Genomic DNA, 144,179 nt, shown 5'->3' on the forward strand with positions numbered 1-144,179 from the left:
TGGCCTACTATATTGCCTGCTAATCCTGGAAGTCATCAGCAGCTGGTCATCTTACCTGTTGACCTTGAATTCATTCACCTCTGCAGCCAGAATGCTGCCATCTGATTTGCTAGTCTTGGGCTTATCAACTCCTGCAGTTCCATGAAGCCTCTAGCCTGGCATCTGCCCCACAGACTTGGAACCTGTCTGCTTCTACAACTGAGTGAGCCATGTCCCTGATGTAAACTCCTCTGTGTATATACATACATAAGCTTCACTGGTTTTGCTTCTCTAGAGAACCAAGCCTAAAACAATGTGTATAATCATAATTTATATGTTGTAAAAAGGTATTTATAATTAATAAATCATTGGTCTTGCAAAATCTGCCATGTGATCTCCCATGTTATTTCTATCGATAAGGCCTTTCCCCCAACAACTTATCACTGTTTGTTTTAGACTTTCACCTTCTGATCATCAGTAATTATCACTATTCAAACTCATGTGCTTATTCTCATTGAAGTTCATCACCCGGAATTGAAATGCTGACTGCCTCTCTAAGAAACATGTCCAATCAAACACTGAAGTTCATCAAAATCAAACAATGTACTTAGTGGGGAAACCTGGTACAAAAGATATTTTTTAAGTGTCAAAAAACAAAGAGGTCACTTTAATGGCTAAGATATGCCTGATCCAAGCCATAGACATTTGACTTACTTTGTATGTATGTGAAATTGGCAATGAATATGAGAGACTAAAGAATGATAAATGCATTTGAATTGTGGTGTTAGTTCAGAATATTGAATGTACCATGCTTGCAAATACTTAGAAGTTACATTATATGAAAAAAAAATATGACCTCAGGTTTGGAGGAAGATTCCTTAGCAACTTGTGATGTACAGATGATACAATCTTCCTCAATGAAAGAACTTACCAATGAAAACCAAAGGCTACAGCCTTCAGTATGAATCACAACTCAACAAAAAGAAAATACCGATCCTCACAACTGAACCAATAGACAAAATCAGAATAAAGAAAGAAAGGATTGACATCATTTTACTTGGACCCACAATCAGCGCCCATGGAAGCAGCAGTCAAGAAATCAAACAATGTATTGCATTGGGTAAATCTACTGCAAAAGAGCTCTTTAATATGTTCCCTAAACAAATAACTCCCTGTTTGGAGTTGATTCTGAGTCATAGCTGATATGCTTTGAGGACTAAGGTGTACCTAACCCCAAGGCATATTACCTCCCAATCACCTTATACGCATGTGAAAGCCGGACAATGAACAAGGAAGACTGAGGAAGAACTGATAACTGAATTACGGTGTTGGTGAGGAAGAACTGGTCACTTTGAATTACGGTGTTGGTGAGGAAGACTGAAGGTGCCAGACTGCCAAGACAACACACAAGCAAAGGAATCTGTCCGGGAGGAAGTACAACGAGAATGCTCCTTGGAAGTGAGGATGGTAAGACTTTAGCTTATGTACTTTGCACATGTTATTAATTGGGACCAGTTCCTAGAGAAGGACATCATGCTTGTTAAAGCAGAGGCTCAGAGAAAAAGAGGAAGGCCTACAATGAAAATGATTGAGACAGTGGCTGCAACAATAGGCTTAGACATAGCCATTGTGGGAACTGCATGGGAGCAGGCAATGTTTTGTTCCATTGTACACAGTCTGAGTTGGAACCAAGCACATGGCACCTAAGAGCAGTGAACATTTGTTGGCTGCATACTCAGCAACCATTCCCTACTTTGCCCTCCTAAGGGTATTCGGAGTTTCGTTAGATCAGCAGCTCCTTCTCCTCAAAGCCCATATGATTCTGTGAGGCTTCGATCTAGTTTAAACGGGATATTTGCATCTTCAAACTTCCACTTCACCACTTCTCCCTCAGTTCTCAAGAGCTTTTCCACAAGAGAATGTTCTGCTTTTTCGAGATTACTACCAAAAGCAGTACTTTAGGTAGCGCTGTGGAGTATAATGCATCAAGTGCAAAAAGGAACTTGTAACACATACATTCCCAATGGGGTGATATTATCAGCAAGAAAGTGAGAACTATTTCTTGAAAAGAAAGAACCATACACGTTTTATGTAATGCCCAGCTACACAAATAGATATACGATATTCCTGAGATATTAACCATTTAAGGGGTGATTAAGGGCCAAAAGGGCTAAAACAGCTCCAGATAAGGGGTGGTAGAGGTGTGCAAAGCGGATTCAGAAGTGCTGTTCTAGAGTAATGGAATATCCCACAAAAGGCAGAAAGAGCCATGCAAACTTCAATGTTGATGCTAAAATTAAGCTTATGAATCAAATGAAACGAGAAACTGACTTAGATCTTGACTTTCTACTTAACGGCATCAACATATCTCCTTTTCCACTTACGCTAGTTGGTGCTTGGTTTCCTGTTACTTATAACAAAAATCATATTAATAAAAATAGAACTTGTCCACCTCATCTACACACCAATGCAACCGGCATTACAATGGAGCTACCTTAAAGGTCAATTTCTATTAAGGTTCTGTGCAAATTGGTGCCAGATATTTCCATTCTAAAGAGAGTAGAGTCAATCCCCCATGCAAAGGTGGCGGCTGGATTTGGAAGCCCTTGCCCTCATCTCCTGAAGAGCACCTCACTGTCATTCAGTAGAACTGCTCCTCAAGGTGCACAAGACCGTAAATCTTCAAGGCGGCAGCAACCTTACCTTTCCCCCACATGCAGTTTGAACGACTGGCTTCGTGGTTGGTAGACATGTAACTGATTACGTCAGCATGGCTCCTTCCTGAAAAGCATAAATGGGTTAAATTTCAAGACCGGGTTGAAGATGAAGCATCAACTGCCATTGAATTGCTTCTAACTCATGTCGACCTCATGAGGGTGAGCATACAGCTGTCCTTCACAGAATTTTCAATGACTCAATCTTGGAAGTGGACTGCCAGGCCTTTCCTCTAATGTGCCTCCTGAGGAACTTACACCATCCATCCATTGGTTAGAAATGCAAATGTTAACTGTTTGCTCTACAAGGACTGCATTAGGTGGAGTTTTCTAGAGAAACAAAACCAGTGACATCCATGTATGTACAAGGAAGTACTTCATATCAAGACATTTTCCCAGCGAGTCCAACTCAAGTCCATGAGTCGATGCTCTCTGAAACTTCTTCAGACTCACATGCTGCCGGGGGATAGAGCAGGAATGTGAAACAAGAAGCTGGGGATCACAGGCCAGGCATGTGATCATGCACAGTCATGTGGCTCCAGGGTTGGCAGGAACAGGGCAGGGCATCACATCTCCCAGGGTTGCCAGGCCACATGAGCTGCCAACCCGAGAGCCAAAATGAAGTCCAGGCAAGCAGGAAGGTGAAGGGGCCTGGGGGGTGGTTGGTTGGGAATGAGAGACAGTTCAATGTTTCTTCTCTAAAGGCTACATACCCCCAAGGAACTATTAACTGATTGAGGCATTGAACTCTACCTGTCTCCATATAAACACCACCAGTGTGACATAAAATCTAACCATCGCAAAGTCTAGAGTTATTACCCCTTGCCACTGAGTCAATTCCCATTCATAAAAACCCTGCAGGAGGAAGAATGTCCCAAAGGCTTTCCAAGTGTATAAATCTGAAAAGAAGCAGGCAGTCATACCTTTCTTTTCCAGAGCAGCTAGTAAGTTCAAACTTCCAGCCTTTTCAGTGAGCAGCCCAATGCTTAACCTATTACACCACCAGCATTAACTAAATGGTCTGATATTAGGATGGGCAGTGGAGGGCGCTCACACTGGGTGGGCTTCCAGGAGGCCAGCTAAATGGTTTGATATACAACTCTGAAAATTTGTGGAGACACAATGTTCTTGGTGACAACAGTTAAGACATGGCATGGTGATGTACAGTGTCTATCTCTACATGGTAATAGGTGAGTAGGTTAAAGAGAAATGTAGATTCAAAATTGTGGTGAAGCCATGCTTTCAGCTCCCTGCCCTCATTACTCTAGATTCAAACTATATCAGGATTCTTTGATTGCAAGTGACAAAAACTCAACTCGAACCACTTGAAATGAAAAAGATGAATGTTTAGTGGGTATCCTACTCAAATCCCAGAACAGAGGGGGTGGACTGGGCCTTGGAGGTAATGGGATCCAGAGACAAACACACACCCAGACCTTTCTCAATATTATCTCTGTTTCTGGCATGTGGGTTAGGTACAATGACTAGACCAAAGTACATTATGGTGTCCACGCTCAGATAAACTGGGACTATGGCTTCTTATCAGAAGAAGGAAAACATGACATTTGAATTATATATGTGATAAAAGGAACTATCTAATAAAGAACTTGAGATTTTCTCTAAAAAGATAGACGTGACTGTCTATAGAGGTTGGGGACTAGTAGTGTAGTGGGTTACACATGGAGCTGCTAATCCCTAGGTTAAGAGTTTGAAACCATCCACTTCGCCCTGGGAGAAAGAAGAGGCCTTCCATTCTTATGAAGAGATACAGTGTCAAGAGGCCACAGGGCAGTTCTACCCTGTCCTATCGGGTTGCTATGAATCAGCATAGACTTGAGGGAAGTGGGGTTTTAAAAGTTTTGCTTAGGTGTGGAAGCATTTTGAGACCATTTCACATATCATTTTAAATAAGAGCACACTTTTCTTTAAAAATCATTTTATTAGGGGCTAATACAACTCTATCACAATCCATACATACATCAATTATGTCCAGCACATTCGTATATATGTTGCCATCATCATTCTCAAAACACCTGCTTTCTACTTGAGCCCTTGGTATTGGTTCCTCATTTTTTCCCTCCCTCCATGCTCCTCTCTCCCCCTGAACCTTTGATAAGTTATAAATTATTATTATTTTGTCATATCTTACACCATCTGACATCTCCTTCACCCACTTCTCCAACCAATGTCCATCCACCAGGGAGGACCTCATAATAATCGGTTCCCCCTTTCTCCTTCCTCTTCCTTCCACCCTCCCAATATCACCACTCTCACCACTGATCCTGAGGGATTCCTCTGTCCTGGATTCCCTGTATTTCCAGTTCCTATCTGTGCCAGTGTACATCTTCCGGTCCATCTGGATATGTAAGATAGAATTGGGATCATGATAGTGGGGGATGGGGAGGAGGAAACATTCAAGAACTAGAGGAAAATTGTATATTTCATTATTGCTACCCTGCACCCTGACTGACTCGTCTCCTCCCTGCAGCCCATCTGCAATGGGATGTCCAATTTCTGACTGATGGGCCCTGGGTCTCCATTCTGCACTACCCCTCATTCACAATGCTATTATTATTGTCTTTGATGCCTGATACCTGATCCCTTCAATGCCGTGGGTTCTCATAGGCTGGTGTGCTTCTTCCATGTGGGCTTTGTTGTTTCTCAGTTAGATGGCCCCTTGTTTATCTTCCAGCCTATAGGACCCCAGATTCAATATCTTTTGATAGTCGAACACCGTCAGCTTTCTTCACTGCATTTGCCTATGTACCCACTTTGTCTTCAGCATTTGTGTTGGGGTAGGCTGGTGAAGAGCACACTTTTTAATACGCATGCTTCCAACTCTGTTATTCTTTTTATATCGGCATCGTTCTATATTGAATTAGAGTTTAGGTGTTAAAGCACATCCAGAAAGAACTGATCTCTGACTGCCAGTTCCAAGAGCACAGCTTGTAGATCCCAGCCAGAATCTTTAACTTCAGCCTCTTCTCCATTGATCAAGATGTGACTTTATTGGTCTAGTTGGGAGGATTTTGATCTTCCTTATGTTGGGTCATAATCCACACTAAAGGCTGCAATCCTTGATCTTCATCAGCAAGGGCTTCAATTCCTCCTCCTTTCAGTATGTAAGGTTGTGCCACCTGCGTAGCACAGATTGTTAATAGACCTTACTGATAAAGATCAAAGTCTATAGCTTTCAAAATGAATTACAGTTCATTAGAAAGAAAACAAAACTATGCAAAATGAGACCCACAAGAAATATCATGGGAGAAAATGTTGAAGTTGTCATAGATTTCATTTTACTTGGCTCCATGATCAATTTGTATGGCAGCAGCAGTAAAGAAACCAGATTATGTATCACCTTAGGCAAATATGCTCCACAAGACTTCTTTAAAGTTTAAAAGGCAAAGATGTCACTTTGAGGACTATCGTGCACCTGGTCAAAGCCATGGTAGTTTCAATCTCCTGTGTGCACATACGTGACAGGTCAATAAATAAGAAAGATGCCAGAAAAATTGATGTACTGTAATTATGGTGTTGAGGTAGTATTGTGTAATTCCCATGAACTACCAGACCAGAACAAATAAATCTATCATGCAGAAAGAACAACTGGAAAGCTCCTTAGAAGCACAAGGCTATGGAGACTGTGTCTCGTGGACTGTAGACAAGTTCCAAGGAGGGGCAAGTGCCTGGAAAAGGACATCAGCCTTGGTCATCTAAAGAGTCAGCAGAAAGAGGTAAAGGAAAGGATTGACCCTGTGACACTGGGCTCCGATACAAAATGACGACGATGGTGCAAGACTGGGCAATGCTTCTTTCTGCTGTGCACAGGGTTACCGTGAGTCGGAACCAGCGTTACAGCACTTAACAATATACCAAAGTTAATCGCACAGGACCTTATACACTAGATTTTCGATATCAGTTATACACATTTTTATGAAGCTGAAAGGGGGACATTTTATTTTATCATAGTGGTTAAATATCCACGAAGATGATTGATGAAGTTGGTGTAATCTGTTATCCAAGACATCTGCGAGAAGGAGAATTTTAGCCTAATTTTGGAATATTTAATGATTATGCTAATTTAGGGCAATAAAATGAAATTCCCAAGTAGGCCTATTTTCTGATTAATTTATTTGGATACACCTTACAATGAAAACATCAAATGTTGAGCACTGTATAGAATGAATTAAAGGAATGAAAGCTCCTACACATATATCGCCATTAGTTCCCCAATGAGATATATATATATGTATATATATAAATGAAAATAAGATCATATTCTCCATACTGTTAACATTTCATTTTTTAAATTTTAAAATAGTATGAGTACCTTTCCATATTGATATATCTAAATACAGAGTTAACATATTATTAGCAACTGCATAATTTTACTGCAGCCATTCATTCAATAATATTTACTAAGTGAATATGAAGGTCAGATATACACAGGTCCATAATGATCCTGACAATAAATAAATATAACAAACTACATGTTTTGATGAATGTTATGAAGGAAATGAACAAAAATAATCAAAGGGTCTGGAGGGTCACTCCAAAGCCCAAACTCCACTCACTGACAGTGTGTGGTGCCCACTCAGTGACCCTAGAGGAGAAGGTGGAACTGGCCCTTTGTGTTTCTGAGACTGTAACTCTTTACAGGAGTAGAAAACCCCAGCATTTTCCTGTAGAGCAACTGACCTCATGGTTAGCAGCCCAGTGTGTAACCTATACACAACCAGGCTCCAGGTGTGTTCCTGGAACTACACATTAGAAATGACAGGTGCTTTCTAGTTCATAAAATCCCGAATGCTAAATCTAAAAATCTATGTGTATTTGTCATGCTAATTGTGTTTAACTCTCTATTTACAGACACTTTATTTGGTTGACTACTTCGCTGAACAACTCTCCTCTGTGCCACCAGGTCACCACTCTCATCACTGTCCTTTGTAGACTGTTCCTTTTCCATTGCTGAGGCTTAGAATCTGACATGCATACTTTTCCATCGGTAGTCTCTTCATGCAGTGTTCCAAAGTGTGTGTGTGGTGGGGAGTAAAGAACAACAAAAATCCCAGCACTTGGCCTTCATTCCAACTCTGACAGCCCGTGTGCATGCATAGAAGAAGTTTAGAGGGGTCTCTTTACATAAATCCTGACAGAAAACCCCCCTAGTGGCACAGGAAGTTAAGTATGGGGCTGCTGACCACACAGTCATTCATTAGTTCAAATCCACCAGCTGCTCTGAGGAAGAAAAACGAAGCTGTCTACTCTCCTAAAGATTTGCTTCCTTGGAAACCCTATGCTGCCCTACAGGGAAGGGTCTTTATCAGTCTTAATTGACTTCATGGCAGTGGGGTTGACGTGTAACCCTGGCAGAGAATTTCACCAGGCTTTCTGATTGCGTAGCTGGTAACGTGTTGGGCTTCAAACCACAACACGAGCAGTTTCAAACTACCAGCAATTTCTGCTCCGAAGACAATCACAAAGCTTTCTAATTTTGTCACGAGTTGTAGTCTCCGAAACTCATAAAGGCAGTTTTATTCTACTTCGTCCAGGGTCATTATGAGGGGGAATCGACACCAAAGCACCACGGAGTCAGTGACAAACCCACCTTTAGTTTGTCCATCTCAAACAATTTAAGCCACGGAGTCACCAAGAGTCAGAACTACGTCATGGCAACAGGATTTTGTTTTCACTTGTCCTGAAGCACATCACCAGCTCTGTCTTTTGGGGTGCTGCTGGGTGGGCTCCAGGCACCGACCTTTTGGTTAGCTGTCAACATGGTCAATAGCCTGGCCTTGTATACACATTGGCGTAGCTTCTGGGTTGGAAATTATTCTACCTTATTAAGCTATGTTCTCATGTCCTGAAATCGGCCACAGATACATTTAACTTGTCACATCCACTGTAAAGTACATGCATCATTTCTATGTTATAAAGTACTTCGCAGAGGAGTCTGCAGAAACCAGACTCAGAAACCAGACTCACTGCCCTGAGAGGATTCCGGACAGTACAGCAACCCTACAGAACAGAGCAGAACTGCCCCCTTTGGGTTTCCAAGACTTTAAATCTTTTCAGGAGTACAGCCTCATTTTTCTTCCCACTGGATACCTACCGTGTATAATCTGTACTGTGAAACGTACCATGAAAGAAGCATGGCGTGCCGAGACAAATTAGAGTTATAGATACCTTGTCTAACTAGTTTGTGTTCATTTCAGTTCACTAAAATCTTGACTTCGCTTCTTGAGTAATTGGTTGAGCGTGCTGACTGGATCTGCAGTTCCAGGGATGCTTTAAAGTGACAGAAGCAACTACTTCGTTCCCATGAACGAACACATGCCGCGAGGCTTCTGAAAGGTGGTCCAGTGTAGCTTCGTCGCCCAAACTCGGTCCAACGCAGTCGGCTGCTAAAGGAAAATAAGGTGGGTCTATAAGATCGTTCACCAAACAGACGCGAAACTCTAGTTTTCATCTTTCCCGCGGGTCCTGACAGGGCCAACCCTCACTGCGGGTCAGTCCGGGTTACGTCACTTCCGCTCGCGCATGTAAATTATGTCAGCGCGTCAGTTCTCGCGGTATCGCCCGGAGCCGGGATGTCCTGAACACAGATTTCGCCAAGTTGGTTTTCCAGGGTCAAGGTAGCCTCTGCGCTCCGCCTCCCGCCGTGCGCCCGGCCGGTTCTCCTTTCTCTTTCCGAGTCCTCAAACCCGCCCCCGCCCACCCGCGGCCCGCCCCCAGGTTCCGGTCGCAGACCGGAATCGGAAGTGGGGTGGGCGGGGCCCGGCGGCGGAAGACCCAGCGGAGCCGGAGCCGGGGCACGGCTGTGGCTGCCGTCCCTGCCCCCGCCACGGAGCACCGGGTGGCCGGGCCGGGCCGCTCCAGGCTGAGGGTCGGTGCGGAGGCGGGTGGGCGCGGGTCTCCCCCGCAGTGTCCGGGTGGCGGCCTTCCCGGGCCCCCCGGGCGCCGCGAGGGATCATGTCTACAGCCTCTGCCGCCTCCTCCTCCTCGTCGTCTTCGGCCGGTGAAATGATCGAAGCCCCTACTCAAGTCCTTAACTTTGAAGAGATCGACTACAAGGAGATCGAGGTTGAAGAGGTGAGCGAGACACGGCCCCGAGCGCTGGCTCAGGCTCGCCTCCGCCTCTGCGGGATCCGGGCTCGGGAGGCGCCTCCCTGGCGGGGTCGATCCGGGAGTCCCCACTACGGTTTAGAAATAGGGTGAGAAGAGGGTACTGTCCACCCTCAGCTACTCTGGAATAGCCCCTCCGTTCCCTCACTTTGACCCTCTTGAGTTTGCATTTGAGACTCAGGTATCTGCATTTGAGTCGCTTCAAATCGCAGGATGAGTTGGTGAGAGTGTGGTGCACAGTTCTCCTTGCTGTAAATGGTAAATGCAGCAAAGATCGTGCCCCTCTTGGGGTTTCCGCTTTTGAGACGCGGTGCTTTTAAAGGTCAAAGATTGTATTCGACATAAAGTTCAGTCCTGGCATGTAGTGGGCGCTCAATAAATGCTTGTTAAAATAACAGATGAAGTTGGAAATAGTGCCTACGCAGGGAGTGAGTGGTGGTTTCTCCCATTCCACAGAGCAGTACTGGTCTTGTTAAACGATCTGCCTTCAGTTGGCATAATTTAGGTGGCATACTTAGATGAAAAGATGTTTCAAGTAGCATATCCTGATGAGGTATCTAAGGCTCTCCGAGACAACTAGCTTGTATCAACAGATTAGAAATTGCTGTTAGAAAACCTGAATCCTCCTCTGATTCTGCAATAACTTAAGTACATTGTTGCTTTACACTTTCATAAACGAGCCTTTGGGACAGAATTTTAGCAAAGTAAATCAATATGTATGTGTGTTTTAAAGACACTTTAGAATGTGTTTTATTTTTTTATTTTAAAAAACGGGATGAAAATGGGGTATGTCAAGTAGCTATCATTTTATATACTTATCATATACTTATTTATATACTTCTCATACATATCATTTTATATACTTACTTTTAAAAATGTACCGATCGCTTTGTACAGCATATCCCATATAATAAAACTGCGACTAGTTAGCTCTACTGTACATATCTAAAATTACTTTTAAGTAACTCCACGTTAAAACTAGTGAGATAGTTAACATTTACCTAGTAAATATTTTCCCCTATTCATGTTTTAGGAGAATAATGGATTACTGACTGTTTGAGGGGGTTTTTTTGTACACTTAGAATTCATAAGAACAACTTTTTTGTTTTGTTTTGGACAAGATAGCATAATGGGGACAGCAGGGTCTTTAGAATTAAGAGGAAAGTTTCACTATATCAGACAGAAATGCCACATTTTCTCTGTAATTTGGTTTTCTAACTAACCCGTTTGAACTCGTTTCCTGAGCTGTGCGATATGACTGGTAATTTCTACCTCAGATAATACAGTATATACTCATGTATAAGCGGAGTTTTCCAGCACATTTTTAATGCCGTTTTTGTGATAAAATTAGCTGTCTTGGCTGATAATCGGGTCGGCTTATACTGCAGTGTGTACATTAGTTTGTATGGCATCCTATTAAATAGTCTTTGCAAAACAATAAGATACCTGACACATATTACTAGGAAATAGAATTCGAATTCCAGGGAGGAATACCAACCTATTTTAAGGTCACCTGGCTAAAAGAAGATCAGTGTTTTGAAAAGGGGAGTGTGTGTGTGTGTGTGTGTGTGTGTGTGTGTGTGTGTGTGTGTGTGTTTCTTTCCTATTGAGGCTATGATAAATTCCTTTTTCAGAAGTGGATAGTTGATCCAACTTTCGTGGCTAACATTCTTTTTTAAGAATAAAAATTCAGTGAGTCAGTCTACAAGAATTGCAGTTTTTAAATAAGTATTTACGTCTACTCTGTGGTGAAATACTATGCTTGTAGACTACAAATGGTTATATAAGAATAACTTGTACTTGCTGGTCGACCAGATTCTTTCACAGATCATTTTTTCACTTGATTCCCACAGTAACCTTAGTTTTTGCACATTTGCTTTCCAAAGCTTTTTACATTTGTGGTTTATGGAAGAATGAAATCCTAAGACATTTCTCATTTTGTTGTTCTTCTCCCAAAGCCATGCCACCTCTTTCAAGTTAATATTTCAACCTTCTTTTAGCATCTCTAGAATGCTCCTGAAAAATAGAGATTTTTATTTTAATGAAGTTCTTTCAGTATTAGGCAGTCATGTCTTTTCATTCTTTTTTGTTATTAGCTTTTTAATACTCTATTTTTGTATTAAAAGATTTAATTACAGCTTTTTGAAGGTTGAGACTATTACATCATTTTCATAATATTCCTCATTTGCACACATTAAAAGTGTTATATAGGCCGTGGGGTTGTGATACCTTTTTCTCAGGTTAGATATCATTTCTTGAGTAAAATCATTTTAAGAGACCAGAAAAAGATGATCAGTTAGAAAAAGTGCTTTATTGCCTTTTGAATTAAGGAAACATATTGTATAATTCTCAAAAAACAATATGATTGAATCATCTTTATATGACAAGAACTAGACACTATATGAAACAAAAATATTCCAACTGTAGACCAAATAGGCAGTCATTTAGTACACGAATATTTCTAAGGCATCTGCTAATTTTAATCCTTACATTCTAATAATGTGACTCCAAGTATCAGTTTGACATTTCTTAAATTCAATTCTATTGTCAAATTATGTAAGTTGTCAAACTCAGAAATCTATTTAGGTACATAACTGTATTTTCATGTGGGGGGGGGGTTAGCTTTATCTTCTGGATCTGCATGTAGAGAAAGTTGGAATACATTTTGTAGTGTGCACATTGTGGGCTAGCTTTCAAGGAGTGGTAAAGGCTGTGTGGTTTGCGGCAAAGAATGCTGGACTTAGTATTTAGAAAACTTAAATTCCACACTGACTCTGCCACAATATATTTCTGTAACGTTGAGCAAGTCGCCGCATTTCCTGGGCCTTGGATTTCTCATGTAAATGTTGAACAGGATCATTTAAGGTCTCTTCCAATTATAAAATGAAATCACGATCATTGTTCCCAGTATGTATGAAGTCTGCAGAGTAAGCCTGGAAGTTCTTTGAGGACAGTTACCATGATCTGCCATGGAATGTATTCGGTGACTGACTAACCCTGGGTAGACAGGGCGAGTGAGATTCCCCATTTTACAGATATCGACATGTGGTCATAGAATTGGATTTGCCAAAGAGCCAGATTCCTTAAGTAAATGTTAGAACTGGGCATTGAATTTGAGATTTCTCACTTTTGAATCAGTTACTTTTTCTGCTGCCTGTACAATGTTGCTTTGCTTTTTTTCTGTAGTACTTTGTAACCAAATCTTGTACTAGGAAAGAGGAAACAAAAATACTGGGTTTTCTTTGTGTTTCTTTGTGTTTCTCATGAGTTTTCAAGGAACTTTCTGCACTGCTGAGATGCTGTTGAAGTTGAGATGCTTTCTTTTAAAATAGTTGGTTTTTTGTTACCGTTGAACATTCCTCTAGAACTTTACATGGTGACTCATTTACTTACACCTTTCTACTCCCACCCTAAGCAACCGAGATTTTTGTCACCTCTTTATTCTTCTCAGTACTCACCAGAAACTAAACATGTCTTACTGTACCTCTCTAAAAAATGTAAGGTGCTTTATTCAGATAATAATCTAATACTGAGCATCAAAAATTGTCTATAAATACTTGCTGAATGAATAATGAAGTTATCCTAGCATAATCTGGAAAAAACAGTGTCCATTAACCACAGGGGTTGAAGTAAGGCCTTATGATTTGATTGAGACAGCATTTACTGCAGAAAACAGATCTGATTCTCATTTCAGTATTGATTCCATTACCTTCCAATGTAATTCAAAAAATCTTTTTATTTTCATGGTAAATTACTGCTATAACTTAGCAAAATATGGATGGATCTTTAGTAGACAGCCGAAAAGACCCTGTTTGGCATGGCTGTCTTTTTGGAAAAAAAAAAAAAAACACTGCAGTTTTGATCGCAAATATAGGGGATGGACACATATTTCATATGGCAGCATTCTAATGTGCTCTTAAACCGGATTTCTGCATAGAGTTGCTTTGGCTTGGAGTTGACTCCATGGCGGTGAGGTTTCTTGGGAAGGGGATTAAGCTGCATTGGACATGCATGGGTTCATACTAGAGGCCAAGAATAACACAGATAAAGACTTTGTCAGTGATAACTACTTCGTTGGCTTAGGTGATAAATACATGGTCAACATATAGAAGAGAATCTATATGGGACTGAATTAACTTGGGGTCCATAGATTGGTTAGTATTTCACTTTGGATATTCAGAATTGCTAGTAAACTCATCCAGGTGAGATTTAGTTTCAGTAATCTGGATTTTTTATTACAATTAAGAAGTAGTCATGAACATAACTTTTATATTACACATGTGTAGCTTAAAAGATAATGTGAGCATATTATTTTAAAGAAAGGTCTATTAGTCACCTATCTATGGCAAGCTTTAATGGCCTACATGAAAAATGAAAAAGAAACTTCAAATTACCAAAGCTTTACTTTTATGTTATCAAATCTGTCTTGTCAGCAGATGGCAGTTCTCTGCCACAGTTTATTAATAGATATTGAAGTTCTGAAATAGTTGGAGGCCCCAAGTCCTAACTAATAAATGTAAGATCCATGCGTGTTCTGTCCTGTCCCAGAGCGCTTGGCTGGTGCACTGGCAGCGCAGTGAGGGCCTATTCACTTAGTCCACAGACCAGCGCCTAACCAAACTGACAGCCAGACTCACTCTACCAAAAATAGCCTAAATTGGGGATAATCAGAAGAATTACTAAGTTAAGGGCACAGGGCCACGTGTCACCTTCAGTTTAATTGTGGATTTTGTTGTTGTTTTTGTTTGCTGGTTTTTAAATAACCTGATTTGGACAGACAATTTGAATAGTCCCTATCCTAAGGAAATTAGTTTTTAAATGAATTATTTATATTTTTTTAAAAGGGGGGCAGGAAACAGATTTTGGTCTTGGTTTCTATATTGTTCAAAATAAATCATATGGATATAGTCTATACACCACCACCCATGATTTTTGTATTATTTCCAATTAAGTTTTATTTACATTTTCCTTTTCTAGGGATTTAAGCGGGTGCCTTGGTGGTGCAGTGGGCCAAGCACCTGGCTGACCTGACCGCTAACCAAATAAGCTGTGGTTGGAAACCAGCAGCCACTCCACTGCAGAAGGACTACAGCCTCTGAGAGCCTGTCTGGCAACTTTGCTCTTGCCCACAGGGTCACTGAGGCAGTCAACCCAATGGCTGTAGGTTAATTAGAGACTCAAGTTGTAGACCCCAACCAAGAAGGCTAACCAATTGGGGGCAGGACTGAAAATAAGGTTATATGTAAGGGAACTAAACATATGTGCATCGTATGTGTAAGAAAATGAATGAAAACACTCATAAATGTAGAAGCAAATATTTTTTAAATTGGCCATTTTTCTATCAGAAGTAAAGCTCTCTTTTGCATATCATTTTGTTATTTTTACAGATGAGGGTAGTGAGGAATATTTGAAATAATTATTTTGGGGTTCACCATTTTTTAGTAGGTACGTTTGGTAAAAGGTGACACTTGTAACTGGAATGCATGTTCCCCCCCCCCCCCTTTAATGCCCTTGGTGAAAACAGGGAAAACCATTTTTTAAAATTTGTTCTTGAATAAGAGTGTGTTAAAGAAACTACATTGTTGATACTATTCTGATATGAATACAGTGCATAAAACAAACTTGCTCGTGAACTTGAATTAGAAATTTGGTTTTAAAGGGAAAGTGTTTGGCTTTTTTTTCCCTCAGTGTTTTGTAGGTTGAATATTAGTTGGTTTTTTGTTTTGTTTTTCAGTTTTAGCTGTGGATCTACTATGTAACAAGAGAAATATTGGACTTCCTATAGCTTGTACCCCTGTCTCTCTCTATATCTGGTAATTTATATAATCTCCTTTTGTGTTTAGGCTTGGCCTTCAAAGTCTACACATGCTGGTGACACCCTATCTTATTTTCCCCACCCTTTTTGTATTCGTGTTGAGTACAAAGAATATATTTGTTACTAAACTATTGGTATTGGGAGCATTTTCCTAAAAACCGTGGTGGCGTTTTGGATTTGCACATGGAGGCTACAAGGTCAGCAGTGTGAAATCACCATCCACTCTGAGAGAAAAACATGAGGCTTTGCATGCTCTTAAAAATGTACACCTGTGCTGGACAGAACGGATGAATGTATGGATTGTGATAAGAGTTGTAAGAGCCCCCAATAAAATGATTTTTTTTTTAAGGATTTCCAGGCTCAGAAACCCACAGGGGCGGTTCTGTTCTGTCCTTTAGGCTTTTTAGGAATTAGACTGAACTGGATGGCAGTGAGTATATATATTTAAAATGATCCATACGCCAGTAAACCGGCCTAGGCTCGATGGCAGTGAGTATACATATTTAAAATGATCGATATGCAGTAAAGCAAAATTTGGTAATAATTTCCCCTCATCAGCTGGGGACACTCTTTAACTCTGCCAACTCAAGAGCTCAAGCAGTCACAGAGTAGTACACTGTCCTAACTCATGGGCCCTGCCACTTTTTCTAATCATCTGTCTCTCATGCGTTGTGTCATAGTTTTGGATTGGGCTGTGTGATAACCTAAATGTATTATAAACCTACAAAAATAGATACTTTAAAGTGATAGAAGATGAAATTGGAGCAAAATTTAAGTTACAGCCTTATACTGTCATTGATCATTGCTCAAAGTATAAGAAATATTTAATAACACAAACTTCCTTGCTAATGACAGTAAGTGGAAAGCATATTTCTTTCTTGTTAATTGGTGTTTGCATCATCACTGTTTACTACTATACCTCAATGTACAGTTTCTTCCCCAAAATGTTTTCATGTTGCTTTCCATACTACTAGGATGGGTTTAATTAATTTTTTCTAATGGCCGTAAGTCTCCTTAACCAGTGTATGAAGCCACGAGATGATACCTGAAGAAAGAAGAGTATTAAGGCTAAAACCCTATGAAGCAAAAATGCAGCGAAGACGTCTGGGTGAAATTGTTCGTATTTTTCTATGAATGACATTTTGGTTGTTTCTAATTGTTTATTCCCACCGACTTCTATAAGAATCCCCAGTGGCACTGTGTGTTAAGCATTGGACTGCTAACTACAAGGTCATCAGTTCAAATCTGTCAGCTATTCCTCTGAAGAAAGCTGAGGCTGTCTACTCCCGTAAAGATTTATAGTCTTGGAACAGTTGTAGAGGATCGCTATGAGTTGGAATCAACTCAGTGGCAGTGGGTGTGGGTTTGGTATAAACTTAATGAATGGTGCAATCTTTTGCATACATGTCAGATTCATGGTCAGAATAAAATTCTGGGTGGGATTTGCTAGGTCCAAAGGAATGCACAGTTTAAAACTTGTGATACATTTTGTCAAATACAGTGAAATTTAAATTTTCATCTCACTGGAAAACTGAATATTATGCTTACTCTTTCTGTGAATGTTGTTTTTGTTGTGAGGTGCCATCAAGTCCATTCCAACGCTTAGTTACCCTGAGTGCACCAGGACGGAACACTGCCCAGTACTGCCCCTTCCTGCCCATCTTCACAATAGTTCGTATGTGCGAGCCCATTGTTGCAGCCACCGTGTCAGTCCGTCCTGTAGAAGGTCATCATCTTTTTTGCTGCCCATCTACTTTACCAAGCATGATGTTCTTCTCCAGGGACTGGATTCTCCTGACAAGTCTTGCTATCCAGCTGCTAAGGAGCACTTCCTCCAGCTTAACTAAATCGGTCTCCCTTATTTAAGTCTTCCATATTCCTTACACATAGTCATGATAAGCAGAAAAAAAGATTGAGGTTACTGAGGATTTTATCTTCTTGGATCCACCAGCAGTGTTCATGGAAATCAAATGATGCATTATATTGGGAAAGACTGCAGCACAAGATCACTTTAAAATGTTGAAGAGCAGAGATGTCACTCTGAGGACTAAGGTATGCCTGACTCAGGTTTCGGGGTTTCAATCACCTCATATACATATGAAAGTTAGATATTGAATAAGGAAAACACCATCCATCCCTCATCACATTCTACTTCTCTGCTGAGTTCAGTAATTCTTTGTAGTGGACACGCAGAAATCACAGACTATGGGAGATAGGGGAGTTTATCAGGGAAACTAATAGGCTACAAAATGACCAGGGTAAGGCTCTTTGGTCTTCAGTGCCGCTTCTCAGCCAGGTTGGCAGGCGTGGTTCTCTCTGATCCTCAGCCTCTCAGCCGTGGCCTTCGTCTGCTCTATTCACGGCTGTGGATCTGTGGCCTCTGGTGCCTTCACCCTTCAGGCTGAAGTTTCACATGCTCTTTTCTTCCTTGATGGGCCTGCGGGTTACTCTTCTCCCTTCTGAGATGGCTTCCTCTCAAATACACAGTAGCATGGCAAAACTGAAGGATCCCTCTTTTTAGTATTTCACACACCCTGTGTGCATGGTCTCCTAATCATTTGGTGGAAGTTGCAAAGGCATGGATAGAAAAGCATTTTAGGTAATTTCATATCTCCACAGGCTTGTTTCCACAAGCTGATGAAGCACTAGAAGCACTTTTCGGTGAATGCCAGGAAATCTGGAAGACAGCTACTTGGCCATCAGAGTGAAAGAGATCCATATTTGTAGCCATTCCAAAGAAAGGTGACTCAACGGAGTGCTCAGCTATAGAATAATATCACTGGTAACACATGCCAGTAAAATTTTGCTGAAGATCATCCAACAGTTGCAGCAGTACATCAACAAGGAGCTGTCAGGCTCAGGCTGGATTCAGAAGAGGACGTGGAACAAGGGATATTGTTGCTGATGTCAGATGGATCTTGGGTCAAAGCAGAGAACACCAGAAAAGATATTTACCGACTATTTCAGGCATTCGACGCTAAGGATCATAACAAACTCAGGATAACCTTGAGAAGAATGAGATTCCAGAACACTTCATTGTGCTGGTGCAGAACCTGCACATAGATCAAGAGACGGTGTGCTAATGGAACAAGGGAATAGTGCTTGGTTGAAAACCAGGAAAGAGTTGCATCTACTCACTGTACCTATTCAGTTTATATACTGTGTAAGCAATCAGAGAAGCTGGAATACGTGAAGAAGAATGTGACCTCAGGATCAGAGGAAGTCTCACTAACAACCTGTGATACGCAGATGAAAAGTGAGAAGAATTGAAGCATTTGGTGATGAAGATCAAGGATTGCACCCTTCGTTATGGATTACGACTCAACGTAAAGAAAACCAAATCCTCATAGCTGGACCAATAGGCAACATCATAATAAATGGAAACGAGGTTGAAGTTTCAAGGATTTTGTCTTGCTTGGATCCATAATCATTGCTCATGGAAGCAGCAGTTAAGAGATCTAGGGCCGTACTGGATTATTGAGTACACCTGCTGCACAAGACCTCTTTAACATGTTGAAAAGCAGGGAGGTTACTTTGAGAACTAAGGTGCAGAGTGCCTGACCCAAGCCATGGTATTTCCAATGGCTTCATGTGCATATGAAAGTGGGACTTTGAATAAAGAAGAATTGAAGCATTTGAATTTTGGTGCTAGAGCACAATATTAAAAGTAGCATCGATTGCTAAAGACCACAGTGCTCCTTAGAGACAAGGATGGTGAACTGTCATCTTACATACTTTGGATATGTCTGGAGAAGGACATGGTGCCGGGTCAAGTGGAAGGGCAGTGAAGTAGAAGAAGGCCCTCAAGGAGATGGACTGACACAGTTGCTGCAACAGTGGCCTCAGGCGTAGGAACAGTTATGAGGATGGCACAGGACCAGCCAAGTTCTCTATGGGTCGGAGCGTCCTCAAATGGCAGTGAAGAACAATAAAACACAATCTGCCACAGACTTTTTATTTGTGGGGTCCAGGGGAAACTGAGAAGCACAATAAAACAAGGTACACCTGTATTAAACAAAACAAACCCACTGCTATTCTGACTCATAGTAAAAAAAAAAATCTTACACAGCCACCTCTTTGTCTCTTTAGATTCCACATTGTAATTCAGTCAAGCTCAGGAAATACTTGGGGGGTGGGGGGGAGCCAAGGGGTGGGGAACAACTCCTAACAAGCAATTAAGTGGCCAAAGCAATCCCTTAATGGCCATCAGGAAGCATAAGATATTGTTTATATGGCATTTAGCTTGTACTAGGAGTCCTGGTGGTGTAATCATTAATTAGCTGGGATCGCTTGGTGGGCAGTTCGAAACCACCTGCTGGAGAAATACTGGGCTTTTTACTGCTATAAAAAAAATGAGTCAGCATGACATGCTGGCAGTGAGTTGGGTGTTTTGTGAGGTTTGAGTAATCTAGAGATGATTACTTAATGTGACCAGACGTCCCGCTTTTGATGGGACAGTCCCGATTTTTAATAATTTTTCCTACATCCCGCAGCATTTTTAAAAAGTCCCAATTTTTGGAAAGAATGCAGGACAAGCTAGTGTATACGGTTTTCAGCTGCCATGTGGCTATTTCGCCAGGATGAGTTTTATCAATGGTGTCCCGCTGGTGTCCCCTTTACCAGTGTTAAAATCTGGTCCCCTTAGATTGTACACAAGAGGATTTGCATATGAACATATCATTTATGTAAGGGACCTGGGCAGTGCTAGTGTTGGAATGCAAGAGGGTCCTGGAAGCAATCCACCGTGGATATCCTACTTATTTTTTGCAGTGATTCAGAAAGGTAGCTCTCTTCCTATAACTGATGGCAGCTTGTTTCCTGAAAACTAGTTAATGCGCCACACTTCATACAGTGGAATCACCTGGAGGGCATTCAGAACTGACTGACTGCTGAGCTCTACCAGCAGACTTGGTTATTGGGGTTGGAACTGAAGAGTTTTTGTTTCACAAGTGCCTAGCTTAACCTGGTGCTTCTCAGGGACACTCTTTGAGTGGTTCTCTGGTTTTATATGTATTTCTTCGGTTCCTTCTCCATTTTTGTAAAAATGTATGTAACATCTGTCAATTCAACATATTCTAGGTGTATCATTGAGGGCATGCTAACTCGTTGAAAGACACTTTTCTTGTCTTCTGTGACAGTCGCTGGTTTGCCTGCCACTTGATTGGTGTTTTACTCTGCACATATGGAGTCAGGATGAAGTTTGAATCGATCCATTTGAAGCAAACATCAGCCTTGTCCTCACAACCATCATCTCCTAACTGATCTCCTTATTTCTAATACTCGAACTCACTGCCATTGGTCAATGCTGACACATAGTGACACCACACCCCCCGCACCCCGACCCAAAGTGGGTTTCCAAAACTAACTTCATGGGAGTGGGAAGCCCAGTCTTTCTCCCAAGGGGCTGCTGGTCGTTTTGAACTGCTGACCATGGAGATCTCAGCCCAACAGGTAATCAAAATGATTTCTCCCTGCAGGAATGGAATCCATACTACGTTTCTGGCACATCCTTTTGGAATCTGGGCTCTGTGTGTCTCTCCAGCCTTCTTGCATCATTTTGTTCTGCCTGTTTCACCCACACCAGCTCTGAAACATTTCCATAGGTCCCTGCTAAACTGGCACCTGTCTTAGTGAGGATTTCTGACTGTTCGATCGGTTATTGTGTGTGGAGCGGGAGAGAAGTGTTTCTGTCCATGAGAATATAATTGGAGCAAGAGTCGCTATTTTGTTTATAGCTATTTCGTCAGTGCCAGAACATGCCTTGCCCATAAATGGGACTCAAGCACTGTTTTACTAAAGAAATGTGAGTTTAACTTGGTTTTGTTTGTTCTTCCTGGTCTTTCTTTCTCCTGCCATTCACAGCTGCCTCAGTTACCGTCTCAGATAGTCTTACCATACTACCCAGCCTCAGCTTGCCATCTCTCTCATTTTTTTATCCACTTATTATTGGGCGTTAAAAAAATCTGCTGGTTTTCTTATTTACCTGTCCACATGCATGCATGTACATCCCAGGTAGATGTGGACTCCTTATTAAGTTGGGGTTAACAAGGGTGTCTGTAGACTCTCATGAACCCTCAGTCCTTTCATACTGTTCAGCTGCTGAGTTTTTAAATAATTAAGTACAATGTGTCATCTCTTTAATTTCATGAAAGCAAGAGTCACTTCACAGATATATGAATATATACATTTGTTTTGCCCCTGTAGTTTCTTTGATTGCCATTTGAAAATGTCAAGTAGTTTGTTGAAACCAAGAAATGTAATCCTTCAAGCACTGGCCCTCCTCTAGGATGAATTTGCCTGTTTTGAATTTCAGGGTATTCCTAAGAATTACTTCATAAGCCAAAAGATGAAAGTTGATCATATTTTTCTTACTCACATTTTGTTCCTCTTGATTTTAAGTGCAAGGCTCAGTGCCAACCATCAGTTCATCACTAGGTGGCACTTGTGCGTCACGGTGCTATGTGCCTAATGTAATTTCTGTTACTAGTGTACGATCCACCACTGTAGATAACGTCTGCACTTCCCGCGTGGGCAGCTGAGACTCCGTAAACGAAAGGAAGCCTCCTAAGTCAATAGGGAATCTTATTATCAGCAAGTTGGCTGGTCTCCATGCAGATCTTCTCAGCCTAAGGTTGCCATGCACTTAAATTTTGTTGCGGGATCTGTTTACACTTCACCAGTGTTTATTCAGAGAGAAGGAGCACTAGAGTTCATTACACTGCTTCATCGCCAACTCTGAGCATTTATTGTTCTCCTGGAGTACAGTTTTAATCACTGTTCCTGAGAACTATTTACTGAGGAAAATGCGATGGTCTCTTCTGAACTAATTTTGCGAAGGCTGAAGTTCAATGACATTAACCTGCCCACCATTAAGAATGTAGGTAGATAGACCCAGTACTCAAACTCAAGTCTCTTGGGCTCCCAAACCTGTAAGTGCAGTTCTTTCCATTATCTTAATGGAATACCCATTCATAATACAGGTTAACAAGCACATATGACTGTCCCTTTTCTCTGATGCAGGAGAGCAGAAGCCAAGCCGCACGTGAGATCAATCAGTAGTGTACAAAGGGAAGCCCCCAAAGGAAAGATTCAGTGCCAGAGATTTGGGCCTATTTGACAATTATGCCTAGAGGCAAACCCAGTATCCTTCGGGTTAGGGACAAGACAAGATAAGCTGGATAGAAAGGTCTTTTGGTCATTGTTGCACATTGAACATCATGAAAGCATAATGATTAATCACAAAAGCAATATGTAACATTATGAAATATTTATTTCTAATTAAAAATAAATGACATTTTGTCTTGAAGCATGACAAAATGGGTAGCAGTCTTCACGCCCCGTACTCGACTGTGGGTGTATCTGCATGTGGGCAGACCCGCCTGGAGACGGAGAGAGGAGGGGTGTCTCGATTCCTAAGACCATCGGAAATATGTGTTTACCAATGGTTTTAGGCAGCCCCTGTGAATAGGGTTGTTGGACCCACAAAGGGGTCATGACCCACAGGTTGAGAACCCCTGTTCTAGACTTTACATCTGGCTTCCCTGGTTGCGCACTAGCTGTGTGATCTTGGACGAGTTGTAACAGTGTCCCTCATTGGAAAGGATTGCGGCATTGTAGGCACATAGAGCAGTGCCTGGCCCAAAGCAAGCAGTCAAGAACTGTGTGTCATTGGGGTCCTTTTATGGGTTGAGCAATATGAAAAATGTTCCATGTGTGACTGCTGAAATGGAGTTTGATCTGTGGGTAGAGGACCACACTTCCCAGTGTGTGACTACTGTTTTGACACAAATATTGCTAACATCCCTTCTTAATTTGCCAGTGTATCTGATTTAGATGTTAAACTATTTGATTACCCAGTTATAGCCCACTTGTTTATAGAAGAATTTTAAGCCAAGGATTGTCTTGTAGTTTGTTTCAGTACTCCTCCATGCGAAGGCAGGATGTCTGTTCTTAAATACGAAGGGCTTTATATGTGTTTCCAAACAAGGATAACTGACACACTGGTGTCAGACTGCCTGGCAACAAAGCTCATGCTATCACTTCACTAGCTATGTGCGCTTGGTAAGCTAGTTTACTTCTTTAGATGTAGGTGCTCATCCATAAAGAGGAAGGTAATATACCTGCCTCCTAAACCTCAAACCCATTGCATCTAGTTATATGCAGTTCATACCAACCCAACTCAGGATGTTCCCAAGGCTATACATGTATCTAGAGTAGATAGCCTCATCATTCTCCTGAGGAGCATCTGGTGGTTTGAGACCACCAACTTGGAGGTTAGCAGACCAGTGCTTTAGTTCAGTGGTTATTGTATCAAAACCAACTGTCTGCCAGAGTAGATTCCAGCTCACAGCAACTCTAAAGACAGAGTAGAACTGCCCCATCTGGGTTTCTGAAACTATAAATCTTTATGGGAGTAGAAAGCCTCTTCTTTTTCTCTTGAAGTGACTGCTGGGTTCAAATCGCTGACCATACAGTGGCATTGTGGGCTTCATGGTTACAAGGTTAGCAGTTCAGACCAACCAGCTGCTCCAAGGGGGAAGGAAGAGGCTTTTGTAAAGATTTAGAGGCTCAGAAACCTAAGGGGCAGTTCTACTCTATCCAAAAGGTTTTCTGTGAGTCAGAATTGACATATCAGTAAATAATCATATAGGGATGTAAAAAAGCCCCTTGTGGCAAACTGATTAAGAGCTAGACCAAAGGCAGTTGGCAGTTCAAACACCAGACCTGGTGATCTGCTTCTGTAAAGATTATGGCTTTTGGAAACCCTGTGGGACAGTTCTACTCTAACACGCAGTCTCTATGAGTTGAAAATCAACCCATGATGACTAACTAACAACAGTGAAGTAATGTTTCATTTAAGGAAGAGGCCTTGACACAGAATGCTTAGATATTTTGCAAGTTAGGAGACTGAAGTAAATGGTTCTTACTTATGTAACCAAGATCCCTTACAATGATAAAATCCTGAGGGGGAATGCAGAGTGCAGACCCAAAGCCCATCTGTAAGCAAGTGGACATCCCCTTACAGAAGAGTTTGCAGGAGTAGAGACAACCAATCAGGGTGCAGTATGAAACATACAACATTCCTCTAGTTCTCTAATGCTTCTCCCCCACCTCCCACTATCATGATCCCAATTCTCCCTTACAAATCCGGCTAGACCAGAGCATGTACACGGGTACAGATAAGAGCTGGAAACACAGGGAATCTAGGATAGATAAACCCCTCAGGACCAATAATGAAAGTAGCGATACCCAGAAAGTAAGGAGAAGGTGGGGGAGGAAGGGGGAACCGATCACAAAGATCTACATATAGCCCTCTCCCTGGAGGATTGACAACAGAAAAGTGTGTGAAGGGAGACATTAGTCAGTGTAAGGCATAAAAAAAATAATCTATAAATTATCAAAGGTTCATGAGGAAGGGAGGGGAAAATGAGCTGATACCAAGAGCTCAAATAGAAAATGTTGTGAGAATGCTGATGGCAACAAGCATACAAATGTGCTTGACACGATGAATAGATGGATGGATGGATTGTGATAGGAGCTGTATGAGCCCCCAATAAATGTATTTAAAAATAAAAATCATAGCAGGTGTCAAAAGCTGTGGGGTTTGGTTTGGTTTGCCTTACTCAATGAGAATAGAAATTCTCATATTTACAACAGTAGAGGCATAATCAAGATGTCTGAGTGTTAACTAAAAGCTTTAGCACCCACCCACTGCTCCAAAGGGGGAAAGACTTGGCATTCTGTCTTGTAAGGATTTCGGCCGAGGCAAACCTTGGGGGTGCTCCCCTGTCTGTCGTACAAGGTCTTCCTGAGTTGGAATCCACTTGACAACACATAACATCTACCCATCAGCTTCAACACTAGTAGAATGGAATACAGGGGGCTAAAATTATTCATGGACTGAATTATCCGTGTAGAAGTTGTAGAATTGGAGAATGTTTTGTTTTGTATATTTTTGCCACAATGAGGGGAAAATAATTACATGAATAACAATGAGTATGAGAAAGAAGAAAATGTTCTAGAATTGAATGTGATAATTGTACAATTCTTCATGATGTGATTGAATTATTGAATTGTATGACGTGGATGAAGTACTAATAAAACTTTTGTAAAGTAATGGAAATTTTTCATTTTCTTTTCGTCCCCCTTTCCATGAGCTTTTTGAAGCCTACTCATAATGGTAACCTTCTTTTAAAATTATTGAAATAGTTGTTCATTCTAAAATTCACTTATTTGAAGATTACAATTCAGTGATTTGTACCAAATTTACCAAGTTGGGTCGTCTTCACCAGGAATTAGTCACTGAATGTTTTCTTGATGAAAACTGGATTTTATTACTTTCAGCTACAGGTAACAACTGATAATACATTTGTATTTATATATTTTCCTTTTCTGTGCATTTTACAGAAATTGAGCCGTACAATATGTATCATAATGTGTGTCTGGCTACTCTTTAAGTAGCATAGTATTTTTGAGGCTCATCCATGCTAAGCTTATATCACTACATGTATACCATTTGTGCTGAATAACACACAATTGTATAAATACATTTTATCCATCCTTTGCCGTAAAAGTCTCACTAACTCACTGTCTTCAAGTAGATGCTGACTAGTCAGCCTTTTTTCATCTGAGATTTTATACTTTGTTTTATCCCTTGCCCTTATTTACTGAATTATTCTAAAGTCATTTGTAATTTCTTATTGTATTAAATATTAATTTTGTGCTTTTCTCTTGATTTTTCTAAAGTCCCTTCTCATTCATCTTGCCAATTTTGATTTGTTCTCTACCTTTTAAAGAGTGCTTGCTGTGTTTATGAGTGGACGAGTCTGTTTTTGTTTTGTGGTTTCTGGTTGTGCTTGAAAGAAGATGGTGTCCAAACCTCAGGATTCTGAGAATAGAGACTAGTGTGCATTCTATCATCTTGTCATTGTATTAAGATGTCGTACATTCTCATCTCCGATACTCATGATTTCTAAAGTTTATCTGGGTGCCTCTAGTACTTCAGATATGTTGGGCTTATCTATTTGCTTCTCCTTTTCGTGTTTTACGAATTCAGGTTGTTGGAAGAGGAGCCTTTGGAGTAGTCTGCAAAGCAAAATGGAGAGCAAAAGATGTTGCTATTAAGCAAATAGAGAGTGAATCGGAGAGGAAAGCTTTTATTGTAGAGGTAAGTTGATGTGCTGTTTTTTCTAAATTACTCTGCAAGTTTAATATTTTTTAAAATAGTTTTTCTATTATCATTTATCTGTATACTTGAATATCAACTATCTGGTTGAACCAAAAGTGAAACTATTGGAACATTTTCGGGTTCACACCCTTAATTTTGATTAAAAATTAGGAAAAAGACTTAAGCAAACAAGCAAACTCATCCCTGAATTAAAATGAAATTTCATCTGTGTAATAATTCAGATTTGCTTCAGGGCCGAGATTTTTCATTTTAAAATAGAAAAGAAATGACATTCTCTCATTTTCTAGATTTAAGAAGGGAAATTTTATGCATTCATTTTAATGAGAAATTATTATTCCAGATGAGATTATTTTAAGAAAAATATTCTCTTTTCCATTTGATGATGAAGGTAAATTCAGTAATCATATTAACAGATCTATTCCTTATCTTACTGACTTGGATTTTTTTAAATTGATTTGGATCAATGGATATGTGACCCATTTCCTCTATAAACATTTGAATTTATATCTGTCTTTTCATTTAATAGTAATTTCAAAATATTTAATGACTTTTAAATGTATACCATGGAGGAATGAGAACTTATGAATGAGATGATCAAGCGAATTTATAATTGCTTGAATGAGTTGAGAAATAATTGGTCAATGACTCATTGTTACCATGAAGAAAGATGATGTCCTTCTAGTGTGCTCTGGAGTCTGGCCTCTGTCCTACCTTGCCTAATGTTTTTGTTTATGATTTAGGATAAAGTCATTAATCATTAGCTGTTGGATTGACAGTTATACATCTGTCTAATTTAAAGTGGCGAATGTTTTCCAGGGCTTCTCACCCCAAAAGTTTCAGTAGTGCTGTCAAGTGAGTTGGACTACTAACAACAGGTTGGCAGTTTAAGCCTAGCAGCCGCCCTGTGAGTGGAAGATGTTGGATCAGTGTGTTAATCTGGGTAGACTAGAGAAACAAATCCATCGACTCACATATGTATATAAGAAAGAGATTTATATACAAGAGCAATTGAACATTGAGAAAGCATCCCAACCCAGGCTAGTCCAAGTCATTAAGTCTGATATTAGCCCATGTATCCGACACCAATCCATAAATTCCTCTTCAGACTCACGAAACACATGCAATTTGACGCCAAATGCAGAACAATCACAGGCCAGTGGCTGTGAAGTCAGTGGTGGTAGAAGCATCTCAATGCTGGCAGGGGTCTCCACATGGCCATTCCAGTTCCCAGGGCTACATCAGAGTATGTCCATGTAGCATCTCCTCAGGGATGCTTTGCAGGAAGTCCGCTTTATCAGTAGAGAGTCTCCAAGGGAATGAACTGAGAGAGCTAGTGTCTCCTGCCTCCCAGAAAGAATTCCCAGAATTCTCAGAAGGCCATGCCCACAGAAGTCTCATTGGCTATCTCCAGATTGACAGCCTGGACTCCACCCCTACACTCTTAATCCTTAAATTGACACCAGATTAGGTGCATGCCACAATTATGTTGGATACATTGTAATTTTAGTTTATTACTCATTTTTAAAATTATAGCACTGTATAAATGCTCACAGCTGAGCCATGGAAAATGCTATGGTTGCAGTTCCTTTCTTAGACAACTTTATGGTTTCCTTGAGTTAATTACCATCTTCTTTTTATTTTCCTTGCTTCCTTTGTACAAGTTTCTCCTCTTCACAGTATGTTCAACACATAAGTTACTTTGGTTTTCTTGCAGAGGGGACAGGGATTGTTCTAGAACTTTCAGACCTGTTCAGAATTGGATTCACAGCTCTTTAGGACTTTTGTACAATTGTCTTGGGATCTTCATTCCTCATGTTATAGAAATGCCCATCTTTCTCTTTTGTACCTTGTCCCTATTTTCCCTATCTTCCTCATTCTTGGTTTTCTTCCTCATTTTGATAGAGTACATTAGGTAGCTTCTTGAAAACAGCCACTACATGATACTTCCCTGCCCCCATTTTTCAGATCTTGAATGTCTCTAAATGTCTTTATTATTTTAATTAATGGTTTGGCTTAGTATAGAGTGTTAGGTTAAAAATGCTTTTCCCTTAGAATTTAGAAAAGATTGTTTCTTTTTTTAAAATTTTATTACAATTGCAAGGTATTGTTTTGATTCTTGATCTTTTTGTATAAAATTTATTTTGTTGTGTTATTTTGTCTGTCTACAAACTCTTAAGATCCATTTTTTTGGCCCAGCATTTTAAAGATTCATGAATAATGTGTACGTTTATTGTCCCTTCCACCTGTTAATGTCCACCCTTTTGATTCTAGAACATTTACTTGAAGTATTCTATTTCTTGCTCTATTTTCTCTATTCATTATATTTTAGGAGTTAGATATTTGACTTTCTGGGATACTTGTATAATTTTCTTACCTTTCTTATTTTCCTCTTTTCTGTTTTGTTGTCTTTTTGCTTAATTTCCAATGAGATTTTCATACTTCAAATGAGTTTTACATGCCTTTTTTCCATTTTAAAGTCCTGCATTTTTAATTAAGAGCCCTAGTGGCATTGTGGATTATGTGTTGGGTTGCAACATAAAGGTCAGAGTTCAGAACCACCAGCTCAAGCTCAAGTGATGTGGCGAAGTAGGTCTCAAAGGAGCCTCCAGCTCTAGTGACATCACCCACATGGCCTGGCCCACGGGTAGTGCAGCACACCAGCTCAGGCAGCAGCACAGTACGTTCGCTGGTCAGATCACTAGAAGGAAGAGGGTGCCAGCTGTCTTTGTTTATCTTAGTCATCCTCCACTCAAGCTGCGAACTAATTAAACTCTGCCCATGTGCTCCTATTGGTCTAATTGGTATAATAAACCTGTCACAATCTACTAAGGTGTTTGATTTTTTTCCCCATTGTCTATTTGTCTTCTTTCGTATTAGAAACTTTCATCAAATGGTTTTTGATACTTTATACTCAGATTTAAAAGAACTGATGGAAGGTATCTGTTTGTTCCTGTGTATACACACATGCACCATCATTTGAGTAGTGACTAGAATGTTTAATTAAATAAACTTCACAATGTGTGTACTTTTCATTCTTGTCCCTTGGACCAACTAAATTCCCATTCTGCCTGGAACGCATGCATCTTTGTATTTTGAAAGTACATCCCAACATTAAGGTACATCCCAACATTCAATACGTAAACTTGGACTAATTTTTCTCTGCTTTTACTTGTGGTCTCATCTCCTCAATTGTGTTTGGAGATGTTTCCTCAGCTTTTTATTTGGTGGGAGGGGGCACCCCTTTGGTAGTTTTTAGTGTTACCCATTCCAGAAACTGATTACTTGAATTCATAAGGGAGTCTCTGGGTCTAACGTATAGTTATGAAGTAGCAAAAAATAAGGGGTCACCGCAACATGGGGATCTATATCAAAGGGTCGTGGCATTAGGAAGGTTGAGAAACCACTGTTGTAGCTCATTTGGTAGGGTTCCTGATACCACCTCCTCATCCCAACCCTGTGGGAATTTTGTGACATACCTGATTGCTTCTCAGTCTTTCATACTGCTAGTTTAGGGGTTAGTTGTCTTATTTTAGGTCTGTTGGGTCATTATTATGTACCATTTGCTTTCCAACTTCCAAAAACTATTTGTTTTGTATTCTGATTTTGCATTCTCTTCACCCTTCTGAGCTTATTCATTTAAGCATTTCTTTATTGTCTCAAAGGAGTTTTGGGAGAAAGCTAAAGTAAATGCTTGAAATCAGTCTTTCATAAGAAGCTCAGTTGTGAATCTTAATAATACAATGAAATGTAATGGTGGTGCTAATTTTTCTTTTAGATCTCAAAATCTACAAATGTTAGCTGTACAGAGAAACCGTTTTCTACAGTAAAATTTAGAAATCGTGGAGGACTTAAGGAGCTCTGGTTGCATAGTGGTTAAAGCACTTGCCTGGAAAGTCAGTGTCTCAAACCCACCAGCAACCCCAAGTGAGAAGGATTTGGTAGTCTACTTCCCTAAAGATCCAAGCCTTACCTTAAAGATCCAAGCCTTACTCTAAAGATCCAAGCCTTAGAAACCCTATTGAGCAGTTCTGCACTACATGATTATTGAGTTGGAATCTACTCCAAGGTAATAAGCTTGGTTTGGGTTTAGTGAACATCAATGTAATGTACCTTGGAAAGACAGACAAGGTAGTGAAGGGAGAAAAGAGTGAGAAGCAGTTCTGGGAATTCATTAGTTAGAGGCTCACCATCTAGACTTTTGGGAGTAAGTACAACCAAAGCCCTCACTGACTGCAGTATGACACTTGGATTAAAAAACTGAAAACAGGGAGAGCAACTAAGAGACTAGAGATAACTGCAGGCACTCAGGTTAGAGTCAGTACGGCAGTAGGAAGGGAAGTGGAGTGGCGGGAATAAATTCTGGCTGTGGGAAGAGCCAAAGTGTGCAGGAAGAAAACAGATTTTAAATCACACATCCTGAAGTTCATATCCTGTCCAGACCAATTCCTAGTTGTAAGATGGTTAATAGCTCACTTGACTCTGAGCCTCTGTTCATTTACCTTTAAAGAGAAAATAATCTACCTACCTTGCAAACTTGTATGTTACTGTATTTGTAAAGTACCTGCAAAGGAGCCATGATGGCGTAAAGGTGACAGGTTGAGCTGCTGTCCGCAAGGTTCGCAGTTGGAAACCACCAGCCCCTCTACGGGAGGAAGGCAGGTCTTTCTACTCCTGTAAACAGTATCAGAAACCCCCAGGGGCAGTTTTTACCATTGTATAGGGTGGCTATGAGTCGGCATCAACTTGATGGCAGTCAGTTTAGAGTTAGTTAGAAAGTACCTGCAAGGGCCCAGCCCCTAAGGGACCTCTATTTAACCAGTCATGAAACTGATGAGGACAGCTATGATAACAGATAACCCAGCTCGGTGGCATTTCTGGGATGGTTTCTTGATAGTTTGTCTTACTGCTTTGTGCGACTCTGTGCTCACCCTGCCTTATTCATGTTTCTTGTTCCAGCACCTTGCACATTATTTGTCTCCGTGTCTATCCTCACAAACCTGGATCGCAAAGGGTCTCTGCCGTTCATCTGGCTAGTCCGGTGCTACCACCACAGTGTCTGTTATGTGCTAGACAGTAATTGTTGGGTAATTAAACCGAGATTTTAATGATTCTGTGACAGCAGTGCCTCAAAGACTGCCAGTCTCTCAGAGCAATTTTAATTTCGTTACAGCTTCGCCAGTTATCCCGTGTGAACCACCCTAATATTGTAAAGCTTTATGGAGCCTGCTTGAATCCAGTAAGTGTCACTTTCTTATTGGCAGCTCTCTCCAAGAGGTGTGTAGGTCTGTTTGTGAAGCTCTCTAGGCTCACTGCAGTAGGCATGTCTGAAAAAGCAAGTTGCACCAATTGTTCTTTGTTTCTACTTTATTTGTTTCTAGCCAAACTGTATGTGGGGGAGGTGTCCTATCAAGTGTGACATATGTCTGAGATGCTCTTAGCCAGTAACCTTCTCTTCTCTGAAGAGATTTCTGTTATCCTGTGACGGCACCTACTTAAGAGCACTAGAGAAAGTCCCCATGCAAGGGCGCTTCAAATGTTCTAAAATTCCATTATCTTTTTGTTCCATTTCCCCACAAACGTTTTGAAACCCCTCATGTATTTCCACTCTTAGATCATAGATTTTTTTTTCCTCCTGTGCCATTCATATAAACCCCAAACCAAACTGACTGCTATTGAGTTGATGCTGATTCATAGTGACTCTACAGGACAGAGTAGGACTGCCGCTGTGATAGGGGCTAAATAAGGAGCCCTGGTCATCTTGTGATTCTGTTTTGGGCTGTGATCGCATAGTCGGCAGTTTGAAACCACCAGCCCCTCTGAGGGGAAACGTTTGAGCTTTCTGCTCCGTAAACAGTTGCAGTTTCCTAAACCCACTGGGTGGGCCATGATGAAGCAGCATGGACTCGATGGCAGTGAGAGAGGGAGTACAGGGGCTAAAGAGAAGGGGGTGGGGGGTTGTTTTATTTTTAATGCACCCAGCATGCAGTGGTAAAATCAGGGAACTAAACTGAATTAGCTCTAAATTTCCTTAAGATGTTGTAGTTCAGTGGTTAATTCTGGCAACCATTTCCTTTAGGTGTGTCTTGTGATGGAGTATGCGGAAGGAGGCTCTTTATATAATGGTGAGTGTCATCACTCCTGTCTTTATCTAGTCAGTTACCGTAATGGAAAAGCTTTTAATATAAATTGCACTAAGTCTCTTCACAATTTACCATCGTGTACTAGAGAAGATAATTTTGTAAAATCTGTTGCAGATAAAAACGGATAGGATAAGATATTACAACATCAGTATGTGAACTTTAGAAAGCTATACATTTTAAAGTTGGTGGGCTTTTCATGTTAAAAGCATTTCAAGTAAAATTTTTTTGGTTGGATTTTAAAATATGAGGGGTCTTCAAAAAGTTGGTGGAGAAATGGAGTGAGAAAAGAATAGAAAATTTTCACTAACCCTTTGAAGCCCCTTAATATGTTCAGGCCGTTACTTTACTTTTGCCCTCTTTCACTTTGCATCTTTTCATTTTTAAACTCCTTAGTCATATACCACTTAATTCTGTTTCATTGCCCTTTCCCAATAAATCCTGAGCACTCCATGGGGCATTTCATCTTACCAGCAAAAGAAAGCCCTTCACATCATTCGTTACCTTCATAGAACAAAACTCACTCACTTACCCACCTAGCTCAATGCGCTGTCTCTTCTAACACCTGTCAGAAGAGATTTATTTTTTAACTACTCATGTATTCTATTACTGCTACTGGGTGTCTTGTGTATTTTTTCTTTTAAGACATCTTGGTTCTTCATTGTATTCTTTGGTTGAACTATTTCTACATTTTCGTTATTGCAGAAACTATAATGGTAAACATCTTGAGAGAAATTTTTTTCACCTGTACTATTTCTCTGTCCTTATCTAGTCGCGTGCTAACAGATTGCTTATATTTATGTTACTGTGTAAAAAAGACTGGTCCATTTGAAAGAGTGTAGTAAGTATATATTACTTTGACTTGAATAGCTGAGTCATATTTAATGGGAACACCCCTAAAGGTTAGGTATGTACAAAGTAGTTATACATACTTGACCACCTGAGTGGTCAAGGTTGTAAATGTTTCCATCTTTTTTTTTTTTTAATCTAGAAATGAATTTAAAGCAGGACTGATGAAAACATGTGTAGAAAACCCAGTTGTGTTTGGAAGGTGCTTACACACCACCTAGTGTCTTGTGTTATATGCAATAAAGTTCTTTTTAGTTTGTGGCTTTCTTTTGCAGTGCTGCATGGGGCTGAACCATTGCCATATTACACGGCTGCGCACGCAATGAGTTGGTGTTTACAGTGTTCCCAAGGAGTGGCTTACCTTCACAGCATGCAACCCAAAGCTCTAATTCACAGGGACCTGAAACCGCCAAAGTAAGTTCTAATAATGTGACCTCCCCTCTACTCCCCAATTCAAACCATTTGCTAAGCATACATACGTTCCTCTTTCGTCTACCCTTTAGCTGGCACCAGTGTTTATTTTACACTCGACTTCAACTTACAGGAATGAGGGATTCACTAAGCTGAGTGGACCCTTTGGCGTAGTGGTTATGAATTGGGCTGTTCATTGTAGTCAGCAGTTTGCAGCCATCAGCCACTCCATGGGAGAAAGATGAGACGTGTCCTCCCATAGTTACATCTTGAAAATTCACGCGGGCAGTTCTGCTTTACGCTAGGGCAGTGGTTCTCCACCTTCCTCACGCCGCGACCCTTTCATACAGGTCCTCATGTGGTGGTGACCACCAACCATAAAATCATTTTCATTGCTACTTCATAACTGCAGTTTTGCTACTGTTATGAAGCCGGCGACCCCTGCGAAAGAGTTCAGCCCCCAAAGGGGTTGTGACCCACAAGTTGAGAACTGCTGCCCTATAGGGTCACTGAGAGTTGGAGTCACCTCGACGGCAGTGAGTTTGGTTTTTGAGTTTTGTATTTTAGAATGTTATCTTTAGTGGAGTTTTTATTTGTGATGACTCTTTCCTTTCGTTTAATTCTAGAATCAGCCCACAGATTTCCATTTGTGCCTGCAGTAGATAATGATGTTGCCTCTAGGCTCTTTGCTCTTCAAGAGCAAGGTCAAGTCTGGCTTTCTCCATGCTGTATTTCTAGTAGTCAGCACTGTGTTCTTGTAGAGAGGCAGTCTCCAGAAATGTGCAGCATGGTCATTACTGGCTCTTTCAGAGCAAGGGGAAACGATGTGCCTTTGGTATCTAGATGGAAATAAAAATTATCGGGATTGCTCCATTTTGGAAATGCTGGTACTTTGAGAAACTTCAGCAATCTCTTTTTAAATACTTTTAAAAGCTAAAGCTTTCATATGTTTCTATTTGTATGGCACCCAAGTTTAAGGAAATGTGATACTCACTGCCCCATCGCCCCTTGTTCTTCTTTATCCCCCATGACAGATTAAAACTCTAAGCTGCTACTTGTTTTCTCCCCAAAACCATACCAGTATGTAGCTAAAAGGTGTACCTTAGCAAACTAGTCTTCAGTACACTCACAGGTGATGCCATTTTCCTCATACTGGTTGAAAGCACTAGAGCAGAGGTTCTCAGCCTGTGGGTTGCGACCCCTTTGAAGGTCGAACGACCCTTTCACAGGGGTCGCCCAATTTATAACAGTTGCAAAATTACAGTTATGAAGTAGCAACAAAAATACTTCTATGGTTGGGAGTCACCACAACATAAACTGTATGAAAGTGTCGTGGCATTAGGAAGGCTGAGAACCACTGCCCTCGAGCATCCCTTCTGGGCATAACATGTCACAATGTGGGCTAATGGAACACCTTCTGTGTATGTGCTAATTCATGAAAGAAAGCACTGCTCTTGTAAGTGGACGTCATTTCTGTTCGCAGGTGTGAAAGACTTCTGTTTGTATAGGTCCTAGTAAAATTGTTTTTGAGCTTTAGATTCATGGCACTTTGATATTTTAACCTGATTCCTGAGACTGGTGTCTAGCTGCCGGCCTTGGTTATTAAAGAAAACAATCACTTAGCATTTCCCCGGGTTATGGATATTGTTTCTTTCATTCTCTCCAACATTCTCTCTCCCTTCTTCCCCCCACCCTCCTCTCTCCTATTCCCTCCCTTCCCCCATCCCCCTGTGCTGTTTATGAAACAGTACATGTAGGATCACTGCTCACAAAAGGAAGTTACTTCTATTTTCTGACAACTCCACTTTATATTCTGTGTACTGTGTAGGTTAAGCAACTACCAATATTCTCCATCGCTACTTTACCCCATAGATTGATGCCTTTTCACTTTTCTTAAGCATCCTAAGATAGATCAGATACAGCCTATGAAATCATCTTTGCAGATAGAAACTCTCCTTTTACTAATAAATAGCAATGTATTCACAAGAGCTCTGGTCTGTATCTGACCTGTGTCATTTACTCATCCTTTAACTAGAGGGACGGCCCTGCACCCAGGCCCATGGCTCCCTGTTGGTGCAGTGGGTTATGCATGGGATTGCTCGCCACAGCATCAGTTTTTCAAACTCACGAGGTGCCCTCGGGGGAAAGAAAAGTCTGTGTGCATAGATTTACAGCCTCTAAAGCCCAAAGAAGCAGTTTCGCTTCTGTCTATCGGGTGGCTTTGAGTTGGAACGCACTCAGTGGCAGTGGCTTTAGTGGGTGTGGTTGAAATCACACTGCTGTTTCACTAGTATTGGGAGGGGCCGGCCAAGTTTGTTGGCTGTAGGTTTAAAATTGATTTTTTAGAATACTTTGTAATGTCTGTGCCTTCATATGTCTGTATATAAAGGCACATGCATAACTTCTTACTGTCCCTGGAAAACCTCTGCATTCTTTGGTCAGGGAGATTTCCTCCGAATGCCATACAAAGGAGGCAAATGACGATTTCATAAGGAGTTTTCTATGCTATCCAGTTGTACTTCTACTCTCACATTACTTCTCTTTTGAAAATTCTTTGACTTGTATTTCAGAATAAAACTAAGAAGCCTTAGTCTTAGCGGTGAAGATAATGTAGGCTCACATCAGTGGGTCTGGACTGTCCTGCCAAGGGCTGGAGAATGATTGGAGCCCGTGCACAGAGGAGTGCTAGCGTGAAGGTCATGCTTCAGAAGAATGACAGGGTCTTCACATGCCCGCACGAAGCAAGAAAACTGCTGACAGAGTTGTACAACGGCCTTGGTTAAATACAGCGAAGCTTGAATAAGCACAGTTTTTTGGTGAAGCCTGTACAGGGATATAGAAGTGGTTTTTAGCATTCTTTCCACTTGAATTACTGTGAATATTTTTGGCAGTCTAGAGATGTGGACAATAGTTTATCTGGGCTACTTTAGTCATATTAGACTGAAAGAGAACTAAGTTCCTAAATAATCTCTCTAGTTAGAGTTAAAGTACAAAGTTATATACAAAGAGTTTATAAAATTTATAATGAAAAATCCTCATACCCTACTGTTTTTTTCTTTTTTGTTGGTTTATCCCATAAATTTTTTTCATTAAATTAGTCTTTATTCTTTTTAAAGTACTCTATGTTCGTGATTAAAACATGCATACTGTAGAAAAATAATAAGCAATTTTTTCTTGCCTCACAATTTTACTCCTAAAAGGTAACTATGTAAGCATATATTATACTACACATGTTACTTTTTATGTTTACATAGCTATTTTATCTGAATGAGTAGATACCTCTTTACTTTTAATGGATAAATATTTCTTTGTTGCTTCCTAATAAGTAAAGAGAAAAACTTGAAATAGAAACTATTCTTGGCCTTATGAGCAATCATAGACTTTGCAGACTTCATTTGTAGCTGTTCTTCGAATATATAATGCCACTGAGTCATTTGACATTTTGAGACTCTGTAATTTTTAATGCCCTAAAATGGTGCTGCTTAAGCTTTCCCACCCCTCAGAAGTGTTATATAATCCCAGCAGATCTGAGAAGAGAGTTAAAAGAATTATTTTTTTTAAATCATTTTATTGGGGGTTCATACAGTTCTTTTTCTTTTTTTTTAATCATTTAATTGGGGTATCGTACAACTCATCACAATCTATATATACATCCATGTATCAACAACGTTGATACATTTGTTGCCATCATCATTCTCAAAACATTTGCTTTGTACTTGAGCCCTTGGTATTAGCTCCTCATTTTTAAAAAGATCATTTTATTAGGGGCTCATACAACTCCTATCACAATCCATACATCCATCAATTGTGTAAAGCACATTTGTACACTCATTGCCCTCATCATTCTCAAAACATTTGCTCTCCACCCAAGGCCCTGGCATCAGGTCCTCATTTTTTCCCCTCCCTTCCCACTCCCCCCTCCTTCATGAACCCTTGATAATTTATAAAATATTGTTTTGTCATATCTTGCTCAGTCCCACGTCTCCCTTCCCCTACTTTTCTGTTGTATGTCCCCCAGGGAGGAGGTCACAGGTAGATCCTTGAAATCGGTTCCCCTTTTCCAACCCACTCACACTATGCCCTCCAAATGTCACCACTCACATCACTGGTCCTGAGGAGATCATCCACCCTGGTTTCCCTGTGTTTCCAGCTCCCATCTGTACCAGTGTACATCCGCTGGTCTAGTCAGACTTGCAAGATAGGATTTGGATTATGACAGTGGGAGGAGGGGCAGGAAGCATTTAGGAACTAGAGGAAAGTTATATTTTTCATCTTTGCTACATCGCACCCTGACTGTCTTGTCTCCTCCCCAAGACCCTTCTGTAAGGGGATGTCCAGTGGCCTACAAATGGGCTTTGGGTCTCCACTCTGCACTCCCCTGCCCATTCACTATGGTAAGGTTTTTTTTTTGTTCTGATGATGCCTGATACCTGATCCCTTGACACCTTGTGATCGCACAGGCTGGTGTACTTCTTCCACGTGGGCTTTATTACTTCTGAGCCAGATGGCTGCTTGTTTACCTTCAAGCCTTTAAGATCCCAGACACTATATCTTTTGATAGTCGGGCACCATCAACTTTCTCCACCACATTTAGTTGTTTACCCACTTTATCTTCAGCAATTGTGTCGGGAATGTGAGCATCATAGAATGCCAGTTTAATTGATGAAAGTATTCTTGCTTTGAGGGAGTACTTGAGTGGAGGTCCAATGTCCCTCTGCTACCTTAATACTAACCTTACAAATATATGTACATAAATCTATTTCCCCATCCTCATGTACAAATATATTTGCATATGTACATGTCTTCATCTAGACCTCTATAAATGCCCTGTGCCTCCCAGCTCTTTCCTCTATTTCCTTTGACTTCCCTCCTGTCCCACTATCATGCTCAGTCACCATCAGGGTTTCAGCAATTCCTCTTAGTTACATTACCCTTGATCATGCCACACCCTCCTCACCACTGATTTGGATCATTTGTTGTTCCCTTGTCCCTGGGTTTATTCACACCACTTCCTTTACCCCCACCTCCCCGTCTCCCATGTCCCCACGGAACTATCGGTCCCATTGTTTTCTCCTCCAATTGTTCATACAGCCTATCTTATTTAGACAGACCTGTGGAGATAATAACATGCACAAAAACAAGACAGAGTACAACCAAGCCACAATACACAACAAACCAATGACCAAAACAAAACAAGAAAGAAAAGCTTGTAGTTAGTTCAAGGATTGTTTGTTGGCCTTTAGGAGTGTTTTCCAGTTCAGTCTGTTGGGCACCACACCCTGGCCCCAAAGTCTACCTTGAGCACTCCCTGAGGACCTTGCTGCTCTAACCCCTTGCTGTTCTGTTGCACCCCTTTTGCCTCAGTGTGGCGGGATCCGATCAGGTACAATTCCCTTTCGACTGGCTGTTCTAATTGGGAACATCGACTTCCTGGCCTGGTGGGTCAGTATTCTCCACTCTCTCCTCCTCCCCCGTCATCTGCTCCCATGTGCTCCGATCAGATATGCCCCTCTTTAGGAGCTGTAGATTCAATGCTGTCCTTTGAAATAAATTCTTCTGCGGGAAGGGGCAGATGTCCCCTTAGTAATTGGGGTTGGGGCCGGCCCCCCAGACCTCTCCACTGGTTCCCTACTCCACGCTGGCATGTTGCATTCACATCTTGGAGCACTGGATTGAAGTCTGGCCCCTCTTTCCCTGTGGAGACACAGACAGTACCCTCCCCTTGGGTGGGTTAGTGCCCTGTGCCCCCGCTACCCCCTTTAAAAATTTTTTTCCTTTCCCCACCTTCTTTTTGGTTGTCTACCATGTGTATCCCTATCTTTGGTCTGGTCCCTGCCATATTACCTGGTCCTCATCCCAGGAATATTTGTATACCGTAGGTTTTTCGCTATGCCCTATTTGCTCTTTTTTTTTTTTAAGCTTACTTCAACAGCCTTTCAAATCTTTCTATATTTAAGTCAATGCTATCTTGAGGTCCGTTTTTTTTTTGTACTCTAGGTGAGGTTGTTCTATGTGGTGGTCTCTTATTTATGCTTGGTGAGTGTTGTTCTTCTGCCCATTCTGGGTCTGCCAGGATCTTTTGTAGGGCTGGGTTTCTTCTGACGTATTCTCTTACTTCTCCATCTATCTTGATCGATAATTTGGCTGGGTAGAGTATTCTTGGGTTTGCATTGCATTGTTTTAGAGTAGCTAGGTGCCATTTTCCAGGGAGTCGAAGAGTACTGGCTCTCTCTGGGAGACTTGTAGGAGTGCTTCTTAGAACTGCCTACAGCATATTTCACTTTGGAATTAGCCTACCATTTTATCCTCCTGTGGCTTCCCTCTCGGGAGTGACCCAGAAGGGTTGCCTGCTTTGGTGTTGCGGAGGTTGGGCAGAGCTACCATTGGACCCCAGGCACACAGGCAGAAATTCCCCAGTAAGAAGTTGAGCAGCATATCCCCTGGTGGGGATAGCAGGGCTTTTCCCAGCCTCACTAGCTACACAGGGTGGACCTCACCTAGCTGGCTGTGGCACAGGCGTAAATGCCCTAGGCTAAGGGCAGTGATCTGGAGTTTAGCAGTAGAGTGTGAGAGACCAAGAAAGGCAAAGAGGAGGAAAAAAACCAAGCCCAATGAGCCTGTGGGGGCTGGGGGAGAGGGAGATATAGTGAAGGGCTGGAAACAAAGCTACAATGTAGCTGACCCCCGATCTTGCCAGTGGAGCTGCAAGGGTTTCGTCCCTGCTCAGAGGTGGCAGCTGCAAGCTGTGGCTGTGTTGAGAAAAGACCCTGCACAGCCCTCCAGGATGGAGGGGGGGACAGAGAGGAGACACAAGGGTCTAGTCCCTACCCCAAGGCGGGTGGTGGCAAACTGTGGCTGTGTTGAGACCAAGCCGCCCTACAGGCTCCAAATGGTCCTGGCTCTGGCAGAGACAGTGGTGGGGTTAAGGTCAAGCCCCACCTGGCCTCCACTGAAGTCAGCCAAAAAACCCAGCCCCTCAAAACCCCGTGGGTCTGTGTCTATTTATCTTCATGATGTTCCTCCTGAGTTCCAGCAGTGTTGAATTTCCCTCTAAGCAACTCTCCTGGGCTGAATTCTGCAGAGTCCCTCTGGTATGTGTTACTCCGTCACCATCTTGCCAGAAGTCGGCTCCTACAATTCTTATCACTATCCATACATATATCCATTGTGTCACGCGCGTATGTATATTTGTTGCCATCATCATTCTCAAAACATTTGCCTTCTACTTGAGCCCTTAATATCGGCTGCTCATTTGACCCCCCACCCACCCACTCCCCCCACCTCCTGAACCCTTCATAATTCATAATTATTATTTTATCATGTTACACTGTCTGAGGTCTTTCCCCGCCCTTTTCTCTGCTGTCCATTCCCCCAGGGAGGAGGCTATACGTAGATTCTTGTAATCAGTTCCCCCTTTCTACCCCACATTCCCTCCACCCTCCAGACATTGTCACTCTCACCACTGGTCCTAAAGGAGTCATCTGTCCTGGATTCCCTGTGTTTCCAGTTGCTGTCTGCACCAGTGTACATCCTCTGGTCTAGCCAGATTTGTAAGGTAGAATTGGGATCATGATAGTGGGGGAGAGGAAGTATTTAAGAACTAGAGGAAAGTTGTATGTTTCATCGTTGCTACCCTGCACCCTGACTGGCTCATCTCCTCCCCACAACCATGTAATGTGCATTGTGTTTTAAAATGTTCATTTAGGAAATAGATTGTGGTGATGTTAGCACAACCTGAATACAGTTAGTACCCCTGAATTGTACACTCAAGAATGGCTTTTATATATTTTTTATATTAATAAAAGTAAGAAGTGTTTACTATGATTAAAATTATTTACAGCTAAATAAGACCCAGGACTTCTTAGGCACCCACTTGGCTACTTATCCCAATCTATCTGGATACTGGCAAGGTTTCATAATCCAACTTGAAAAGCACCTCAAAGGTGAAGCCATAACCTTCTAGCATGTATGCTCATAAAGAATGTATGCTCATAAAGAATGTATGCTCATAAAGAGTTTATGGAAATGTGGCTGTTGGATCTCTGGGCACATGAAATCTGTTGTTTCGGAACTCTTAACAATATGGCAGAGCAGTGAAACTGAGAAAGCATCCCACAGTGCCCAGAAGTGCTGCAAGCTGTAGCAGACACCCTTTTCCATGCACGCGTGATGTTACAAGAAGGTAAAGAAACTCATCAGAGCAAAGGTGGAGTGAAGTGACCTCTGAGTACGGAGCAAGCATGGAAGCCAAGGGCTCTGCTGGGAGCCTCTGTACCAAGCCGATTCCAAGAAGGAGTGCCGGGTTCTAATGACTTCTGTGTAGCTGGAAACAGGTCCCATGTTTTGTTCAAGGTGCGACAACAGAGCTGAGACTTCCGCTTGAAACCAGGGCCTTTGGAAAGGAGACAGCTAAAAGGTGGACTTGGAATAAGAATCTACTATCTGACTCGGCAAACTGAAATCCTCCCCTGGAGTCAGCCTTCCTGCTGCTGTAGGTTTCAACTTGCCCTTTAGCCTGCTAGGAAAACCTGGATCTGGGCAACTTACAAGGGCTCAAAAATAAAGACATTTTGAAGCAAAACCTGAACATCATTTTTCTCCTTTGAAGGCCTTTTTAAAAGATCTGCTTTGGGTGCCAAGAAAATGATTACAGAAGGCAAATCCAAGACTCCTGAAGGAAGGGTTGGCGTGGGGGAAGTAAAAATATATGTGATAAACTAGAAAGTAACACTGACTATAAGAAACAGGAAGAAGCCTTGGTGTTGCACTGGTTAAGTTGCTTGGCAGCTACCCAAAAGGTCAGTGATTTACATTCACCAGCCAGTCCGCATGAGAAGGATGTGACAGTTTGCTTGTAAAGCCAGCCCTGGGAACCCTACGGGCAGCTCTACGTTGTCCTATTAGAGTCGGCTTTTTGGCAGTGGGTTGTTGGGATATACAAAATAATATGTAATTTTTCATAGAAGGAGCCTTCGTGCCATGGGTTATTCTTTAGGCTGCTGACCACAAGGTCAGAGCGGTGCCGTCAGGAGACATGATGGTGGTAGAGATGGAAACATCAAAGTGAGAATCTAGTGGTGCTTCTACAAGAGCTAGGGTAAGATCAATTACTTCAGGCTGTTGTCCATTGAATGGTTCTTATAGTGACTTCTACTTCATAGAAGTTAAACTGGTAATGTTTTACTTAATCCTTTTTATTTCCAGAAATGTTTCAATTTGTTATTAGAGAATTAAATATTTTGTAACCTGTTGTCCATGTTCTTTTTTTTTTAACAGCTTGTTGCTGGTCGCAGGGGGGACAGTTCTAAAAATCTGCGATTTTGGTACTGCCTGTGACATTCAGACACACATGACCAATAATAAGGGGAGTGCTGCCTGGATGGCACCCGAAGTTTTTGAAGGTAAATGACACGAGCATGATGTGATTGATAATTACCGCATACCTGTGGTTTTCTCTCTCTCTGTAGTCCATAATTCAAGGAGGAGTCAAAAAATTCTGGAACATAGAGTAGCTACACAGAAGAGAAAATGCATCCGGGGGCAGTTTAGCACTGACGAAATACACAACACCCCAGTTCTTTAATCCTTCCTCCCTACACTATTATGATCTCAATTTAATTTCGGAGTTCCCGCTAGACTGGTGTACAGACAGTGGCACAGGCGAGAGATTTCACTGTACAGAATTCAGAAAAGACAAACCCCCTCAGGAACAGTACTGGGAGCAACAATTCCAGGAGGATGTAGGGAAGGGGCATGGATAGCAATGATGGTAGAATAATCCCTCTCAGGGGAAGAATACCAGCCTAGTAGGTGAAGGGATAGAATGGTCGATGTACGATAGGCAGAAATAATAATAACAGTACATAATAAGGGTCCGCGGGGGTGGCAGAGTCAGGGAGGGAGGGGCTAAAAAGAGGAGCTGATGTCAAAGGGCTCAAGAAGAAAGATAATGTTTAGACATTTTTGATGCCAATAGTGCTCCATATCCAATTGAGATAACGAATGTATAGCTTGTTATATATTAGAACCCCAATAAGGTGCTTTTTTAAAAAAGTTCTAAAATATGTTTGTTTTTGCTGTTAGTTGCCCTCAAATTGATTTTGACTTGTGCAGTAAAGCTGCGCTGTAGGGTTTTTAAGACTGTGACCTTTGGAGAACAAATCGCCAGGCCTTTATTCAGAGGCACCGCTGGTTGGGTTCAAGTTACCAACATGTTGGCCAATTATTGAGCATTCACCCATTTGCACTACCCTAAGGAAAAGCTTAAGGCAAGATTTAAGCTGTCATGTGCCTTCCATAAAAGTTCATGTTTGTACTTTTGTATCATTTCCTAGAAATAGAAAATGAACAGTACTGAAGTTTAAATTAGCATACCTGAGGAGAGAGTACAGACATTTCCTTAGAAATGTGATACTCAGAACTAAAAATATTAGGCAAGCTTATGTTTACCTTTTTGTTGTGCCGGCCTAGATTTTAATTAAATGATATTGTGGTGATGTTAAAGCCTATTTTGGTGCATTTTTACTTGCACCTTGATCTGTCTATTTAAAACTTGAGTCTCGTCTTTTTATTTCTCCTTGGAAGACAACTTCTCTTTCACTGCAGCTTATAGATGAATAAGGACCCCGAGTGTTGCAGTACTTTCACGCGCATCTTTGTCTTTCCAAGCCTTTCATTAGGAGCTTATCCAGACTTCTCCCCATCCCGTGGTTCAGTTGTATAGAGCAAGCAGTGTGGTACAACTGCTACCACAATCAGCTTCCAAATAGCTTCTTCCAGCACACAGCTGTGGTGATCTTGAGGTGTCAGTGGGATGATCAGGTATCAGGCATCAAAGACCCCGAACAAAAAATCATATCAATTTGAACAAGGGGGTGCGTAGAGTGGAGACCCAAAACCCATCTGTAGGCAATCGTACGTCCCCTTACAGAAGGGTCTCAAAGAAGAGATGACCCAATCAGGGTGCAGTATTAGCACCGATGAAACGTCTAACTTTTCCTCTAGTTCTTTAATGCCCCCGCCAACTAGCTAGATCCCAATTCCATCTTACAAATCCGGCTAGACTAGAGCATGTGTATGAGTACAGATAAGAGCCAGAAACAGGGAATCCAGGAAAGATAAACCCCTTAGGACCAATAATGAGAGTAGTGATACCAGGAAGGTAAGCAGAAGATAGGGGGACAAAGGAGGAACCAATCACAATGATCTACATATAACCCCCTCCGAGGGGGGACAGGCAACAGAAAAGTGGGTGAAGTGAGACATCGGTCACTGTAAGACATGAAAAAAATAATAATTTATAAATTATCAAGGGTTCATGAGGCAAGGGAGGCAACAAAAAAATGAGCTGATCCCAGCGGCTCAAGTAGAAAGGAAATGCTTTGAGAGTGATGATGGCAACATACGTACAAATGTGCTTGACACAATGGCTGGTTGTATGGATTGTGATGAGTTATACGAGCCCCTGATAAAATGATTTTATATATATATTCTTCCTTTTAATGTCAGCTCCCCCTTATCACACCACCACCCTCCCCGACATATCCCCAAAGAATCCTTATTGACCTTATTCCAGTTGTTGTCTCTGTAAACTCACCTATCCTGGGTTTCATATACTAAAAAACAGACAAACACCTAATAGAGTCAAGAAGGTTACCCACAATGTCAAAATACAACACATAACAGATAAATGCCACAGATAAAAACACACAGGCACGGAAAATATTTTTTTAAAAGATCAAATGTATCAGAAAGGAGATCAAGTGACAAGGTCTTAAAAGTTTACTGTCTTCGACTCTTCTGTATATTTCCCAAGTGCTTATGGAAGAGTCTGTACATTTGATACTAGGTTTCTGTATAAAAATGTCAAATTATATTTTAAATGAAAGACATTGAACTGAAAAGATTTTAATTTATGTGCTAGGCTAGTATGGCTCATTTGTCTTTAGTAATTAGATTCAGGTTATAGTATAGCTAATTTATTTTTGATGAATTTAAAGAATATTTTTTTCTCAGCTACCCCAGAAAAAGAAATTGTATTATGGAGCTAACTATTTGATTGGACACGATTTCCTTAAAATCCTACTAAAAGGTTGGACAAACTAGTGTTAATTTATTCAAAACTAAGTAATACCTCCTACCTTCATATGATAATACAGAGTACATTTTAGTGTGTTCATTATTTAGATGTTTTCATGTATAATTTATTTTTATTCAGAAATCTAGTATGAAATTTTTGGGCCACAGTTTCAGAACTTAAGTGAGATATGAAAGGGTAAGACAGTGGTCAAGTTATTCATTTTTGAAAGGTTTCTCTGGGTGGTACCCATCAACACAACCCACCCCCACTGCTCTTGAGTCTACCTGTCAGCACCCAAGAAGGACAGAGGCGCACTTGCCACTGTGTTTCCAAGTCTGTGAATGTTTATGGAAGCAGACAGCCATGTTTTTTCTCACACTGAAGCTGGTGGCTTCAAACTACCAACCTACAATCACATGTCACCAGGATGCTTGATGACACGTATAGACCAAATGATATTCTTTAACCTCATTGTGCTACTACTTTACCGTGCACTGCATGTGTGCTTATCACTATTTTAAAAAAAAAAGTCCGTTCATTCATGTAATGGGTTTTTGTTGTTTCTTGTAATGCACCCATCAACTTTGAGCTCCTAAAAATTTTGCTGCTTTAGTTTGCTTATATAAATTCATCTATGTTTTTCATTGTTACAACTCATTTTTTAATTATGAATATTATCTCACCAGCTATTAGGGGAGGGAAATCTTAACTCTAAATTAGAAATTTCCTCTTCAGTGATTAATTAGAATAATGCAATGGCTGCATCAGGAAAAATGAAAGAAGAAAGTTTTAGATTTAAAAGACCAAAAAAAGTACAAGTGTTTTATGCTCTGCCCCAGAGGAAGGATCAGTCTAAAATAATAGAAGGCCTGTGTAGTTGATGAGAAACTAGAAGATAAGTGACTTCCTAAAGTGATATTTTGGGGAGGGGGTGCATTATCACTATTTAATGTTAGAAAATGCACATGAAATGTACTTAAGAAAGAGTAATTTCTCCACTCTTCTCAGAGAAGCTTTTTCTACCTCAAAAATGCCTATTTTGAGAATTTATGAAAAGTTGTTTCTATGAGGTATTTGAGGGGGAAAGTCTTAAAATTATACTTCCTTTTGTTTCTTTTTGTTGTTGTTGTTGTTTTTCCTAGGTAGCAATTACAGTGAAAAATGTGACGTCTTCAGCTGGGGCATTATCCTCTGGGAAGTAATAACACGTCGGAAACCCTTTGATGAAATTGGTGGCCCTGCTTTCCGTATCATGTGGGCTGTTCACAATGGTTAGTGGGGAAAAAAAAACACATTCTTTATTGTATGATTTTTTTTTCCTAATTGAAAAATTGCTCTTGCTCCCTCCCACCAAGGAAAGTCATTCATTCCTATGTTCAAATGGACAGTTTTTGGGTAACCAGAATATTTCCAGTTGACCTGTCTTTTCCTTTCCTCCACCCGGGGAGCCTTGATCATTTAGGGGGTTATGTATTGGATTCCTAACCACAAGGTCAGCAGTTCGAAATCACTAACTGATCTGCAAAGGAAAGATGAAACTTTCTACTCCTGTAAAGATTTATAGTTTCGGAACCTACAGGGGCAGTTCTGCTGTGGGATTGACTCAGTGGCAGTCAGTTTGGTTTTCTGAAACAGGCAAGGGTAATAAGTATGAGCCTGGCCTCTGCTGCGCTCAGCAGTGTGTAAGCCAGTGCCAACTGAGTAGGGGTAGGCTGGTCCTGCCCGAGGAGTGGGGAAGCCGCAGACAAGATTGTGTGGAAAACATGAAAGTATTATCTTGCACATTGTGGAAGATAATTTGTATATTACGGCATTTCGATCTTGAGATTTAAGGAAGCAAGGCTCTCCCCAGGAGAGAAAACCAAGAATAATAATACAAATTTTCACACACCACTCATAAAGCCATCAAACAATATTCTTTGGGTATCCTGTTGTTGTTTTTTTTATCATCTTCTCACTCATCCTTATGCTTGCCTAATTTTACAATCTTGGAAGCTGAAATGTGGAACGGCTCAGTGACTTTCCTAAGGTTATAAAGTTGGTACCTTTTAGAGCCGTGATTCAGTTTTTATATCTTTCTGACTCTAATGCTTATACACCGACATTTATGGAATATCTTATCTGATATTTTCCACCTAGGACAGTGGCTGACTATTTACTATCAGACGATGTTGTACATTAACAACATCTGGTAGTCACAGCTGCCAAAGTGGTAGACAAAACTAACACTGGTTGTGATGGTTAAGGTTCTATGTCTGGGCTGTGATTCTTAGTGATTTGGCAGTTATGCATGATGTGATTTGGCAGCTGTGTAATGATAGAGTCATCTATTTTCATAATGATGAGTCCCCATTTTCAAATAATGTCGATTTGAACCTAAACATTTTGATAAGAGAGGGGAGTGGGTGTGTTTTAAGTGAAATTGATGTATGAATGCCATGAACTTGCATCCTTACTGATCTGTTTTAGACTTAGTGATGACGAACCTAACTACATAGGCTCTTGGAGTGTTCCTTCCTCCTACTTACTCGAGTTATTTCACATTTGCTTTGGAAAAATAAACGTTAAAAAAAAAGAAAAATAAGCTTTCTGCTTAAGTTAACTTAACCTTCCTTACCTTTTCTGTTACTTAATTTCTGTCATTTGATTATAATCATTCTGATTAATGGTATTTTTAAATACTGTTCCACAAATGAGAAAAACAAATGTTTACTTAACTACTTACCATATACATGTGTATAAACTGAGTTTTTCAGCACATTTTTAATACAATATTTGTGGTAAAATGATGTGCCTCGGCTGATCTTCTGGTCAGCTATAGACTCTGGAAGCAGCATTTACCGAAGACTGTTAGGATTTTTACCAATGTTTTGTACTACCTTTACTGTCACTCGACGGGATGCTAGAGTACTGCCCTGGGCAGATGGCTTTCTTTTTCCCGTCTGTTAGTTGTCAGTCAGTGATTCAATATTGGTGACATAAAGGATAAAAGAACTAATTTATGTGAGTCAATGACAAAAATCTCATGAAATTTATTTGAGACTATAGATAGAACTTTATCCATAATATAGCAGTGTTGGTAAATGTGGAATAAAATATTATTTTCAGTTTATGAAATGATTGACTCATAGAGCCAAAAGATGTGTCTCCCACAAAGGGTCATTTGGAGGTCAGAGTTGAACACCTGTTAGATATGTGCAGGTAAGTCAGAAAGTATTGCTCCTAGGGTTCCAGACCGTACACACGTGCCTTTATTCCAAGCAGACTGCGTGTAGACCTGTCTCTGAAACCCGAGAATGGCTACACTCAAGTTTTCTCAGTAATACCCTTATGTTAGTCTCTTTAGGGCCTTAAAAAAAATAAGGTGCTATGGAGAAAAAAATGGTTTTGAAGTGAGGTTTAGTATCACATTTTAATCAAAATTCAAGTGGACATCTTCCCACATCATTGAAGTTATGCAGCCAGTTGATGGGGGCGCTGCCCACATAAAGCATTTGTTTCTAGATGGATCGAGTATTTTATGGAATATCATGAGGACTTCACAGATAAGCCGAGAAGGAAGACAGTCAGCCTCAACAAATGAAGAAAACTGACCAAACTCCAGAAACTGGTGCAAGAATGCCATAAGATTACCACGGATGTAATGGCTACTTAAGTTGGGATTTCACAGGGTTCAGCAGTTTCAGCACTAAGCAAACATCTTGACCTCGGCAAGCTTTCAGTTGTGTTGTGTGAGAACCAGTGAATGTGAATTGCTGATCGTTCCATTATCCTTTCAAGCGAGGTTGAAGTTAATGAAGATGATTTTATGGAACAGATTGTAACTGGGGACAAGCTTTGAAACTAGCAGTTTGATGTAGAGAATAAGGTCCAGTGAAAAGAGTGGCTTCTGGAGGGATCTGAGGAGCTGGTTAAATTCAAGGTAGAGAGAGTTCAGCTTAGAAGGCGATGGTAACTGCTTTTCTGGAATGCCACAAAGATTTTCTTGAAAGACACAGGGTGATCACAGGGGCTGATTAGGAAGACATTTAAAGAAAATTGAGAAGTGCGTTGGGAAAAAGACAAGGAAGTCGCACTCAGAAATGTGTTTTCATCACAGCAATGCACCTGCGTATTTGAGGGCAACAAAGGCCGCCTTAAGAGAAGTTTGTTGGGAGCCTGACCCCACCCGCCCCACAGTGCTGATACTCACCCCTTTCGGCTTCCTTTGTTCCCAGACTCCCAAGAATAGCTCGTAGGCACAGGATGGAGCCACTCAAGGATGCCAAAGTTGTGTGTGGAATATGATTCACATTGACGAACACAGTTCTTCGGGGAAGGGTTAAGAGAGATGGAAACACGTTCTTCAGACTTGTACAGACTTAGATGGCGGATAAGTTAACAGTAACTTCACATTTTGATGTTTTTGCTTAATAAAGGTTTCTGTGATTTTGCAGCAATACTTTTTGACTTACCCACGTAAAGATGAATTATTCAAATACAATTTGAAATTTTTACAATGAATCTGAAAGCATATTTCAGGTAAGGTTTCCCCAAGCATTCATTTTGTTTTTCACAATAAGACATTCTGAGTTCTTTCTGGACGTTAAAAGAACACAGGAAATAGTCTAAGTTTCAATCTTACACTTTCTAGAAACTAACTTTTAAAAACGTTTATTTTCCTCTGTATGAAACTATACATAGATAATTATAATAGCCCAAAGATTTTTAAATTACACCAAATTTTTATTACTCTAAAATGTAGATCTTAAAGGATAAGATCTATAAAATAAATTCTGTTTTATACTTTCATAGAAAATGTGTACCGTTCCTTGAGTAAAAACATTCTTCTCTAATTTTCCATTGTAGGTACTAGACCACCACTGATCAAAAATTTACCTAAACCCATTGAGAGCCTGATGACTCGTTGTTGGTCTAAAGACCCTTCTCAACGCCCTTCCATGGAGGAAATTGTGAAAATAATGACTCACTTGATGCGGGTATAACCCTTTTGAGGGGCTCTGGGTTTAGTGCAACTGGAGATGAATTGATGTTGATGAGGTTTTAAAATATTGGTCATTATTATCATTGTTTCTCCTATCCTTTCCCAGTCAGAGTGGATAAGCTTTGCTCATAATCAGAGAAGAAATTGTTGTTTTCAAAAACAGGAAAATAATTATTTATAATAGAAAAATGGCTAGACTAGGATTCTGTCCTTATTTTTCACTCCAAATATTATTGGACCAATATGCGTGTTGGGTTCTTCATTTACAGCATGAGAGAAGCCGAATTAGATGATCTCTAGAGCCTTTACAGGATTTATGTGTCTTGTAATTTTGAGATATTAGTTTATGTAACTTTTGTATTTTCTGTAGTACAAACCTTCATCAAGCATTCAGTCATTTCTACAGAGCAGCAGAGAGGTTGTATTTCTAGACACATTAGAATAGGTGATTTTATGTTGTTTGGAAATATAGTCAACCCTTATGATTTGTGGGTTCTGTATATGTGAATTCATCTATTTACTAAAATTTACCTATAATTCCAAAATTGACTCTTCAAGGTATGCTTGAAGGAGAAACAGTGGGGTCTTTTCACAAATTCCAAGAGGTGGAACAAGATGATGCTCTGTCTCTTGTTTCAGCGCTCACACTGTCAACACATCTCCTTTCACAGTCACGTAGGCCACCTTTTATCACCATTGTCCCTTAAATGACCCCAACTATGTTGTTGAAGTGCTGGCTTTGTATTCCTTTCTGCAAGGAAGACTATATTTGGCCTTAGGGAGAAAGGTGTATGTTAGAGAAGCAGCCTTCTGGTATTCAGTTAATGATAATGACTCATTAATATATAGTAAACAGGATACCACGGGACAAAACCACCGTCAAAGGTCTGTGTAAGTTGGCTGATGACGATGTCAGGAGCAGCCGCTGGCATTATTCCCCAGCAGAGCAGTGCTTTCTTTATTCATTGTGTTTTTCAGTGCGTGTTTCAATTTGCTTTTAAAATATTAAAAACTTTATTCTAGGATTTGTGGCACTTTTAAAAATTAGGTGAAGCCTTTTGAAATAATTGCCATAACTTCCTTGTCTGGTAATTTATGATTATTTGAAATATTTTAGGCCTCTAGAGTTTGGGATACTAACAAAATCAGTTACGTGGTCCCTTGACTTTAAGAAGTTCACATATTTATGAAAGTGCCTGAATTTCAGCATAATTTTTTTAGGTTAAGCATCTTCCCTTTCCCTTAAATATAGACTGGTGAAGAATTAGCTTTCATATCTTAAGATACACTGTTATTATCATTTCCCAATTGGCCAGAGATTTTGATTCTCTGTTAGAAATAGCATAGGTAATTTTTGTGTGCCAGCTATACATAGAACCCTGGGCCCTGTAGAGTGGCTAAGGATGCAGGTCATCTATCTCGTCAGGTCATGCAAAACCTTGTGATATATAAATTAATTTATAATCTATCCTCATATCGATTATAAAAAACGTACGCATACTTTGAAAGTTCTCATAGTTATTTGGTAACCAGCCTCAGTTCTCAAACAAATCTTCAGCATGACAACCTTCAGGCTATGCCATGCTATGACAACATAAATGTGTTTCATGTAATTATGAGGAGTACTACATTTGCTTAATTCCATGTTTCTCTAGAAAAATATTTGCTATTTTCTTCAAGATCATCTAGGCTCCATGTAAACTAAATGTTTAGGTAGGTACATGGCATTGGTCACAGTTGAAATTCAAAAGCAGTAACATTTTTGTTATCTGTAAAATAAAAAAATTCTGCAAATTTAGTATATGCCTTTGGAAAAATAAAGCAATATCTTTGCTATGGTCCAATTCCACAACAAGGATATAATTCAGATGTACTCCTCAGATTATTTTGACAGATTTTGATTTACATTAAAGTTTTAATTGTGATATTTCTTCTTATATATAGTACTTTCCAGGAGCAGATGAGCCTCTACAGTATCAGTATTCAGATGAAGGACAGAGCAACTCTGCCACCAGTACAGGTAAGTGAATCGATTGGAAGAGTGATAACCGGTTGTTGTTTTTTTTGATGGGGAGGTCTCAATTTCCATGAAGTTATAATCAAGAAGCAGTGAATGATGTCTCCATTTGCACTTTAATTCCTTCATTTCATATGATTGAGTGCAGTATTAGTTTGCAGGTGCATCATTCTTCATGAAGTTACCCAGATTCGAGTTATTAAAGACTTGCTTCCAAGTCATGAGATTCTTATATATTTATTTCTTAAAGGTTGGATATTGTATTTTGAAAACCATTCTTAATTCTTTAAAGCTGACTTAATTTATATGTTAGCTAAAATATCTTCAACTTTTTAAAAACCTGGAGTGGTGGTGGGATCTGTCTGTCTGTGATCCTCAAATGAAAGATAGGGGATAGGACAGGAGACCTGCTTTCTGAAGGTGAAGGCCTTGTGAACCCTGTGGAGCAGTTCTGCCCAGCATGGAAGGGTCACTGTGAGTCTGGGTCCACTCCACGGTAACTAACAGAAAAGGAGAATGGAAAACGGTTTCTCAACATGTATAACATTTTAAAGGTTTCTTTATTATTATATCAAGTTTATAGGAATTAAATGGCATTTTGTTCTCACCATAATTTTCCTGTCCAAAAAATTAGAAATGTTTTAGATTTAGAAAATCTGTTTTTCTGGCAAAAAAAAATTTAATTGGCCTATTTCCCTGCCACTGCTTCAAGAAGTACTTATTTTAAGGCTGGGTTACAACTTAGGTAGTCCGCAAAATGTAATTTTACGGAAAATCTTTTACTTGCTGCTTTGAATTCTAAAGAACACATGTCTAAAATTGTGTCACTGGCTTCTCACCGTCTAAGCTTTCGTTCCATATTGTTTCCGTCGGCCATTTTTTCATCTTCTCAGGCAGCCTCAGTCATCTCAGGGGCCTCCCGCCCTCACTCCACTGAGCTCTGCAATAAGTTGGTGTGGTTTCTTTGGAAGCAATCCTTGCTTCCCAGCCCTGCTCTCCAACCTAAACTAAAACAGCACAAGCCTCACAGACATGTGACGCTCACTTTGGCCGTGCCTGCACCAGTGCATCTGAACGAAGCGGGAGCCGCGTGCACTCATTGTCCCTGATCAGGGCTTAGCTGCTGGAGTTTGTACTGCATCTCCCTTCAGTTACTCTCTCCTCCCTTCGCTGACTTGCTTTACACTTCAGCCCGTCTCCTCAGATTTCAAACACCTTCTCACCTTGGCTCACTCTAGGCTGACCTTGCTTGCTGTTTCCTTAAGAATACTGGACTGATTAGAAGTGGAATTCTACAGGCTTCCTGGCGACATATGCCCACCTACTTGCCCCTGTACCAGCTTCTGTTCTGTTCTGGTACTAAGACGGAACTATGCTGGCTCTTGTTCCTTCTCCTTGTCCATGGCGTCCCATCTACTCTTCCCATTTCTGCCCCTTCTCTCCCCATCAGATTTCAGGTTAGCTTTACTACTTTATCTTTCCAACAGCATATATGTAAAATCAAAATTCCTGGTTTCTCTGTTCTTTCTTGAGCCTACTTCACCCAGGCTTTTTATATCACTGTTCCCGAATTAACTCTGGTCAAAGTCACCGCTGATCTCCATATTACTCAGTCTGGCAAAAGATTGCCACTGCTCATCTTACTTGGCGACCGGTCCCTTTTGACACACGTCCTTCTTTTCTCCTTCTAATAGCTTTCTTCATTGTTTCTCCAGGACGCCATTCGGCTTAGATTCTATCATCCATCTCTCTGGTCACTTGTTCTCCATCTCCTGTGCTGGTTATGTCTCATACCTCCCACCTTGACATGTTGAGTGCCCAAACTCTTTCTCCTTTTCACTTGACCTTGTGATTTATCCAGTATCATGGTTTTTATACCATCTATTTGTTGAAGATTTCCCCCATTCTCAGGACTGAGCTCCATGCTCACTGCCTTTGCATATGTTCATTCCCTCTGCCAGCATGGCTCTTTCCCCAGAGACCTGTACACTGTGCGCCTTCCTCACTTTGGGGAAGGCTGTCAGGGAGCCTTTCCATGGCTACTCTGTGTAAAATGGCAACATTACAGCCAACTCTTCCTCCCACCCTCTTGTTTTAAAAAAATACTTCATGATTATGTAACATACTATATATTCCACTTATGACCTATTTTCCTAGCTAGTGTTAGCTTCATGGAGTCAAGTGCTTTTGTCTGTGTGACTTACTGCTGTTTCGTAAATGGCGTACACATAGTAGATATTTGTTGAATGTATGAACAGCATATTCCTCCTCCCCATTTCTCTCCCTTCTTTCTGAGAGCAGCACTAACTGTTTGCCCACGAAGACTTGTGAGGTATTTTGGCTCCTCTAAGTTTCATTTAAGATGGGTTTGTTTGATTATCTTATTAGCTTTTGTAAATGTATTATTAAATAACTTAATCTTTCACTTATCTCATCAGTACTTTGAAAAATGTATTTGTTTATACTTTGCTATAAATAGAGTGGAATTTGTTATTTGCAACATAAAGTCACAGATATTTCTGCCTCTAGGTTCATTCATGGACATCACTTCTACCAACACCAGTAATAAAAGTGACACTAATGTGGAACAACTTCCAGCCACAAATGATACTATTAAACGCTTAGAATCAAAATTGTTGAAAAATCAAGCAAAGCAACAGGTTTGTGATGTTCTTAAAAGTAAAATCATATGGTAACCTTATATGGCAGTCATAATATTGTACTAATTGAAATTTACCATCTTTCATATCATTCCCTTCCTATGATCATCCTGACCGATATTGCTGATCATTAAAATGTAATCGGGATATTTTTTTGCCTGCATAGTTACCTAGCTAAAGGAGATTCCCGATATCTTTCCATTCATTACTGTTGCTCACACACACATTTGGTGGTTTTCAAATATTTTACAAAGTGATTTCCTTCCTCATACCAAAGGCATTTAGGTTAACTAATAATTGGGGTGTTCAACTCGCAGTCCCAGTGATTGCCCTTTTATCATGGCAGTATCGCCGCCTCCCTTCCTTCACCTGTACTTTGCCCCTACAAACTTCCTTTCTCTTTCAGAGCAGGTAGGATGCCCTAAAATCTCAGTTGACATCTTTCTCCTTTTAGGCTGCCCAGGATTCCTAAACCTAAGCTCTTCATTAATTCGTTAACAGAGTGAATCTGGCCGTTTAAGCTTGGGAGCCTCCCGTGGGAGCAGTGTGGAGAGCTTGCCCCCGACCGCCGAGGGCAAGAGGTTGAGTGTGGACATGTCTGAGATGGAAGCGCGGATGGCTGCAAGCACAGGTACATGTGCACCAAAGACCCCGAGGGGAAGGAGCCAAGTGTACGTGATTTATTTTGGCATAGTGGTTTCTGTTGTTTGAGCAAGGAGGATATCGTATCTCGTTTATGTAAGGTAGGAAGTAGGCTTACAATATACAACAAAGCTTTCTAGCAAATCAGGAAAATGGTTTATTTCAAATTCCAAATAAAGGAAGTATGATTAGTATTACTTAGACCATAAAGTATATCTTCCTAATCATACTTTCTAGCAAAGGTAATTCTTTTAGCTAGAATGTGTACTGAATTGAGATTTAAAATTTCATAACAGAATGGGAGTCGCTTTGGGAGGGTTTTGAATGAGTCTTCCAATTTGGGGCAGAATGTAAATAATATCAACATTCTTGTTTTGAAGTTGACCGAAAAATAAACTCTGGATCCAAATCTGATTTGACCCAGCCTTAACTGCCTGTTCTCCTCCCTCCCACCAGCACAAAGAATTAAGTTGGTTTTTAGTTGTAAAAAAGTGAAATTTCATAGTAATTTTAACAGATCTTGAATGTTTGTATTTTAATTTCACTTACCAGTTCTTAAATGATTCCTCCTGGAAGCTCTGGTCAGGAACAGAACAACTACATTTTGTGTTCCCAGAGTGAACCAAAAACCTTCTTTTCTAACCAGGTTTTGTTGTAGCAATGCGGGCTCAGGTTGGGCTTTTGTTGTTGCTCTCGCAGAATAGAGCGGAGCTGAGGATGGCAATGAGTGCATGTCTGTTGTAGACTCTGTGGAAATGTAGACAAACAATCCTTCTGGAATTACCCCACCCAGAGATAAACCCTTAACGTTTTCATGTGTATACATGTATATTTCCATGTCTATTTGTATATATATGTATATGTATATATAGATATTTTTTAACCTAGCTAACCATGTGTTTCTTTTTTTAGGTGTTATTTTTAATTACACTTTTTGAATAATTATACTTGAATCTCTTTACTGTAATACTGTTCTGAGCCATATCATGGGCCATCATTCTATACATTCTTTTCCTCAATTAATCATAGTTTTTGAATTTATCAGTTAGCTCCAGAATGAGATATAATGGAAATCCAAAATAACAGTTTTTAGCCCATTGGGTTCATTTTTCACACAAATGCAAACATATAGCTTCCATCCTCAAAGTCACATTGTGATCCAGGTCCAGTCACATTGTGTCCATCACATTCACATTCCAGCAGCAACCAGGAAGAAGGAAGGGGGGGAAAGTGCACACAGTCAAGTTTTTTCACGTAACTCTCCCAGAAGTGCTACCTAACAAATCGCACTCACTTGGTACTGGCCAACATAATGTGATCATGTGTCTCCTCATAGCTTCAAGGGCAGAGGCCCACTGATTTTGTGTATACAGGTAGAGAGCCTCAGGGTACTTTATATCCAGGTAGAGAGCATCAAGGTTCTGTTGTTAAGGAAACTCCAAAGAAACGAACTCATAGCCATGGAGTTGATTCTAACTCATAGTGACCCTATGGGAGTGGAGCTGCTGAGATTGGCAGGGAATTAGCAGTCTCTGCCTTCAGAATGGTTGGGTCTTTGGAAGTTACTGGGTTGAGTGTAGGTAACCAGCCACTAACAAGCTGCCCCTCTCTCCATGAGTCACAAGTGTCTCCTGAAATAGGACCATCTCTATGGAATGTCAGACAGTTGGTACACACAAGGCGAAACCCCCTTACTGCGAGGGCCCATTTTCACTTCAGAGTTGTCATTCAAGATCGGCCTACCCGATTTGGAGTACTACCCGAAAGCAACATGTAGAATTAGGATAGTTGTTTCATGACTTTGCTAGTAGCATTTCTCAAGTCAGGCCTGGCTTATTATTACTTACAGAAGTAATATTTCACTAGATTATAAGGGGTAATCACTCTCATTAAAATGATTCCCTTTTTTTTTTTGGCCTAAGTGTAGAACACTTGCTATCATGCATTCTTGGACTTATACATAATCTATATATATGTAGTGAATTTTTTCCCTTGAAAAGTTCATGCTCCCCAGACTTTCAACACTAATCATGCCTAGCAGTAATACATGCTAAACCTTAAAAGCTATAGGAAATCGTTTATTAGAGGGAAGTATTTTTAATTGACTTTTTTACTTTGAATCAATGATTATCAATCACTGATTTTGCTCTAACATACTTCAAGAAACAGTTTGAATGTGTGTGTGTATCTCTGTGTATCATGAAAATAGAAATGTCTCAACCTCTCTTCCTTCTTCCTTCCATTCTCTCACTGCACATCAGTGGTTTCACTTAGGTAGATGGTCCCTGTGAGCACATTAGAAATCTAGCTTCATGTCCAACAGCTTCATTTGTGTCTGTCCTGTTTTATTTTGCTAATAAAACTAGTGTGTCAGATGTCTTGTATCGGTAGTCTGCTTTTCAATCACGGCTTTTCTCAGCATGGATGAAAAGGTAGATAGTGCTGCATGCCGTTCTGCATGACACATTATTAACTAAAGATCATTCTGTTTTGTAGCTAGTCATTTTCTGTGTTCCTATTTGTGGTTGTTTGCATGTATACTGTATATATGTGTTTTTGCAGCCTGTTCCAAGCCTAAACGGGGCCACCGTAAAACCGCTTCATTTGGCAACATTCTGGATGTCCCTGAGATCGTCGTATCAGGTATCATAGAGCACCTGAGCTGGTCTAATAGCTGTGAAACCGGAATAATAATCCCTGGTTCTTTTAAAAATGCTTCTTGCTCCAGTTTTTATAACATGGAAATTGATACCTTGCGTGCAACAATTACAGAGCTGGACTGAAATGTTATACCTCTATCTACACTGAAGTGGCCTTGCAAAATTCCTCAGCTGTCCAGTGATTAGGGTGAAATAGAAAGGGAAGTCAGCCTTTTCACAGAAGGGAAGGTGCTAACCCAGGCTTCTGTCAGCATCTTCCATCTCCTGTGAGCACAAGCGCTGAACCCAGGCCTTGTTTGCACCCAGCAGGAAGAAGAGAAGTCTGCTTACATTTTTTCTGTTTTCCTTGGTTCCTTTATTTCCCCCTTGAAACTTTCTTTCCAAGTCTCTTTCTGTTGGTTGCAAGTGAAATACAAAGTTGGGTGAAGAGTTTTTCAAAGTTCCATCTGCTTTAGCCTAGAAAACAAAAACCAAGTGAAATTGCTTGAGATTTGTTGTTTTGCAAAGTATCTTGCCAAAGAATCATGTAAAATAAATGGTCTATTCAGATTCTTGTTTATCTTCAAGAGAATCTTTTTGCAAAGCTAGGTTGTGTTTTTATACCAAACTTACACATGGTAGGTACTTTAGTGTCCCAAGGAGATAAACTGCCTTTTTTTTCGAATGGTCATTTCTTAGGTGGATCTAAATCACACTTGATAGAAATGTGAATGGCATGTTTGACTTGTGAGGCTGGCTCATATATTATCCTGACTGTGATTTATTAATTCCTCTGCTTTAGGTTTTCCTTGATCCTCTCTTAATTTAGCCATAAATTTTAATAACGAATACATGATTTTTCTCATACACATTTCTGGGTGTGATTTGATGAATTCTTTGAACCTCAGTTGTCTGTCATTGTACTTTCAGCATCACTTGTATTACTACTAACTGAAAACTAAGCAGAGAAACCATGTTTTTCTTTCAAATTGATAGTATTAGCAGTGTGTGAGTCACTGCCCTACACAAAGTGCTGTGTAAATATATGAACAAGCCATTATTGAGCATTTCCACTGGTTAGGAACTGGGATACAAATATAAATTACATAATTCTCTGGGGACTTCTTGTCTGTGCAAAGCTCTTTTGTGTTAAGAGTAATGAGTTTTAGGCTGATGATCAAAGAGATTTATCTTATTTTCGAACACTGTCACTCCTGCTGTGCAGTGTTAGCCTAGCTCTCACAGGGGGGTTTAATTTATTGAGTCATGAACAGTTTAAAGTACCTGCGGTCATTTTGCCACCCTGCTGAAAAGGGACGAGGTTAAGAACATCCTATTCTTGGCTACAAAAAGAGCAACATTTAAGCTTACGTACTGCTGCCAGGCAGTGATTTCCTTGCGTATTTGAGGAACTCAGGAACAGTTAAATAAATGGCAGCTTAATCTTAACACAGCTCTTATGCGTAACCATTGAAAACATATCAAAGCAAAGTAGTTGTTTTTTTTTGTTTTTTTTTTTCAATAACAGACTATACTCAGTACTGTTCCAGATAATAGGGAGGGAGGACAGAGTAACAGTATGGAGCAGAAGTGAACTTGTACTCCAGGGCCACTCAGCAATGCCTAGAACATATTTTCGGTTGTCACAACTGGCCAATGCTGCTGGCATTCAGTGGGTAGAGAGCAGAGGTGCTGTTCAGTCAACATAATGTAGTGCACAAGATAGCCGGCGTCAAACGTCACAAGGCCCAGGCTTAGAAGGCCTTTTTAGATAGGCTCTATGACCTCCAATAGGGGGAATTGGCCTTTATAACAGCCATGTAGCCAGCTTATCAGTTAAAAGAATGCCCTTTTTAATATAGTACATATACTCAAGTATAAGCCGACCCGAATATCAGCCGAGGCACATATTTTACCACAAAACTGCATTAAAACTGTGCTGATAAGCTCAGATTATGCCCGAGTATAAGCAGTGTCTGATGGCATTGCATGATTAGTCCAGAGTCACTCAGGCAGAACTCACTTTTGCCCAGATCTTCTGACTGTACGTCAGATCTGTATTCCTCTCTTGTGTGAGTCCTAGAAGGTAGAACGATTCTGCCTTGCTGCTGTTCTGCAATATCCAGAGAAGGAAAACGCTTCAACCGGGGTGGGGGGGGGGGGGGACCATTCTGATATGGAATCATTATGGAGTCAGGAAACTCTAATTCTCCTAATTGTCAAAGCAACATGTTGTTCAATGAAAATATTTAGTAATACAGTTAATTGTGTATTATTACTGGATTATTTTTCTTGAACGGGATCCTAATCAGTTTCACCTTTTTAATAAATTCAAGTACAGTTGAACCAAATATAACCAATAACAGACAGATGGGCTAATTTGAGAACTAGAGGGGGGAAATGACAGTGATACAGGGAGTGGTTATAGAATAAGATGACTTGGGTCTTTCCACCCCCTAAAGAATCGTCTGAGAACGTAATACAGCTATGCCTCACTGTGTTCAAGCAATGCCCAACTGAAGATATATATGTCTGTGGTCCCATAAGGTTTTGGTTTTTTTGTTTAATAAAAGAAGCTCTCTCAAAAAAAAAATTCAAGTACAGTACTTCAAATTAAAACTGTTAGCTATAAAAGCCCAACATTAATTTGCTCCTAGATCATGTTTTTTTACACTAAACATAAAAATATCCACCCTTGGAGAATATTTTACATGGCCTACTTGGTCATTTTAATTATTAAGAAGGAAAGTATTTAAAGCCTCAAATTTGTTAATACTGTCTAGTTTTTATTTCATTTTGTTTATATCAAGGTATGTTCCCAAGAGTTCTGTGGTATTACGAAATACTTCTTATCTCCAGACTGATAATGAGTAAATATTGGAACCCAACTCCAATCATTAAAAAAAACACACCTGTACTTTTTTATATGATGTGGATAAATAGTTTCAATAATATTTCCCATTCATCAAATTAAATAATATTCAGTTTAATATACTTCTTGGAATGAACTGCCTTGAAGTTTTTTAGTTTGTTTGTTGTTGTTTTTTTTAAGAAAATACTTTTCTTGTGCTTTAAGTGGACATTTAAACAGCAAGTTAGTTTTCCCAATCAATAGTGCGGCATCCAGATTGTTCTGTGGCATTGGCTTCAGGTCCTGCAACATACTTGAACAATCCCTGTTTTTCCCTTCAGTCTCTGTTGCCAGTTAGTTGTCTGGTTTCCATGCCCGCCTCACTTTCTCATCTTTGGTTTGGGGCAACTGTTGGTTTTGTTTCGTTTTTTTAATTTTTTTGAGCTCATACAACTCTTATCACAATCCATGCATACATCCCCTGTGTAAAGCACATTTGTACATTCATGGCCCCCATCATTCTCAAAACATTTGCTCTCCACCTAAGCCCCTAGTATCAGCTTATTTTTCCCCTCCCTCCACACTTCCTCTCCCTCATGAACCCTTGATAATTTATAAATTTTTATTTAGTCATATCTTGCACTGTCCGACATCTTCCTTCACCTACTTATCGGTTGTCCGTCCCCCAGGGAGGAGGTTATATGTAGATCTTTGTAATCGGTTCCCCCTTTCCAACCCACCCTCCCAGTATCGACACTCATACCACCGGTCCTGAAGGGATCATAACACCCTGGATTCCCTGTGTTTCCAGTTCCTATCTGTACCAGTGCACATCCTCTGGTCTATCCAGATTTGTAAGGTAGACTTGGGGTCATGATAGTGGAGAGGAGGAAGCATTTAGGAACTAGAGGAAAGTTGAATGTTTCATCATTGCTACATCGCACCCTGACAAGCTCATCTCCTCCCCAAGACCCTTCTGTAAGGGAATGTCCAGTGACCTACAAATGCGTTTTGGGTCTCCACTCCACACACCCCTCCCCTATTCACGATAAGATTTTTTCTAAGGAGCACATTCTTCATGGATTGTGTTGCTTGTTGTATGATTCCATCCACCCTGTGTCTGGAAGGTGTTCTCCCAGAGTGTCGGAAGTTTCAAATTAGCAGTTTCTCTTGGGGCAATAGTCTCAGGAGTTCCTCTCATTTCCTTCAGACCAGTAACTCTGGTCTGTTTGTCTCACTTACGTAGCACAGATACCAATATATTTACTTACTTATAAGACTGTATAGATGTGAAGCCATTAATCAGTGTGTGTGCACGCGTGCGTGCGCACCTCTCAGTCTCTCCCGTTAGTCGGGTACTGACTTACCCCATGTTGTGTGTTGCCTTTCCCTTCACCAGAATCAACTCACATCAACTTCCCAGTCTACTCTCCAGCTAGTACTTCCCCTGCCTCCCTCTTTATTTCCTGGTAACCATTGAAAATAGCTCATTCTGTATGTGAATCTATTCTTGGCTTTTTATAATAGTTGTTTTGCACAATATTTGCCCTTTGGTTCTTAACTTCGTTTACTCACATATTTTCATTCATTTTCATCCATGCTGTGAGGTGTTTGGGAGGTTCATCATTCTTTATTGTTGCATAGTATTCCATTTGTACATATGTGTCACATTTTTTAAATCCATTTTTCCATTAATAGGTTATTCTTTCATATGTCTCAGAAATTTTTGTGTGTACTTATTGGCAAAGTACAAATACACCTTTTCTAAAATGCTTGGGTTTTTTTAGCTTTCATACTTTAAAATGTTTTCAAATAAAACACACACATATACTCTATTGTTGTAAGGATTTTTTTTTGTTTGTTTTTGTTTTTTCTTTTTTTTTTTTTCTTCTTTTACATTTTATTAGGGACTCATACAACTCTTACCACAATCCATACATATACATACATCAATTGTATAAAGCACATCCATACATTCCCTGCCCCAATCATTCTCAAGGCATCTGCTCTCCACTTAAGCCCCTTGCATCAGGTCCTCTTTTTTTTCCCCTCCTCCCTCCCCCTTCCCCCCTCCCTCATATGCCCTTGGTAATTTATACATCGTTGTTTTGTCATATCTTGCCCTATCCGGAGTCTCCCTTCCCCCCTTCTCTGCTGTCCCTCTCCCAGGGAAGAGGTCACATGTGGATCCTTGTAATCAGTTCCCCCTTTCCAACCCACTCACCCTCCACTCTCCCAGCATCGTCCCTCACACCCTTGGTCCTGAAGGTATCATCCACCCTGGATTCCCTGTACCTCCAACCCTCATATGCACCAGTGTACAGCCTCTGTCCTATCCAGCCCTGCAAGGCAGAATTCGGATCATGGTAGTTGGGGGGAGGAAGCATCCAGGATCCGGGGGAAAGCCGTGTTCTTCATCGATACTACCTCACACCCTAATTAACCCATCTCCTCTCCTAAACCCCTCTATGAGGGGATCTCCATTGGTCGACACTTGGGCCTTGGGTCTCCACTCTGCACTTCCCCCTTCATTTAATATGATATATATACATATATATGCATACATATATACATATACACATATACACATACATACACACACTTATATCTTTTTTTTTTTGCATGATGCCTTATACCTGGTACTATCTTACCCAGTCAGTCTTGGGTTAGCAGTGCAAAGACCCTAATGTAAACTATTGATACTGTGCCATCAACCAAATGAAGATGCAACCCATGGCTAACAGCACTATTTATTCATCAATTGAGTTTTCCTTAGGTCAAATGAAAAATAGAGCTAGCTGTATACCTTTTTCTAGGTCATTCCTATCTCAGATGTGAAAACCCTTTGACCTTATCCCGCCCCTAAAAGAATGAGCTGTCCATCAGTTTGGCTCATTACCAGGCAAGACTTGACGTTAACAGCAAAAATCACCACTTTGCAATGACATTTGCTAATAACTATTTGTGCAGAACATTCTGCCAAGTATCCGTGTATTACTACCTAAGTGCTCAGGATTTAAGTCATCTTACCTACCACTGCCTAATATATTTGCATGTTGAACATTATTGTAAGTTGATAATTTGGAATGGATTTTGAGAAAAAGAAATATTTCCCATTAAAATGTGAAATTCCAAGAGTAATTCTTTCCTTTTTAGCTCGTACATTTTAATTTGTTATGACTTTTTTAAAGGACTGGAGGTGTAGTTGATAAGTATTTAAAAAATCATTCTTCAAAAATTATTGAGCTGCTTTGAGGTTTCTGACTTTATAATAAAGGCAGTAAGAACAGATGGTTGTTTATGTGGTTGCTTATTTAGATCTTCCTGACCTTCTTCATATTTTGTTTTTGTTACTATTCAAGCTTCCAAGATTCTGCCTTCATCCCTGCCTTCTTTTCAAGTATGCAAGTAACAGGCATTAGATAACCCCAAACTATATCATATATTCTTTTCATCAAAACTGATCTAGCTCCAGAAGAATATCTGAACTTTTTACATTTCTTTTTAAAGTCCCAAAGTAAGAGGTGAACAGGCAAAATACTTTAAAAAGTGACAACAACAAAGAAAATAACAAACCCAATAAGTAATGGCTTTTTCTAGCTTAAAACATCTAGTGAGTAACTGAGTAGTTAAGTGAATTTTGTGCATGACTCTAGCATTGATAATTAAGGCAGCTCAGAAGACTGTCTCTAGAGTCCTAGTGTGAGTAGTTTTAGCACTTAAGAAAATCATGTATGACTACAATCCACTTTAAATTCCATTGGAAAAAAATGCACTGCATCTTATATAGTGCTTATAAAAGGTTTATTTGAAGCATTAGTCTCCTGCACTTCTTCCCACTCTAATATAAAATCCATTGTACATAGTTTGTACTAGGTTGGTTTGCCTTATAAAATGAATTTCCAAAATGTGATTGGCAACAGTGAATCCTTCCAAATATAATATCCATATTGCAATTGTGATATAAGATATTTCAGGAAAATTAACCAAATTGAAAAGTTTTGAAGAATGTTTAAAGTTTTTATAAATGCTATTATAAAACCATGACTAGTAATTTTGAATTTATGTCATATCTTTCTCTAGGGAGAAAGATGAGGCTTTCTGATCTGACAGAGTTAAATCTCAGAAACCCACGAGGCAGTTTTACCCCACTCTAGAGTCACCAAGAATCAGAATGGACTTGATGGCAGTGGATTTCATTTTGGTCTAGATTAGTAAACTTTGGGAAATTTAGTGAATACTTTTCATGGGCACTTAGCTCCACTGGATATTGACTGTGTACTAAGTGTCTAAGAAGCAGTTAAGTAGTATATGGAACTATTTAACGGAAAATAAATGGATCATTGGATAGAAAAATATATTGGTGAGTTAGCCTCCTTTCTTTCAACTATTGCACAATATTTTATAGAAAGCAGAGCTGAGGCCTTTGCAGAATGCTGGTCAACTGTAGGCAGAGATACTGGTTAGGTTATCTAGGCACTATTTTGCTTTTCTACCCTTTCTAGGTTTGGCTTAAGAATCGTCAAATACTAAATTTTCTAAACATTCATTTAGATGCATCAGACAGTTAGATAAAATCTAGTAGAGCTGATTTATTCGAATGAAACATTGCTTTTTAAAAATAGGATAAGAAAATCCTACTTGAAAGACTTTTGTTAGGAAAGTGCCAGAATTCGTTGAAATTAGTAAAAGAGAGACAATTTGTAGCAACCTAAATTAGAAGATACATTTTAGAATAAGACCCTTAGGTTATGATGAAACAGAAGCATTCTGAAAAGTTGTGTTGTGTATTGTGCTGTACAGATCTGTAAGTCCTATTTTGGCTGCGACGAAAAGTGTCCAGCAAATACTTTGACATTCAAAATTCCCAAGTCTCCCAATGTTGAGTGTTTGGGAGAAGAGCTTTTCCAGGAAAGTGGTGTGTTTCATTTTACATGTAAAAGAAAATACTCTTTAGTAAGATTGATAAATAGAAAAAGAAGAGTACTTCTTTAAACTGAAAAGAGAAACCTGGCAGGGACTGTTTGGTGTCTTAACTTCGGGAGACTTCTGTGATGATGTTTGTTGTGTGCCAGCTCAGATAGATTCTATCTTCAGAAAATCAGTGTGAAAAACTAAATTGATCCATGATCTGCTCTTCTGACCCCACTTTCTTTTTCGAGAGAAATGAACCGAAGATTTGTTGTCTTCTTTTTATTCTAACCTAGAAAAGTTGTTCTAAAGCATGTCCATTTGTTTTCTATGATAAGTCAGGGAACATTCAGAATTCACTGCAGAATTAAATACTCAGGACATCATTTGCAGCTTTCGGATTCCTTCATCAGGCATCTATCTGTTCACATGATTTTGCCCCTTGTTTTGTCCTCTCTACCATGTGTAATAAAGGTATGTACATCTCAAAGATCATTCGAAAATGTAAACTGACTAAATTTCTAAATTAGTATTCCATTTTTTTAAAATCCAGAATTACTCCAAATCTCCTGGGAACTCACCCAACAATTTTCATTTGCAGTATTAAGAGATACATACACACACACACATGTGATATGTATGTATGTGTATATATTTTCAATTTCAAATTATAACTTAAAATTTAATATTGGAGCAACAAGTATTCATTAATCATACTTTCTTGCTTTGTCTGAGCTGTTCGCAAGGTGGGTTCTGCTGTGGGCATGTTAATTAAATGCAGTGCCTAATCCTTGCTGTGCCTCACGCTGTGGCTTGACGATTCCCCATCTTATGACATTTGTTAAGTGTCACTTCCTTAACCTACTTTCTTAAGCATTTTCCTACCCTTCACTTTATTGAATTTGCTTCTGTTGTTATTGCAACGATGATGTGTGATGTTTTATAGACACATGTGCCGGGTGGTTCCTCAGATTCACCAATGTTGCTAAACTGATACGAGGATTCCAGATACTTTCATAAGCCTGTCTCATCTAAGCTAATTTTGGAATGAGCTTGTTGAATAAAATGTGCCTAAAATTGCTCATTAGTCATGGTGATGGGGATACATTTTGACCTAGGGAAATAGAACTAAAGGTATTAATGAGTGTTGCTTAAAAAAATAAAGGTATTAACAAAAATATTGTTCAATAGATATGCAGTGTACTATGTTTATTTGTAATAAGAAAGTTGGAATTTGGGGGAATAGAATGCAATGTGAAGTAAATTTGAGTTCAAACTATGTCAAGAATTCCCAAAGAGCCTAAACCAGAAATGAATGCCTTACACTTTTAAGGGTGGCTGTGTATTTGATTTTTAATTCACTGCACACACTGGCAGTTAGCAACAGCCATGGCATCTAGCATTCTTACTGTATTGTAAGGGCCTTTTAGTGTATGTTCAAAATTCTGATGGGTTACATGAATTAAAATAATGTTTTACAGATTGGTTTAGCATAAGATGGTGTATTATGGAAATAGAAAAGTCTAATGATGAGTCTTGTCTGCTAATTGTTAGAATGCATGTTCAGAGCGTGTTCCACTAGCAGAGAAATCACATATTAAAGCTGTCAAAAGTCATAGGAATTTTGAGCATTGTGGCAGCTGTTAGTCATTGTATCTTGGTGTTTCCTTTTGGGTAGCTGATCTCTCTTTGAAGAGACTGCAGAAACAGTCGGTTCCCAAATGAAGTGCTGAGTGAAACTATTGCTTACTTCATTTCACTTTGCTGTAGAATTTTCATAAAATTAATTTTTAAATTAGATTATCAGTAGCAAAGAAGTTTCTAAACCAGGTTATCATGATAGCCCATTTCTACAAGCTATATATTTGAGAAAGGAATGACGAATCGATTTCGCCAGTAGGAAATTTAGAGTTATTGTTCTCAAATAATAAATTACTAGATACGGACAATGACTAATGATACAGAGTTTTGATTGGATATAATACATGTAAGTCTAAACATCTTATAGGCCCTGAAGTGAGCAAGGTACTGCTTATTAGTCAATGATGTCTTACAACCTGTTGGCTGTCTTGCTGCAACGTAAGGCCCTTGAAATAGATGCCATTATCAGCCCCAGGCATTCATCTACTTAAACGCATGACAGAGATGCTGGGAAAAATGTGTAGCAGCTATTTGTGTGGTAGGAGTGGTTATTGTGTCAGGTCATACTTTATTATAGGCTGGTAACTTTTGAGTTAAAAAATTGCAGCTGTCTCTTCCTTTTCTTACATCTTCCTCGTTCTCTTGATTACAGCAAACTCATTAAAATCTTTCTCCTTACAAACAGTTTGTGTAGATCCAAGGAGCAACAAATCCCACCCCCTTTCCTGTAGCAGTGATGGTCTTCTTGTTGGTTTCTGTAGGTTTCTCTCCTGTTTCACATTTTTTTAATTTATTTATCTTCAAGGCAACGGACAACCCAGACGTAGATCCATCCAAGACTTGACTGTTACGGGAACGGAACCTGGTCAGGTAAGACTTAGCATTCAAATCCCCTTTCCTTGAAGAGTAGTAATAGGTAGAAAAGAGTAGTAATAGGTAGTAGTTACAGTGCACTCTGCAAAAGTAGTGTTCTGAGTTGAAATAACTTTGAATTAAAATTCTGATAGAGAAATTCATTGACACTGGAACTTAAATACTGAGGGAAAAAAACTATAGATATTCTTAAGAATTTGGCAGTAAGGGTAACTTGTGAAGGTAAACTGATCAAACTATGGGAAAGTAAATTCTTTAGCAGTGCTTTATGTATATTATATGGTTTTTATATGTTTTATTGAGGGAGTTTTCAAATTTGTAATTTATTACTTTGTCATTTTTCTATCACTTTTCACTATTGAGGGAATAAACATTACTTCAATAAGATGCCTCTCCTTATGGGGTCACATGGTGCATTGGTTTATACCTGGAGAACTAAAGATCTTTTAATTTGGTATGTCATTTGAATGATATTTTGTGAAATATCCTGAAAACAATACTTGGATAAACTCTAGAAAGACCTCTGTTCTAGTTGGTAGGATTTCTATTCTTTAATTCTGGAGATTCTTCTTAGCTCTCATTATATCTTTATTCCTGCTTCTTTGTAGTTTATCCAGACAAGGCTGTAATCATTTCAATCAAATCCTGGAATTCAGTAGTTTTCCCAACCAGCTAAATAATCTAATTTAACCATTGCTTTTTGTTTTTTAGTCAAGTTAAATAATATGATACATGTTTAGTTTATGTTCATTCTGTAGAGTGAATGAGGACTAATACTGAGGGATGTTATATTATTTGTTTTTCACTTGTGCTGAAGGAAGTGTCATGAGTATTGCCTGCATCTGAAGTAATAGAAATGCATCGTGTCTCACAGTAACCAACAGTTTTAGCATATATTATAAGCTATTTCATTTATGCTAGCATATATTAGTTTTTCATTCTAGAAAGATTTTTTATAACATACTATAAATTTCAAAATTCCTTTGTAGTCATTAATAAAATTTTGGGAACCTTTAAAGTCATCGATTTAATTTTGGAAGCTCTGTATAGTCATTAATTAACTTTAGCAAAAACCGTCTGATAAACAAATTGTAAATATCTTTGAGCTTCACTTATATCTAGAAATATTTTACAATTCCTGGAGCCTATTCACGCAAACATATCTACGTCAATTTATATATATTTTGTAGCATTTTAGTGACTCTGAACCTCCATTTCACCTACCTAGTAGTTTTTCAAAATATGTCTGGTTTTTGTGGGTCCCAGAACTTTTGGCTGAAGTTTTCCATTTTCCTCCTCAAATACTTTAAGATTTAATCAGCCCATTTAGTAATAAATAGTTTGACATCTGGCATTTGCTTTGATTCCTTAGAGGCTTGATGAGCTCAGCCTTTTAAACTGTTTAATATCGCCATTGATATTCCAGTTATGAGAGGAGCCATTAGCCAAGTTCTCTCTTTGAGTAGGAATGAGAAGCCTGTCCTCAGACACTTTTGAAATATCTGCTGGTGTGGTACTTTTCCCTATCATCTAGAATAGACTGTAATTTAATTCTGAGCTCCCTCCTCCATGTCTCCACACCAAGCCTTGCTGGTTTCCTCTAAGCGTTTGCATTGCTGATAGCCTTTCTAAGTTACAATGCCTTCTGGTCGTCAAACAGAGGCCGCCTCTGGTTAGGGGGAGAGTCTATCTGAGTGAATTTCTGTCACTTGGAACCAAGGGAATAATATGGAAGTAAAATCTGTTCTAAAAGAGATGCTATGTTGCTAATACATAGTGTATTTTAAAAATTAATCTAGTCTTGAATATTAAAGTGCCTAATTTCACTTGGGGTTGATGGTAGAGTACAGTAATCTTTATTCCTCTGAAAATTTCAGGGTAAATAGTCATTAAATCTTTTTACTCATGAAAATCACACAATAAGGATTTTCCAAGTTTAAAGGTATAGTTCCTTGTGAAGTCTGCCATGGTAGTAACTAGAGCAGTCCTCAGCTCTTTCTGGCACAGAAATGGACAGTGAATGTCAAGAAAAGAATCTGACCCACCCAACACGATCTTCAAAGGGAAAGAACTTAACTAGTAAAGAGGGCTTAACATAGAAGAAGAGGCCTGTAAGAGGATAAGTTTCTCTTCTCCTCACATTGCTTATCTGGAAAATGAGGAAAATTTTAAAAACACCAAATTTTAATGTTAAGATGTAAATAACGTACATGAAAACCAGCACAGCACACAGCTGTCACACAATGTATGGCTGTTGTGACTTTTACTCCTGACTCAGGACAGTGTCATGTAAAACCACATGGACACACCATCTGGAAGTGGATTTTAATTGATGGTTTTGTATTATTTCCCGTTAAGAGGAATTTTGAACAAAGCAAGATTCTTAGTTAAAAGTTGTGAGAAAGTACATGTGTAAAAGATTGTATTCTCACAATATGTAGCGAACTCACTTTTAAACATGACTTTTTTTCAATATATAAATAATTTGGGAGTTATTTTTAAGCTCTCGTAAAGGACCTGGCTTCTAGAGACTTTGAAGAAAAAGTAGCTCCTGATGTTCTGGTGTCAATGTTAGAAGCTGGCCAGTCATTCACAGTTAGCTGTGCTGTCTTTCTAGTGGTCATACCATATGTACTTGAGTACAAACCGACCCAAATATCAGCCAAGGCACTGGATGTTACCACAGAAACTGCATTAGAAATGTGCTGAAAAACTCGGCTTATACACAAGTATATACGTAAGCCACCTCATAGCACGCCAAGCTCTGACAGGTTTACCCTGAGACCACAATAAAATAATCCCAGACATGACCATTTCATAATGTCCAAGCACACATGAAAACAAGGTCACTGTCCCACCAGAAAATAGCACCCATCACCCTGCCCCAGTTAGGAAGAGTGGTCGCTGCTGCTTCCCATTGCAGCTGTCGAGTTACTCTAGTCTGCCCTCCTTCCTGAGACCAGCCCCGCCATCCTTCTTCCTGAGACACCCCACACCTCCTGATGGAGGTCTCCTTTGCTGCAATGGATAACAGACCCAGCTCGTTTCATGGGTGGTGTATTCCTGGTGGACTTTGGCTGGAAGCCTTGAAGCCCCAGTCATGCAAGAACTTTTGTGAACAGATAAGACTTAAACCCAGATCAATGGGCTTAAGAAATATTAACAGCCATACATTGTGTGTCAGTTCTGTGCTGTGCCAGCCTTTCATGTACATTATTTAAATGTTGTTTATATGTATTTTATTAGTATTAAATACTTTTATTGGGGGCTCTTACATCTCATATCACAATCCATACATTCATCCAGTATGTCAAGCACATATGCTGCCATCATCATTTTCAAAGCACCCTCTTCCCACTTGAGCCCCTGAAATCAGCTCCCATTTCTTCCCCATCCCTCCCCCACCCGACCTCCATCTCAAACCCTTGATAAGTTATAGATTATTTTCATATCTTACATCATCCTCCATCGCCCCTCACCAGCTTTTCCATTGTTCGTCCCCCTGGGAGGGGTAAATCTGGTATTTTAATTTTGCTCATTTTGTAGAGAAGTAGAGGGAGGATAAGAGACGCTTACCCAAGTCTTTTATGTCCCATACACTGCCTTAATTATTAAAACCGGGTTTTGAACCCAGCTCTGTCTAATTCCAAAGCATTCAAACTGTGTATTCTTAGTGGTCGTCTAGTTGATTCTGGCTCGGGGTTCCTTGTGTACACTAAAATCACATATTCTTGTGCAGGGCTGAGTACTCCCTCGGGAATTGCAACAGTGTGGGCCTGTTTTAAAACATTTCTTCTGGAAGATGTTGCAGTTGGTGAAAATCAGAACTACGACGTGATACAATTATGATTTAGAGAATTGGACATACTACATTTCTAAATGAACTTTAGAATCTTTTCTAGTCAAAGGTGTGATTTTATGCCAATTTCTTAATGCTTGACATCAGAAATCTTATCTACAATTGTAAACAATGACACTCACCTCAAGGTGATTCTGAGCGGTGAAAGTACCAAGCCCATCCATCCGTGGGTGCGTACTGCAAGCTGTGTGCCGCCTCCACACGGGATGCTTCCCGGGCTCCTGCACCTCGTGTGCCATTGCTTGCTTCTCACACACAGGGAATGACTTGCTGTTGGGGGTGGTGCTCCTGAATTGGCTCCAACTAACAGTGAGAGAATGAAGCAGGCCCTGGTCTGGCCCATCCTCAAATTGTGCTCTGCTCGAACCCATTGATGTAGTCACTGAGTCAGCCCCTCTCCTGCAGGGCCTTTTCTTCCTGATTCGCTACACGTATTATGTCCCTCCTGGTAGCGCCTCCCAAATCCATAAAATCTCAGTGTAATCACTCCTAAGGAGTGTGATTTAGCTGTTCATCTTCACAGCCAGATTTGCTCATTCTGCTGGCAGGCCAAGCAGAGTCCGTACGCTTCTCAACACCATCTTTCAAAGGTATCGTTCCTTCGTCGGTCGTCTGTATTCGTTGTCCAACTTGCATGTGCACTTGACCTGATTGAAAAGACCATAACTTGCATCAGGGGCACCATAGCCCTCAGGTGACCTCCTTTTCAGCTTGTTAAGATTGCTGCCTGTGTTACGTTTTCTGATATCTTGATGGTTGGTTCCGTGAACATTGATTGTGGATCTATGTAAAATGGAACCCATAAAAATGCCAACCTTTTAGGTGTTGATCATGATGGTATTGACTGGTCTGTTTGTGAGAACTTGTCTTTGTGTTGAGCTGTAATTTATACTGAAGACTGTCATCTTTTATCTTCATCACTAAGTGCGTTGAGTCTTCTTGCTTTCAGCAAGCCGGGCTGCTGCTGCATCTGCAAGTCAGAGATGGCCATTGAGTTATTGTAATTCAAATGCCAGTTGTTCCTATCATCTAGCTTCTCCGAGTGTGTGTGCGCTCAGCATGCTCATTCAATATGTGTGGTGAGATGTCACCCTGACACGTACTTTACCTCAGTCTGTTGTGCAGGTTGCTTGTAAGCACAGTCAAGCATTCTAGAAGTCCCATTATTCACAGTGTTAGCCATAATCAAATACCTTTGCATAGTCAGTGAAGCACAGATGAACATCTTTCTCATATTCTTTGCTTTCAGCCAAGATCTGTCTAATACCAGACATGATATTTTTATTCAGTATCTTCTTAACCTAAATTCCTTGCCATTCTGTTGGTGTGCTGCTGCAATTGTTTGAGTTGTTTTTGTTTTGTAAATAATACTCAGCAAAATTTTCCTGGTGTGGTGTGGTATGATTATGAGCTGGGCGGTGGGAGAAAGGTGGGACTTTGTACTCCCATAAAGAGTTACAGTCTCAGAAACTCAGAGGGGCAGTTTTATACTATCCCATAGGGTTGTTGTGAATCAACATCAACTCGATGACAGTGCATTTGGTTTTTGATTTTGAGAAACTAGTGTATTACTATCCAGAAATAAATGAAAATAGCACTTGGAAAGATAGAGACCCAATTCATTCTATTTTTTATATCATAGAAAAACATTTCTCAGTAATCATGGAAAATATTTGCTTAAGAACTTTAATAATATATTGAGATGTGTATTATTAACATATTCTTGCTGTTTAATGGGTGTGGTTTATTGTGTTACTATTTTCATCCACCCTCAATTTTCACCATCATTAGTGTAAAGCTATTAAAGCTCTAAATCAGAAACTTATGTTTCAATAATTCCTGGCTCCTAGTCTGTCTTCCTAGTTGAGCATTTAAAGAACATAAGAATTATTAAGTTCTAAAATGTCCTTGTAAATAAATAGTGAAGCCAGGGTTGTTTGAGCGCCGCCTTTGAATGAGAAAGCATGTTTTAGATACACCTGTCAGACCTAGCACTACTTAAATTCAATGTAATTGTCATAATGGAAGAAGTACTCCTGTAAAATCCGAATTTCCAACTTACTCCCTTTAAAAAAAAGATATCTTAAAATATTGTTTTAGCAAGAATATCACCGTAAATTAGTATTGAAGCTCTGTTTAATGCTTGTTTAATTTTAGCAGCAAAAAATGATTTCTGAAGGTTTTTAATAGTTTTTAAATGTTAATCTAAGTGGTAACTCCAGCCATAAATTCTTGACTTATGAAAATATTGTCCCTGTCTTTCAGGTGAGACATAAAAAGCTGAGCCTTATTTTTGTCTGTAAAATAACTCCTAATTCCTTTTTATAAATGTGGGGATAAAGTTCTGGTCAAAATCCAGTTCTGGGTTATGCCCACTGATGGTAATTTGCCCCTGTGGTTTAAATCTGGGTTAGTTTTATACGGCTTTAAATTGCTGTGTGGCGTTTCTTTACCCTCTTGACTACTTTTCATATCAGTCCTGTGGTAAGTCCTCTTTATCTATGTCTCTTAAACTGAAGTGTATGTGGAATAAAGTAATTGTAACTGCCTTGTAGGAAGGACAGACCTAACTGGGTTTAGTAGTTTGAGAACATCGTGGCAATCAGAAGCTTGCTGGGGATTTTTAAAAATTGCTTCTCTGTATAACACTTCATCACAGTAGAAAAAAATGTTGAATGTTTTAACCTGTTTCTCTTATAAATTCTAAAAATATGAAATCATTAAGGCCAAATTTTAAATATTTCTGTATCTTTCATGTTTGCTTACTGTATCATTTGTTGAGCTAAACACCCCATGTGTGAAAAAAGACTTATTTGATTTATTAATTTTAATGTCACATGTGATTGCATTTTTGTAACTTTGAACAAAGATCAGCATTGAAGCTGGAATTGAAAATCTGAGCTGACACTCCCATAGCTGTAGCAAGTCTCAGGGAGAATAAGTGATTGTACATGGGGTGCTTCCTACAAGCGCCTTGGAAAGGAGAAAAGGAGAAAAACAATTAGGTGGCAGAGGATTCTCTTGGGAAAGATAGAAGCTTAATGATTATAATTTAGATTAGGGTTAGCTCTGCATGATTTTAATCAAATGGCCGGTTTTAAGAAGATACACAGAACTCCTTTTATTTTGTAAACCTATTTCTTAGTTGTGCTCTCTATCTTGCTTAATTTTTTTCTAGCTGCTTTTCTCACATGTCAGAAGCACGTAAACATCCCCCCACCTTTTCAGATAAAATAGAAATATTAGGATAGCGTGAATCTGATCCAGAACCCTTGAGGCAGTTATTTGAGTTTTTTTCTGTTGCCTCTTTGCAGAAAGATTGTCCTTGATGTGTAATAGGCATTTGAGCTATGGTCAAGTGAATGTGCTTATTATGTCACCAAGAGTTGTTGTCAGCCACAATGGTTCAAAGGACTCACCCAAACCCAGTTCACCGCCGTCGAGTCCGTTCTGACAGAGGACTGTGTGTGGGTTTTGGAGACTGTCCGTTGTTACGGGAGCAGAATGCTTCTCTTCTCTGGAGAAGCTGCAGGTGGGCTGGGACTGCTGGTCTGTGGTTAGCATCCCAGCGAGTAACCCACTCTACCCTTAACAGGAATAACAGTATCCTTCAAATAAGAGGACAGTATTTCAGCAGTGGTCCTCTGCCCTGGACGCTCTTTTCTTCTGTACCTAAGGTGGATAAGCTTCAGCATCAGTCTTACATCAGAGTGCCGGTTTTCTCTAGGTGTTTCTTATGTGGTTAATGTATATGCCACACTTGCGTAGATCTTAGGAAATGCACTGGGCTCTGCCCTTGGGAGCTGCTACTGCATTTGAGGAATCACAGGCTCTGAGAGTAAGGGAGATGAGTGAAAAGCATTTTGGATTCATGTTGAAGGTTATATGGGACCTGACTGACTATAAATGCAATTGAAATTCAAAGAGACAAAAAAAAAACCCACAAAAAACAATGGTGTTTAGTCCGTGATAATCATTTACAAAAGACTGTAGACTGGAACTAGGAAGGGACTTGGCAAGCACTCCAGCAGTCTTCCTGGGTGACTTTAAAGAGCTTTCACATCCTTCACGAGGTAGCTAATACTTTCCTCCATTTACTGCAGACGCTTACGTTTAGTGGCTTATCTAAAGCCACATTGCTAACAAGTGGAAGCGCAGAGACTGAAAATGCTGGTCTGTCTTGCCTCCGAGACTGGAGATTTTAACCATTAGTACCTCTCAACCACAATCGACAGGCGAGCAACCCAAAGTTCAGAGAGATTCAGTCACTTACATAAGTTCATATAAGTAGAAGTGACAGAACTGAGCTTGAACCCATTTCTTCAAGAGGTTATACTGGTCCAATGAGATGACTTAGAGGTTGATTACTTTTGTTCTATAAAAGCAGCAGGTTTGGATTATTCAGTTTTGCACTTGCTCTTTAAGTGTTCCTATGTTTGCATATTGAAACCAAATAATTTCTTCTGAATTTATTATATTTTATTATGTCTTACTCTATATAACATACTCTCTTTTTTTTAGTATCCTATTTGGTATTTAGTAGCATTTTAGGAAAATTATGCTTTTAAAATAGAAATTCTTGTAAAATCCAATTTAGCTAATATCCATCCTACAAGAGATTTTCATATATGAATTCTACACAGGCAAGAGATATATAATGAAACCTGATAAAATGCACATTCATGAGCCCTCCACCCAACTTAAAGAAGATGTCATTGCTTATTGCTGTGTGTTCCCCCTTCCCGGGCCTCCCTATCATCCTTTTGCCAGTCCACTGCCTTGTTCCCAGATTTTTCAAATACTTTTCATCTCATCAATAAATTATCTTACATGGAATTTTAAGTTTGTCAAATGCATTTTTAATAAACATGCTTAATTTTGTCAAATTTTAAATACATTTCTTGAAGTTTTTCTTCTTTCCCTTCAGCTATTTGGGTGAATTGCATTGATAGATACTTCTTTTTACAGCTCCAAATTACTAATGTGCTTTTTAGAATTCTTGCATCTGTTTCCACAAGTGACGTTGGCTGTTAGTTTACCTTTCTCAGGCAGTCTTTGTCTATTCAGAGCTTCTTTTTTCCATACACGTTGGAACATGTTTTTGGTTTTTTCCCCTTTTGTAAACTAAGATGGAGAATGTCATTTTCTTGAAAGCTTGATAGAGCATCAGTTACACCAACGGTGTTGCCCGCCAACAGCAATAGCCTTTGGCAGTACACGCTAGCTTCTCTTCCAGTTACGTAAATCTCCCTACTTGTACGCTTTTGTGGATGAGCTTTCCTTTCTCTCCAGCTACTTTATTTTTTTTTTCCTCTCTAGAATTGAAGTACAGTGGTTGTTGTGCTGGGTTTTCTCTCATTTTTCCTATATGGTATTGTGCATCAATCTTGGAAAATGTTTTATGTATTCACTGTAGCTTAGACCACCATAGACAGATTCACTTGTCTGCTTCTATAGCATAGATTCCACCCCATCCCATCCCGGTTCACTCTTGCCCTCTATGAGTGAAGTTTTTCCTGTAGCTTAGTCCCAGCTGGGGGTATTTTCTCGTCTTACTCCCTACTCGGTCTCCAGCTCACCTGCATGCAGCAAGCATTCTGTGTGTATACACATCTGAGGGTGCTTCCAAACGTTCATGGGAAAGTTCCATTCTCTTTCAAATCCATTTTCCTCCACTTTTGAAAGCTCTTCTTATAAATCTAATATTCTTAGAGATTTTGTGTGCTTTTCCAAGTGTTTCTGGACTTCTTTTGCTAGAAATGACTCTATCCATTGCTTCCCACAACCTCATTTCCCCGCAAGTTTGTATTTTGTTGTTGAGAACATATGTAGCACACCAATTTCTACATCTACAATTTATGATGATTACATCCATTACAACCATTCTCCCCTCCTGTTTGGATTTGTTTCTCTCTTACTAACATGAGCTCACCAACCTCTAAGGTTCTTATCAAACCTTTCAAAGATTAGTGGTCAGTTTGATCCCATAGAGAGAGTTCTTACCAGAGCACAAGGCTCACAGAAGACTCTTCCACTAGGTAACGCTTGTTTGGTTTTCAGACTTCTTCACAGGATATTTTTGGTTTGAAACTTAAACATGATCTCAGAGCAGTAACTTCAGTGGTTCATCCAACATCCATGGATCCAAAAAGTCTAGAGTATCAAAATTTTTTATTCTGTTTTGTCTTCTCCCCCCTTTTAATCAAGATTCTTCTATGGAATCCTTAATCAAAACGTTCAGTAATGTACTGGCCTGTAGTTGGGCACCGCCCAGGTCTTCAGTTTCATGTCTAAAGAGATATTTGTTCATGGAAATAGCCACACATTCTATATTCTCTTTTTATTCCAGACTCACTTTCTCCTGTGTTATTCGAAGCCAATAGAAACCAGTTGTACCTTAGATGAGACTTTGATATCTTTTAAGACCCCATGTATTACACAGTGACCTAGGAAGTAGAACAGAGCACTTACAGGCCAATTAACTGGGATTTCTCAGGAAACAGTGACCCTAAATTTTCAAGACATGCTTTTGAAGGATTTGGTTGTACATTGTCTGATGCCTTTTAATAGAAATTTTTCCTTTAAGATTTTTAAAAATGGGTATTCATATGTTTTTCCCCTGTCATCTATACTTACAGGTGAGCAGTAGGTCATCTAGCCCTAGTGTCAGAATGATCACTACCTCAGGACCAACCTCGGAAAAGCCAGCTCGAAGTCATCCATGGACCCCTGATGATTCCACAGGTGATCCGTTTGTGTCTTTCTTATAATGACGAAATTGCCGCATTCAACAGTTACATTAATTTCCTCATTTCATTGCTATAATCTTTACAAAGTACTATATAATAATTTACATTTTCATAGTAATATCACATAGTCAACAATAAATTTTAAAATGCCATTTTGAATATTGAGACAGAGACGGCCTTTTTTGCACGATTTCCCATGTACTAAGATGCTAAGATCATAGTTGTAGGATTTGTGTTTGTTTTCCAGTTACGAACCATTGTATTCAATGTGAGATTGTCAGACTTTGATCCTCCTACTGGAGGATAGTAGCAAGCAAACATTGTCTGCTGTGATGGCAAGGACTCCAAAGGGTGACCGTGGAGTCCCCTGCATTGTCTCTGAGAGATGACAGTCGTCGCAGTAATAGGAATATTCCAACAAATAGACCATCAAACCTGTTGTCGTCATTCTGGGCCCTCCAGTCAGTCTTTGCTCCTCAGCAAACATATTGTACAAGAACCTAGCCACCACCCGGCGCACGCTGCGCCAGCCCTGCTTGTGCTTATATTTAGCCATTTTGTCAGTCCGTCTCATTGAGAGTTTTCTTTTTAATGAAAACTCTCCTAAGGGTGATGTCCAAGCATGTCCCATGAAGCCTTGCCGTCCTCACTTCTTAGGAGTATTCTGGCTGTGCTTCTTCCAAAACACATTTCTGCATTCTCTGACCGTCCGTGGTCTACTCGGTAGTTTCTTCCCCACCACAGTTCAAATGCAGCAATCTTCTGGGGTTTTATGTTCATTTATTGCCCAGCTTTTTCAGGCATGTGAGCCAAGTGAGACACTGTGACTTCGGTCAGGAGCACCTTTGCCTTCAAAGTGACATCTTTGTTCTTTCACACTTTAAAAGGCTCTTTTGTATCAGATTTGCCCAATACAGCACATCGTTTAATATCTTAACTGCTGCTTCCATGGCATTGATTATGGGTCCAAACAAAATTAATACTTGACAACTTCAGAGTTATCTCCATTTATCATTTCTTCTTGGTCTACTTGTGACGGTTGGAAAGTTTTGATCCATACCAAGAGATCCAAGAGATCCAAGCCCTCCTCACTTTCAGCAAGCGAGGTTGCGTCATCTGCACATCAAAGGCTGGTCAGCCTTCCTCTAATCCTGATGCCATGTTATTCTAGGTCAGCCTCTGAGCCCATTTGCTCAGCACAGAGACTGAATAATCATGGTGAAAGGATACGACTCTGCTACACATCTTTCCTGATTTTAAACTGCAGAGTATCCCCTTGTTCTGGTCGAATGACTGCCTCTTGGTCTGTGGACAAGTTCAACAGGAACCTAATGAAGTGCTCTGGAATTTCTGTGTTATGCTGTAATCCATAATTTGTTATGATCCCGCAATAGAACGCCTTTACACAGTCTATAAAAACACAAACATCTTTTCTGGTTTTCTGTGCTTTCATTCAAGATCCATCTGGCATCGAATGGTGTACCTCATGCCACATCCTCTTCTGCGTCTGGCTTGAATTGTTGGCAGTATCCTGCCAATATACTGCTGCAACCATTTTTAATTACTTTTAGCAAAACTTTACTTGTATGTGGTACTGGAATATTTAGTTTGTGATATGAAGCCTACTCTATTAAAACTCCCCAACATGAATAATAACTGGCCACAATATTGGTATTAAAACGTACCAGTTTGAATATAATAATGGGATAGATTCATTTTGACCAAAAGAAAATGATATGCCATGTAGAAAAAAAATGTTCCATAATATTTTTTAAATGCCTTGATAGTAATATACTTGTATAGAAACTGTTTGTAGTGTTGTTAAGTCAGATGTGAGAAAGATGATCTCTTAGACCTTGGAAAATTAAGCCATTTGGAATTTTACTTAAGATCAGCTATGTTATTAATAGTGGCAATTAAATTGAAATTCAAAAGTCAGCTTTTTGTTTTTACCAAACTAAAGTGCCACTTATGTATATTTATAAATATTTGGCATGGTTTAGTCAAGTTTATAATTTAAAATATTAACTGACTGGCTTTTCTCTGTATCATGTAAGATGGAACTGTGTTTAGCCAGGGTTGCACTGTCTATTTTTAGTAAGTTTAAATTTAGTGGTGACAGAAACTCCTAAGTTTCACCCCTAGAACAGCCCAGCCCATGACAGCCGGCCAGGGCATTCACCACTGAGAACATGCGCAGCGCTCATCACAGTAGTAGACACTCCGAGTGACAGAGAGGAAACCATTTTTGCCATTGACATGCGGCTCTACTACCCATGCCCTACAGTGAGAAGTTCTCTAGCAATAGCCGCATCTTCCCAGACGTGGCAGCACACTGATGAAACACTCGGCTGACAACTGAGAACCAAACTCAGTCTCGTGGCATCAGTTCCATTTCCTAGTGACCCCATTGGACAGACCAGAACTGCCTTGATGGGTCTGTGAGTTTCTGACTCTTCCCGGGAGTGGAAAGTCTCCGCTCTCTCCCCAGCTAACCAGAAGAGAAGACAGCGTGCTCTGCTGCTGGAAAGAGCTACATTATCGCCTTGGAATACACCCCTGGGAAGTTCCATTCTGCCTAGAGTCACTACGGGTTAGAATCTCCTAGACAGCAGTGCATTTGGTATTGTGTTTTGATCTTCCAATTTAGCAGAACTTTCTAGCCTCAGTCTAGACTGATCGTGACATCAGTTAGCACGCGACAGATGAGGCTCCCTGAGGATGGAGTCAACATCCTGTGAATTGCCTCTGACTTAGCTGTGCTATTTCCACTTACTGCATTCTCTGCTCCATGCAACTCCTCTCTGGTACCCTCCCTTTCCAGACCAGAATGCCGGTAACTGGCCGTCTTAACTTAGGCATTTCAAGTGCTGCCAACATACAATTGTCTGTTTTGAAGCATATCATAAATGTATACTTACCATTTAAAAAATGGATTTTGAATCAAATTTTAATCATTGAAATCATCTAAGTTCAACTATTTACTGTTCAAAGAAAATGATTAATAATTTCCAATAGAACAAGTATTGAGAAGAAATAGGTTAAAAATTCCCTTTTATTTATTTTACTAGGGGCTCATAAACTCTTTTCACAATCCACACATACATCATTTGTGTCCAGTACATTCGTACATATGTTGCCATCATCATTCTCAAAACACCTGCTTTCTACTTGAGTCCTTGGTATCAGCTCATTTTTCCCTCCCTCCAAACCCTTGATAATTTATAATTATTATTTTATCATATCTTATACCATCCGACGGCCTCTTCACCCAGTTCTCTGTTGTCCGTCCTCCAGGGAGGAGGTTATATGTAGACCTTGTCCTCTGTTTCCCCTTTCTTCCCCACCCTCCCTCCACCTTCCTGACACTGCCACTCTCACCACTGTTCCCAAGGGGTTCATCTGTCCTGGATTCCCCATATTTCCAGCTTCCATCCGTGCCAGTGTGCATCTTCCGGTCCAGCCGGTTATGTAAGGTAGAATTGGGATTATGACAGTGGGGGGGAGGAAGCATTCAAGAACTAGAGGGAAATTGTATATTTCATCATTGCTACACTACACTCTGACTGGCTCATCTCCTCCCCACAGCCCTTCTTTAAGGGGATGTCCAATTTCCCCCAGATAGGCCCTGGGTCCCCTCTCCATACTCCCCCTCGTTCACAATGCTATGTTTTTTGGGGTTTTTTGGTCTTTGATGCCTGATAACTGATCCTTTCAACGCCTTGTCATCTCACTGGCTGGTGTGCATTTTCCATGTGGGCTTTGTTGTTTCTCAGTTAGATGGCACCTTGTTTATCTTCCAGCCTATAGAACCCCAGATTCTATATATTTTGATAGCTGGGCACCATCAGCTTTCTTCACTGCATTTGCCTATGCACCTGCTTTGTCTTCAGCGTTTGTGTGGGGGTAGGATGGTGTGCTTCTTCCACGTGGGCTTCGTTGTTTCTTAGCTAGCTAAAGGTTCTTTTTTAACACTCATCCTGGAAAAAGTTTAACATTGATTAGATGCCTCATTAATTTGGGGTTTTGTTGCTGTTAGTATTAATTTTTTTTGTTTTTAAGGGTGAGGTCTCTGCATGATTTCAAATAAAAACTAAAGGCATTGTAAGAGAGATGCTTAGACCCAGTAGAGGGAGCTACAGGAGAAAAATGGATAAAAATGGGTTTCTCATGTGCATAGTTCTTTCCAAAGATGGAAATGTCTTTAAGGCATAGGCCATTGTTTACAGAGCGGTAATACTGACACATTCAAAATTAAGCTCCCTGTGTTCAATCATAAAATAATAAATTTGCAGTGAACTCATCAAATTAAAAAGAAAATAATCTGCCTGCTAAACAGTGTTAATACGTACTTTGCAACTCTCCTAAGCAGTATTTTATTTTTGCTCACACCAGTATTAATAATTTTTTTCTACCTGAAATACAAACTTGACTATTTTAAAATCGCCCTTGTTCCTAATTCTCCAGGTATTATAAACAATACTACCACTGGTTGAGTGCTTAAGGTAGGTCAGCTCGCCGGGTGCTCCTGAATGCATTGCCTCGTTCTTCCGGCCTCAGCTCAGTCGTGGTGTTAGCTTCAAGCTCATTCTCTTCAACTTTTAAACTGTCGGCATCAGCAGAGCACGTTGGGGTCGTAAATAAGGTGTGGAACGTCTTGCTGTTCTGAACGACTGAATGGATGCCTTAATTCACACCACTTCCTAGAGGAGTTGCTTATCGGAGAAAGGGTTAGACAATGCAAATCATGTTTTCTCTACTAACATGGGGGATCAACTACTTCTGAAAGAAAAGGACTATTTATTTAAAAGTCCCTGGGTGGCACAAATAATTTGTGCTAAAGGTTAACAACTCAAACTCGGCCAGTGAGTTTATTCCATTTATTCACAGAATAAAGACTTGGTGGCCTCGCTCCATAAAGATGACAGCCAGGGAAACCCTCTGAACATGTGGGGTCCCCACGAGCTGAAGACAGGAGGAACTTTGGTTTCTATGACTTCACAGTTACGCAGTTCGTTTCTGGAGCAGCTTCCACATGCGCATCAGTTAGGAAAAGGCCATCCTGTGCTTCTGCAGGTGGTTAGGACAGGAGTCATTCCTCTTTTATATTTCAAACAAAGCTGTGTCTGTTCCAGAGCTGAATAAAGTGGACTACTGATTTGAGTTAGAACCACTGTTCTGAACAAGTCCTTATTTGTTTCGACACCCTGAATCAGGAGCAACCCTCATCGTCTGCAGTGATTCTCATTGGGCAGCACAGGCTGGAGGAAGAGTAACAGTAGACTCTATACACTGAAAAAATTCAGTGAAGTGGAGGGCAAATGTTTTGAGAATGAGGGCAACGAGTGTCCAAATGTGTTTGGCACAATGGATGAATGGATAGATGGATGGGTGGATTGCGATGAGAGTTGTAGGAGTCCCCCATACAATGACTTAAAAAATTAAAAAGAAAAAATTCAATGAAAAAGAATGTCCTGTCCCCCACCCCTGCCCCATTTTGATATATTAAATTCTACTCGGTTTGTCACCGTGAATGATCTATGAACACGTGAGGTCACCATGTGCCGAAGGTGACTGGATGGCAACAGGAGTCCTTGCCTGCCCTCTGCTTCATCTTTAGAATTTAAAATGACTTGATAGAGTACTTCTTGACTTTAGAAAAATTACACCAAAATTTTATTCACGCTCTCTGCCTCTTGTTTAAAACTATGATAGAAAATAAATAAAATACTTGCTTCAATTCCAGATACTAATGGATCAGATAACTCTATACCAATGGCTTACCTTACACTGGATCACCAATTACAGGTAAAAGAGTTCATCCTAAATGAATGTTTATTTTTTCCTCCTTAGAAAGTGCATCTTTAAAGCTGACAATTTAGTTCCTTTCAATCAGTTGGATTCGTGTTTGCTTTTAGTTGGCCTTGTGAAATTTCCTAAAGCCAAGTGAAAGTAAATGATTCTTTTAAAATAGATGAGTCACACTTAAAATTGGGCAAATCATATGCTCTTCTCCTAATAGTCATCTTAAATACTCTACCATATCTTTGTTCACGACTGATGAAGCATAGTATTTTCACCCTTTGACGTTAGTGCCTCAAAATAGAAACTCATTGAAGCCCTGTCTTATTTAGTATACATTGTGGCATATTCCCAGTTCTAGTGATGTAAGATGTAATACATTAAATATATTTCCAACCAGGAAATTTGAGTTTGGGCACCATAAACATCTTTTGGTATAAGATAAATTATTTTTGGCAATCTGAAATGTAACATCAAAGGCCAAGAGTGCTGTTACAATTCTCAGTAACAATGGAAATGTTCAAACAGCAAGTGTAGATTCAAATTCTCAGTTAACTCTGGCAAGAGGATGCAGATATTCTAGGGAGCAGTTTAATGCTTTATTTTTTAAAATCACTATTTTAGCGCTACAAAGAATATATATTCCTGTCTGCTTTAACTCTTAGCTAGATAATTAAAACGTGATTTCATGATGCTCTAACATTTCTGATTTTATTTCCAGCCTCTAGCACCATGCCCAAACTCCAAAGAATCTATGGCAGTGTTTGAACAGCACTGTAAAATGGCCCAAGAATATATGAAAGTTCAAACAGAAATTGCATTGTTATTACAAAGAAAGTAAGTTTTTTTGTTTATTTTTAATGAACACAAAAACACATTGGTATTTAGAGTTTGTGATATGCCTTTGCTTAAAGGTAGAAAAACAATCTTTACAACTTGTTGAATTAGTCATTAAGTGTATTTCCAACCTGGAAATTGTATTTGTTTGTTTTAAACATTTTCTGTTTTTCACAAATGCAACTCTTGATCTTATTATTCTAAGGGAAGTAAAACTGCTCAAAGATAACCCTGCTTTGTATTCTCAGAATATCAAATGTAAAGGTTGTTTAGAGTTATTACGTACATGGATGGTAGGTGAAATGATTTTATTTACTAATCATGCGTGTTCTTTCCTTTAGACAATGTTTGTAGGCATTGTCTTTCCAGGTGTGTTTGGAAGAGTAGAATTATTTTATTAGGGGAGTTTTGTATCTACGCCTGTGAGTGTTTCCTGGGGAGTTTCAGGGAAAGTACCCATGCATACTGTTTTCTGAGCACTTTAGAAGCACACCCACCACTGCCCCTTCCCGTGCACCCTCTTAAGAACTACAGGCCACTTTCCATGTGCTCCTTTGCTGTTTTTAAATCACCAACCTAGTGATAGAACAACGTGAATAATTTGGACTTTGTAATCTTAAAGTAGGGCAATAAAGGAAATAAAACACTACTGTCTGGGACTTATGAACATACTCCCTTTGTTTTTTTAATTACCCTTCTATTTATTGTTTCATATTCTTTACCTATATTAATTTCTTCATACTTTAATCAATCAACGAGTCTTTTTGTAAAGGAAAACAAATGAAGTTGATAGAGGATTGTGAAAATGATGGCAGTTTTAATCAATTTAAAATGAGAACTGTTAAGAACTTATTTGAAGACTTTTCATTTGTTTGATCCCTTATGTTCACTTTAAGAGCTCATACTTACTTCCCCCAAAAGAAAGGATATCTAGTGTATGAAATATTCCTGCATTTTAAAATAGGGAAGAGACTGACATTGGGGAACATATTAGCTCCTCATCCTCCCCTACCCTCCACACATCACCACAGGAGGCCGCAAACGACAGTTTCTGAACCTTTAATTGATTGTACCACTTAGTCTGTTACATTGTGTCAGTACGGTTACTTATTAAATGGATTATGACAATTATGTGGTCACACTAAGAAAACTCCAAATTCATTGCCATCGAGTCGATTCTGACTCATAACACTCCTGTAGGGCAGGTTGCCACCGCCGTAGTGGGTTCTAAAAAGCCTTCTCTTTCGCCTGTAGAATGGCTGGTGAGTTTGTACCACCAGACTTGTGTTACCAGTGCCAAACCCTCTACACAACCAGAGCTCTGTGGGTCCACTAGAGATTAAGTGTCCAAGTTTATTTGGTCTCTCCACACCCTTTTCAGGAAGAAAATTACTCAGTGCCCCTGGCAGTACTGTAACCCTTCATCTCGGATAGAGTCTAGGTATCTGCTTTTGCAGCTCCTTGGTTGTGCCAACACCTCTTCACCCCCCACCCCCCAGGGGACAATTATCTTCCCCTTCAGGAAACACCACTACAGGGTGGATATAGTTTCCATTTTACTCCATAATTAGATACAAGTAATGTAACTTAAGATGCACGGTAGTCCCAAGACAAACATCCTAATTCACTGAGTTGCCATCATCAGTGGGTAAGGTGGGAATTTTTCCATTATGTATTGTTAGGCGCCATCTGGTCAGCCACCGGCCTTCGTGCCCTTGTGCACCACAGAAGGGACCACTGCACAGTCTGGCGCCTCCTCACAGTTGCTCCTGTGCCTGAGCCCACTACACTGTGTCCACTCTTCTCGTTGAAAGCCTTCCTCTTTGTCACTGCCCTTCCTTCCCTTTTACCAAGCATGATGTCCCTCTCCAGGGACAAATCTCCCCTGGCAATATGTCCAAAGTGTGTAAGATGAAGTCTTGCCAGTCTTGCCTCCAAGGAGCACTGGAGCCTTACTGCTTCCTACACAGATCAGTTTGTCTTTTTAGCAGTGCATGGTGCTTTCCCTATGCGTCTATAGCACCACAATTTGAATGCATCAATTGTCTCCGGAATTCATTGTCCAGCGTTCAGATGCACATCATAAAGTGTAATAATTCTATTGTGTGACACTTGTTTTTAGGCAAGAACTCGTTGCAGAACTGGACCAGGATGAAAAGGACCAGCAAAATACATCTCGTCTGGTACAAGAACATAAAAAGCTTTTAGATGAAAATAAAAGCCTTTCTACTTATTACCAGCAGTGCAAAAAACAACTAGAAGTCATCAGAAGTCAGCAGCAAAAACGACAAGGCACTTCATGATCCTCTGGGACCCTTAAAATTTTAAATATGCAAAGAAAGACTTGGTGGTTTTTTTTGTTTTGTTTTGTTATTTTTCAAGGAAACAATATCCCTTATAATGACAGTTCATGAGTGTGTGCTTTTTTGGCGTGTTCTGAATGCCATCTGCCTCTATTTGCTGCATGTGATTCATCATTTATTTCTCTATTCTCATGGTGGACATGCAACTCAGCTGTCTCATTGCCTAACCTGAGGGCATCTGTGACTGAGTAAGCAGCAGTTCTTCACGTCCAAGCACATGCAGGGAACTGTGGCTGTGTGTGCATGCTCACTGTACAAAGGCTAGGCCAACGCTGGCAGCTGCTGCAAACATTGTCTTGTTCTTCTTCCCATATTAGAGGTAGACCCTCCGTAATGAGTTTGTTCATGTATCTCATCTCAAAACATTAATGTTTGTTTTCTGAACTATGGTTTCTACCACATTACAGACAGGGTATTGTAAAGGAGAGTCATTGGGGGTGCGTCGCAGAAATAGCGGACCTTAAGGGTAGTTCCACATGAGAGTCTTGATGCCAGCACCCTCGATGAACCCTGCGCTTCGTTCCGTCCAGTGATGGCAGAGTCACGGAGCGGCTGCCCAGAGGAAAGCAGGTTCAAATGTTTTCATTAGACCTAAATTGGATTACGATACAGTGAACAAAATGGAACTCTTTTTTAAGGGGTAAAGATTTTTAATTGTGTGGATGTGTGTTGAAATTGTAAAGCTTTTAAGACTCTAATAGTAAGCTCTTAAATGAAATGAAAAGGCAAATGGACATGATTGTGTATAATAGTCATTCCTTCCTGCAATTATTATTGGATTGTTTTACTGTATATTTTTAAAACTAAAGAGAAATCATGGAAAATACTTGGACTTTAAATTTCTCTTCACAATGCAATGGAGAAAAGACCTGACAGATCTGGGAAAGTTAAGAAAGAAGTAAGTAAATGTCAGTTCATCAAGTATACCCCACTTCCCTGAGATATTGGGATAATTGATTTTTCTGGCAAGCTCTCTAGGAGTGCCTGCTGCCTTTCAACTCTTTTAAGAGAGCATTTCAACACATATCAAGAGAATATTTATATTGTTAACAGTAACTTTGCTACCAACTTGAAACTAACTTTAAAGTAATAATAAAAATTCATTGAAATAATAGACGAGAGAAGCTCTATTTTTTCAGTTGCCATTAAAATCAGTCACATTTTGATACCAGTACAAGGTATCTTTTAAATAAGGATATCATTGACTTCATGTTGTATAGCATTAATGTTTTATGAAGAGAAAATTAAAAATGGAAGCGTAATTGCTGTGATTCTTAAGAATTGTGATTGTTTATAGATCTGCTCTATTTCACATAAGCAAGTTGGTCTAAACAGTGATCAAAGCTGTTTTTCAAAATGCTACAGCAGGGAACCTTTTCTTCCATTATTTTACCCCCTGCCCCTGAGTTTTATAATGTATTCTTTGTGTATACAGCAATAAAGGTAAAGGACAGTTTGTACTAAACTGTGTCTTTTTAGCTTCTTCACAATCTTATTACAAGCGGTCCCTGGGTTACGACAAGTTCTGTTCCTAAATTCTGCCCTTAAACTGAATTTATATTGTAAGTCAGAACAGTTAAATGGGTTCCTATCTAATACCAGTTATCAAATATTTGTCTTAGTGTATATGTGTAACTTTCTGTAAAAAAAAAATTTAAGCCTGTCCAGAGATACTAAAGCATTTTTAACCTAAGAATACAGTAATGATATATTTTCATGTGCATTGCAAAGTAGCACCCATTTGTTACTACAAAACATTGTTTATGTCCCTCAAAACTTTCATGTGTGTTTCAGTGGGGGCAGTTCATTGTACATGTGCCTGGATGTTCATAGCTCGGGGACTACCAGGGTGAGAAAGCTCTGGGAACGAAATTCCTTCTGTCCCTCCATCTAAATCAAAAGAGGGTATATTATTCCCAATAATTCGTTTGCCAACTGAAGCTGCCCGTGGACTCAACGTGCTAGTAGGAAAGAGCATTTGCAGAAAGTGGCTGTGGACAAGGGAAAGCCGAACTCCGAGTGCCTGTGCTTTCTTTCTACGTGCCGCTCCGCCAGAGGGCCTCGTCCGCGTAGAGGCCTGTCTGCTGGCAGAGCACGAGGGAGCCAAACTCCAGAGGGCGAAGGCATTCTTTCTTCACTAGGACTTAGCGTTGTAGATTTTCCGATTTTAAATCTATTCACTAGTGTTTTCCCTAGACCATAACACACTTAAAGTAGATCCTGTTATGTGCATCTGCTTCCTAAAACCATCTGACGAGATAGATGGAACAGTAGCTTAAATAATTGTATCAAGGGCAAAAGACTGAACTACTTGCATGTTTACAGGAAATCCCTTAGGATTTTCAGTGCTGTAGTTGTCCTGGATGTCAAGTGCAAGTGAACCGCCAATCTCCTGCATGTTAGACTCCGAGGAAAGAATACGAGGGTGATGAAAATCGACAGTCCAGTGTCCACCCCTCAAGCCTTCAGAGAGGGAGGTCAACAGGGAACCTCCTTTGTAAATTAATTCCATTGTGCAGTGTATTTTACACCTCTTTGGGGGAAGAAATAGCTCAAGGCCACGGCGTAAGAAATTCACAATCACTCCTCCCAACAAGCCTTAATAACATTAATCAATAACATTTATTCTTGTCCCAGAAGAAGCAAAACTTTTACCTACTCTGGTGGCTGGGTGGGTGGGGTGGGGGTGAAGTCAGGGCGGTACTTATTCTACAGCTGCTAAAAATAGGGTTTGTTTAAAATCGAAAATCAGTTAATATTTACATATAGCAACAGTATTGATGTTTGTTTAAAAGTTGTTTACCAATACAAATGTTTGACTGCCTTGCCTAAGTGTTTTGGAGTATTGAATGTCTTTTTCTTCCAAGGTCTGTCTTCCTGGTTTCAGCCCTTCCTGCCGACAGCCAGGGATGGATGCCAGGTCTTCCCCCCACCCGCACTCTCATTTCCCTCGTGTTTGTGTGATGCCCAGCCACCTGCCACTGCCCCCTCCTGGCTTCAAATGGTAGCGAGTTCTACTTTTGTCATTCAGAACATTTCATGTAAGATGATGTCATGCAGAAATTCGTACTCATAATGTATACTTGAAAGGAAGCTTTTTAGTTTTGTTTTTTTTAATAAAATTCAGATTGCAATTAAAAATATCTATGGGAAAATGGTGAATGATTTGTGTCAACAAAACGGCTCCAGCTGTGTGTTTACCCAGAAACTACAAAAAAAAAAATTAAATGTGTTCTTATAATACTGAGCATAATCATGCTTTTTGAGAGGCTGGGTGGTTGGCAAATTAACATATCACCTCCATCAGTTTAGCAATTTGGTCAAATTTTAATTTCTGTCCCTCCTGACTAGTATGAATTACAACATGGTAGACATTGCTATGTGATTATTCTCATGAGAAAGATGGTAATTCTCTGCTAGCAAATGCTGCGTTAACTCTACTAACTCCCACAACCTACACGTATTCTTACTGACTGGACCTTCAAGGGATCCCATACACTCATTCACTTGTTGCTTTAGCCCTTACGGCAGCCATGCTGTTGTGCTTGGTGCCAGATTTCCTGTCCCCGTTAGGCAGGCCCTCCCGGCCGAGAGGTCTGTGACCATTGTCAGCATGTGGTGTGAAGACGGACAGGCGGGCTGTCGAGTGAATGGCAAACGAAGGGGAGCATGACGTCACTGCTAAGGAGCGGGCACTGGGTCTTGGTGACCACTCCCGAGCTGGCAACCAGCGAGGACGGAAGTCCACTTCTGCTCCAGGCAGCTTCGTTTCATACAGCGCTTTCCAATGCTCGCTGGAGGCCTGGGGCGCATCTGCTTTCTTGTCCCTTCTTCCTAAAAGAGGACGTGTGCAGTCCTTTGACACCCCCACCCCCACCCCTCTAGCTGAAAGGTATGTGACCAGCGGCCTTGGCCTCTGAAGACTTGTTCCCCAGCTGAACGAAAATGAGACTGCTTGTTGTTGGAGGTTGGGCAGGAGGATTGGGTTTGTTTGCATTTTTGTCTTATTCTTGATGTTTTCTTTGTTTTAGTTGAAATTCACATAACCTAACATTGCCCACTGTAAGTGAATAAATTGGTGACATTCACAGTATTCTGCAGTCCGGCCACTGCTATCTGTTCTAAACAACGTTTTCCCAACATTGGCTCCTATTCTCAACCTTTGGCAACTACTGATCGGCCTTTGGGAGAGAGAAGGGCACTTCTACCCGTCCTGAGGGTCGCTGTGAGTTGGAATCACCTCAGTGGCAATGAGAGAGTAACCTTGCCTCTGATGATTTCATAGCTGTGCTGCCATACGTCTCGCTGAGCGTAGTGGTTCAAGGCGCGTCCATGTTGTAGCATGAATCACGGTTGCTTTTCGCAGCTGGATCACATTCCATTGCTGTACGTGCCTGTGTCACCAGCTCTCCCTCGCAAGCAGTGAGCTCGCTAGTCCCCGAGTGCAGTGACTCCCCACGCCAGTCGAGTGAGCCGTCTGCACAGGGTGCTTCAGCCACAAAGCCAGTCCATCTCAATTTGATGAAGACCACAACGGAAGGAAAAGCACTGATGTGACAGGGGAGCAGTGGGCCAGTCTCCTTGGCTACTTCTAAGGCCAGACGGAGTCATGTCACTGGGCTTACGCTTGGCGATGTGACGAGGGTTAGTCCTGGAACTCCTGGTCTTTGGTAGCGGCAGTGGGCAGCTCGGGTGAGTCATCGCTGCCTGCTGGGGGCTGGATGCTCAGAGTCTGAAGCTAACACAGACTCTGTACATTCTTGTTGATTTAACTGTACAATCCATTGAGTTTTGACACGTATAGACCTGTGCAACCATGTCCACAGTCAAGATGCTGAATTTCCACCCTTCCCAGAAGTGCCTGCTGTGCCTTTGCGGATCATTCTTGACTAAGGTGACCAGATTTTAACTTTGGTCAAGCGGGACACCATTGACTGCGGGGGGGAAGGTTCCTTGATAAAAAAATTGATCTATATGGAGCAACAAAAATTTTCATAGTATTGTAATATTTTTTAATTTCAACATAGGTACAATTTACAAATATACATTAAATTATGTATAGTATTATTCTTTGGCATATTTCCCATTTGAGTGAATATTTTTAGATTGCTCTAGTTTAAAACGTCATGAAAATTTTCACATGAATTTGTTAAATTATATTTTACACATAAAATGGCTTTCAAAGTCTCAACACTTAATTGTGATTTTTCTGATGTCCACACTTTATTTACCGTAGGAAAAACACGTTCAGTCGCAGCATTAGTTCCTAGTAAGGACAGCGCGTATTCCACAATTTTTAGTTCATTATTGTATGGGAACATGGTTTGTTTCAAAATGATGCAATATTTCTAACCATTTGTTGTCTATTGTGATTTTTGCTGATGCCCAAGATTTAACCTTTTCCTTATCAATATATTTTTAAATGATACCTCATTAAAAAAATCATCTTCGGAAATATTACTATCTGGGAAACTTTGAGTAATATGATCGAATTATTTTTGCACATCATTCCAATTAAGTTCTTGTTTTAATGTAACCCAATGAAAATGTTCAATATCATTGTAATGTACCGTCCACTCTTCTAAATAATCTATGAGGTTACTATAGAACTTTTTAACGTGATTCATGATGTCTGCACAATTTATTGCACCTTGTTCTTCTAGCTGGCTTATACCATTCTGGATAGTTAACGGAAGAAAATTATTTTTAACCGCTCTTGACACTGAAATTTTAAATTATTAACTTCATTTGCTACTTTAATTACCGAAATTTTGTCACCTTCAATAAGTTTCATAGCATTTTGAAAAAGAGCTGCTTGATTGTGTACAAACTCTAGCCAAATTTTTGAAGATTCTTTTTCAAAAATCTCTTCTAAAATTCTAGGACATTTATCCTGTGATAGAAAGTAGGATTTCAAAGGATCGTATATTTTCAAAATTCTTTCGACAGCTGGCAAAAGAGCTAACCAGCGCATTTTACTGTACCCGAGTATTTTCTGATATTCGATTTCCACAGTTTCTTTAAGCATTTCAACGCACAGTGTATATATAGAAATAAGAATATATTTTAATAACAATATTTTCCACATCTACGGGCAACAAATCAGCAGCTGTTTGAATGGCGTTTTGTATCATTGTATATTCCCTTCCCGTTCTCCCGCCGTTCCCTAGCTTGTCGCGCATTCTTTCCAAAAATCGGGACTGTCCCACCAAAAGCAGGACATCTGGGTCACCTTATTCCTGACCCCAGGCAGAAAGTCCGTCACTGGCTACAATCTGTGAATGCATGCGGGTAGCAGCGTGTTCAGGATGCTCGGCTTACCTGTGTAATATCATCGACGTCATTTCTTTTTATAGTCAAAAACCCTGGCTGTGTACCTGGTTACCTGTTGCTGGGATGTTAACCTCAAGGTCAGCAGTTTGAAACCACCAGGCGCTCCTCAGGAGACAGAGACTTTCTACTCCTGTAAAGACTGACAGTCTCAGAAACCCCCAGAGCTGTTCTACTCTGTCCTGTAGTCCCTATGAGTAGGAAGCAACTCAATGACAACAATGCCTATTTTCTGTAGTTTTATATCTTTAAAGAGCCTTAATGCTTGGTCACAAAATCCCGTGTGTTTGGTGCACGCCAAATTAAGCTGTGTTAAAGCTGTATCCATGTTAAAGTGAGTGCATCTGCCTCTACTGCTTTCGGCGATGGAGTGATGGATTTGCCCAAAGTGGCAGAAGTCACATGTTGGTACTTCATTGGTAGTTTTCAGCTAATATGATTAATGAGTTCGACTTTTTTTTTCATCTGCTTTTCATTCTTTTTCAGAGTACAGTGTCTTTCCTGCTTATTCCTCATCTTAAACATGGAGTTGATTTTTGCACCACAAAGTTTCCTCCGAGGAGAAGAAACTGTTTGACGTGGGCTCCTGCACTTTCGGTCAGTGGTGCCACCTGCTGGGGTCAGGCAGCACCTAGAAACGGGCAGGTTGCTGTGGCGGACACAAGTCCGCTTACCCAGCAGTCACTGGGGTTTTGTTTTGGGCACTCACCTCCCCTGCCATGCGCTGTCACCCAAACTCAACCTGCTGGTCAGCCTTCAACACCAGTGGCGTCTGTGTTGTGTGTTATTTGGGCCTTCCAAGACAAAGCCATTTTCAGGGAAGCTTTTGTGAAAGCACGCATGCTTATTTCATGTTTCTGAGTCTCACGGGGCTTTTTACATTTCCAGTAGTAAAACACTCTTGATCCTGTAATTTATGCTCAATGAGATCTTAGAGAGGTCGACTGGCAACAAGTTTGTTGCTGCGAAGGCACCAGAAACTTCCAGAGGAAAGGCCTGGGGTCTCCTGAGCGGGATGAAAGTTATCCATGGGACACAGACAGATGAGGTGCTGTTTGTATTTGTGGAGCCCCGTTGTTTAGTCACCATTGGATTCATCTCCCAAACACAGTGAGAGATACCTGGGCGGATGTAGCTGTTTCCATGGTAAGAACAATGGTCACAGGGTTGTGTCACCCTGTAGAACGCTTCTGGCTTCTTAGTCAGTTTCCCACAGAGGCTTTTGACCCATCTAATGTGGCTACCTTCTGACTTGCAAAAACTGCATACAAAACTGGTGAATTTATATATGCATACAAAAATGCCTATTTTGTGCATGAACGAATAATACATTTCTGGGTAATAGCCTTACGGTTTGAAAATCTGTAAAAAAAAAATACCTGTGTAGTTACATAATTCTGTTTTCCCATTCGTGGTGCCAAGGTTTTGTACCCCCTTGGGGTTTTTTTTTTTTGGTGGGGTGGTGGTGGGGGTTTTCATATGTCTGAAATGAACTTGTATGTCACTAAAGACTCCAAGTCCACTTCAATTTTACTTTACTTTTAGCTGCTGAAACCAATACTTAGATTCTAGGGCTAAGGATTCTGTTTTGTTTAAGGCTGTGTGAGCCTATACACTAGTTGATGTTTTGAAGATTACTGGGATTTATATCTGTTTTCAACTAGATTGGATACAGTGCACAACCGACCTCACCAAATGAAGTCAGTAATAACGTCCCCCTAACACGCCCCCATGTGGTCCTTTTGTTCCCTTCTCACCTTTTCCTCTCTCCCTTTAATAGCCCATTCTTCCGCTCCCCCCTCCCTAGTCCTGCCTTCAGTCTCTCTCTCTCTCTCTCTCTCTCTCTCTCTCTCTCTCTCTCTCTCTCTCTCTCTCATTTTCGCTCTCTCTCTCTCTCTCAGTTTACCCTTCACTTGTCCTGTCCCTCAGTTCGTCTTTATATAATGTTCTTTGGTTTTGTGTGTGTGTTGAAAGTTGCCGTCTTAGCACTAAAGACACCTTCATATCTCTGTAGTGCAAGTATACTCGTTAGGATAGGTTTGCTGGCCAAAATAATGACTTAAACAAGATTAGTTGATTTTCATACCAAAAAATTGAAAGGGAAGCGAAAACACAAACGTGACACCAAGCCAAAAAGTATAGCCACGCATCCATTGACCAGACCTTAGCCACATGGTCACATGTCGCTCCCAGGAGGCTAGCTAGAATGCCAGGAGCGTGGCCATGCGTGAGAGTGCCCAGGACAAAAGGGACTGCCACACTCACTTGGAAAGAGCAGGCCACTGCCTCTACCACTTCCCCTGCCCCACTCGCCATAGTGAACGTGGGAGGCTAATGAAAAGCTGGCTTCTCACCACAGTGCACAAAGCAGCTTGCAGGTTCAGTCATGTTTTATCTGACAAACGTGCACATACGTCTGTCTTTATAATTGCTGAACCTAGGAAAAGTAAAATTTCAAATGTGTCTGGTTGGAAATGAGACTTGAGATCATGTCAGTATCTACAAAGTTTGAAGTAGAGGTTGGGGGTTCTTTGGTGGAAGCGATCCATTACGATGTTTCACAGTGTACGAGGAAAACTTTACTAAAGGTACCTTGAGTACGCTCAGAGGTGTCCTTCGAAAGGATGTAGTTGAAGAAGACCATCGAGCCTTTCTTTATTCGTGTATGAACCCTGCCTCAGACCTTGCTGAAACGTTCCTTCCACGTACTCTGCGACCAGGGAGGCTAGTCCGTGAATGACCAATGTCCTGTGTGCGGCAGAGGCCTCGGGAGCCCTGGAGGACTCGCAGCAGCTAACAACGCTTGTTTCACCACGAAGCTAAAACTCAGAGAGGGAGTCACTTGACTAGCTAGTAAACGGATGGACTCAGTTTCAAGCCCAGGTTTCTTAGACTCATCGGAGCCTTAAGTTTTAGCTGAGTTCGGACTTGGAGTGCATATACTGGTAGCATACAGCCAAGGATAACCAGGTTTAAACCCATTCATAAGAGTCTGCTGGGTTCCTCATAGGGATGAATAATACTATTGACTGAAACAGAACAAAGACTATTGAAGAAAACCAAACAGAGTAATGGGTGTCTTCCCATGTCAGTATGAATTTTACCTTTTAAGATTTTGTAATAGTGTTTTTTATAGGTTGGTTTTTTGTTGGGTTTTTTTTGTAAGCTAAAAGTATTGAGCAAAAAAAAATGGCTGTGGGGTTGGGGTGGAGGGGGGGAGGGGTAGAAACCCCTCACTGCCACTCTAGCTGGGTTTCCTTGGGAAGAGATGCCCCAAGGGCTATGAAGGGACTCTGTGCCCTTCATCTTGTGTGGGCGCCCCACAAAGGACAGAACTCCTCCCACCTGCAGGCAGGGCTGGCTTCAGAGGAGGGCATTCAATGCCACGGCATATCCCTGATTTCATGGAGAAGCTGCCCAATCAGAGCCGAATCCTTTAAAGACACCTAGGCCCAGCCATGGGGATTCTGATCAAACAGAATTACAGGATAGGACCCAGAAGGGAAAAGAAACCAACAGGAATTGATCACCCTCACCCTTGCGTAGCTACAGAAGGGAGAGAGGGAGGCGGTCTTTACCTGTGCTTACTCAGGGAAGCAGGTGTAGCAGAAGTTTCCCTCGGCTCTCCTCTCCGTTGCACGTCCTGCCATCAGATGACGCTTGCCTACCACCTGGCGACACAGCAGACACCAAGTGAGAACGCTGAATGGCGGTGCTGTTGGGCAGCGAGCTTAGGGACAGGGCCTTGTCCCTCCCATGCCTGCAAAGGCCCCCATCAAGGAGGTTGGACAGAAATCAGGCAACCATTGCACTCCTATGAAGACCCCAAACTGAGCATGCTCATATTCAATCCCTCAGACAGGTGGGAGATACACCTGGGCGCCCAAACTAGGCCCAGGCTCATGACATCACGCAGGTGGGCCAAACTCAGCCAGTGGCATCAACCAATATCATCCATGCCTCCCCTGCCAGAGGTTTGGAATATCCTGGCTGTGGGAAGGCTTGGGGGGGGGGGGGCTCCCTTCTCAGTGTGGGCGCACATCCTCTTACTTACAGGGTTCTTTGGCTTCTGGTCTCCCGGGACACCCACACACACAGTTCCACACGTGTTGATGCCCTTTGCTAACCCCTTTGAGACTATAAAACCTGAAACTTGTCAAGCCCTCCATAAAACCCACTTGGAATACAAAACAGCTTTCGGTGTGTGAAGCAAACAATCACGGAATTACCCATCGGAGAAACCTACCACCACCTTCCTTGATGAGCTAATTTAGCATAGTCTCACATCCACAAATCTGCCTTCGTAAATCCTCCCCAAGTCTACACCATGTTACCATCCATCCATTTACAGCCCTTGGCTTCCCGAACCCCAGGAACACATTTCAGAGCCGGGCTGCAGAGGAAGAGCCCATTGACTTAGCCGGTGGGTGGGGGAGAGGGCTGGACTGGAGTCAAATGACTGGGCTCCGCTCCGGTGAGGCTGTTTGCTAGGTCAGCACGATGGAGCCTCTCGGCGAGAGATGGCAGCGTAGCAGTCCCAGCTGTCATACATGACCCACTCTTAAGTCTTGCTGTATTAAACCAGAGGGACACAGAATCACAGCTGCCCCCACACATAAGTGGAAATGGAACTTAATTCTCTAATCGCTGTAAATTGTAGTGATTATTTTTGTAAAGCCATAAATGTACACTATGACTAAATGAGTCCTTTTCATAAGATCCGTTCAGTTATTAACTTGGCATAAATGCTCATCCCTGAAGATTAAGTTGAACGCTAATCACTCTGAGCATTCAAGGACCTTTTGTAATCCCAGCTTCGTATTTACATATGGTAATTTCCCCTGTGGTAGCTGAGTTGGGCAGATCTTTGTCATCATCGTGGTCGCTCTGTAAGCAATAACATGTGACAAGGCATGCTGTAACAAGGAGTGGCGTGCTCATCTCTCCCCCGGCCCTCCCCCTCTCTTGCATTCTCAATTTCAGCTTAATTAGAACTCCTCAGAATTTGCTCTTGTTTAACAAGAGGGCAAAACAAGCCCTGAAACGCTGACTCGATCCTCCACTTCAGTCTGCTGGCTCAGCTCATTAAGGGCCATGATTTTACAGCCTGTCCTTAGTGGCCTGCTTATGGGCTGGGGGACGGGCAGGAGCCTTGGAGCAGAGAGGCAGACTGCTTCTCAGCTAGTCAGTCAACAATTTGCCCTCTCTTGAAAAGGCGTTCTAAAGATTTATCTCATAAAAAAGCATGCACATGGCTTTTTATTTTTGCACAGGCCTTTTTAATATTTAGTATTCAGTCGACCAAATGAGCTCCTGCTGCCCCATGCCTTTCCTTTCCTCTGATATTTACAGGTAATGTGCTTACACTCCCTCACCTGTCTCTGGGCTGTACTGTGATGGCCTGCGTGTTGCTGTCATGCTGTAAGCTACGTCGCTGTATTCAGGACACCAAAAGGCTCACCCATGTTGTACAGGCTTCAGAGTAAGTCAGAAATTAGCTAGTGAAACCCCTGTGCATCATAACTTTGTCCTACTGTCTTGCTTTGAAACATCGTTTGTTAAATGATAAGTGCCAGCCCGCTCAGAGGGACAGCATGAAACACCAGTCCTGCACCATCCGGATAATTGTTAGGGTTGAGCCTATTGGATGCGCTGTTAGGTTTCTCAGATGGGAAATACCTCGGTTCTTGGCTTTGCAGGAGAAAGAATTCACACAGGAGCCTGGTTGGTAATCCAAGTGGGTTTTAGTCAGGGACGGGAGAAGCTTCAGGCTTTACAGTCTCACCGGAGTACGTGCTGCCAGGGAAGCGTGGCACACGGGCGCATAGCCGTGCTGGGGCTCATTCTGAACATGGGCAGCCTCGTGGGACTGCGCCCGCACGTGGTGAACGGAGGCCAGAGACCACAGCACAGTGGTGCAGGAGCAGGGTCAAAGAGGAGAATCCTCTCGGACCTGCCACTAACCTGGGAGCGGGTGGTCAAAGATGAGGAGAGAGGCTGTGGGCCCCAAATAGGCCCCAAGTGGGCACTGAGGGTGTGCGCCTCTTACCTCCACTACGTCCGACCAGGAACTAAGCAAAAAGAGACCAGCCTTCCTGCTGCCAGGATATTTAAAGCCTCTGGCTGGGGAGGCGCGGTTGATGGTATTGGTCAACCCCATTGGCTGACTTAAGCCCACCTGGGCCTAGTTTGGGCCACACAGGTGTAACACCCATCTGGCATGGCAGGAGAGGGGATTTACCACCACCACCACCTCACCACCCATGAATTGGAGCATGCCCAGTTAAAGCCTTTATAGGTGGCTAAGGCTCACCTGATTTTTCTTCCCATACCTCCTGTAGGGGCCTTGTGCAGGCATGGAAGGAACAATTTCCTGTCCCTCCCCCTTAGCGACCTAACATGCATTTCTTCCTCTTTCTGTGTGACCCTCCACTTAGCCAGCATGATGTTCTTCTGCAGGGATTGGTCCCTCCTGATAACATGCTCAGAATAAAAGACACAAAGTCTTGCTGTTCTTACTGTCAAGTAGCCATCCAGCTGTACTTCTTCCAAAGCAGTTAGGTGGGTTCTGACAGTCCGGGATAAATTCCGTGCCCCTTGCCACTACTGGTTTGGGCCAGTTGCTCCTCAGTCCTGAGAGTGAGATCTTTAATTTTGTACTAGGCTTAAATCAGAATATCAGGTTTGCAGAACCTAATTCAAATGCACTACATGAATTTGAATTATGGTGTTGGCAAAGAATAGTGCAAGTACCATGAGCAGCTGGAAGAACACACAAATCTCTCTGGAAGAGGACAGCTCAATAGAAGGGAGGGTGGCAAGTACTTTGGGTATGTTATGAAGGGAGACCCGTCCCTAAGAGAGGGCGCCAGACGTGATAAAGCAGGTCAGTGCACAAGGAGGCAGGCCCTCCAGGAGATGCATTGACACAGTGGCTGCAACAATGAGCTGCATCATGACAATTGTGAGGATGACACAGGCCAGGCAGTGTTTTGTTGTCCGCAGGATCTCTAATGAGTCAGAAACAACTCGGTGGCATGTGACAACAACAAAACCAACAGGTGTGTGGAAGGGGACAGGTTAGAGTGGGAAGTCCAGTTTTGATTCTCCCCGTGGGTTCTGCCCCCCTTGAGATCTTTCTGACCATTAACTGACACTGTGAGCTCTGCCCTGAGGCAGAGTGTGTTTCCAGTGAATTGCTACCATTCCCCTCGCCAACGGGGAAAGACAGCCTAGCTGGGGACTGCCTTCGTGTGCCCTTGATGGAAATTGGGGTACTGGGTTGTATAGTCATGAATCTTACCCTGACTGCCTTGGTCAGAGGGCCCTAAATCAGTGTTAGAAACTTTTCTATCTGCAATAATGTCCTATTCCCATCATGAATGCCTTTCCTGCTTCTGTAGTCCCACCTGAAACTGTGATGAATTCATCTGCCACCAATCATGATCGATGAAAGTTTCCTTTGTCCTCCACATCTGATTTAAGTAGCCAAGTGTCTGTGAGTCTGTCGCCACCATCATGACCTCATTCACGATTTATCTCATTCATGTCTTTGTCCTGTTTGAGATGTACTAAGTATGTTTCTATAATATGTTTGAATCTGGGGTTTCTTTTCTTCCCTGACGGAGTCAAGCTAGGACTGCAAACAGCAAGGTATGTAGTTCGAAACCAGCAGGGCTGTGTGAGAGAAAGTTGAGACTTTCTGCTTCCATTAAGGTTTGCAGCCTCATAAATCACAGGGGCAGTTCGACTCTGCCCAATAGGTTTGCTATGAGCCAGAATTAACCCAAGGGTTGTTGGGTGAATTTTTGTTTTGTTTTGTTTTGTTTTCTCCTAGGACACTTGTTAACACTTTAAAGACGTCTTTTGCCCATTTGCCCGATGCAACATGTCTTGCTTTGGAACGATCATTAGGAGAGAACAATTGCTCTAGGGGAACCATTTGGTCAACAGGGGCCTGGAAGAGCTTTCAGTGAAATGGTTGGCACATGGACATGAACATGCCGGTGCCTGTGAGGATGATGGCGGACCAGGCAAGGCTTCATTCTACTGTACCCAAAGTCACCAAGAGTCAGCGTCAATTCCACTGCAGCTAAAACATGCCGACACGGATTTTTTTTTAAATCATTTTATTGGGAGCTCTTTCAGATTTTATAACAATCCAGCACTTAATTATCTCAAGCATGCTTGTACATATATTGCCACCTTCATTTCCAAAACAATTGCTTTCTACTTGAGCCCTTGGTATCAGCTTCTCTTTTCCCCTCACTCCCCCCCCGCCCTTGCAAATCCTTGATCAATTATGTATTATTGTTATTTTGTATCTTACACTGTTTGTATTCTCCATTCATCCACATTTCTATTGTCTGCCCCCCCCCCTCGGATGGGTGTGTGTGTGTGTGTGTGTGTGTGTGTGTGTGTGTGTGTGTGTGTGATATACCCAACCTTGTTGATCAGTTCCCCCCCTCCCCCCTACACGGATATTTCTTGATTCATCAGGTTTGCCTATTTAATTTGATTTACTATTATTAATGAGAACTCTGGTGACATAGTGTGTTATGTGTTATGCTACTCACCACAAGGCCAGTGGTTTTCTGTTCCTGTAAGGATTTACAACCTGGGGGTCCCACAGTTCTACTGTGACCTATGGGGTCTCTATGAGTCAGAATCTACTTGATGGCAGTGAGTTTGGTTCTTGGTTTAATTAGAGTAGGGAGTGAGCATTCAGGTGGGCCAGGTGAGCTGGGGAGTACAGGGGCAACAGTGAGGAGGAGTAGTGAGGAGTACTGGGCTACCCTGGAGGCCGGCAATAATGGTGAGTGGTGGGTGCACATCAACAGTGATGACTCCAACACTGCAGGTAAGTGTCACTGTAAGCTAAGTATTGGACTGCTAACCACAAGGTCAGCAGTTCAAACTCATCAACTGCTCTGGGTGATGAAGTTACCTGCTCCTGTGGAGATTTTCAGACTGAGAAACCCTGTATAGAGTCCTAAGTCAGAATAGACTGGTGGCAGTGAGTTTTGAGAGTATAATAGTGGAAGATTTAGCTCGGTGATATAACCCTCTCCCATTGTCCCTACACATTATCCCAGTTTAATTAGGTCACAATTTTGAATTAAGTCTATAGTATCTGTCTCTAGGTGGTCCGCCCACATGCAGCTATGCCCACATAAGAGTACCTGGTGTGAAGACTCTAACATTCCCATTGCTACAAAAATGACGACAGTGAAAGAAATGCTAATTTAGCATGTTTCCACAAGAATCTAAGCTTAGGAAGAAAGAAAAGCTTCCTATGAGGTTAAAACATTGAGGCTCTCATAGAATTGTGTCCTGTTTAATATGTTTTTCCTTAATAATTGCAGACACTTTGAATTCTCCAACTGGAAATTTCTAAATAATATTTCTATTTTTTTCAGATAAACTTTGTTAGATTGGATCAACGCGTCACAGGCAAGTCTAAGGAACCATCTAGACGGCAGGACACCTCGTAGCTCTGACTCATCAGCCTGCTGAGCTGTTCCTTTTTCGGAAACACAGACACCTTCCCCAAACTTTCGGATAGCCTTGTTTTTAACTGCTGTGACTTGCTGAATTAAAGCAGCTGAATTTGATACAAGTTCAATGTCGTTTCCTTCAAGAACTAACTCATCTTTCTGGGCTTGAGAAACCGAACAAGCAGCACCTGTCCTCATGCAAACCCTCCGGATGGATTTTTCACCCAAAAAGTTAGATTTCAACCAGAGACCCATTCTCCAGAATTGCCATGTGGATGGGGAAGTGGGCGCACAGACCTCATCTTGTATCGGAAGATGCACTCTTGATAATATGCTGCCCATGACCACAGACAGTGCGGACAGTAGCCAGTTTCTTTCTATTTCCCCCCCCCCATTTGCCAACTGGGAGCCTCTTCTTTCCAGGGAGTTGATGTGATTGAAGTCCCTCTGCAAGGGTCCTCTGGGGCATCGGTTCTCAACCTGTGAGGCGTGACCCCTTTGGGGGTCGAACGACCCTTTCACAGGGGTCGCCTAAGACCATCAGAAAACACAAATATTTCACAATATATAACTGCATATTGTTTTGTGATTAATCACTATGTTTTAATTATGTTCAATTTGTAACAATGAAAATACACCCTGCATATCAGATATTTACATAACAGTAGCAAAATTATAGTTATGAAGTAGCAACGAAAATAAGCTTATCGTTGGAGGTCACCACCACATGAGGGACTGTATTAAAGAGTCGCGGCATGAGGAAGGTTGAGAACCACTGCTCTGGGGCCTTTCACGATGATCATGCGCCCCTTCGGGGAAATGTCCACATTCTCTGAAATGGTCTTCATTCTCGCAGTAGATGCGGCAGAGAGCCTAGATATTGTTTCTAAATGCCAGGATTTTCCATAAAAATTGGCTGAGAAGTTGGAGGAGAGTTATTGATTGGTGCTTTTTTAAAAAATGGGAAAACCGATAACATTATTTTAAATAGAATCATATGATGTTACTTTTGAGAGGAACAATACCTGAGTTTCCTGAGTAGAAAATGCGCTGTAGAGATGTTTCTGGTGTTCAGTAACCGTGACTAATATCTCATTTGTTTGAAGACCTGGAGAGCTTAAAAACTTGATACAGGTTATGTGTTTAGTGGTCATACTGATTAAAAATACCCTATAAAACTTCTATTCCACTAGTCAATAAATGTTAGTGAAAAAATTAAAGTCGTCAGCCTCCACTCATTTGGTTACACGGTTTATTTGCACCTGTTTGAGCTAAAATGGCTTTCGTAGGAAGGGTAAAATCCACTGCACCATCCCAAACACAGCCTCCTAGAGAAGACTTGACTTCCATTAACAATCAAAGTCAATCTGGACAACACAGCAATTTTTATTTCTTCACCCTCAAAAGGCGCGCACCATCTCCACGCGGCTCTCCTTGTGTCAGTTCTGCGCCCTGAGAATGTATCTCTGGCCCAAACACAGGGAACCAGCGCAGGGGGGCCCAGGGACATGAATCATACGGTCTCCAGGACAGACTGTCAAGAGCTCTGTGGCCCACATGGACTGATAAAATTAAGCTTCCGATTGTTCCATTTTACTTACTTCATTTCAAAGATACAGCATCACCAAATTCATGAGATTACAGAGCATCGTAGGTAAATGAAGCAAACGGCAAATATCAGACACCATTTCTAAAGCAGCTGCCTGGGTAACCCTTTAATAGACTTTCCCGGTCTACAACTTCCAAGATGAAGGCAAGTTACCATGGAAACAAATCGTCTCTTTAAGGAGAGTCGGAGCACTTTCCAGAAAGGGGGTGGGGGGCGGGGAAAGGCAGCCTGGCAGAATCTGGAGCTAAAACAATGAAAGGAAGTTTTCCTACCAGTGAAACCGTCTGCTTGAAGGCGATGTCATTTTCTTCATCGTACTCCTAAAAGTCACAAGTTCGACAATAGGAGATAAGTCTAAGGGCATTGATTGACGATTTTCCCCTTTATTTGATTGATCACATATGCTCTTGACACGTAAGCACCAGTAGAGGCAGGTGTAAGGGCCGGTCACATGTTGAGTCCTCCACCTCTGACGCTGGTGGTGGTGTGTACCCCGGATTCGGTTCAGACGCACGCAGCCCAGTGGGACACAGCAGAACCGCTCTACGGGTTTTCAAAGTGCAGCCTCTCCGGGGCTAGCTGTTTTCTCCCTTGGAGTCACTGGCCAGTTGATCTCTAACCCTGTAGTTAGCAGCGAGTGCTTGCTTACCTTCTCCAGGCACACCTGATAAGGTGATACTCTGAGCTGTCTTTCTCTGCCTGAGCTTTTTCATTTTGAGAATCTGAACCAACATACCGGGGGGTGTGCAACACTGCCTGGTCTTGTGCCAGCCTCCCTGTGGTTGCTCTGTTGAGCCCATTGCCCAGCCACCGTGTCGATCCGTGTCAGTGAGGGTCTTTCCCCCACTTTCCCATGCATGAGGCCCCCCTTCTTCAGGGTCTGGCTCCTGGTGAAGACATGTCTCATTATCGTGGTGTCGAAGGGGGATTCTGGCTGTTCTCCCACGACAGATTTGTTTGTGCACCCGACATTCCATGGTCTGCTCACTGCTCTTCACCAGTGCTATAATCAAAGGTATCAATTCTTCTTGGGTCTTCCTGTGGATTGTCCAGCACTCACAATGGAAAATACCAGGTGTCCCTTGGTCTTCAAAGTGACACCTTTGCCCTTTGCCACTTTGAAGGGGTGCATTGCAGCAGATTTGCTCAGCACCGTGTTCTCGATTTCCTGTGTGCTGCGTCCCTGGGCGTGGGTTGTTATCCAAGTGAAATGGAATCCTACCCTGTGGTTGTGGGGATTTTGACTTTGATTGCTGGTTGTGACGATTTTGTTTTCTTTGTGCTTAGGTGTAATCCTTCCCGAGGGCTGAAGTCCTTGATCTTCATCAGTAAATGCCTCACATTGCTGCTCAGTGGCAGCAAGTAGCCTGGTAGATTGGCATATACTGCAGGCTGTTAATTGTTCATGAGTCTTCTTCTGATCGTGATGTCACTCTCTTCTTCATATCTAGTCCAGTGTCTTGTATGATTTGCTCAGCATTCAGATTGGATATATAGAGTGAAAGGATATGATCCTGAGGCATCCTTTCCCTGATTTGAAACCATTCAGTTTTTCAAACCATATTTTTTGCTGAGACTTATTCACATATTTGCACAGACTCCTGAGCGTGGTGACAGAAAGCAGCCATTTAATGGGGTTTAGACCTAGGCATTTTGTGGGTCAGAAATGTAACCTAAGCATAGAATGGCCAGCTTGTCTCTACCCCATGGTGTCAAGACCTCATCTGGGAAGACTCATGTGGTGTCAATTTGGGACTTGAGAGGATTAAGCGTGAAGGGGTGGAGTCTAGTCTGTCATCAGAGCATACCCAATGTGACCTTTGTGTGGGCATGGCCTTCTGAAAATTCTGGGAAAGCTGGTATTTCTTCCTTGGAGGTGGAGGATACTTCTTTCTTTAGTCACTCCCTTGGGGACTCTCTACTGACAAAGCTGACTTCCTGTGAGACATCCTTGAGGAGAAGCCACACAGACCTACCTGATGCAGCCCTGGGTGCTAGAGAAGCCACGTGGAGACCCCTGCTAGTGCTGAGATGCTTACAACACCACTGGATCCAAAGACTTTCTACCCACTGTGATCATCCTGCATGTGTTTCGTGAGTCTGTGGAGGACTTTATAGATTGGTATTGGGCATATGGGTTAATATCGGACTTATTGACTTGATATGGACTGGGTTGGGATGCTTTCTTAATGCACAAGCTACCCTTTATGTAAAACTCTCTCTCTCATCTGTGTCTCTATGAATTGGTTTCTCTAGTCTACCCAGACTAACACAACTCAAATGCCTGAAGTTGGTGCTGTCTGCCAGCAGGGCCCTCACCTGGGCTGTCAACCAGAACACACCTACATGTGAGTCGCCTGCACGCGGCCTGCTACACGGAACTAGCTCAGAGTTGGGGAGCTATGTTCGCAGGGTATCTTCCCACGAAAGCAGGACCCAGGTGTGTGCCATTGCATGAGTCTAGAGCCTGGGTGCCCAGCTGCTTAGTGCTGAGCGGCTGACTAAAAGGTTATTGGTTGGAACCCACCCAGTGACTCCGCGGGAGGGGGGGAAACTGGAGAGCAGCTCCTGTGGCAGATGCCCATGGCAGGAGCACAGGTGGCAGGTCCACAGCAGCCCCGGGCAAGCATAGGATCAAGTTGAATCACCAAAGCCCTGCGACCATCGAACACAGGGACAGTCCAGGAGGCCCTGCCACCATTGGGGTCGTGGAAAGTGACGGGCCAGGGTGGCCTTCATGTTCTCCTCTGCAACCCTTCCCCTGTCAGCAGGCTGCTCTTTCACTAAAGGCTCTGGACGCCCCTGTCCCTGCCACCCTGATCATGACACAGCCCACGTGGGACCAGCTTGCATCTGGCCCTCGAACGTCCTTCAGAATGTCAGCGCTGGTCCACTAGCTCGCTTCAGTCTTCAAAATCCATCCCACCCTCAGCTTCAGCGGAGCTGAGATCTGACTTAGTCCTGCTCTTTCTTTCCCACTGCAATAGCGCCCCCCCCCCAGCTGTTTTAATAAAGTTATCCTTATCCATTTCAACATAGTCTGTTTCAATTTTCTTCGGTACATATCAAAGGAAAATCTAAACTAATGCTTCCCAAACATTTCTCCAAACTAGTGCGAGTTTTCAGTAGTTTGCTGTGGACTGAGGAAAGTAAAGGGTGTGTGGAGAGTGAATCTGAAGAGGAATGGCTTCGGTACACTTATATCTAACATATAAAATGTGAATTTTACTCTTGAAGACTTTCTTGGTTTGTGCGTGTGTGTGCGTGTGTGTGTGTGCGCGCGCCTACATTAATTTCTTTGGTGACAGAATTCTGCTTATGAGCTTTCTTAGGATTCATAATTAGCAAGCGTGATGTTCTGACGTGCGGCAGTCAGCCCAACCCGTAGCGGCCCTCAGTCCAACAGGAGGAAGTACCGCCCGCGCCTGCGCCCTCCTCACAATCATTCCTATGTTTGATCCACCTTATTGTCACAGCGGCTGTGTCAATCATCTTGTCAAGGCCCCCCATTTTTATAAGCAAATTTAAAAGCTGACAATTCTACAGTCAACAAGTTCAGTTTACCCCGAGTCACCCCAAGCGTGGGAACCCCTGACCCAGTCCCAAACCCCTTCCTTATGAAGCCTGCGGTTGGCTGCATGATGATTGTCTTTAACATGTTTGAATTCTTAAAGAGGGAAAAAGGCTGTCACAAGAGGAGAATCTAAAATGTTGCATTCTGTGTGTGAAGGTCCGATTGTGTGGAATCGAGCAAGTCGCTTATCCCCGGGCCTTTCAGTTCAGCCATCAGAGTCCTGCCCGCGCTCCCTCTGCGGCCAGGATGGGTGAAGGGCTGAATGTCTGTGGAAAGTGGGGATCGCTGTTTAAGTGCTGAGTGTCTTTCTTGTGCCGCATCACGGGCGTTCCTGCACAAAGGCTGCTCAGCAGGCCCTGTAATAACTGGGGAAACTGAAGAGGGGCCTGCCAACGGACCGAGTATTTCCCTGGAGTTCCTGCTTTCAATGAGATGCTAGCCCCTAATTAAAATGCTGCTGCAGAATTAAAAGGAAAAAAACTTGCCATCTGAGTTTCTTCTGAGCTGGCTGTTGTTGGTTCTCCGCCCCCCCCCCCCCCAACTTCGGTTGCAAAGTTTTCAAGGAATCCCTCCCCCACCCCCACCCCAATGCTTGAGTTTGCAGTCATTCTATTTCATTCTGATTATACTTCAAGGGACAAAAGGAAAAGCCACCGCAGCAAGCTCAGCGTTTCCCCACTTGGCTTGTGCAGCGAGCTGCGTGTTCAGGCTCCTCCAGCACGCCTGGAGTTGGCCCCGGGGGCTGGGGATGCAAAGAGGAGTAAACACCACTCGGTTCTGGCTGTTTGCTGCTTCCAGGAAGTTCCCCAGCCTCGGGCCGGCGGTCACTGTGCAGGGTGGTGATGGAAGAGATGCCCTCCTTCTTCACATGGGGTCCCCGTGAGTCCGAATGGATTCTATGACAAGGTTTGGTGGTGGTGGTTTGGGTGTCTGAAAGGGACCCCTGGGGTGAAGAAGAGGCTCTCGGAGAGCCGACACTTACAAGGAATCTGCTAGGATGACTCGCACATAGCCCAAAGCATGGACATCTCAAGCAGAGGAAACAAGCTCAGGCTCAGAGATGTGGGAGTTCATGGTGTGAATGAGTGTGTGTCCGTGTGTGGTAATCCCATTAAAAACGGCAGCAGAGTGGGTGTGGTTTGGGAACATTATTGAGTGACATAAGGCATTAGCAAGCTAACAGGCAGCAAACTGATACTGTATCAATGGGTCTTGGGGAAAGAGGCTCAAAGGTTTCCTTCAGAAACCTGAAAAAGAAAGAAAATGGTTCCTGCACAAATGAACTTGACTCCATGTTTTCAAAACACAGACACACACACCTGTTGAAGGCCCTACTGATACCAATAGTGATCCTGGGCACTCAGGTGGTCTGCATTCTGAGGCGATCCAGGGGCTTCGGGGGGCTGGGCAGATCCTACCATGGTTCAATGGCTAACATACTCACTTGCCAAACAAAAGCTGGAATTTCTAGTCCATCCAGTCGTGCTTCAGGAGAAAGGCTGGTGACCTCTTTCTACAAAAGCCGCCACTGGACACTAGAGCACAGTTCTACTTTGCCATGCACGGGACCCCCAAGTCAAAGTCAGTTTGATGGCATCTGGTTTCTGGTGTCATCCAGGCACCCAACCCAGTGCTTCTGAAGCTTTGGAAATGTAGCTTCTGATTCCATGCCTGAGGTTCTAAATGTCAACTAAGCTCTCACGTGATCCTGAAGCTCCCAGTGCACTCACTACACCTGTGAATAACCAGGCACTAATCCTCTTGACCCTAATCTTCACCATGGACCAACTGAGGTAGACTAGAGTGCCGCCATCTCCCTCAACTCAGCAGTGCACAGTACAGAGGCTTGGAAGGCTGTGTCCAGGGCCAACCTGCACCTGAGACTGGCTCACCCACTAGGAGCCCAGGCCAACAGAGAGCTGAGTGTACTGGCGGGTTTCTGGCATCACAGAAATAGAATCAGAGGGTGGAAGTGAGGAGGGAAGTCATGAGAACGGTGGGATGGGTCTTGTGTTTACTCAGAAATAGGGTCCAAATATTGTGACAGTACTTAAATAAGGCACAGCCTTAGGCTGGGTTCTCTAGAGAGGCAAAATCAGTGAAGCTTATATACGTTTACCTTGAGAAAGGTTTACATCCAAGAAATGGTCCACACAATTGTAGAAAGTGGGCAGGTTCCAACTTCATGGATTGGATACTAAGCAGAAGGCTTCTCCTGACTGGATCAAATAGGTACAGAATCGGCTTCCAGCTGCAGAGGTGAATGAATTCAAGGCCAACAGGTAAGGTGGCAGGCTACTGAAGATGTCCAGGACTGGCAGGCAATGCAACCGACCACAGAATCAGAGGCCGACAAGCCAGGTGCAGGACTCGGAATTAAAAAAGGAAAAGTAAGCAAGCTTTTCCACAGTGTCTATTTCTATGGGAAGTAAGCCAAGGAGATTTTGTCACGGGGATTACTAGGTCTTAATGCCAAACCATTAAGAATCCTGACCCAAACAAGGTGACATGAAATTTCAACTCTCACCAATATTAAGGAACACTGGAGCAGGGAAACAGAAGCTTAGATAAGGAAGGATCCAAGCAGAGCCTTGAAATCATGGCACTGAACATCGATGTATTCATGCTTTCCCTAGATAATACATTTAATCTTCACAAAGAGTCTGCACAAAGCTGCCTTTAAATCCCTGTTAACTGATGACGAACTTGAGACTCAAAGCAGTTCAGTAAATCACCATCCTCCCAGCTGGTACGCAGTGCATTCGGCGGAGGGCTGCATGATCTGAAAGCCCAGCTGTCCTTATCCTGACGGATGAGAGCAGGGTTCTGTGCCTAATGCTCTTAATATGCTCTTTAGATAGCTGAAGCCAAAAGAAGATGCGACCAGTCATGAAGGAATGAAACAGAGAAGCTGACATCATCTGAAGGTGATTTGACTATTGGGACCTGGACCAGCCTGTTGGCCTGCGAGGGGTTTTACTCCATGTAGGCAGAACTGCCTGAACTCTTGTGATCTTGGTACATGCAGAGGTAGGCAGACTGGTTGGTAGATATCTTGAAGTTATCTTGAATGAGAAACTGTGACTGCATTTGAAATGTTACTGCTTCCAGAAGGTCATAGAAGACAGTCAAGTAGGAAGGAATATCCTCTTTTTTAAAAATCATTTTATTGGGGGCTCGTACAACTCATCACAATCCATCCATTGTGTGTCAAGCACATTTGTACATTTCTTGCCCTCAACATTCTCAAAACATCTGCTTTCTACTTGAGCATTTAGTATCAACTCTTCATTTTCCCCTCCCTCTCTGCTCCCCCCTCCCTCATAAACCCTTGAAAATTTATAAATTATTATTATTTTGTCATATCTTAAACTGTCCAATGTGTCCCTTCACCCACTTTTCTGTTGTCCTTTCCCCAGGGAGGAGGTTATATGTAGATCTTTGTAATCCGTTCCCCCTTTCTACCCCACCTTCCCTCCACCCTCCTGGTATCACCACTCATATTACTGGTCCTGAAGGGATCATCTGTCCTGTATTTCCTGTGTTTCCAGTTGATATCTGTACCAGTGTACATCCTCTGGTCTAGCCAGATTTGTAAGATAGAATTGGGATCATGATAGTGGGGGTGGGAGGGGAAGCATTTAAGAACTAGAGGACACTTGTATGTTTCATCATGGCTACACTGCACCCTGACTGGCTTGACTCCTCCCCCCACCAACCCTTCTGAAAGGGGATGTCCAGTTGTCTACAGATGGACTTTTGGTCCCCAATCTGCGCTTCCCCTAATTCACAATGATATGATTTTTTGTTCTTTGATACCTGATCCCTTCAATACCTTGTGATCACACAAGTTGATGTGCTTCTTCCATATGGACTTTGTTGCTTCTAAGCTAGATGGCCACTTGTTTACCTTTAAGCCTTTAAGACCCCAGACACTATATCTTTTGATAGCTGGGCACCATCAGCTTTCTTCACCACATTTTCTTATGCACCTACGTTGTCTTCAGCGATTGTGTCAGGAAGGTGAGCATAATGGAATGCCAGTTTAATAGAACAAAGTGTTCTTGCATTCAGGAAGTAATTGAGTAGAGGTCCAATGTTTATCCGCTACCTTAATACTAAAACCTATAAATATATGTATATAGATCTGTTTCCCCATCATCATATATAAATATATTTACATATGCACATGTCTGTATTTAGGCCTCTATAAATACCCTTTGCCTTCTAGTTCTTTCCTCTATTTCCTTTTACTTTCCTCTTGTGCCACTATCATGTTCAGCCTTCATTTGGTTTCAGTAATTCCTCTCAGTTACACTGCCCTTGATCAAGCCCTGCCAGGCCTCTTACACCCTCTTTGCCACTGATTTTAGATCATTTGTTGTTCCCTTGTCCCTGGGTTGGTTAGCACCACTTCCTTTCCCCCATGTTGCCCTCTTCCATGTCCCTCTTAAACCATTGGTCCCATTGGTTTCTCCTCCAGATTGTTTATCCAGCCTATCTTATCTAGATAGACCTGCAGAGATAATAATATGCACACACAAAAAAACAAGACAGAGTAAAACAAAGCGACAAAAGAAAACAAAACAATGACGACAACAACAACAAAAAAATGACAGAAAAAAGAAAAGCCTGTAAATAGTTCAAAGTCTGTTTGTGGGACCTTTAGGAGTATTTTCTGGTGGAGTCTGATGGGGTGCCACGCCCTGACCCCAAAGTCTATTTTTGGTATTCCCTTGGGACTTCCTTGCTCTGCTCCCCTTGCTGCTCTGTTGCACATCCTTAGTATTTTGCCTTGGTGTGGTGGGATCAGATCAGGTGCATTTCCCACACTGTGTCTCCAGTCTTGTCCCCTGTAGTACCATGGGTCAGTGAGAAACGTCCTGTCTCATAGTGAGGCCGGCCCTATGATCCTCTCTGTGCATTGGCTGCTCTGAGTGGGAATATCGTCCTCGGGGATTGGTGGGCCAGGATGTGCTCCACTCTGTCTTCCTCCCGCTTCATTTGCTCCCATGTGCTCTGATCAGACAAGTCTCTTCCCTGAGCTGTAGCGTCTGCGCTGTCCTCTGAAGTAAATTCTTCTGGGGGGAGGGGCAGGTGTCCACGTAGTTGAGGTTGGGCCCCTCAGACCCTCCACTGGTTCCCTGTTTAGAAGGGCTTTCCTGACAATGCTCCTGGAAGCAATCATTCATGGGTAACCATAGCTATTACTATTGTTCTTGCTATTGGGTGCCTTTCTTCTCCTGGTGACAGACCTAGTCGGGAATAAGTTGAAACCTTCTCAGGGTTCACGAGATAGGAAATCTTCCTGGGAAATGAAAGGCTTTAAGAGTCCCTCCGAGTGGCCTAAGCGTCCTAGTGTAGGATGAAGGCGTCTTCCGGCATTCATGATCACTCACACCACTGCCATCCAGACAACCGGATGCTATCTGCAGAACCACTGCTTATGCGGGCTTGCCGCTCCTGCTTGGCTATCTGACTGGAAATACTGTGTTTCTAGAAGGAGTCTCAGACCAGAGTGGAAACCGAGGAAATGGCTTTGGGGCCACATCTGACCTCCTCTGGCCACACAAAGGAAGGGCAGCCAGCCCCAGGCCACACGGCAGAACTCAGATGTCCACCCTTCTTTATGTAGTCTGACACCATCTGTCCCGCCCCTCACATACTAACTTCCCCTCCGAGTTCAAGAATCCATTGCCAATTGCCACAGAGAACTCGCAGACAATACTAAATATTGTGGGTTGATAAGAGAAGCTAACCAGTTACAAAATGCTAAAACACAGCTCTTCTGTCTGCACTCAGCCGCGCTGGCAGACACGTCTCTCCGAACCTGGTCCCTGTCTCTGCCCTGGTCTGCAGTGCAGAAAGCCTGCCAAGTTCGCCTCAAGGTCGCCTCTGCAGCATCACCGTTTCAGAGGCAGGTCGCGTGTGCGCTGCTGCTGACCCTTTATGGGCAATCCCGGGACCCTCGCTCTTCCTTCTTCTGCCAGGGATCACCCAGCAGAATGGGGAGACGGTCCACAGCCCCCAGTCAGAGCTTCACCCCCGACCCCCACCCCGCTTCTGATGCTCTCACCCAGTCATTTGGCAGGACTTACGTACTAAGAAACTAACTACATCTCAAGGGCCCACTCCGCCCTCCCTGATGAGCTCATTCTCTTCCCCTGGGAATGGCCCTGAGGACCCGTGGATCTTCTGAGGAACTAGGTGGTGTGTACCTGCTACACAGACCCATGAAATGAAAAGGCTGTAGGCGACCTAAAGGTCAAATCGAGACGGGAGGGTAGATCGAAGCCTCTCACACCTGCGATTTCAGTTCAGGGGGTCGCTGGATGACTGCACAACATCCCAACAAGCTCCGGTTCATTTGGGTCTCCTCGAAATATTGGTCTGGTCGAAGCAGGGGCTTCCCGTGGGATCTGCAAGCCAGTTCCCTTCAAAGCAAAGCAGCCGCTCAGAAGGAGTTGGCCGCGGCTTTGGGGGCCTCTAGAGGGACAAGCTGGGTGTTTTCTCAAAGAACAGTCATGGGAGCTTCTTGTGAAGATGTTTTAAGAAAATCAAAGACTGTGCTGGTGGGAAGAGGGCCGGGAAAATAGCACCAAGGGATAGATTTCTATCATGCCCTGAAGGTCGCAAGAGCTGTCCTCTGAGGGTGTCCTGGGGAAGCTTTACCCCCTCCATCCCACAACCTGGATCTGGCTCCTTCAGGCTTCTTTCGATTCCCCCAACACAAAGGAGCATGGTACCTGGAGGATGGACATGGCATCCACTGAAGAAGAGTGCAGGACCTGTGGAGGAGGGGGAGGGTACCAGAGAGGAACACTGCCTTCAGACGTGTGTAGACTTACAGGGAAGAGCTGTCAGGTAACAGTCGCTTGACAGTTTGATATTTTCATTTGGTAAACACGTCTAGGATTTTGTAGCAGTGCTTTTTAAACTTACTCTTGAATGTGTGCATGTGCGTATGAACATATATGTGTGTCTCTGTGTAGATCTACATGTGCACCTGCAATTCTATTTTCATATACGCAATTTCTCCTCTGCATTAAACCCAACAGACTTCTTGTTAGACCAGGTGAGACGCTTGCACAATCCGCTTCAGCAATTATTATGTAAGAATGGAAATTACCCGGAAACAGACGGCTGGTAAGTCACCCTCACTGTCGCTCAGATGGGAGCACATGGAACTCCTGGAAGGATGGACGCTCTCCTCAGCATCTAGCCCCAAGCAGGCCAGACTCAATCTGCTCCTCACACCTTGGTAATTTAAAAGGACATAACCGAATTTTATTTTCATGGTAATTGCAAAGTCATGCAGAAAATGTAAATGCACACTTCATGATTAGCTTGCAGCATAAACTATGGCTTCTATTAATGTATTCCAATTTGTAATTCTTTTCACAGTATGAGATTTGAAAGCTGTGATTAAAATTAATTAGGTTAAGTAAAGTTTATCCCCCCTGAGCACTGCTATTGGGAGAAGGCAAGAGGAAAAACGCAAGCTACATCTGGCTCTGCAGGACGCCGTGGCTCCTCTTCTCCCCACCGAGGTGGCATGCTGCTTATTTGGCATCTCTCAAGTACCGTGTGTCTCCTCGAAGAGCTAATTGAACCATTACACTATTCTTGGCTGGCTCACACAACCAAAGAGGCTGTGACTACATCATCTTCCAATCAGTATATCAGGTAGGTGCAGCCATGATCCAAACACAACACATCTTGGTGGGCAGGTGGTGGGACCCGCACTTCTGGAAGGCCTAAGGTAATGGTGGCCCCTGCAGAATCCAGTCCCGTCGGGACTATGAACGGAAGACCAGGCCAAATGTGGAGACAATCATAAAAGCAGTGACTTGCTAACATCTACACAGACCTCTCCCTCTCACGTAGGACCGCCCTCAACAATCTTCACACGGACCCCTGATTGTGGCCCCATTTCACAGGTGAGCAGACTGACGATGCTAAGTGAGGTATTCAGGATCAATGCCTCTTGGAGGTTCAACTGCAATCTTCTGACTTCCTGTCCTGACTTGCTGCTGTAGTTTTACAGCAATGGAAAACAAAACAAAACTGTAGCCCATTCCTAATTCCATACATTCCGAAAAATACCATATAATTAGGGGGGAGGGGTTAATAAGGATAAATCAAGTGAAAAGAGGAAAGGTGCACTAGGAACCCCCCTTCCTGCCTAAAAAGTGATCATTGAACCCCAGCCTTCCCTCATGGTCCCTTTGCCGGGGGCCCAGCCTCTTGTGCTTTCCTGGGTGCGCACACTCATTGTAGAACAACACAGACCCAGCTGTAGCACTGGACCGAACGCCAAGAGCAGAGCTGTATAAGATACGGCCCTCGGGGCTTGCCTGGTCAAGGATCCTAATCAGGATGGACCCTCATCTCCAGTGGTTCAGCCTCCGGGTCTCCCTGTCTGCCCATTTGTGGTGCCCTATGCTATAGGACACACTCCGAGACATTTTCTACGGCACCTCCGGTAGCCATATGGTGAAGCGAGGCGCAGCAGACTGGGGGTCTGGACAATGGAGTTTTTCCCTCCCTGGTTCTGCCGCACACCTTGGGGGAAGCACTCAACCCCTTCCCCTTTTTAAAAAATGAGGACCCTTGTCCACCAGCACGGTTGGCCACACACTTTTGTGGTGATGGAACGATCCTACATCTTCAAGTGAAATATGCAACTATTGAGGACTAGTGTGACTGAGGAATATATTTTCAGTTTGTTAAAAATTCATTTGAATTGAAATGGTCACCTACGGCTAGTGGCTATTGTACTGGACAAAGCAGGTAGATGCTCCTCAGCTCCTCCCATTCCTGACAATCTGTCAACAGGGTAAGCTCTAGCAGGATCAGGGGAAAGGTGAGGGAAGCTATGAGATCCTCATCTCCTGCCACTTGGAAAACGACCATTTCCTAGATGCTAAATAGCCCTAAACAGCCCTGCTCTTAAGAAAGATGATGGTATAAGAGAATTCCCGACTTGCAGTAGCCGTCAAAGAAAGGAAGCTCAGTTTCATGGCCTTAGGTGGTCAATTCCGATAGCATAGTGTGTGTGCAACAGGGGCAGGGATTAAAACAGCAGAGAGCAGTAGCCAGGACCAGTTTCCACACCTCTTGCTTGCAGAGGCTCACAGTAGTCCCATTGTCTCCTCCTGCTCCCTATTGCTGAAGAAGACCCTTAAACTTCTGCCTGTGTAGCAGAACAAAGTCCGCGGAAGGATGCCTTAGCTCTCCTGGGGAATAACTTCTCAGTAGAGCTGCCGGGCAATGATGCATACAATTAATTTTCCAGTTTTCTTTTCTCAGGAAAGTCTTTCAGTTCAACAAACATGCACAACACCGAACTAGGGTTGTGGAAAAACTAATACAAAAACAAAACCAAGATGAATGCGACATGGCTCTCATCTGCGGGGAATGAGGTCTACTGGATGAGAGAATTCACTACCCTGGGTTCCTGCCTCGAGGCAGCAAACTATAATGGAATTTCTGTAAATAGGCTTAGATTTTTATTTGTAAACATATCCTCTTGAACATGGACAACACCTGTTAAGTTTTAAATTGGCTAAAATATTATGCTTAGGGGAACTGATGGATCAGTGGGAGATTTCCCACCTTCCGTGGGGGTGATCCATGGGCGCCTTCCCAGCCAATGTACCTTGGGTTCAACCCCCACCCTCCATCAGGGAAGGTTCGGGTGTGGTTTGTGTGTAACTTCTGATCAGGTTTCAGCAGTTTCCAGACTAAGATGAGCTAGTCAGAAAGACCTGGCAAACTACTTTTGAAAACCAGCTAGTGAAAATACCATGCAACCGGTCACGGGGCTGACCCAGGACCGATTGACTTTTAGTCCATCGTGCATGGCGTTGATATGGGTTAGCAGTGCCTCAAAGGCAGCTCACAGCAACAAAAATATGAGGGGTGCAGGGTATTAACTCATAGGAAAGGTTTCACAAACATCACTTCAATGTAACCTCCCGAATGTTGCACCGCAGGGACTGGGTGCCTTCTGGCGCAGAGTTCCACCTTCACTGTTACTGCATCTGGGGAAAGGACACCCACAGAGACCAAAGCCAGGCAAGCTTTGTTTGGTATTTGTGGAGCAGATGACTCAAGGGAACAATTTAGCATTCTCAAACCCAGAACTCTTCAACGGCAAAGATGATTCCTCCAAAGAGAGGACCTGAAGGAAGGCTGGTGCTCAGAAGTTGGGGAAGTGAGTTCAGGTAGTGGTAAAATTGGCATGTCTTTCAGGAAAGACATGCTCCCGTCCCCCTCCCCGCACAAAAATGTCCATGCTCCATCTTATAAGAATCAGAGACGTCAGCAGCCAAGGGGTGTCCACCTCTCACTAGGTGAGCATCTTGTCTGATGCTATGTTAGACAGGGTTCTCTAGAGAAACAAAGCCAGGACACTTATGATTTTACATATATATTTATATAGCTAGCTATATACAACAGAAGAAATAAATGGCTAATTAGTCTATAGAGCAGTACAAATGGCTCAGTGCAACTCACTACTGTGAGACAGCTAATACACTGCCAGTCCTTCAAGTCTTGAGGGCCACCAGGTGCAAGTCAAGAAGCAGACAGCTGAGTCCTCTGTAGAGCAGTTCAGGCAATCTGGCCACACGCAGCAAACAGCAAGGCAGGTCACTAACTGTCAGCCAGATGACAGGGTCCAACAGTCCCCAGCTCAAGGGATGTACACTCCAGAAGCATGGCGAAGCAGGTGTTGAAGTAACCTCAAACTACAGCAACACAATCCATGGGTTGGGTGTCCCACAGGTAGTATAGCTCACAAGTTGAGACAGAGAACCAGCTAAAGCAGGTGCACACTGGTCTGATCATCAAAGAGCAAGAAACAAGAAAGGCAAGGCTCATGGATCCATTTATATCTCTGCCCTACAATTAATCCCACATGTGTTCATTGGCCAGGTTGGCACAATAAACCTACCTATCACAGACACCCTCCATTTCACAGCAAGAGAACCTCTGGGGTCACAAGCTTCACAGAGACCCTGAGCTAGGCGCCTGACTCTGCTGATGCAGGACTTTCCCTGGGTGTGAAAGCCTCCCAGTGGAAGCAACATTCCAGTGGGGCAGAATGCTGTCTCAGCACCCTGAGCTCTTAGCCACCAGGCCATCAGCACACCTGCATGGCACAGCCTCCGAGAAAGAAGCGAAGGTCACAGCTCCCAAATGGGGAGCATTTGCATGGCATTTTCACGGTGATGTAGAACTAGCAACTCAGAGCCAACTACTTGACCTCCTAGAGCAGTGGTTCTCAACCTGTGGGTCGTGACCCCTTTGGGGGTGGAAGGACCCTTTCACAGGGGTCACCCGATTCATAACAGTAGCAAAATTTAAATTATGAAGCAGCGACGAAAATAATTTTATGGTTGGGGGGTCAGCACAGCATGAGGAACTATATTATAGGGTCACGACATTAAAGCTCTAGCTTTCTATAAAATGGTTGGTAATATCGCAAGCTTGATGTGGGTTGTGAGGACACACGAAATAGTCAAGCCTTCAGTGCGATGCCGAAGCAGCCCTCCACAGCATTAACTGATTTTATGGTACTCTGACTGTCCTGATGTGAACCTGCGCAATCCGTTTGGGGCTTTAGAAGTAGACTCTAGTTCTTGTTAGCTATGTGATCTGAGGGCATTATTCAACCCCTCTTAGCCTCAGCTCCTCTGCACTGCGGAGCTGGCCTGTCAGCACTGCTGTGAAGCTGAGACCATATTGTGTTTATGTGAAACAACAACCCTCATATCTAACACCCAGTAGGTGCTGGAGTCATTTGTCTGTCCTTCAGCAAACCAGGACAAGGGTGTTTGCAGGAGAAGCCAAGGATCCTGTGGTCCCGAGAAAGGAAGCTAGAGAGGCTATTCTCAGCTATTCTCAGCTGTGAGGTGCAGGCGTCTCCCCAAGCCCATGGTCATCCTGGGCTGTATCTTTCTGTTCCATTGTTTCCATTGTTTTGTTTGCCTGTTGGTGGCTCTGTGTGTGTGACTGTTGTTTTAGATTTTTAGCAGGACCAAGGGAAAATAAGCTGTGCCGGCATCGTGGGGTCATTGTTGCTATGAGTTGCAAGACTGGCCGTTCAAACCCAGCCGCTGCTCTGCAGGAGAAAGGCAAAGCTGTCTACTTCCAGCAAGATGTATTCTTGGGAACCTTGCAAGTCACTGAGTCAGAATTGAGGGAAGTTGGTGGGTTTCGGTGGGTCGTGTTTAGCAAGGGAAAGGAGTCCTCTGCTTCCTGGTGGGTCGGCTGGGTGGGCCCCGGAGAGGTAGAATCGAAGAGGTTAGGAGGGGAGAGCACATTCACTTTACCAAGTGGCTTCACAACCACGTGGGGAGCAGGTAAGCTCAGCGTTTTGCTCGGGAAAGACCAACATTTAAATCATCCCCCAGAGATCAAGCCAGCCTTTGACATGGATGCTACCTTGACTCTCACAGGATTTTGAATAAGTTTCGTAGGTGGCGAAATTAAATTGGGGAATTGGGATCCAAGGGGTGTGTAATTGGGCACCTGGAAGATTTTGGTGAGCATAAGGGGACAGCCCTATCCTTCCCAGCCTGGACCTTACTGTGCATACCACCAGGTGGCAGCGCAGGCACAGCCTTGCAGGGACCCTGGAGCTCGGCTCTGCCAGGACTCCCAAACAGGCCCAAGCTCAGTCAGCCCACAGCCTCGGGTTTCTGTGCATTGAGTTACTTGGGGGTTCCCCGCCCCCCGCCCCTCGTCCACTCCCCCTCGGTGTTCTCTGCGTGCCAGAGGCTGAGGAGTTCGGTGGCGAGGTCCCTGCTGTGGGACCGTCCTCACATCAGCACAGCAGCCTGTTGCTTGCCAGTGTGAGCAGGATCCCCTGGGGGTTGGGAGAGCATCCTTCCAGGGCTGAGAACCAGGCCCTAGGGCAGCACGGCTGTCCTTCCCACAGTTGCAGCCCGTTTCACGGTGCTGCTGCTTGTTGTCATGCCCTCCAGTTGCAGTCGACCAGATTCCAACTCACAGTGAGCCTGCCATGGGGGTTTTCCACGGCTGAACTGGTGCAGAAGATAGCCAGGCCTCTCTTCCGAGGGGGCTGTGGGTAAATCCAAATGTGCTCCCAGAGCTGATCTCAGAGAGTGCCGCTACAAGGAGCCGGCTCCCAGAGGTGGTGATTTACTTTGGAGCTCATTTCTCCCCCAAACTATGGCCTGTGGCATTCTCATCACAAAGAAGGGCCTCTTTGGGGCGTGGGTCAGCCTACTTGCCTGCCTGCCTGACAGCAACCTGGCCCCCCTTAGTACACTTAATGTTCTTAAGTGCAAACGGAGTGAGCCGTGCATTCCAAGCACTACATTCTATTCACCTTAAGAGGGTTACCTGAGGCATGACAGTATTGTCCCAAGAAGGAAGCTGAAGATTAGCAAAGTGAAGCAACTGGGCTAAGTCCAAGCATTGGGACTGAGCACTGGTCTGGTTGAAAATGTACCATTTACCTGCCTATATTAGTGTTTAGCACATTTAAAAAATAACTCTCAGTGGCTCAGCCCGACCTATGCCACAGAAGTTATGCAAACGAGACCTCGTGTGCTGCTTCAGAACTCTTTGGTGAGGTGAGGTAGATGCAACATCAGGATGCCAACCGGGAGGTAGGGCTGATGCTGTCCTATCCACCAGGCACAGAGCTGGGTGGAGGGTCTGCAGGCCGGGCTCGGCAGTTGTTCAGGTAGATGGGCCCATCCCTAAGTCCGAGGAGGATGATCACTTCCAATTCTGACAAGCTGAGGAAGATGTAGGTCCTCCAGGTGAAGAGGCAGGTGGTTCATCAGCAAACACAACCAACACGAGAGCAGACATCCAAGTGTGCTCACTGGCACCCCTCCTACCTGGTGGGTGTCATCACACGGAAGGCACGACGTATCCCGTGTGCTCTGGGGCTGACCTCTGTTATTGAGAGCCATCCATGATTCCAACTCATCATGACCCCGTGTGACAGAGTAGAGCAGATCAGAACCACCAACCTCTCTGTTAGCTGCCAGCCCTTAACCAGGGTGCTGCCATGGCTCCTGGGGGTGGAATTGGTCTTAGGTCTTAAAGTCAATTCGGAAATGAGATCGTGTGGGTCCAGGGATCTTGATTTTGCTGGTGGAAACACCCCCCAGAAGTTCCTCTAGGTTTACATCCCAGATACTTCTACATGATGACTCTTCCAGTCATCTGAAGGAAAATGGGAAGTGGCAATATAGTGAGTTTTTCACAAATCTACATTTGAGATGTAAAAGATAATCCCTTATTTGGAGACCCAGTCCTTCCTGTGTCCTTATGGTTAATATGTTGCTTCTCTTAAGAAGCAATGGTAAGGTCTTGCTTGATGTTCATGAAGAGATCAATGAAGGAAGATATGGGTGCTATAGCAACGTGTGGTGAGCAAACAAGGTGGTGCCCAGCTATCAGAAGGACTAGCATCTGGGGTCTTAAAGGCTTGTCTTCAAGGTGTCAAGTAAGTCCACATGGAAGAAGCACACCAGGCTGGGTGATCCAAGGATTGTGAATAATAAAACTCAAATCGGAAGGAGGGAATGGTATCCAAGCTTAAATCGTGAACGCCTGTTTTTCAGAAGGCTCTGGGTGACAGTGGAAGCCCAGGGGCCGCACATGGATTAAGCCTCCGGAGAACCCCCTTTGATGATCGTTGTGGCATGTGAACAGCCTTGCTATCAGGCAGGGCTTTGCAAAGGGGATTGTGCCAGACACAGGTCAAAAGCAAGCTCTGACCATCTGACTTCTCTTTTGCCCCGTTTAAAAGTTGCTTCCGTTTATTAAAAAGGTGAAGGGGAAATACACATGGATGAAGCCACTGGTGCATCTCTAACCAGAGACCGGTGGACAGCCTGGCTGTCAGGCAGCGTGCAGTAGAAAGTGGGTTATTGCAGATGCAGTTCGGTTAAAAGTTAACAACACCTCATCATTTGATCTCACTTTTGATCCATTTAAAATTTGTTCTCGTTTTCACTATTTTCTGTTTTCGTTTTGATCAAGGCTTGTATCTATCTTACTTTGTTAGTGGTGCTGGGTTTTTTTGTTAATGTCTTCCTGTACATGAACTCCAGGATAAGCAAATCCATAAACAGCAAGTGGATGAACGGGTCCTTGGGAGTACAGCAGGGGGTTTGGGGAACGAAGCGCTCATAGCAACAAGCTAGTACAGGAAAAAGGGAAATGGCTAAAGCGGGCTGAGGTGTTGATTGAGCTCTTAAATCGCATGATATGTGAATTATATGCCAATAAAACTGTTTTCAAAAAGAAGCAACAGCAGTTTTTAAGTAATCTTTGCTCTCTTTCCCATTGACATTTTCCTCCGGCTTACTCTGCTACTGGTCTTCTTCTTGGGGGTATGGAATCCAGGATGGGTGGGTCTGGAGGTGCAGTAACTGCACCGTGGCTTCTTGGGCCTATGGGAGGGGCTGGAAGGAAACACGGAGCTACTGATGAGTGTAAGGAGGAAGAAGAGCTTCCAGACTGATGCAGCGATGATGATAAAACTCTTTCTAATAGGACTGAGTGATTGAAGTGTATGATAGGTGTCATTAAAGCTATCAAATGAAGCAACAGTAATGGTAAAAAAAACAAACCCAGCCCATTTATATCTTCCTTGGAACAGGCAAGATGCCCCTGTTGTTTGCTGTCAAGTCCATTTCCACCCCGAGTGACCCCATAGGTCACTAATACAGCCCCATAGGAATCTCTAATCCAGTGGTTCTCAACCTTCCTCATGCCGAGACCCTTTAACACAGTTCCTCATGGTGTGGTGACCCCCCCCCACCACAAAATCATTTTCATTGCTGCTTCTTAACTGTAATTTTGCTACTGTTATGAATTGGGTGATCCCTGTGAAAGGGTCATGAGACTCCCCCAAAGGGGTCGCGACCCACAGGTTGGGAATCGCTGTGTGGACTCTTTACAGGAGCAGGTCGATCATGTGAATTTCTCTCTCCCAAGGTAACTGGTGAGCTCAAACAAACAGCTGAAAACTTGCACTGCAGCAACCCGGCCGGCTCCTGGAGAGCCCACTGCCAGCACTGCTCCAGTGTGCTCCCCAGGCAGTGAGGCCTGGTTGACATACTGCCACCTAGTGCTGTGCCCAGGTCATATTGCTGACGCCGCCTTTGTGAGCACAGAAGTGGTTGAGAGAGCATGGGCGCCCATGTATTTGTGAGTGTGTGCCAGTGTGTTTGTGTGCGTGTGTGCACATACTCAACTAGGTGCCAACCTGCAGGGACGTATTAGCATGGGAAAATGCAGGCTTTGAAATCTGTGTAGAAATATTTGGAGTGAACAGACCTCTAGCTCAAACCCCACGTGGGGAGAATTGAAAGCGGGCGTGTGGGATTAGCACTCGGTCATGTTTGCTTCTTCCCAGCAGCCACGCTCACGCTCCGGCGTGCTGTCAGCTCAGAGGACACAAGGACCTTGTAGAGGAAGTCTTCCAGATTAAAGGTGACCCAAATGTGTTTACTTATCGGACCATGGAGGCAATCCTTAAAACGATGCCTTTGAGGAAAACCGACAGTTATCTCTTTCTCCAAAAGCTCGGTATCTGTGAAGGCTGCGAGAATTTGCGAGTACAGACCTTGCCTCTTGGGCATCCTGCGTGGTGACGTGTCCGGCCGGCCACTGTCCTCTGTCCTCTGTGGCTGTGGCAGCCTCTGGTCCCCTCAGCTTCCCACTGGCCTCTGCACTATGCTGGCCACTCACCGCCGATGTGGACTCACTCTCTGAGTGCAGAGAGAGGAAGTAAAATGATCCTGAGGCTGTGGCAGGCAGGAGGATGGTGGTTGGCAGCTTACAAGACCTGGGTCTGGACAGTCCCTTGACACCCAGAAGACCTGTGTAAAAGGCCACGAACCACCTGGTGTAAAACTCACCAGAATTATCATGAATTGAGGCAGGGGAATCAGTTTCTGGACTGGCTCACAAGGGTGCCCATGTACTGGTATGACTTGACATCTCAAACACCCGTAAAACCACCATGCTGCAGTGGGCAGGTCCCAGGCCAGCTCAGGAGACCCGAGTCAGCTGTGCTGCATTTCCACGCTCCTGCTCTGAAGTCTTCCGAGCGTCTGAGCTTTCTCTGCGCTGAGCAGAGGGTAGGGGGGAGGAGGTTCGCAGATCCTTAATCCTTGATTCCTTTAATAATTCTCATTAGGGACTCTTAGCACACAAATAGTACCTGGGGGAGGAAACCCAGGAATAGAGAAACAAATCTAAATATAATTCATCACATTTGCCAAGGGAGCACGTTCAAAGAATTCTTAGAGAACACAGCAGTCAACAAGTGAAGAACGGCTTGGGGAGGGTGTGAATGTAGCCATGCCTTGGGTGCCTGGCCATGCAGGCCTGGCTTATCCATCCGCCTTCCTCTCTGTCCACCTGCTCATCTGCTCCCAGACCATTGGGACCCCGGGACCTCGCTCATATCAGATGCCCAATATGATAGACAGAATGTAACCCAAGAACAGGTATCATCTATTTCTTCCACTCATTCTACATATCTTAACTGGGTGTCCACTATTAATTATTATGAACTAAATCCTAAGGCTCAACACTAACCAAGGTAGATGGGGGTCTCTGTTTGTATAACTTACAGTAGGCTGAATAATGACCCCAAAGATGTCCAGGTCTTAATCCCTGGTACCTGTGACTTTGTCACCTTTCCTGGCAGAATGGGAATGTGCAGGCGTGGTTAAATTGAGAATTTTGAGATGGGGAAATCATCTTGGATTATCCAGGCGCAATCACAAAGGTTCTCGGGACAGGGAAGCAGAAGCAGAGGTCAGAGTGATGCTGACACAAGCCAAGGAGGGTGGGCAGCCTTTAGAGGCTACAAAAAGGGAGGAGATAGATTTTCCCCAGGGATCTCTGAAAGGAACACAACCCGGCCGACATCATAACCTTAGCGGGTGAAAGAGATTGAGGACTTCTGACACCCCCCATCCCCACCCCAGCTATAAAATTCTAAATTTTCGTCGTTTTATGCCACCAGGTTTCTGGTAGTTTGTTATAGTAATCATAGGAAATGAATACAAGCTGAATTTAGAAGTAGCTCATTGGGCACTGGACAAAATGCCCTGCTGCTGTGGTTGGTTTCTGACCAGCCAACCCCATACCGATGCTGTGTGGGAGAGTGTTAGGTCCCTAGCCTACCTAACAAGAGCAGGGTCCCTCCGCACAAGGTTTTCAAGGTTGTGACCTTTTGGAAGCAGATCACCAGGCCTGTCTTCCAAGACCCCTCTGGGTAGCTTTCAAACACCAAACCTTCCAGCTAGTAGCCAGGCACAGATCCATCACCAGGGACTCCAAATCATATTTAGCACTATTTAGCATAATGATGAACAGATTTTAGAAAAGGTAATCCCAACAAAAGGTGATAATAGAGGAATAATGGAGTGTTGATGAGTGCATTCACTTTCTTAACTCGGCACAAATTAGCTTCAGAATTCCTCCTCTCCTTGGTTTCTGCCTGGGGTTGCACGCCCCCCTCCCCCCTTCCCCCACTCCTGTCACCACCCCCTCCCCAGCCCCCCGGGTTGCAGGAATGGATGCTGTAGCTTCCAGCTTCAGGGGGCTGTTTGTTGAGGAATGTCACTGGAGAATGGCAGGGACGTGGATTGGGGGAGGAGTCTGGTGCTCTAATTCATAGTTAAGTTCAGCTTGGTTTTCGGGACACACCCATTTTAGAAAAAGAGGAAGTCCTGGCCGCATCCCATTTATCCAAGGAGAAAGGAGAGGCACAAGTCCAAACGAATTTGCTTCAACGCGCAGGAGCAAGAGTATAAATAAGCGCAGCTCTTCAGACACGGCACCAGGCTCAGTCCTTTGTCCTCCTATTTCTTGCTTCCCAAGGCATCCCAAAAGAATTTTGTAAAACTATGGGAGAAAAAAGATGGCCAAGGCCCTAGCGGGTGAGGAGAAAGACTAACAGTCAAAATCACCGGGAAGAAGAGAGTACCCATTTTTAAAACTAAAACATGGGGAAATTTTGACAACTGAGTGAGTTTCATTTTGAAACTCATTTAACCCTAAAACTCAAAACGAAACTCCAGGGGTGTGAGCCCGCAGGAATCAAAACACAAGCACGTTTTCTCAGCCCTTTGCCCAGCTAAATATAGATCTTTCAGCTACACCTTCAAGCCAACCAACCCCCCTGCCATCCTGTCTGCTCCACTCACAGGGACCCTAGGAGACCGGGTGGAGCACCCCGTGGGTGTCCGAGCCTTGAACTCTTGACCAGGGTAGACAGGTCCCTCTTCCTCCCTCAGACAGACCTACACACCTCTAAATTCACACCTTTTTAGAGGATCTGGAGACTTAAAAAAATAAAAAAAAAATTGTCAAACAAAATAAATGTATTTTCGGAAGAGATAGGGTGTGGGGGGGGGGTGTGGTTTATTTCCTTACTTTGGTCCCCCAAACTGTTGGATGTTTTCACATACTCTTTGTGGTGACCTATATTGGTAATATTTCTGACTGTGGTCAAAAGCAGCTGACTAAAGGTTTGCACGATGGCCCCAGGAGGACGTGCCATTGTCACAGTGCTGGGACCTGAGGGTGCGGCCGTCTGTCTGCACGCCGCTAACTGAAGGCTCCTGTACGTTTGTGTTCAGGCCTCATGAAACTTTGCGTTTGGAAAGCAAAGTGCTCTGGCTGCAGCAGGGGGTGCTTCTCTGCTTAGCCCCTCGGCCCAGTGCTCAGGAGGGTGGGGACGGAGGGGAGTCAGTGCACAGCAAAGCCGCCTGGCCTGAAAAATGACCTCTACCCTGGTGACACCGGCTGGATCACCTGTCTCCTGAGGTTTCTCCAGAAGATGACCCCTGGAGCGCTTCCCTGTGTGGAGAGGGCTTTGAACTGCTGAGCAATTTCTTATGAAGCAGCCAGGCCTGACGGGGTCAGAGGTGCGTTTAGGGCTTTTATTTGTGGTGGGCTGTTTTCCTGCCACAGTTGTGGTTTCCCTTCGACCTCAGTGTTCAAAACTGCTTTGCAAAAGCCCGGGCACTCAGTTACAGACTTGATGCCTCCCAGCTAACCTGGGTCATGCAAATGGGCGACAGACGCTCAGCTGCCAAGCAAAAGGTGGGAGCTTTGAATCTAAAACTAGGCTTGGTGATCCGTTCATAAAACCAGGCTCCTTTCAAGTCTGTGGCCTCTGACACACATGGAGTTGCTGCTGAGTCAGTCAACACCATGGAAAATTGCCCCCGCCCCGAAGTGGCTCCCACTGTGCGCTCCCTTAGAGGTGGGCTACTCAGCAGGTGCGGCCCACCAGTTGCCATGGGGGAGAACTAGGAGGCCATCTGCTCCCCCTACACATTGATGGCCTCGAAAACTCATAGGGGCAGTCCTACTCTGTCCTACCGGGGCCACTGCACGCTGAAATGGATGGCAGTGTGTTCTCCATACTGTGGTCTGCACAGCCCTGGCCTTCAGCGACCCCCATTCTGCTGCGAATCTTCTCAGGCCATGCCACGCTCCCCGCTACAGCCTGGGGTTTACTAGCAAGGAAAGAGCTGCCTACTGAGCAGGGATTAACCCTACCCCACAGTACTATACATTGCCTTTCTAGGAATAGCGATTTGAGGAAAACTAAGGTGTCTCTCCAGGGGTGCTAGGGGGTTACTCATTGAGCTGCGTGGTTTAAGCCCACAAGCTGCTCTGTGGGACAAAGATGAGGCTCAGTCCTCCGATACAGATATAAGGTCTGGGACACCCACTGGGGTCGTTAGTTCTACCCTGCCCTATAGAGTCACTATATGCTGCAGGGTAGTGAACTTGTTGGCTTGTTTTTAAAAGAAGGCACATACACACACAAAAGATCATCTTCTTCCAAAACAGACAATGAAAACCATTCATAAAACCACACAGGTCAAAACACAAAAACAAGGATTTATTTATTTTTAATCTAAATCAAGCCTTAGAATTTGCAAGCTGAGCTCTCCACTTCTAGGAATTTATCCTGAGGAAATCATCTTGAATATGAAAATCAATTTAAAATAAAGTCACAAGAACGCTGCATTAGTTTCCTGGGGCTTCTGTAATACATGACTACTCACCAGACGCTTTAAAACTGCAGAAATAGGCTCCCTTACAGTCCTGGCGCCTTGCTGTCTCAGTGGACAGTGCTGGCAGAGGTACACTCCCCTCTGAGGGCTCGAGGGAAGGCAGAGCCCTTCCTTGTGTCTTTCTAGATGCTGGTGGTCGTGGGCAGTTCTTGGTGTTCCTTGGCTGGTAGCTGCATTGCACCAATCTCCGCTTTCAACTTCTACCTCCTTTGTGTCTCCTCTCATCTCTCTGAGTCTAGATACCCTTCTTCTTCCTCCCAGGGGCCCGGGGTAGAGTGAACAGTTTACATTTGACTACTAGCCTGACAGTGGGCGGTTCAAAATTACCCAGCAGTGCAGCGGAAGCAAGACCTGCAGGCAATCTGCTTCCGTTAAGAAGACACCCAAGAAAACTCTGTGGCACACTTCTGTCCTGCAACCCAAGGGGTAGACATGATGGCACTCCCCACTGGATTCAAGGCCCATGTTCATCAGCACTTGAGAGCACCTGCAATGCTCCTGTCTCTGTAGAAGGGCATGTTCTGACTTCCAGGGGGATATGCACTTTCAGAGGACACATGTCAACCCGCTGAACATGGCATTTGGTAATGTTCAATAGGGGAAGCCTCTTGGAGGGTTTGGTCCTTTAGGAGAGGGGTTGACACTAGGGGATTACAACATCACCTTAAACATGCCAAAACTTTGTGAGAATAGCACAGGTTGAGGCAATGTTTTGTTCTGTTACACACAAGAGGGCTTCAAAAAGTTCACATGGAAAAAAATCCATTTTCTTCCCATTCTGGTTTTCTATGACGTTTTGAAGCCCTGTGGGATATGGCTCCCAAGGTTCAGAGCCAACTGGCAATCACAATTCATCCCAGGGCAGATGCTCCTTAGAAGCTTTTCTATACAACAAAAAATGGGGGACAACCCACATTAGGTGACAGGATCCTGGTTGAACGAATGACATTTCTTCGAAGGATGCAAGTAATTCCCACGTGATTGCCATGATCAGCAGCGACCCTTCATTAGGGACTCGTGGGCCTCGGTCATAATGGGCTCTGTGCTGGGCCACAAACCACACGGTGAGCAGTTGAAATCCACCAGCTTCTCCTCCTTAAAGAGTTACAGTCTCGCAAACCCCCCAGGGCAGCTCTCATCTGTCCTAGATGGTCGCTGTAAGTCAGCATTGACTTGATAACCATAAATTTGGTTTGGGGGTTGGGTTTTTTGGGCAGTATAGTAAGTTATGAGTAGGGCTTCTAATGACCAGGTCAGCCCTATGAACCTACCCCCTGCCCTGCAAGAGAATGATAAGACCTTTCCCAATAAAGATGGCCAGCCTGGGAGTTTCAAGGGCAGTTCCACCCTGTCCCACAGGGGCAATGAGTCAGGATCAATCAACTCGATGAGTTGTGGGAGTATCTGTTGAGTTCTTGCTATGTGCAAATTGTCATACCCGTTTCTGGATGAGTACGATCACATTAGCCCCTCTAGGAGAAAACTAGGAAAGGTGGGTGCCAGGGGTGTGTCCTTTCGCCATACTTTATCAATCTGTGCACTGAGCAAATAACCCCAGAAGCGGGACTCAGCATGTGGATTGGAGAAAGACTCACTAATCAACCACCTGCAAAACAGAGAGGACACACCCTTGCTTACTGAACGGGAAGAGGGCTGGAAGCACTTACTGATGAAGCTGAAACACGCACGCAGCCTGCAACTCAAATGTGAAGCAAGCCCCAAGCCTCACCTGATTGCTCCGCAAGGTCATGGCCCGTGGATGGAAGTTACCAAGCGTTTCGCTTTGCTCGGCTCCACCATCAAATGGCATACTGCACTGGGCACGTCTGCTGCGCGGGGGCTCCTTCGGGTGAAAGGTGTCACTAAGGACTAACACCCATCCGGTGGTGTTTCCAATGGCTTCACGTGAGGGCGAGAGGCGGCAGTGAGGAAGGAGTGGCAGGAGCACCGCAGCATTTGCATTACCATGCTGAGAGGAATATTAGCCGCAGACTGGCAGAAGACCAAGCTGGTCTTAGACAGAGCGGCCCTTAGAGGCGAGGATGCCAAGACGGCCTCTCATGGATTTCGGAAGGCTGTCAGGAGAGACAGGCGGCGGGAAAGGAAAGCCAGTGAAAACGAACATGGTAGGTGGATGCAGTGGTTGCAACAGGACAGTGCCTGGTTCTGTTGTCCGTGGGGTCGCGCTGTGTCGGAGCTGACACAGGGCACCCCACAACCACGGTGGGAGCACGAGCTCAGAGTTGGTGCCTGGTCCAGATCCTGGGGCCGCTTGAGCGGTGCACTCTGAAGTTGAGCCCGGGCTGACTTCAGATCCAGAGCTCTCCCAGCGTCTCTGCTGCCTCCAAAATTAGGCTCCGGAGCACGTGCCTAAAAGCCAGTTTGTGCTACCCATTTGAATACATGCATAGGCATGGAAGAAGAGACAGCAAAATGTTTATTTCTGGGTGGAGAGAGATTCCAGATGGATCCTTATTTCCGTCTTTTTGCTCATTTGCTTTTTTTTTTAATCGTCCCCTCCATTAAATTCAGTACTCTTTAGAGTAATCTCTACATTGAAGGCAATGGGCATCCAGTTGCAACTCACTCTCCCAGGGTTCAGGCAGGCAGGAATCACGTGCGCCCACGGAGAGAAATGAATCCCACACCAGGGGGAAAGGTTGGCCCGTGGAGAGTCAGGGCAGAGGGCACCAGGAGGGCGGGGGCTCCCAACCCATTCCTGCAGCAACTTTTCAGTAATTCTGAAATTATTTCCAAATAAAAAGTGCCCCCCCCAAAGGGGAGGGCAGCGCTAACGCAGAAGGTGTACAACCTTGAAACAGAACCGGGTTTATAAAAATACATGTGGAAAAGGAGTGCTAGCCGGTGGGCGCTGAGAATCAGAAAGTTTGTTCGAAGGAGAAACGTGAATGCTTGCCAGATGGCAGAGCTGACCCTCAAGCCAAAGCCAAAGGCATGTGGGCGTGGAGAGAGACAGACAGAGAGAGAGAGAGAGAGAGAGAGAGAGAGAGAGAGAGAGAGAGAGAGAGAGAGAAGCCATCTCCAAATGAAATCTGTTCAAGGACTGCTTTACGGACTGGACAGACAGTGACGCTTCCCTGGGTCCTTGAGTGTATGTTCAGTACAGCCATGACTCTGAGTGACTTAGGGCTGGGCCTAGGCTGAGCCCGAAGGTGAAGTTCCTGCTCCCAGTGGGAAAGGCACGAGGTCCTCATCATCTTTATAGACTGCTCAAGCTCTGATGGCAACTTTGGGTTTCAGGTTACACATTCCCCAGAGAGTGGCCATCCTTAGTAACTTTCTCGATTACATTTTAAAAAATAATGTGGGCAGAGACAAGCCAGAAAAGTCTTTCGTGATCCTTTAACTATATAAAACCATTAACAAGACTCGATATACTTATTTTAAGAAGCTAGAAATTCTTGTTCGGTGCCAATTTTAAAGCCCACTTCCAACCAAAGTGTCTCATTTACCATCTGGGCAAATCCGGGGAACAGTGTGTCCATAATATGGATTTAATCTCAAAAAAGAAAATTCCATGTTACTGAATGGCATTGTTTCAGCTGCCCCGTTTCCTGCAGTCCTAATTTCTACAGTCGGCGGCAAAAACACGTGCTACCGTGACAAAAATGAACGCAGCATACTGCGTACCCAAGTTAGCTCTTAGCCACGTGAAGGAACTGTGTGTTCCTCTCCTGGGCTGGTAAGGGGCAGGGCTGTGCTAATGGATCCTGCCTCCCAGTCACTCCACCCTCATTCTCCAATAGGGTGGATAAATGACCGGTTTGGCAACAGCATCTTGTATCTATTATGTGCACTTAATTGAGTCAAGGAATAATAGGTCCATTTTTATTCCATTCTCAAGTTGCTTCACGTTCAGCATTACTTCCACACACAGGTTTGCTAAGTGTTCCAGTTTTCATTGCCAAGTAATTTGTGCCGAGTAATTAGAAGTGTTTGCAGTTCTGGGCTCTTACAATGCAGTCCTACTTCACAGTGCCTCTGAGTAGCCCTTTGCAGGGGAGGGTCCTGCAAACAGCCTGGGCCGAGCTAGTGTTCTGTTCTGGGCTTCGCATGTGCCACCTCCCACTGCCCAGCCCACCCCGGGCACGGAGAGTTGTACAATGGTGTCTTGGCTGCACAGGGTACCACCCACGACCATTCAAATAGTATGAACAGCCAGTGGAGGGTGTCTGGGTGGGAGGTTTGGTGTGTGTGTGTGTGTATTTCCTAATGTATTTAAACATGTTTGGAAATACAAATAGGAAGATGTCCTTTTCAGCTTTCCTTCTTATGGAAAGAAAAGCCAATTCCTGGTATCATTCCAGCCGTCCCCCCCAACCCACCTCCACTTTAAAACCCCGTGAGCCCTGTTCTACCAGCTGTAGGAGTAGTCTCCACTTCAAGCCGTCATCGTGGGGCACAAAGCAAGTGTGCCCCTGGGCTGAGATCCTTCCCTGTGCAAGTTACATTCCTTTCCAAAGCCTGGAGCCAGCACGAGCTCTTCAGGACAACAAAGCTAAGGCTGAGAGAGGATTTGAACTCTTTTTTTTTGGGGGGGGGGGTGTCAACTTCAAGGGGTAAGTGGCTGAGGAGCTGGTGACAATGACTAAGATACTTACACATCTGGGGACTGCTCGACCCTCAACCCTGCAGAGGAAGGCACGCAGCCAGCTGCAGGTGATGGGCGTTCTGCACCCTGGCAGTCAAGCTGAAGCCTTCCTCTGGAAACAGTGCTAAAACGGTTACCCTGGGTGAAAGGGCCCGATGGCTTCATGAGCTTGCCTGGGACTGTGTTTTCAGAAGCGGACGCCCCGCTTTGAGCCTGCATCCCACTGTCTGCATCACGCTGTTGTTGAGCACGCATCAAGCCTATTCGTGCTCACAGGACCTCACCAGGCAGAGCAGAACTGAAACCGAGAGAGCTCTATTGGCTGTGATCTTTACAGGAGCAGATCGCCAGGACTTTGTGCTTCGGAGCCACTGGGTGGGTTTGAACTGCCCACCTTTTGTTAGCAGCTCCACGTGAAGGGCACAGGTGAAGGGCACAGGTATCCCATTGCGGCAATCCTGTGTACAGTGACAGCTGGTGTTGGATGAATTCTAACCTGTCCACTTTCGGAGGAGAAAATCTAGTCAGAAAAATGATTTCTCCGAAGGCTCACACACTGAGTTCATCATGCTGTGACAAGGGTGTCGCTTACAGGAAGAATTACTTGCTTCCATCCGGGGTGAGCAAAAAGACCTCAGGTTTAAGGTGGTGGGTCTCCAATGCCACTGTACATGAGAACAACCTGCTGGGGCGGGGGGAGGTGGTCTTAAATAATTTATGATGAAGTGGATCCCACCATTTGGCAGCACCATTTTTTTGTCAGAGCAGAGCTGTGATCCCCAAGTGTTTTCAAAGGCTGGGGTTTCTTGGAGGAGACCACCAGGAATTTGCCCAGGGGCCTCTAGGTACACTCAAACCTCCCCCACTTGGAGACAACCAGGCACATTACCAACCAATGAAAGGACTGGGTTGGTGGTGCCCGGGTGCATTTTTAACAAGGCAGCCAGGTGATTCGGTTACAAATCATATGCAAGGAGGAAACATGATTCCGTACCTTCCAATAGGGGATGTTTAGATGTTTGCTATAATTCGTAGTTTTTTGTTGTTTTCAGACTTTCCACTAAAATTCTGAATTTCACGTACACATTCTTCCTAATATAACACACTTAGGGCAGGAAAAAAGCCTCAACAGCATTAGCCATTAAGGAAATTTAAGTAAAAGCTACACTAAGACGCCTGTACACGCCCATCAGAATGGCAACAATCCCAAAGACTGCCATGCCGACCCCTGCTGGGGACCGGGGAGACACTGGAGCCCCGTACACAGCCAGTGGCACAGCCACTTTGGAAGATGGTTCATAGTTCTGTCAGAAGTAAACTGTGTGCTCACCATAAGCCTGCATCTCCACCCCTCTGTACCTACACCAGAGAAGCACAAAAGTCTACGCAGACCCCCTGAAATGTCCATAGCACCATCATTCCTGATAGCCCAAGTGTCCATCGACCGGTGGACAGATAGACAAAATGGCTATCAATGGAATACTATTTGACACTTAGAAAGAGGGAACCACTAATACATGATACTGCATGTGTTTGTCTGGGTAGACTAGCGAAACAAGTCCACGAAACTTATATGTATATAAGTGAGTTTTATATACAGGGTAACTGTACAGTAAGCATTCCAACCCAGTCCAGTCAAAGCCCATAAGTCCGACATTAGCCCATATGTCTCACATCGATCTACAAAGTCCTCCTCAAACTCACAAAACACACACACAATGACCCCGACTGCAGGAGGAAAGGCAAATAAGTGAGCGTGTAAGCATCTTAGCACTGGCAGGGGTCTCCACATGGCTGCTCCAGCACACAGGGCTGCATAGGGGTAGGTCCATGTGGCTTCTCCTCAGAGATTTCTCGCAGGAAGTGAACCTTGCCAGCTGAGGCAGAGAACTAGCTAAGGCAACTGCAACTGGGCTGACCATCACAGAGAAAGAGACCCGAGAATTAGAAAGGAAAGGTTCACCGAGCCATTTATCTCTCTGCCCTTCAATTAACCCCACATGTGTTTTTCAGCCAGGTTGGCACAATAAACCTTGATTGCCACAGGACATACATGGATGCACCGCAAAAACAGTATCCACAAAGAAATAAGCCAGACACCAAAGACTACTCACTCACTCACTGCCACCAAGTCGATTCCTACTCTCACAGGCCTGTAGGACACAGAAAAGGCGCCCCCCCCCCCCCCCCCGTGTGTTCCCCAGGCTGTAAGTCTTTAAGGGAGTGGAGAGTCTCACCTTTCTCCTTTGGCATGGCTGGTGGTTTCGAACTACTGACTTTGCAATTAGCAGCTCCACTCGTAACCTACTATGTATGAGTCCACTTATAGGGCATTTCTAGAAAAAGCACATCTTTAAAGATAGGAAAGGAGTCCTAGCCCTGGATGCTCAGCTGCCAACCCAATGATCAGTGGTTCAGACCCATCCCGCCTTCCTTAGGAGAAGGACGTAGCAGTCTGCTGCTGTGAAGACTGCAGCCTTGCACACCCCTCTGTGCCGTAGGGTTGCTATGTGTCCAGATGGCGGGAACAGCAGTGGGTTTGGGGGGGGTGTAGAGACGGAAAGCAGTTCAGGAGTTGCGTGGGGTAAGCATGCGCCGCTCAGCATTGGCTGTGAATGAGCCAAAGGGCATTTGGGGCTCGATAGAAGTGTGTTAAAACTGCGGGGCGAGAATGATTGTAGAACTCTACAGACTTGACAACAACAATCACCAAATAATATTTTATATAGTTGCAATGAAGACATTTTAAGGTATGTAAATTACACCTGAAAAAAAGCATTTAAGCAAAAACAATGAGCACTCGAATATGGTCACTGTTTCGTATACGAAAGAGTGGTTCCACCATCGAAAACCATGTTTAAATATTGAAGAGACGGCGGCCAGAAGCATGTGATTAAGTACCTTTCTCCCTGTCAGTCGCTATATCCCAATGCCAGTCTGGAAGGTGGCTTTTGTTCTAGCTTAGCCTGAATCACAATTTCTGCCTCAGCCAGCCATCGCCAACTTGTCCCCCACTTTACAGCTGCCCTCAGCTTTAACGCCCCCCCCCCAACTCTCCCCCTTGAGGGGCACTCCTAATAGGCTAATTTGGCCTTTTAGCATTTTAACAGCTGGGGAGGACCCTCTGCCATTCCGTCAGACTCCTTTGCTTTCTCTTCCGTGTGGCAGGAGAAGAAAAAGGGGTTTTCACTCACATCGTTCGTCTCCGTGTCAGCAATTCAATTGTTCCCTTAGCAACCGTGGAGTTCACGCCGGCTTTCCGATGCACGCTGCCTTCTCCAAGAGCTCAGAGTCACAAAATATCTCGGTTTATGCCAGAAGCTGCTTTCTAAAAAGGCCAATGTCGCTTCCAGAGAAACTATTCTAAAAACAGTATCTAAACAAACAGACCTTTCCCCCCTTTGGAGACAAAGGTGTCAATGGGCACAAAGCTGAGGCGGGGTGCCTCCCTGGCTCACTTAGCTCACAGGAGGAGAAGGCAGTTTGCCTGCGCGGGCACTCGGCTCACATCTGGGCCCAAGCAGCCTGGGGCCCGAGCGGGCAAGGATCACAGTGGCGATCCAGGGACACCCCCGCTGATGGAGGGAAGAGACAGTGCTTCGGCGTCATTATTTTCATCTGATTGCTTCTGAGGGTATTAAAGGACGGAACAAAACAAAAACCTTGCTATGCGGTTGATTCTGACTTCTAGCGGCCCCTGGTGATACCGAGTGGAGCTGCGCCCCGCACAGTGTTCCTGGCTGTGATCTTCATGGGCTCCGATTGCCAGGTCTGCCTTCCGAGAGGGCAATGGGTGCTTTAGGAGTCCAGCACAAACCGTTTTCACTGCTCAGGGACCTGTCTGTACCCCCACCCACCCCCAACTCCCCCTTAGTGTCTGTCTGTCTATCTCCAGGTGAAAAATAAAAGGAGTCGGGAGCTCAAAGGTGTGAATTCCTTCGTTGCCATTCCATCCATTATTTATTTTTTAAGACCATCTGCTATTTTCTTTTCCTTTAAAAAAAGAGCTACATTTATGATGTCTGCCGCTGTTTGAGAAGAAAATGCATCCCAGAGGATAGACGTTATGTGAATGCGCTCAAGAAAATACTCCCCAAACACCTTAAGAAGAACATCGGGTCAGTCTATGTCACCTCTCGTCACATCATTTGACAGCATTTTGTTTTTTAACTAAAAAGAGGAGAGAGTTATTTGGAGACTCGGTGGCTAATTTCAGAAGAATACCGTCATTTGAAATAAGTGATGCTGGATATCTCTAGTGACTGCAACGTATACCCGGGGTTACTGTAGAAAGATTGGTTACAAAATTTGAAGACCTGATTTCATTGAAAATATATGTACACATTTGGGGGTTTCTTTCTTAAATTCCTTTTCTTCCATCATTTTCCTTTAAAAATTAGTTCTGTTCTTAATCAGGCAGCTCTTCCTTGATAATGGTCCAAATGAAGGTGATTTCCATGTGCATAAGTTATTTAAAAGTCAGTCAACACATGAGCTATTGATCCACTGGCATTGGAAAACAAGGGGAGAGGGATAGGAAATTCTTTGCTGCCTTTTATAACAGGAGGGAGGCTCCTCCCGAGAGGGAGGCTCCCGGTCTATTAAAAGGAGGTGCTGCTACCGCTGAGTGGCAACTGTGCCAGGCATATCCCCAAAGGAATCTTTCAGGTCGTTGAAAGAGTATGTTTACCCCAAAAATGCAGTGTGGCCATGCCTGGACAGTACAATCTGTCAATGCCTGAAGAGTTGCCAGGAGGCACAGTCCAAAAGGATCTGCCCAGAGGGTCTTCCAAAGAAAGGCCTGGTGATCGGCTGCTAAAAATCACCCCCCAAAGCCTCCGGAGCTCAGAGGACTGTGCTCACGTGCACGAGGTCTCCATGCGGCTGAATTAATTCAAAGGAAGTTGTTTTCTGTTTTGTGTTATTTTATATTTCTCCTAGAAGAATTAAAAAAAATTTAGATGCCAAGTTAAGTTTCTTAGTCCATTCAGAAGACCTTGAAAATGAGATTTGCCAGTGAGTTGTCAAACACGGTGTGTGTCTTGTGCTTGGTTAGATTCTATGTCAACTTGCTGGTGTCCGTGTTGAGGTAGGGGTGGCGTCTCACCCACCTATCACAATACCACCTGATGCTGCCTCCTAGGGGATGTGGCCCTTCCCTTCTGACAAACCCAAGCAAGCCAAACCCACTGCCATTGTCAATGTCAACTCACTCTATAGGATTTATAGGACTGTAAAAATCTTTACAGGAGCAAACGGCCTCCTTTTGCTCCCAAGGAATGGCTGGTGAGTTTGAACCTGTGGCGGTGACTGTAATTCCATGGTTTTCAGTGTACCTGTGTCAGCCTCTGGGCCTTCTTCCCACACTCCTTTCTTTCTCTGGGAACCCAGAGCCTTCACCCACATTGCTCATACATTCTGATTCACATGGCTCTTGGATCTCACGACCACCAAAGTCTGATTCACAGGAGTTGAAGGGAAGAAGGTACACATATTTTAAATAGATACACATATAAAAAACATTTGTTTTAGAAAAGAGTCCAAGGAAGGAGGCAGCCCAGAGTTTAGGAGTCTCTGAATCTCACCCAGGTGTTTCCCTTGGCAGTAAGTGACCCCGTCAGCATCTCCCTCGGTCATAAGGCACCACCACTTATCCTGTTCCTGTCTAGTGAAGGCTTGCCTGCTATCTAGGCTAGAGTGACCCATGGAGCATCTCAGGAGCCTTTAGCAGCTTCTAGGTGAAGTTATAGATGCAGGACCATTTACCTCAGGAATTGGCCTCCCAACCCAGGGTGGATGTCTCACACAAACAGCTTCCCGGGACTCTTCAGAAGAACTACACATAAAAAACCTGTGTGTCCAAGTTTGGTGGTTCTTCAAAAAGTTAAAACATAGAATTTCCTTATGACCCACTGGAAGGGATATACCCCCAATGGATTGAAAGCAGAAATACAGGCAGACACTTATATACCGGTGTTTGTTGCAGGATTCTCAACAGCCAAGGGGCAGAAACCACCCCAATGCCCATCAGCAAATGAATGGTTAAGTGAAATGCACTATGCACATACCATGGGATATTACTCAGTGATGAAGAGAAATGAAACTGTTCCATGTCACGTCACTGATGAACCCTGAAAAAAAACCCAGAATGAAATATTCCAGCCACAAAAGGACAAATATTGTCAGAGTCCACTTACATGAAGTTTCTGGAATAGGCAAATATATAGAGACTAAAGCTGACCTGTGGTTACCAAGGGTGAATAAGACTGTCATTACTCATGAGTAGAAAGTCCAGAGAGCTTCTGGTGGTTTCAAACTGCCGACCCTGCAGTTTGCAGACCAATGCGTAACCACTACACTACCAGCATTCCATTGCACCTCAGCCACAAATATGGACAATCGCTCTGGGCAAAACGCTCACCTCGGGTGGAAAAGGGTGTACAGTGTCGTCCAGGTTTTGACTTAATGGAAATTGTGCTCCTTCAGAAGCCGAGCGGTTGAGCTGATCGGCTTCACTTAGTAGAAGGAAAGGGCAGACCTCCCAGCATGGCAGGCGGGATCCAGCGGCCAGGGATGCGTCGGGTTCCAATGACCAGACGCTGTGCACAGCAAAAGGCTTGCCCCGGGCGGAGGACACCGCACTGCTCCAAGGGGGACAGCGGTGGGCGCTGGAGGGGTCATTTCTGCCTCGTCGATGCAGAACCAGACTGCTTCTCAGCCCTCCGCCCTGCCACTCTATTCGGGGTCACCATCTCTCACTTGGCTGGGACTTTTTGGAAGCAGATTTCAGGACCTTTCTTTGGGGCAGATTTGGGTAGATTTGAACTGCTAGCCTTTCAGTTAGCAGCCCCGCTTTAAACCACTGACTCCAAGCAGGGATCGCTACTGAGGCAGTCAGGATCGCGCAAAACCAGCATGGTTTCTCCTGTGCATGGGTGGGCGAGTGAAGGCTATTCCCAGAAAAGGAAAAGTTATCTGAAGAAAGAACTCACTGCCCTGGCGTCGATACTGACTCAGGGTATAACTGCTCCTGTGGGTTTCTGAAACTGTAACTCTTCATGGGAGCAAAGAGCCTCATCTTTATCTGAGGAGCCACTGGTGGTTTCAAACGGCTGACCTTGTGGTTAGCAGCCCAACGCACAATCCCTATGCCACCAGGGCTTTTTCGGCTAGAAAAACACCTCCCAATGTACTACCACTAGAACAATGGGAGGACCCTCCATTTTTGCCGCCACTGAAGCATTTATCTCGGCTCAACTGTTTTTCAAAAAGAAAGTAGCAATCTAACGGACTTGTTCAGATGACCTCACCTATGGAGAATCTCTGCGGTAACCCCCTGTCCCCCTCCCCCTCATCCTGCCACATTCGTGGGAAGGTGTGGTGCTGCGAATTTCCTGCCGAGTTGCTGAGGGGGACAGAGTTGGTACTGCCGCAGAGAAACTTGCTGACCGTGAACCGTCTCAGAATGACTGCAAACGCTGCGCCCAGTGCCGCGCGCCCACGCCGCCGTGTGCCTCTTGGGAAGGGCTGCCTGTTTCTAGGACAAGCCGACCAGCCTCTCCTCTTGACCTTAGGGATTTTCTCCCCGAAAGAGCAAAAACGTCCAAGACTTTAGGGAGCTAGAGGGAATGAGACATGAGACGTATTGGATGTTATAAAGGCAGAAGCCGCGGGTTTTAGGTTATTTTCTTCAAAGAGCGATAAAAATAGAAATGGAAAATTTGATAAACCTTAAGTCATCTGCCGCTCTGCAGGGAAAATCTTCAGAGGATTTTGAGCCCAGAGCCTGGCTCAGAGGGCCCACAGATGCCGGCAGCCTTATCCGAATCCGTTAGGAAGGAGACATTTACACATCTATGAGTTTAGAAACCTCAAGGTCTCGGGAGGAGGCAAGGACTTGCAGAACTTCAGAGCAGAATGTAGTCCATCATGGCTGTGGAGACACGGCACAGTCCCAGGCAGACCGTTGCTGGTGCTATTCTCCCATCATGCGCCTCACTCCCCTGAGACCCTAGATGTGGTGTTCCCTGCGGCCACCGGTTAGGGAAGCGAGAGGGCAGAGCCAAATAACTTGCTTTGTTTGCCATGGTCCCGGGACCTTGAGGGTACACTTGTAGCTTTTAGCTCCTGGGGCTTTAATGGGGCAAGCTGCCTAAGCCGCCTGTCATGGCTCCCCAGAGCTGTAGCACAATGTGAGCGGCTTAAACAGCAGAAAAATATCCTCTCACAGCCTGTAGGCTGGTAGCCCCAATCAGCATGGCGGCCAGGCCACGTCTCTCCGAAGGCCAGGGGAAGATTCCTTCCTTCTTTCTCAGCTTC

At 42.8% G+C, this 144,179-nt stretch overlaps 1 protein-coding gene across 2 annotated transcripts; it reads left to right on the forward strand.

Moving 5' to 3' along the window:
• The first annotated feature begins 9,447 nt into the window (after positions 1–9,447).
• MAP3K7 (mitogen-activated protein kinase kinase kinase 7) lies at positions 9,448–92,266 on the forward strand. 2 transcript variants are annotated; one of them, XM_075554762.1, is made up of 17 exons: positions 9,448–9,785; positions 26,690–26,800; positions 31,992–32,057; positions 32,898–32,943; positions 34,083–34,221; positions 43,495–43,619; positions 47,440–47,568; positions 51,146–51,276; positions 53,226–53,301; positions 55,828–55,958; positions 56,460–56,589; positions 59,163–59,243; positions 69,448–69,512; positions 80,013–80,118; positions 85,870–85,931; positions 86,647–86,762; positions 88,885–92,266. In XM_075554762.1, exons 1-17 carry the CDS (start codon positions 9,666–9,668, stop codon positions 89,063–89,065), a joined length of 1,815 nt encoding a protein of 604 aa, XP_075410877.1. In that variant the 5' UTR covers positions 9,448–9,665; the 3' UTR covers positions 89,066–92,266. The 2 variants fall into 2 exon arrangements, with proteins under 2 accessions (XP_075410877.1, XP_075410878.1); XM_075554763.1 differs by lacking the exon at positions 59,163–59,243 and having other exon boundaries at positions 9,450–9,785.
• Positions 92,267–144,179: the final 51,913 nt, after the last annotated feature.

The sequence above is a fragment of the Tenrec ecaudatus genome, chromosome 7 (assembly GCF_050624435.1).
Source record: "Tenrec ecaudatus isolate mTenEca1 chromosome 7, mTenEca1.hap1, whole genome shotgun sequence".
NCBI lineage: Eukaryota > Metazoa > Chordata > Mammalia > Afrosoricida > Tenrecidae > Tenrec > Tenrec ecaudatus.

What these genes read in the sequence shown, in the direction of transcription:
- MAP3K7 (XM_075554762.1), top strand. Translation starts at nt 9,666, where the DNA reads ATGTCTACAGCCTCTGCCGCCTCCTCCTCCTCGTCGTCTTCGGCCGGT. An exon ending in CATGTGGGCTGTTCACAATG is followed by an intron (nt 47,569 to 51,145) that starts GTTAGTGGGGAA and finishes TTTCCATTGTAG; the next exon opens with GTACTAGACCACCACTGATC. An exon ending in TAATGACTCACTTGATGCGG is followed by an intron (nt 51,277 to 53,225) that starts GTATAACCCTTT and finishes TCTTATATATAG; the next exon opens with TACTTTCCAGGAGCAGATGA.